The sequence below is a fragment of the Notolabrus celidotus genome, chromosome 2, assembly GCF_009762535.1.
Source record: "Notolabrus celidotus isolate fNotCel1 chromosome 2, fNotCel1.pri, whole genome shotgun sequence".
Classification (NCBI taxonomy): domain Eukaryota; kingdom Metazoa; phylum Chordata; class Actinopteri; order Labriformes; family Labridae; genus Notolabrus; species Notolabrus celidotus.
Genome location: NC_048273.1, coordinates 13,721,530 through 13,865,708, shown reverse-complemented (window position 1 = coordinate 13,865,708; position 144,179 = coordinate 13,721,530). Strand labels below are relative to the sequence as shown.

General features: G+C 41.1%; 2 protein-coding genes across 2 annotated transcripts; one reads left to right on the top strand and one right to left on the bottom strand.

Annotated features, from left to right (window-relative positions):
* Positions 1-34,706: 34,706 nt before the first annotated feature.
* On the top strand, positions 34,707-91,817 carry celf5a (cugbp, Elav-like family member 5a). Its single transcript, XM_034700266.1, has 10 exons — positions 34,707-34,800; positions 51,982-52,110; positions 56,141-56,220; positions 65,089-65,235; positions 73,127-73,292; positions 83,089-83,298; positions 83,646-83,738; positions 84,886-85,029; positions 87,560-87,723; positions 88,158-91,817. The coding sequence occupies exons 2-9, from the start codon at positions 52,005-52,007 to the stop codon at positions 87,685-87,687; spliced, it is 1,074 nt and encodes a 357-aa protein (XP_034556157.1). The 5' UTR covers positions 34,707-34,800; positions 51,982-52,004; the 3' UTR covers positions 87,688-87,723; positions 88,158-91,817.
* Positions 91,818-98,404: 6,587 nt separating this feature from the next.
* rgmd (RGM domain family, member D) lies at positions 98,405-106,747 on the bottom strand. Its single transcript, XM_034710788.1, has 3 exons — positions 106,338-106,747; positions 101,956-102,467; positions 98,405-100,242 (listed from the first exon to the last, which is right to left on the bottom strand). The coding sequence occupies exons 1-3, from the start codon at positions 106,429-106,431 to the stop codon at positions 99,544-99,546; spliced, it is 1,305 nt and encodes a 434-aa protein (XP_034566679.1). The 5' UTR covers positions 106,432-106,747; the 3' UTR covers positions 98,405-99,543.
* Between the last annotated feature and the right edge of the window lie 37,432 nt (positions 106,748-144,179).

Genomic DNA, 144,179 nt, shown 5'->3' with positions numbered 1-144,179 from the left:
TAAATGAACAGGTCAGAGCGGCGCCACAGGGGCAATCAAACACTAGCGTGACTTTAACGGGTTAGGTTGAAGAAGAAAGGGGGAGACGGGGATTGTGTGGGCGAATGGATCAGTTTTTTAATCAAGTTTTCTCATCCTCTAATTGGCTGCCAATGATACAGAAGAAGGAATTCAAACCAAAGATAATTTTTTCCCATTTTTGGTTCCATCTTAGCCGCTTCTGTTAGCTGATGGAGTGTGCTGCTGAGGCTCCTCCATGGCCCACTTTTTCAAGCTTCTTATTTGCACTAAAAGATTGAAGAGGATTTCATCAAACAGTCTGTAATTTCAGGGTTCTGTAATTATTGGCTCTCCTTATTTCACTTTTTCAAAAACTGCCAAGATGAATTTTTTTGCTATTTTGATCCTCATTCGCCTGCAGTTGCCAAATCCAGATCAACATATTCAGGACTGTAACTCAGCGTGGTGCACAGGAGCTGGAAGAGCGGATGTAGAAAATATTAATTAGCCTCTTAGTGCAGTGGAGGGCGGGACGCCAGGGACAAACCCAGCCTGGCCTGCTCTCTCAGGGGCAACGCTGCCAGTCCGATAGGGGCCATATATTCCTCAGTGCCCACAGTCACACTGTAACACACAGTCATACTAATTAGTCCCTTAATCTCATTATAAGGGGGACAGTTCAGATCACCTGTGCCAGACTAGCCGTCCATTTGGGAAGGACCTGTTACTGTTGTTATATGCCTGCTGGACCTGCTGTCCTCAAGGAGCAAGTCTCTACTGTCATTAAGACCAGACAAGCCCAGAGTGGACCAGTGGGCTTTACCCTCTCGCTGTGTCTGTAAAGACTGCTCTGGTATAATCATTGAACAGGAAGTAAATACAACATAAATATCTATTTACATCTTCTGAATTTTTGATGAATCCTGCAGGAGTGATATTAACTGAGCAGTCGTGTAGTCGAGCTGTTTGTATTTTTCACCTCATCAATGAGAGCGAACAAGTTGAACATATTAGTATAAGGTGTGAGGCCTGTAGGTAGCTTCGCTCAGGCCTTATGGGTAAACCACCACGCCTATAGAAATTAAAGGGAGATATACGGTAGAGTAAATCCATCCAAACACTGTGTCAGCCCCTGCTGCCGCCTTACAAAGACACACTGTGAAATGAATATTAATGGCCAATCACCTACCTAATCTAGCAGAAAAGCAGCCTTTACACATTGAGCCACCAGCACGGCGAATGTCTCCGTCACCGATGACGCAGGGCTCTCCGGGATCTTCCTGTCAGGGAGACGTTAAAAGAGGTGCAGCGAGGAGGCAGCAGGGACCTGTCTCTCTTTCTCTGTCGCCCTCGTTCTCCCCTCACAGGTCTCTGATATGAAATAGATTGATTTTCCATCACACATGGCACTGATGACTGGCACTGACTGCTGCTGATATTTCATTTTTGAAGGGCTGTTCAGTGCCTCCTTAGAGGGCTTGGCGTCCTTACACGGGATAAATCAGGTTTAACGGCTCTGATTTCATCCTAAACCCTTTAGCAGTGGCACGTCTTTTAGCATTGCACTATCACTATCAGCTCTTTCTTGTTTCCTTATTTGCAAGCTGTCAATTCATTAATGTTTCTGTTATATCATCTTTTTAGAGCTGTGTGTGTCTCTCATGCTATTTTTTTAAGTTCTGCTTTTTTTTTTTGGTTGTTCCTTCATGGCTTTCCACATTCCCCAGCTCAACCCATTGTGAAAGTTTTAGCGCAGAGATTGTCCATGGAGCAGAGAGAGGAGCAGGCTCGCTGTCAGCTGGGGCTCGGTTGGTGTTGCAGCAGGCCTGCCTGGCACAGCTAGAGCTGCAGCCCACTGAGGAGGCCTGGATTAGAAACAGGCTCTGGCATTATCAAGGCAGGCCTGCCTCCCACGCACCCACCCACACAGAGAGGACAAACAGGCAAACACACACATACCCATACATCTCTCTCTCTCTCTCTCTCTCTCTCTCTCTCTCTCTCTCTCTCTCTCTCTCTCTCTCTCTCTCTCTCTCTCTCTCTCTCTCTCATGCTGAAGCACAGTGGGAAGTTGGAGGTTGGATGTACATGATAATAGGAACATGTGTGCACATACAGGGACATGCCCAGCACAGGTTACATATTTACATACACACAATGTACACATGCTGAATGGAATGGGTCAATTTTATTTCCTTGCGCTGTGTTTCATGTTGCGGGCCAAGCAGTGTCGTTACATTGTGTTTGTGTGTTTACTCCAACTGAAGGACAATGAAAAGGTTTGCTCCAGTTCACTGAGATGTGACGGAACAAAAAGAGAGAGAGAAAACATGAGCGAGAGGCAATAAGCTAAATGGCGTGAGTGCAAAAAAGGAGAGACAGTAAGATCGGGAATCCAGATTGAGAGAGCAGGTTTACATGCTCTGTTGCTGTTCCCCGCTCAGTTTTTGATGATGTATTTATCTGGCGTGAAAGACAACAGAGTGCTCCATGTATTAAACATCAGCGGTTGTTCTCCTTTTTCCTTACTAGAGAGACGGGCACCCCCGTGTCAGAGCAGCTCTGTAATGAAGCAAGCAGGAAGGCCTCTAAGCTCCACTGATCCCCTTTTAGAAAAAGAGAGGAGGAATGAGGGGAGAGGGCTAGTTAGAGGGAGAGGAATGAGGGGTGCAAAGATGGATGGTCAGAGTGGAGAGGTGAAAGAAGGAAATTTGTACTAAAAAGAGAGAACAATCCCAAAATAAACAAAGAAAAGTGTAAGTAGAAGGAGGGGAAGCAGGGGTGAGGCAAAAAGCTGAACAGTATATCTTCTCCCTTTAGAGAGAAGAAAACTATAGATTACTGGTCTCAATGTGCTTGGCTGGGCATAAATGGAGAGATCTGGAAATAGTAGGGAGCATGTTTGGAGGTTGTGGGGATCAGGGGGAGCTAATCCAATGGTAAGGCCAGCACCGGGTCACACATTCAGAGCTCACACTCCTTGTCCAAATCCCCTCTGGTGCTCTTACACAAACAATACTGATACACAGGCCCAGAGTTCAGTCTGCTAACTCCACAGAGCTGGCCTGGGATGTTGAGGTCACTCCGCTTGTAAGCTCTTAAATGTACCCCTACATCAGCACAGAGGGGTTTTGTTTGGAAAGGGATGGGGGTGAATTGTGGACAGACGGGGAGGAGGAATGCAAGAAAGCAAGAGACAAACACAGAGAGAGAAAGAGATGATGGAATCATTTCTTTAGGGATGTGTGTTTGCTCCTGAGGGTCAGATTGTGCTGAGGCTGTTGGAGTTATGCAGAGTCAGTGGAAGAAGTAGATCACAACAGTCCGCTAATACACTGGGTAGGTGGAGATCAATTAGCCTTATCTTACAAACACCTAATGATAATACCAATGCAAAACTTGCTGATGCAGCAGAGAACAGCACGAGAAAGCAGAGTGATGATGTAATGAATTTAGAGAGTTTAAAGATGCAGTATTTCTGCAAACACAGTGTCTCTTTCTCGTTTTCCAACAAAAAATGCAGCATTACTGCAACTTCTGTGGTACACTGAGTCAGCATATACACAGATGGAAGCAGCAGATACGTACAGATAGTAGACAAAATAACTGAAACACCCTATAATGTGTCATTTAATCTTCATGCATTGATTCGTAAAAAATGTAGAATCTGTAAGCTGAGTCTTGATTTTATTACAATACTTGCTCTGGTTTCTGTTTGTAGACCAAGTAGTATTGACAAATTACATATCAGCTGGCTTTGGTGTATGCAGGGAAAAAGTCTGCATGGAGGGCAAAAGCAGACAGAATGTAATCCCAGCTACTATCAACAGTAATCTGTCAATGATTGATTTATCTCTATAGACAAAAATCTGCAGGCATGTTCACTTTACAGCCTGCTCTAGATTAAAATAGAGAAAAAAAACAGCTTTCATGACAAAAATGTGTGACGGTCATGAAACCAAATCAGCATATAGATTTCCCAACTTCCTGGGATGTATCAGAAATGATCAAGCAGATGTTCATTCAACAAACAAGCATTTTAAAAAGTTGTACTCTTCACCTCTTGAGGGCAGACCTGACAAAGCTTGCACATTTTCAGCCTGTGTCATGTTACTGTAAACTACTGAAGTTAATTGCAAGAATAGCGCTTTCATTTTTGGGTTTACACAGCTGAAATAGGCCAGAGAGAAGCCTGTGTATAACTTACTATTTACAGTGAAACTGAGACTTACCTAAAACAGATGTGTGGGATGAAATGGCAGGTTTATTTTTCATAAATATCTGGAGGAGCACATTATACTTTGTGAGCTGCACCTAAATATCTGAAAAGTTCCCCATCACTCCAAGAGGCTACGTCACCATCCGCCTACTGCTGATGAATTATGAGATTGTGTTTCATGTGATACATTGTAAGCTAAAAAAAATCCACATTTTAAACTTAACAAAGGTCACAATTATAGAAGTGCTCTTGATTTTGATCGCATGATTTTGTACAAGTGGCTTCCCTCTTTACTTGCCCTTAAAGTGCACATACATACATAAATTCAGCTAAACACACATTCATCCTCATTCCCCTTTTTTACAACACACACATCTCCCACTCCATCTCTTGTTCATTGCCATGGTCTCGTAGCCGAGGTGGATCAGCAAAGGTTACTGTTGAACACAGAAAGGAAAGGTCAGAAATCATGTTTAGTTTTCCTGGGGCCGGGAGGTAATTCCAGCCAGCAGATTGCGCTCAGACGAGCAGGCGGGCAGGGCAGGCCGGTGGTTGGAGATGCTCCTGCAGGAGAGGAAGCGAGGCGGGGATGGGGACAAGGTTATCCAGTCAGCCACTGCCTCTCAGCCCCTCCGCTGTCACCCTTAATAACACCCTCTCCCTTATCACCGCAACAATCACCTTGAGAAACAAACTTGTCTTCTTTCTGAGAGCGATGGAGATGGGGAGGAGACGGTCGCCGTATGCATCGGGTCGGCCGTTCTCATTACAGCACCAAAATCTCTTTTGGGACAAACAGACTGGAGATCAATTTAGTGCTCAATTCTCTACACTATATAACTCAGTCTTCATCTTTCACTCTCATTTTGTCCTTTTCTTGCTCTTCAGTTTTTTTTCTCGAAAGCCTTTGAATACATCTTAACATGTAGATGATGTACAGCAGTTATCCAAACTGTTTCGACAATGTTTTTAAGCCAGTTTGTGAACATTTTTTCACTTGGTTTTGCCATTTTATTTGACATGGGGAAAAGCAGTGCCAGATTTACAGGCTTACAAGTGTCTCTAACTTAAATACTGGATTCCTGTTGATTTTATTATTCATATCTAGTAGAATCCAATATGTGATAAATTATTGCTTCTGTCCAAAAAACTGTGCTGTGCCGCTAAATTAAAGTCAACCTTATTTGAAGTGGACCATGATGTACTGATGTCAAATCTTCATATAGGCCTGTGTACCAACGGTACTGGCAGATAATGGATATGACAAGTCCATACCTTAGGCTGATAAAGTGGTACATCAATCTGTGTGCGCGTGTATGAATGTGTGTGTGTTCGGTATCTGTGTGTGTGTGTCCTCTATGGACTTGTGCTCTGTGATTGCAGTGGAGCTCGAGGAGGCCAATGTGGGTTCTGATTGGAGGAGAGAGTCTGTGCAACCTCTGCCAAATCACTGCAATCACCCGTTTGCTCCTTCTCTCTGCTTTAATGACACCACTTCATAAGGAATCGGGCTCATCAAGCAGCCCACCACACACACACACACACACACACACACACACACACACACACACACACACACACACACACACACACACACACACACACACACACACACTTAAACACACACATACACACATTTATAAACACACATATGCCCACACAGAGAGGTCAGACTCGGCAGATTGGGCGGGGCACAGCAAGCCTCTGAACAGGGAGAAGAGGTCCACCAGCAGATGGGAGGAGATTAAAGCGGACTGGAGAGGAATGCACACAGGCAAATACACACAAACGGACACACACTCACACACACTCACACACACGAAAACACATACTCACATAAAACTCATACATGAGAGAAACAGCCTCCTCTCTCCAGTAGGATGTAGGTAGAGACAGACTGACTTAGACAAGTGTCATGAGATGCAGTATCAGATTTCTGAAGTCTGAATTTCGATATATGCAAGTCAATAACAAATTAATAACCATTTATGCGCATGCTAAAATGTAACTGAGTATTTTCAGGCAGCCTGATAGTTTTTTTGGCCAACAGAAGATTTTAGTTATAGTCCTCTCTCCACTGCTGGGCTTTTTCCCAGCACTGAATTCTCTGCCCTAATTTTGTGAGACCTTTGCCCTTTTCTCTCTGCAGTGGAAAGAAAATGTGCTGTTTGTTCACTGAGAGAGGCCAAACATTATTTGGAGCTTTTGTGTTCACAAAAACTGACAAGAGAACAACAAAAATGGCTATTGCTCATGCCCAAATTCTGGTGAATTCTCACAGACACTTAGAAAATCTAAACAGGGGATTCCAGTTTAAGATCTAATAGCTTCCTGTATTCAAGTTAGCCTCTTTAGTGTGTTTATTAGGTATGACAGTGTTTACACATTCAATTTGTCTCTTTAGTGAAGGATCTTGTGACTCGGTACATGAAAAGATCATCAGTGACAGAGAAATAAGAGGAATCCTAAACGAGGGAATGTTGGTTCAAATATGTGATGACAAGAGAGCTAATAGGTAAAAAAAGAAAGCTCTTACCTGTTGGAATGAACAGAGGGAAAATCTCTTTCTGATAAGTATCAAGAGAACAATGCACTCTTTCTTTTTTTCAACACAATACTGTAGTTCTTCAATTTCATATCAGCTGGAGGCCATTGCCAAATTAGGGAATGTGGAATATCCCTCTCTCTGCCTGTCCACCTTTTAAGTCAACCCGCGAACAAGAAGTCTTAACTGCGAGGGAGCAGGAACCTGTGGGTGGGCTGATACCAAGCGGCAACCTCCGGTCTCAACATGTGAAGCCCATGCCAAAGTGTTAAACACTGCAGTTCATCGAGCATCAGCTTGAGGCTGGCAGTCTAAAAAAATGGCTTCAGTCTGAAGAGCTAATTTCTCTATTGGCACACACTGTATGGGGGGTGAATTTCTTTCTAATGCAAGTTTTGCCCATTTAAGGACATGACTGACTTGACTGACAGGTCGGAACACTGTAGCTGTTGGCTAGGAGGCTCAAAGCCCGCCCTCTTTACCTCACACTAAGTTTGGTTGAGTTCAGCATTACCAATATGACGTCACGGATACTACGTCCATTATTTATACAGTCTATGGCTGATACCCACCTTTGCATTGGGTTTTGACCGCCGAGATGTGAGCAGCTACTAACCTCCTCTCTTTCATGCTGTGTGATCAACAATATATAAGACAAGGTGACGACAGTGCTCAAGACTAACAAGGAAACAAAAAAAAAAAAGAATTTATAGGATTTCAATAAGCCATCAGTGAAAACAAGATGAACAAAAGAAGATAGAAATACAATGAAATATACCTTGAATCAATGACAAAATTGTGAAAAAGGAAATTACAATGAGCAGAAACAAGAAAATCCATAGAGTCATCAAATTATGAAGAACTTTGCTTGGACAGCATTGTGGCTATGGAAGTAAAATTCTGTATGTGTCTGCATGTATGTGAAATACTTAAATATGCAGTATAACAATACCACAACACAACAAAATAGAATAGATGATCTCATACTTTTAGGTATTACTGATCTCTTTAAAGCTCTGAATAACAGCCGCAGGGAAGTTGACAAAAAAGTAAAAAATAAAGTTAAAAGGAAAACAATTATCTGTAAATGTATTCTGATTCAGTAGCTCTATCTCAGTTATCTTTCCACGTCTGTCCCTTCAATCTAACCTCTACCTACCTCTATCTCTGCATCTCAGCATATTAACTCCATTAGCCTCTCATATCACCCTCTGTCGCTCTCCCTGTCAGTCCACACCATTCACCTAAATCACTGCATCATGCTACCGTTGGACTGGAAAGGACACCTGCTACCACCAAAATGATTCCAGCAGAGATACGGAAGCAGTGGATTAAACAGAGATTAGTACTCCTGCAGGCCCAAAAAATACAGTACTTAGCTGAATATTTAATCTCCACGGAACTTTGCTGTGTATTGTAATTCCTGTGACTTAAGCTGTGGCAGCTATTAAAGCAATGACAACAGACAAGGGCACAGGGATATGGCATGGGATGACGTGCCTGCGATGCACCATTAGGGAATGCCAACGTTGGTTCAGTGGGCACTGTAAAGAGGCTTTTAAATAAGGCCGCATCTCACCTGCCTTTCCCATCTCATCTGCTGAGACGACAAATAGTACTGCAAACTCACACTCACACACACAACCATGCACGCACTGTGACGTGCAGTCCCATGATTGCCCACCCGCCCACTCTCCATCCACTGTCCCTCCACCCATCTGCCAGTCAAACGAGTGCACAGGTAATGGAGAGAGAAGCAGTCATTCTGGGGCCGTAAAACAGCGGCAGCCGAAAAGATGATTGGGGCAACCTTTGCTTTGATGCATGAAGGAAGAGGGAGTGTTTTAACTTTATTCATAAGGGTTCGTGTATGTGTGTACTCCTGGCTGAGTCATTACTGAAACAGTACCGCCTGAAGTACAAATGTTGATGTCGTCATGCTGACTTCTTCAGCCTTGCCAAGGTTCATGGTAACTCTTAATGTGTAATCTCTTTTTTTTCCCTTTTTAAACTTCCCTTTCATACTTCCTCTACTGCAAGATCCCTTTGATTTTACACTAATAGTCATAGAACTGTTTACCTTATCCCCTAATGCAAATTTAGTTTGCCATATCTAGCCTCAGTTGTTTCCCCTTTTTTTGTATCCCTGTCCTATTGATTAGTTGATCAGGTAAACCAATACAATTTAAAATATATATATATTGGCAAATGGTTCTCTGAAAGATCTTAAGCATATCCACAGACAGTTCAGTTCTCCGGAGCTTGTGGCCAGGTCCGAATGCAGGCCATCATGAATGCCTCCTTGCAATAAACATGAAGAGGACCCCTGCGAAAGAATACAAAGAGAGCCCAGGGTGCATTGGGAAATAACTAGAAAGAGGACTGAGGCTTCAAATGACTGCCGTACTTTTGGCTGCGGGAACCTTGACCTGACACTTGAACCAATTTTATGGGACGTGGACTTCAAAGAGCGCTTTGATATCTGAGGGAGTTATTGGCTAAGATCTGAGGGACCAAACTGTCTTTTCATTCTAGATTAGCGGCCGACTTAGACTTAGACTAATGATAGAGGTGGAGCAGTGTCTTGATAAGGAAGAGATCTCCATCTGGAACAGATGTTATTTGCTGTAAAGGGACAACAGCTGATAAAGCCGATCTACAGAATTGCTTCTTTTCCCTTATTGCATAGCAAATCTTAATCCACAGTGCCTCCCTCCGGAAATAAACTTGTCACAAAACCAAAAACATGGCACATCATCACTTGAAATATAAATAAGCCCATTCATCCCCTATTGATTTTGCTACCATTAGGGAAGCGAATGGCTTGGATGTTGTTGATGTGGAAGATATTGTGGGTCAATATTGTGTTGCTCTTAAAAGCCACGGGAGATTTTTCAGGAAATTCGGTTGGGGAATGAAATATAAAGAGGCCGGTCTACAAGTCTAATATTAAGAAAATGTCTGGACTAGTTCAGGGACATCTGCCTGGCATTAATGTTATCAGGGAATCAGGGAGCAGTGCAGCCACAATGTGCTTCAGGGAAAGGTACAGCCCCTCAACAGCTGCCTGCCTGGACTGCTGGCACACATAAACCTAATACGCTGGATGGGAAGCAGGAATTGATTCCTGAATGTTAAAGTGAAACCTTGAAGCACTGCTACAAACATCTTTCCTCCGACTGTTGGAGGGAAGGGTACCTCTGCAAGGCGATTTGGCATCCTAATCTGATCCGGTCTCTTAATCTGTGGCAGCTCAGTTAAACAGGACGAATCTGGCAGCCAATGGCAGGAGGAACACGTTAAATCCTGGCCTATCATGCGTAAAACATAGTGGACGGCATCTTTTGGCTTCATTGTAAATGTGATGATAGCTGATAAAGCCATGGTATCAAGAGCTGCTTTCAATCACAGGTCAAGGAGGGACTGTATGTTGAAATGGTGTGAGGGATGATGACGTCCCTGGTATGTTGGCTGTCATCCCCTTCCAATAGCTGTCGTTCTCTTTCCCTAACCCCCTTACCCTTCCTCTCCACCATCCTTCCATTCCTCCTGTTATTTTAGGAATCTATTCTTGGCCTCTCAGCATGTACAATCTGAATTATTTATCTGGAGAAATGGGATCCCTGCACGACAGCGAAACAGGATTTTATTTGTACCATTTGATTGCATTAAAAAAACAAAGGGCAGCCCTGCCATGATAATTTTGTTACACCATCACCTGGGGCTGTGCAATAATGCTATGTTATCATGTTATCTTGTTTCATCCAAATCATATCTTGATTAGGATTTTATCATGTTGGTTCAAACCAACACCTTTAGCCCAAATAAATGCATCAGGGATAGTTTTTATTAAAAACTAGCATTACATTAAATAACACATTCACCTGCTTTGGAGGATCCTTATGTTAAATATAATGATATATTATTATAAGTAATTTATCCTTATCATTTAGTCCTACCTTTATCACTTCCTCCTTGTTTCCATTTCTTTATTGGTTCTTCCCTCCTTAAGGTCGCCACACCTATTAATATATAATAATAGGTATGTACACATGTGTGTATGAAAACAATACTTATGTGTTACTCCCACATTGTCATGTCTCTTCTGCCTTTATTGCACACGATGAGTGCATATTGTCACTCTTATCACATAAGCCCACAAACAGAAGATAAAAAGCTGAAAGAGTTTACAGACAGCTTCATCTCAGTATGAAATGAATGTGACCTACAACAGCAGGGAGCTAATGTACAGAAACAGCACAGGGGGAAACAAAGGGTTCTGTCAGAAATCCTCTGCTATCTCAGAAGTCATTTCTGCTCTTGCGTGAGCGTGTCAACCTGTCCTGCCTTCCATCTGGATAACATTAATGAGAGGTGACAGAGGGAATAATCAAAGATCACAATATTTTACCCATCATACAGCTGCATGCACGCTGCTGGCAGGAGAGATCTCCTCACCGCTCTGCTCAGCTCTGATCTGACATTAAGATTCAATGCTACATTTTTCTCTCCAGCTCGCTCGTCCTTCTCATTCCAGCGATGCACCCCCCACCCCCCACATACCTCTGTCCACTCAGCCTGCTTGCCTGACTGCAGCTAAAGGGTAAATGTAGCTCAAGGGAAGTGTGCTACCTCCACCACAAGGTCCTGAGGCCAGCCATGTGACCTGGACCTCCCAACTTCTTTCTCTGGCTCTCCTCCTCCTCTTCCTCCTCCTCATTTTCTTTTCTGCAAAGCACATCTCTTTATCTCTCTCCACCTCAGTGACCTCATCCAGAGAGACTGTTCGAGAGAACATCTTAAAAGGAAACAAGTTCTTCACAGAACAAAGCCAAGTTCAAAAGTTTGACTACTTTTCTCAATAACAAAGTTGGCTAAGGCACAGATGTGATTCACAAGTACCAGCAGGATATTTTTTTCATGCACGTTTGAAGAACTGCTTTATTATGAACATGTTTTGGCCATGTAGCTGGTTTATGTAAACATAAGCAATTAAAAAGCATGGCACAGTTTCATTTGTTTATAATATCAGTTTCAATATCTGAGAGAAAACACCATTATTGGGGTTCTTTTTTGACAGTTTTTGATATCACACAGAATCAAATTGTAATTTTAAGTTGAAAAGCATAAAATTCCCTTTTTTTTTTTTTGAGCTAAGTCACTTTCAACCCCAAAACAACGTTTTAGTGGAGGCAAATCTCAAACCTGAAACAGTTAGAGATTGCAAAAACAGCATCGGATGACAAAGTGTGCAGCACAGCAGTGATATTTTTTACCAAATCACGTGAATAAAGTAATGTAAGTAAAGCAATTTATTGGTCATAATACAAAAATATTGAAACATTGAGTCTAATGCAGTGCCAGCTATTACATGCACTTGCAATATACTTGGTTTGTATTTGTAGCAACTGCTGCCTTCATAATATTTGCTGCCGTTTTTTTCGCTTTTGATTATCTGCATGTTATGATATCATCACCTGGCATGCAACAGCGAAAATGCAGTTGATGTATGACTCAGCTTTAAAGGTTAGTTTGTTCCGTGGACAGCACAAGGCATCCCTTTGGATATTCCCCATATAGCTTTGGTGTGAGCTAAATGTGTGTGTGTGTGTGAGTGTTTGTGTGTGCCAGCATGCGTGTCCATGTGTGTCTCACTGTGTGGAGCTGAACGGCACCTTTCAGAGTGGGGGTGAGACCATGTGGTCTGCACTGACTGCTTTGGAGGGAGGCAGGAGAGCCCAGCTGGTTCAGGGAGAAGAGCTCTCTGACTAGCCAAGGCTGCCTCACTGCCTGCCAACCAACCTGACACACACACACACACACACACACACACACACACACACACACACACACACACACACACACACACACACACACACACACACACACACACACACACACACACACACACAAACACACAACATAATCACACAGTGTATGGTTAGAGAAAAATTGAACATAAAAATGCTGAGAATTGCACACAACCCTCCATGCAATTAAAAAGATTTATTTTACCGCCAGTGTGGTTTGGCTATGACTTGTGCAAGGTGCAGCTTGTCAGTGTGTCTCAGCTGAGTGTGTGCGGGAGTAGAAACATAACACACAGAGAAGTGTGAAGAACACATCCAGGCCTCCTGTTTACACAGGGACAGTGCTGTGTGCACCCACAGAGCTTACACAGATTCAATCATTTCGTCTGACCTGCAGCCAGGATTTGGTGAAAATAGCCGCCTACCTCCAACAAAATTGTCCAATATCCTTGAATGCAACTCGCAAGGAAAAAAAAATCTTTATTTGTTGGCAGCCAAGTGCTGGCCCCGCAAATTATACATGACCACAGGTCCTATTGATTCTCTCTTGTTTTTCTCTGTCTCATAACACATTGTTAGAGCAAAGTTGGTTCAGCCGACTCTCACAAATTGTTTTGTAAACACAGAGGGGAAAAGAACAGTCCAGAAAGTGTCACATGTAACAAAATGAATTTTCTCTGAATGTAATTCCATATTTCTCTTTGATTCAGTATGTTGAGACCCTGTAACTTGGAAACCCTGCAGGACACTTCAGGTGGATTTAAGTATTAAATAAAAGTACTTAATTAGATGTAAGTTATATTTGTTGATTTTGTGGCACTGTAGAAGTATTCCCATTGTACCCACGTCTGCTGTGATACATTTGCAGGAACAGTAATGCTGATTGCTACGTGAACAGCCCTGACAAAGAACAATGGTTGCTGAAACAATACATATTTTAAATGTAATTCTCCCGGGTTGCAGCAGCTTTATTTATTCTGACCTCCATCCCTCCATACGGTCCACTGGCTCTCTAGTGAAATCTAAAGTGTATCTCTAAATGGTGTGCAAGTGCTGCAAGACTTGCACAAATTAGCTGTGTTAAAGTATATGTATGCCGTCGATGGAGGCAAGGCTCACTGGAGGCACTGTGCTGCTTATCTGAACAGTAGGAACGTGGACGGAATGATTAGGTGGTCTAACCATAAGAGTCCAGCCTGGCTGTTTTCACTACTTTTTCTATACAGCAGTTTCTCTCTCTCTGCAAATAGTCTAAAGGGTAAGCCTAACCAGGGGCTATGTGTGAGTAGAAGACGGAGAGAAGCAAGAGCTCTAAAAGGAATTTGTCATTTTAAACAAATTGGTTTGGAGAGATTCAAACAGAGCGTTTCTCCCCATTTAGTCCCAACGGTTAGGACAGAAAAACTGTCCAGCCTGAAGTGGAAGTGTCACTGCTTACCTGTAGAAACCTGTAAACCTGTGAGAGGACCCGAACAGTGTGCGGTCCCCTGTTTCTCCATTAGTGGGCCAGCTTGGCATTGGGAGGGAGTAATTGGCTGGATAGGCTTTCAGCAGGCTTAGCCACCCTGCTGGCACAACAAGCCTGTCTGTCCCCGTCCCCGAGTTGCTGCTCTGCTAGGCAGGACGGCGGCCAGCTCAACTGCTGCCACGTCCCCTTCAAAGCCCAGGGAGAAGCTTGGGATGGCAGCAGCTGTTGTCTCAGGGGAGCAGCAGGAATTCAGGGCCTCTGGTCATTAGTGGGAACCAGTGTGCTGGGACAAGCCCTGGTCTTAGATAGCTGGGAGACTGCTATCTCCCTCCATTCCTCTGTCCATCCCCAGAGACTGCCAAGACAGACTCTGTACTCACCTCAAGAAATAGCTTTTGGGAAAAAATGTACAGTTTCTTGTTATATTTCATATACACTTTGGAGGGCAGTTGACCTTTAAATAATGAAACAAAAACTGAAAAGAAGAGGACAGTCCAACCTGTTGCTTTTGGTGCATTATTTCAAATGAGACACAATTTTCAAAAACACGTTACCCCTAAAAGACCCTGAAGTATATCGTTAGATCGCTATAACAAAGTTTCAACAATTGTAAGATTGGCTATTGTCTGCGACTGTGACTAAAAGATAGACAGACAGAAAGTTCTGCTGCCACAATGTGAATCACAGTGTGCCACCCCATCTATAATTTTGTACATAAGAAACTGGTACTTGTTTTTTTTTTTACCTTGATTAATAAGTCACATTCATATGAATGTCATAAGTTAGTGTTTGAATTTTCACCTGGATATTAAGAACAATTAATGGTAGAAGTATGGTTTCCTATTCTTCACGACACGCTTGTGAAAACTATACATGACTTATTGTAAACAGCATGTACATTCCAAGCATATGTGAGTCTTTGACATTTGCTGTATCCTTGCAGTTTCTCTGGGGACCGTGTTTGGGAGTGCACATCATGTGTGTTTGTGAGTGTGTTTGGAGCACGTTGTGATACCATCTGACTTTAAAGTTCCTGTCATTCTGTGTGTGCTGAGACATAAGTCTCTGCTGAGTGGAATAGAGAGAGCACGCCTGCGTTTCTATGATACAGTATGTGAACATCTGGAAGGGTCCGGGGCACCGCATACGTCTGGACTGCTGTCGGCTCTCACCAGGAGACGCTGTCTCCGTTTTTTATTGAAGCTCTATATCTGTCTGGGAAATACATACATATTACATACTTCACCAGCGTTGTTTATGGAGAGGTTAGGAGGGAGACTGGAGGGAAAATACTTCACACTTTTTCAACAGTATATACAGCAGGTTTAGTTTGGATCAAGGCTGCTGGCTTTGAAATAACTCAATCTACAGAAGACAGCCACAGACCACAGGGCAGGGTCCAGGCTTTAAGAAACCTGCAAGTTTAACAGTGAACAGCAGGTCCTACTTATTTTTATTGGTAAGACAAATGTAACAAAACTTTCTGCTGGAAAGTGACAGAATATATAGTTTTCTAGCGTATTTTCTTCATTTTCTGGACAGATTCATTGAAGCAGTGTTGTGCTTTTGACATAAAGAATAGTTGTTATAGAGTCCTGTCTTTTGAGTATCATATACTGTAGCCTACCCAAGGTCACTTTTCTAGTTTGAATCTGTTCCTGACTAACAGACAGCAGAGGGGAAAGACAATCATGCCACCTGATCACTACATTTTCTTGTAGTCCCGTCAGTGGACTGTCTGTGAGCTCCACACCACTGCTCTGTTCCCAGTCGTGGGTGCCTATGACATATTTTTGTTGCCTTGGTATTGAAATAAATATTGATACCATTGTTACTATAGTACAGTATCATGTTGAAGTTTCAAAATCTTGTATTGTGACAACTCTACCTTCCTATCAGTTAGAAGGAAAATATCTAGTTTTGACTCAATTACAGTTTCACTTTTGAATAGTAGGAGTGCAAAGAATCCCAATGCATATCATGTCGTGAGGTCCTTTCCAAAAGCTACTCCTAACTGCTACCACAGTAGCAGATTTGTGAGTCACTTCATGTCAGGTACAATGCCAAGAAATGACAACTGATGAGAAGTAACACATAGAAGGGGGAGAAGTGGATCGACGAGCAAGTTGTAAAATACTTTTAAGAGACTGTCATGACAGTAATTCCCTTATAGTTGTGGTTGAATAACTCTGAAGCAGCATGAAGTGCAGTTGGAAACATTTTATTGTTAATCTTTGCAGCCCAAGTTTATTATTTTCAACAAATGCTTCCAAAATTTAGTGCAGATACCTTCAAAAAAAAATCAAGTAAGTGTGATTTATATGGCTGAAGTGTAATGTGTGTAATTTAACAGACAGGTTATAAGTGTAATGTTTCTGCTACATTCACAACACTAGGCCCTCTGTGATAAACTGCTCCATGCAACTCTGCGCACATGCCCAGGAGAGACCATTTACTTTTTTCTCCCCCTACATTTTCCTCTGTTGGCTTTGCATGCATTGTTAAATGGGACTGATGGAAGCGCCCTGGCCATTACTCACTGCATTGCCTGGCTAATTTCTGTGCTCTTACAAGTACAAAGATGTCAAGCAGGAGCAGCAGGCTTACCTTGGCTTCCCCTGGGACCATTAATCCTTTCGCTGGTGTCGTCCCAGCCTGCACTGGCTCACCTGGTTCACAGTGCCTGCCAGCAAACTGCTGCTTCCAGCTCTTCCCTGTTCTATCTATTTATTTTGGTTCCGAGTCAGCTCCCATCACCAACAAATCTGATTGCACTGGAAGAGCTGAGTTACTCTTTAGGCATACAGACTCACTTTTTAAACAAAGAATTGCAGAATCTGTGGAACGGTTTTGCTGTGGATGTGTGTATTTGTGTTTTCTGGGAAGACGAAAGTTGCAGAAATTGAAAGATTACAGCTGATAAACAAGTAAATGGAAAAAAGTTTATTTTTTTCACCTCTAGTTGCAGTTCTTACGAAAACGACCTTCTGCAGTGCCATTTAAGCTCCTTGGCCTAACATTATCACCACATGGTTTAAATTAAAAATCGGTTTCTCAACTTTTAACAGGTCAGACTGGTAGGAGTAATAAAAACAAATGTCTCCCATGGCATGAATCCTAGCTGAAGCATCTTTTAATGCTCAGCTTACTGTGGATAATTTACACTTTTTCTGCATTTTTCAGGTCTAAGGTTATTATATGTAACGGTTTAATTGATCTAGGTTATGCACAACCTGTTTATTCAATAAGCCTTTTAAGAGATCTTCAGATATGTGGAGTGTGTACATGGCATCTTATGGTCCATGCCAGGGATAATGTATAGTGAATGGTTGGTTATGTGAATTAGAATCCTGACAGGATAAGCAGGACCCTGATGCAAAGCAAACCTTTCGTTCACTATACATTATACTGATTATCACCCAGCTACTACACAAAGACGTGAACAGACTGACACAAAATACTGATTTGAAGATGATTTTAAAAATAATTTATTTATACAGCTCCAAGTGTCCATCCAATTTCATGGTTGGTAATGCTTTCATGGCAACAGATTTTTATCTTCTTACTCGCGATACACAATGTCATCAATCTGAACCGTTTAATTCATAGCTGACTTGAGACGTTAGCCTACTTTATGTAGTAATTACATAGAACTGAACATTGAATTACATTGACTTGAACATTTCCTTTAAAGATTACCTTAGACAAGGTGAACAATCTCTACAAGAACACTTATGTTGACCTGTCTGTCCTCCTTTACCTCTGTTACTTCTCTGAGCTTTGCACTGGACACACCTTAAAACAAAAACGAGTAAAATCTCACAACTTTTGATTTTGTTGCAGTTATCACAACAGCCTATGGTTCAATTTACTGTAGCCAAGACATCAGGACATGATCTTATGCCACCTTTCCCTATACGAGATGGTTGGTGCCCAGTAGCTTCTTAGGCTGCTCTCACATCTGATCCCAGGAACTGCCAGTACTTCCCAACTCTCAAGACCAGTCTTAGACAGAAACTGACCTTCATGTCACACTGTCAACAGGCAGAGGTTTGTGCCTGAGTCCTTTTGGAAGGTTGAGTTGATATGAAGTGTGTGATCAGGTTGTACGTGGTGTTGCTTTTGCTGTTGAGGATCAATTACTGTGTTTTGGGGTTTTGACCAATCAGAGTCGAGTATTTAACACAACTGGATAATAAGTAAGAAAGCTTGATAATAAAATGATTTATCATCAGATTTAGGGTGTTGCTTTGGGACTGACTGTGCACTCTTTACATTTTTTTGTAATATTCATAATATATAGGTAAAGTGTGTTTAAGTGGTATTAATGCCACTTTGTATTAATGCCACCAAGTTAATCCATGCAAATTATTTAATCTTAATTTTGATATAAATTGAGCTGTGTTGAATATCCTGTTCTTTTGGCTACTTATTCTATTTATCCTTGTTTATCCTTGTTTGGCACTTTAATAGACTTGTCGTTAATGGAACTTAGAGTATGTTTTCAAGCTGGAACATTTGACATGACAGCTGACATGACATGGATTCAGAGCAGGAAACTGCTTTGAATAGAGCCCTCATATCTGAAGAGACTGCTTTAGCCTATAGTATCATAATGCCATACACACAGGTATAATACCCTGGGAAGGTGTTATTTAAATATTAAAATGCCTAAGATGGGACTGAATAATGATTTCAGTATAATTTATCTGAGCAAATAACTTCAGATGATTTAAATTCAAGGAAACAGTTCAAATACAAACCTGCGTCTCTACTCGATTGACCTCAGCAGCCCGCTGAAGTTTTTGATGTGTTTCCTGTTTCTTTGCTTGTTGTTTATCTTTCTACCTCCTTGTATCTTTCCTCAACAATTTATCCCACTTTGGGGTCGAAGAACACATCTCTATCCAGCTGTGAATCACAGGAAGTGAGAGGGTTGGTGGTGGGGAGCGAGCTGGGTGGACTTTAGATTACCTTTGCAATTTCAAGAGAGAATGCAGCTTATAATGATCCGGGATGTTCCAGGGAAAGGTCAGCTGAAATTGCAACAAGCGTAATTAGTAGCTTATCAATAATGCATCCAAGGGTTCAGTGGGTGTGCAATTTCAGTCTGCATGTGTGTTTGATTGTGTGTGTGTGTGTGTGTGTGTGAGGGTGTGTGTGAGCTATCACGCATGGTTGGACAGGTGTGTGTGTGTGTGCCTGCACACCTGTGTGTACCCAGGGATGACCAACGAGATCTCTTCTGCTGACATTCATTAACATAAAAACACCTATATGTCACTCAGGGGAGCTGCTAGAAGCATTAGCATGCATATCCCCACTAACAAACCATACACTCCCCTTGAGATAGTGTGGACACACAGATGGCAGTACACACTGATGGAAAACTTTAAGAGACACATTGATCACTAAGTCAATTACTATTGATCACAGAGTCAAAATTAGGGGCCATAAGGGAAGGAGAATATGAGATAAGGGTATATTTTGCATGAAACATGCAGAAAATATTGGAGTATTACGCAGAATTGGTATCAGCTCATGCAATCACCGGCTGATTATCTAGTGTTGGAATACATTCCCTCAAGCACTGTCTATGTCTGGGCACAGGCTGTATCATTGGCTACTGTTGAATGTCAAGTCCACACTTATAGGAACTACACTATACTTCGTTCTTACCTATAAAACTTTGAAAAGATTAATATAAATCAGCTCCCTCTCTACACTACTTGTGGCTAAAGAACAGAATGATAGTCCTTTTTTGTAAATTACGAACAGGACTTGTAAGTTTGAACCTACACTTTATATAGTTTTGTGTGTTTATGTTGTTGTTTTTAGATTATAATTTGTGTCTTCTTTGTGGCATTGTCAACTTGAAAATCCCAATAGTGCAATATGACACAATCCAAGGTTATGGCAAAGCTCACTCGACAGCCGTCCTCACTGATTTAGTTTCATTTGATTGCATCAGAGACGTGATGAAAAAGATGCTCTTGTTAACCGCTTTCTCGATCAACACTATTTCCATTTTCTGCCATCATGTTGCACATCCAACACAAGGCCTGAAAAAATAGCCGTTAACTTTGGCCAAGTACATCTTGGAATGATTTCAGCCTGAACTTATAACTGAAATATTAAGCTCCAAAATGGAAACTTGAGGATCTTGCATAAATCATCAGGAATGTTCTTAGGCAGAGCCTCGCTGGTGAGGAGATGAAGATTGAGGTAGATATTACCTTGACCGCAGAAACCCTTTCGTTGCCTCCATCTCCTCCTCCAGCAGGTGAAGCATGTAAGCTCTTTGGATTAACGTGTTGCAAGGGAAGAGCAAAACCTGAGGTGCGTGTTAGTGGTGTGAGGGGGGGAGGGGGAATTTCAGGGCTCTAGTGGACCCCAGGGATTGTGTTTGTGCAGGTGTGTGTTTGCAGATCCGTTGGTGTGTGATGTAATGATCGCAGGTTCTTTGGCCCCTGCCTGTTGATAAGTTGCTGCAAAACACATGAACAGGGGAAACAGGGAAGCAAGCGAGATGAATGTGATTGGATTGCCGGCCGAGTGCAGCCTCTCCCATCTGTCTCGGAGTCTGCCATCCCATCTCACAGGCGGCAGGAGGTAATTGGGTTCATTGTTCTCACCACAGGATCCCCCGGATTGAAAGCTTCATTATCTGGATAACCATGAATGTAAATGAACCACACGTATGCAGTGGGGGTAATAGGGAAAAATAGATCATTGCTTGCTGCCACAACCACAACACGCAGCGCATCCCCAAACACATACAGTGCTCACGCATTTTTGTCCACACAGGCAAGAATACCAACACATGTGAAAATGTGTCTAAAATACTTCTTCATTCCTTTTCTCTCACACATACACACACTGGTTTTATAACACTGGAGAACATAATTTGGCATTAGATCTTCAGTTGGAGTTTGGCGTTCTGAATGCCTCGTTCTGTTCCTCGGTTAGTCTATTTTTGAATTAAGAGTTGTCTTTTTCCGCAGACTTGTGAAGTGGGAGTCCTGAAGGGGCTGCAGTACTCCCTAAAATCAGGGGCAATCGAAACCACCAATCAATACAAATGTTTCAGCTTATGTTCCCCCCCTTTTCATTGAGACATGTACTCCGTTGTGTAATATACTTGCAGAATCATGTTCGAGCCTTACATATTTATTTTTGTGTTCAACTGAAACAAAGCAAGTAGAAACAAACTCAGGAAGAGCTACATAATGAGTTAATGATCAGATCTGCAGCTGTAGTAACACTGTATGATTTGATTTAAGATCTTGTTAATTTGTTTAATATTTATATAATGTTACAATATAAATCTAAAATGAAGTTTTGATGTATTATTCATTTAATAATTTCAAAACCACTCATGAGGGAGAGAGAGAGAGAGAGAGAGAGAGAGAGAGAGAGAGAGAGAGAGAGAGAGAGAGAGAGAGAGAGAGAGAGAGAGATCATATGGAGGAGCATGAGTCAGAGAGCAGGCTGCTACACAAGCGAGGACACAAAAAAGAAGAAAGAAAATAACGTTACTTATTCAATCAGTAAAGTGTTTGAACTCTGCTTCATACCCGTGTGTCTACAAACAGACTAACACAGCTCGTATTAAGGGGTCTGATGTGGGTCCAGTGTGCACCGATTTCTGTATATCCCTTCATCTGTCTGTCTGTAGTCTGAAATGCCTCTATCCTCACTTTGCTGAAAGTCATAAATAATGGACTGGTCAAAGGCCACATCTGTGTAAACTTGATGGCTGAGATTTGTTGTATTACAGTGTTTGATGGTCTAAAATATGAATGAATAGTTGTCCTGATTTAATAAAAAAGAAAATAATTTGGATATCAGAAATATTGCATGATCATAAAGACTGACTTTCTCCAACGCAGCCGCAAATGTTACTGACTTTCAACGCCATCTTTTTCTGCTGAAGGAACAAGAGATACACTTCTAAGGTTGAATTATGTATTATTATTTATGATTTATGTCTTTAATATTGTAGACCCAAAATGCAGGTCTGTTGCCAGGCCTGTTTAAACAACTAGGAAGGGATTTGCTTCGGAGCATCTGACCTGTCGTACATGTTTAAACTTTAGCTGCTGTTACGATCTGACTTTAATGTGACAACGCTGTTATGACTTGCTCACATCATTTTCTCTGTAAGCACATTTTCATGAGTGGATAGTATGTTCCTGCACACTCACTAGAGCCTCTACCATGAATGACAAGAAAGACCCTTAGAACAACATCAAGTTTTATGTGCTTTGAATTATTCATGACAAACCGATGTATAACAGAAACCCGGGTGTATCTTTCTCTCTAATTAGGCAGAGTGTGTTTGTGAATGTTAGGCAAAGCCTTTGGATAGTTGTGTCACAGTTGATGACTGCTTGCTGCTATCTCCGACGCCCACTGGCCTTGAGTTAGCAGCCAGAGAAGGGTTAAAGCATCTGCCTTCTGAAAATAAACAGGAGCTCAGTGGAGCTGCGCCACTCTCAGATCCTCTGGCAAATCCATCAATTAGCTGCAGATGTGATCTACATTCAAGATTACGGCAATTTAAGCATGTCAGGAAAACAGTCTAATCTGGTCTCTGATGAGCACTCTGGTTTCAGTTTGCTTTCCAGGTGGGCTCTGGGAACAATTTGAAACTGATGGAAGCCTACAGAGAAAAACTGTGCTAATATCTTCTATATCCATGTATTTTCATGTAAAAAGTCAAGTTTGATAGTGACGTTTAACTCTTCACAGCTCAGACAAACCCTGTACTCTTAAAGCCAAGTGCCCATATGCAGCAATTAACTCTGATGCATTGTGGGTCATTGTTGGAAGAAAAAGGACACGGAAGGCTACAAGAGTAGTTTGGGGCAAAGAGCCGTCCTGGCTGACTGAGCCATGCTGTGCCTTTGCGTCTGTTGTAAGGCCCTGTCAGATTGTGTTTACTTTCTTGAAGGACGTTTCACCTCTGGAAGCCCGGGAATGAATGGAGAACTCATTTCTCCAACAGAGACTAGTCAATCACTCCACATTTATTCTCCTCCCTTGCAGTGACCTCTCCCCGGCCAGGCGAACAATGGCACCCTCGTAAACTGCAGATGAGTTTGACTCAAAGCAAGGCCTTCTATACAGAGCACGTCAATACTGCTACAAAAGCTCAGTGAAATCAAAGAAAAAAACATTACATTAACCAGAAGCCAGGAGAGCGTTTTCTGTCTAGAACATAATAAAGTTTAAATTGTGTTTCTAAGTGCAGTGCATAGGCACTGCTTATTTTTTTCATGAAAGTGAAAGTATGCAGTTCTTGTTTGATGTCGAGGCATTCTGTGAGGTATACATTTAGTCGTGTGTCAGGACTAGACACAGAGCCGGTTAGCGTTGCTTCATCTGAAAAAGGATTTGCAGCTTAGCATGGCTGCATAGTTAATGTCATGACTCGGGTCTGGCAGATGGCAGAAACAGTTAGGGATCTCATTAGATCAACCAAGCATCCATGCTTGTTGCAAAACCTTTCATTAAAGCTCTATTGCTGGAATACGACTATCTTACAATATTGGTCAAAGTCAAGAGAGGGTAGAGCAAAGTGTTGAAATTTTACATCAGTAAATCTGGGAGATTACAAATGACGCATGAATCTAATCAGGAAAGTACAAAACTGTTATAGCATATAGCAATGTGTTAACTGGAGTCTTTGTATTTATGTGTTTCCATTTATCGGTGTGTGCTTGTGTTTGTGTGGGTGTGATGAGTGATGCATCCTAGCTGAGCATAGCAAACAGGATTGTAATGGTCACAGAGCACATTTTGTACCATTTGCCTTGTAATTAACTGGAATTTGTTCAGCACAAATGCACAGCAAGCGTGGGAAACTAAAAAGAAATCTTTTTCTAGTGCAAATTATTGACAGTTGGTGAGGGGATGCTGCTTTTTTTCTTTCCAGGGGAAGGATTCAAAGTGCCTTCATGTTAACACTTATTTTATTTGTATTATCTTTAATAACACTGAGGCTAAATGGACCATGGAGGGAACTGATTAGGAGCAGCCTGCAGCCTGTCAGCCTGGAGTCAATATGGATGCTTTATGGGTTTTTAAAGGACATTTAAAATGAATTTTAATATATGCTTCAAGGCATGAGGCCAATCACAGCAAGCAGTCCTCATATAAATGATGTTTTGCACTCGGAGGCATTAGAATTAGGAAGAAGAAGGGCATCACTGTAGAAAGGATGATCTTAGACAAACAGCTCTCTGTAAAGGCACATTTCTACTACCAAGTGATGGAAGTATTACTTAAAATGATGATGGATGCTATATGCAAGTGTTGGGAGAGGGGATTTTCTGGCATTCAATTTTGGGTCTATTTTTCCTCCTTTCATTTCTGTGATTAAAGTCGGTCACTCAGTTATAGCTTAGATGGAACTCATGAATTTGAGCAGGATCCCTTCTGTATTAAGGGCAACATGTCATGACAAACAAATCAAAATGAAATCACTCTTTCTTTCTAAGTTATAGACATACACAGCATGTAGAAAGATATCAAAAAGACAGATGAAAATACAGTTTGTGAATATGGCTACCCATAGAGTGGTAAAAGGGTATATTAGAACCAAATAATGCACATAATGCCACCATGTAAAATTATGCAAACTTTAAAGACACAATGAGAAGTTTTTGACTGAAAAGTTTCACTCTGATACCGATTTTTCTTAATGACCTACATAGTAAAATGAGATTATCAGCAACGAGATGGCTGATTCATTTGTATTGAGTTTGAGTGCCTCTATTTGGGTCAGATTAACTAAAAAGGTCAGATTAAATAAAAAGGTTGAGTCAATTTTGGGCACTCACCCAGAAGTGGCTAATTGTGGCAGTGAGAAGTAAGTTTGCCAGCAAAAGGAGGGTTTTTTTGTTGTTGATAATTTTGTTTTTCACAGTTTTGTAAACTGGAGCAGGATTAGCAAAAGGAAGTACGTTGAGTTGCTTTAAAACAGCAAAATGTTTCTGAACAGGATGTCATGTTTATGCCATCGAGTGAATGCTCCACTACTTTGAGAAGAAAAGAGTTAAACTGTGTACATATTTACATTTGGACTTTACTGGGACACAGGAGTACACATCACTACACTGGGGCTGTGACATATAACATTAAACCAGTTCATCTGATCACCTTTTGTAAGCTAGCTGATGGTGATTCATTACAACCTTTTGTAGTTGCATTATACTTATTTTTTTACGAAGCTACACATCAATACATGACCTCATCACTGCATCTTGAAAAGAGTTGTCTTGAACAAATAAAGTAGACTTAAAAAGAAGAAATGCACATTTTGGTGATAGCACAACAGTGAGTGATGGTACTCATGGGAAATGTAGCCGGTTTTAATCCCAAAGGTACACCTGAAGCCACATGAAAGTTCCTTACAGTGCCTTTAAAAACTGAACTTAACAGAAGTAATCCGAATATCAGAAACAGAGTCAGAATAGTTTTCTTATTACTCCTTACAGTGAATACAATATGTTACCGCTTCTGTCATCACAACATGAACATGGACATTCAGAAACTACTGGCACATCACAGGGGAGCACCATCAAACGCAAGACGAAAAGTTTGATCTTTCAAAGGCAAGAGGCCAAACATTGTGGGGCTGCATTTGCCCCGACAGACTTGGATTGAGTTCAGTTTGTTGTGAGCATTACTGATCAACACCTTAGGAAAGCAATCGGCAGAACTATTATGCACACTGATTTTTTATTTATTTTTTCCTGTTACCTCTGGTGATGGGAGAGCGCGGAGGCCCCGTGCCCATCGCTCGCTGGTAGATGTTGCTTTTGGTGGGATCTGTGGAACAGAAAAGCAAGCTATTTACAGGCAACACAGCCGCCTCAGAAGTAGCTCCTAGCCTCAGGGTGCAAAATACTTGAAAATAAGCTCCTGGTCTCTTTGATGTGTGTGTGTGCAAACCAAATCTAAAGGCATTTCAAGTGGTGCTGCCTTTGAGCCAAGGACGAGTCTAAATTGTCTCTTGGAGCTGAAGACGGGTGAGGTGGGGGAAGAGGGTTAAGTAAAAATCAAGAAATATGATATTTTTTCTGATGGTGGCATTACCATAAGGTAGACTTCACACGGCCGCTGACAGGAGTAATCCCAGTGGTGTCCTTTTTTTTCCCCTCAATATGGCTATCAAGGATATACGCCGCACCAGAGCTTTATTGTCATCCACTGATGAGTAAAGACACCAGTCTTAGGAGGCTGTTTCTGATGAGAAGATGAGTTTTCTTACAGGGGAGACGTAGCAGCTCTCTGCTCCACTCTGCCCTGTTTAACAGCTCTAATATGATGGAAGAAAAGTGTTCAGAAGCAAATTAAGTGATTTGTTTATAACATCTGCCACTTCACAGCTATTTCATTTTGTATGCTGCTGCATTAGAGGCTCTATTTTGCATGGGAATCTGTCGTAGTTGCTGCTGCTCGACAGTCATTTGTCTCAGCAGATGAGAAATTTAGCAGCCAAAGCAGTGATTGCATGTCTCTGAGCCTGAAAATTACAGACTAAAGCAACATAATGTATTCATGCTACAGTGAAAAATGTCATCCATGAAGGTAGAACATTGTGAATGTCAGCGCAAAGCCAAAGGTGTGAGTCTAAAATATGATGAAAGGATAATCAAAATGAGGGTATCGTGTGATGGAAGACTTACTGAGAACAGATCAGATGTCAAGCAACACTAGATAGCCGCTCTGCATGGTGCCGGGGTTAGATATGGCTGGTAAAGAAAATGAAAACGTGACAGCGTGCTGGAAAAAAAGGCTTTCCGCAATTTCCTCCAGCCTGCCGACATGGTAGGACTCAGCATGCTGCAGAGAATCCCAGGAGGTCTGAAAGGCACACAACATCTGAAAAGACCTCAATTTTGAAATAGGATGGTTACTAAACTGCTGTAACCATAGCTTTTCAGGTTTCCTTGTGCCTCAAAGAAGAGAGATGAAAAATAACATTTCACAATCTCCAGACCTTGAAAGAAAGCTCTTTTTTGCTCCAAGAAGAGAAAAAGGAAAAGAAAATTTTCAGACTTTCATGCTTCAACAGTTATTTGCTTTTTTTCTTCTCTGCGGCCTCTGAGTCACCTTTCTTTATTCTCTCCCAGACACGCTATCGATAAAAAGGTCCCTCTCTCTGTTATGAAGACAAGTGTTGGTTGAAAGTCATGTTTGAAGATAAGTTAAGAGAGTTTTTATTTCACATTTTGACTGAATGAAAGTGCCCTCCGGCATGTACGCTTAAGTGGCTTTCACCTTCATGGATTTACACTGTCAGGTCATAGTTCATTCATCAGGCTACTTTGGCCATTTTTTCTCGGCTTATGATGACATTTTGCAACTACATATTGGTCATTTTGCTCCAGGATGCATAAGCCCTCTATACTAGTCTTTATTCATGGAGTGGACGTGGAGTGAAATTTTAAATATGAGTCAGGTACAAAACTGAAGTTTCTTAAACCAATGCTTGATTGCTTGATATGTTCATGATACTCCTCCTAAATCTCTTATTTCGCCCTGTCTTGTGAATTGGTTTTAAGAAAAAACACATTATTTCACTACCAACATATACATTTTGATAAAATTAAAATAGTACAGAATGATAAATCCCGGCTTCAGTCCCAAATAATTGTGAAGTCCCCAAAATGCTTTATCCTACATATCCCACAATGCAACTTACTTTTTTTTTTCAATACATGTTTTTATTATTGTATCATTTTCAGAACAAAACAACAAAATTCAAGGCTTATTTTATGTACAAAGCAGATTTTCAGACAAAGATATGTATTAGCAAAAAGTAATATTAGCAAAGACAAAAGAAACAAACAAACAAACAGACAAAAAGCAGAGAGAAAAACAAAAACAAAAAACCAACAACACAAGTGTTAGCACATAATAAGTCATCCTCCAACTCCCATCCATGAAGAATGCATGAAAGTGATGTTGGATTCATCATCTCTTATGTAGTTCTAGGCACCGTTTTCTTCCACTCTGAAGGGAGCTGGCCTTTCAACAGTGATGCAACTTAATTTTAATTTTAATTCCAAATTTATGAAAGCTCCCCGGAAAACCACATAATAAATATTCAGTCAGAACTGCATTAGTCAAAGATAATTATTATTTGCTTGCAGTGAGTTATATTTGATTTGTTCTGAAAGCTCCCTACCCTTCCACATGTATATGTGGAATGTGGAAGCCTGTGGTGGAGTGAGCACATCTCCCGTCTCTGTCATGTTGATACATACAAAGCCAAGGTAGGAAGAGGAAAAGTAAAGATCCCAAAACAACCACACCTGGCCTTCATGCGCTTACATTAAAACTTCAGTTAGGGGAGGATGCTTGAATGGTAAGCCAATGACTTGCAGGGAGGCCAATTCAGTCTATACTGATACTAGATGGAGTTAACATGGCCAGAGAATTATAAAAAAAGTTCAAGCAGTAATGCTATTACATTTATTGTATCAGCCAGCAATATATAGGGCACTCATTGCTGATTGAGCATCAAGGATGTCTTGAGCCTTTGGCCAAAGGTAACCTTCTATATACGGCTGATGATGACCACATAAGACAAGACATAACAATTGGGTACTATTTTAGGAAAGCAGTAGAAGATACATTAGCTGGCATAGATGACAGTTATTTTGGCCATGCATCAGAAAGCCACAAAGGTGGGTGAGGATTCTACGTTATATCTATAAAAGAATGGAATCATAAATGAGCTGTCTGGATACAGGGTCATTGCAATACGGATGATATAATAATAAGTAATGGTGGGTTTTTCTCAGAGGAAGACTGAGGTTTTAAAAGCTTTAATTTAACGTTGAACTACATTAAGCTGTAGTTTTTCATTTTCAGTTTTGGTAAAAATGCCTGCTTTGATTTTGAAAGGACGAAAACTGACTTCAGGTAGATTTTAAAAGTTTGCGTTGGAAATTAAAAACAGTGTAGAGAACAACCAGGAAGCAACAATGTTCAGTGTCATAGCATACCAAACAGGGCATGAACTCTTAAAAAGTTCTAGGGTGTGTAGTGATTCACAAACATCGGATTAAGTGTCTGACCATCTGAGCAATGCAACAACGGTAAATTTGGAAAATACCAGGTGTTAACAGGTGAGGGGACCGGGGAGGGGATCAGTGTTATGACTGTGGCGTTCTGTCCTACTAGGATAAATAATTAAACATTAGCACTTCAATAGGTAATATGATAATTTGAGTAAGGCATCTAATGCTCTGAAGTTGTGTGTATCAATGGCCTAATTACTAAGCAGTTTTCTGAGGAGACAGGCAGAGCAGGCGGGCCAAGGCAGGTTATAGAACGCCCATTTTGCAAATTACCAAATTAATGCATAGAAGGTAATCATCTGAGCTGTCAGCTGATTTGGGCTGGCATTAAGCTGAGATGATGAACTGTGGTCTGAGCTTAGCTTTTTGGCCTTCTTGAACTAACACTTTGCTTAATTTACACAGTTTATACATCGTGAGTTACACATCTGTAGTACTTACAACTAAAATGACCTTTTGTTGAGACGATTGGAGCGTCTTACAAGACAACAAAATAATTACATGAATGACTGCTAATCACCTTAACAGAGAACATGCAGTTAAGTATACATTCCTCTTTACGAAGTAAGGCTCATCATTGACACATGAAGAATTTTGTCACACAAGGTCAGATAAAGCTTGTTATACTTCATGAAAACATTTGATGACTGCATATTTGTACAGTTGTTAATCTATTAAATATTATTTCATTCAGTTTAATTCTTATTTATGTGGTTATTTATTGATCTAATTTGTGCACCGGAGTGATTTGTCGTTAAAATTTTGAGTGTAATAAGCAGGCTTTGTGATGATAATGTACAGTATATGCTTATTATTGCTACTACTACAAGTCTAGAATTATTCTCACAAAAACGACTAAAAAAAACACGCAAAAGCATTTCAACGTTATTTAGAAAAAAGATCAACCCAACTCAAATATACAGATTTTATTATCTGTGACATCACTTTTTGATTGGAGTATAAGATAGTCGCTGCTTTGTGTGAAATATGTTGTGGTTCTCAACTTTTTACTTTGTGTTTTATTGCTTTGAATCTTATTATTTTGCTCTTTAGAAGCAGGGAAGTGGTGTTGTTGAAGTCCTTCCATCTCATTGAAGGGACCAGATGCTCTAATGCTCTCTGAGTGCAGGGCGTCTATCACCAGCTGCCACAGAGACCCTACCTATCCACTACCTTTCATTTAATTTCTATCCCCACATCTTTGTAGTCAACAGAAGAGAGTTGATGCCCTAATGCTGCACTAGACTTCTTGTCATAGCTTCCTGTGTGGAAACACCTGCATGAATCCAAGGTAACACCAAGATTGAAGTATTTAACTTAGCCCTGGATGGGATGTACACACTGCAGTCTGACAGGCCAGATTGTTGTGTTGACAACACAGAATGGATGACTTTTTCCCAAAGCAGAGGGGGAGGCGGAGATCTCTTTTACAAACACAAGATTTGACAGGAAACAGAGAAAAATCACAGCCTGTTTGCTTTATTGACATATGTGTAGATTTCTTCTGTTACAATGGGCTGCCACTGAAATACTTCAGGTTTCTTTTGAAGTTTTGCCTAATCAAGGGCAAATATATCAGGAAGCATATGTCTGTGGAAAAATGCTTTCTGTTCTTTCCATCCTGCACCAGACAGAGACAATGCAGGCGGATGCAAGTGGAGGTTTAAAGGGTTTTACTAAAGCCATTCCTGTAAGCCAAACTTGGAGAACAGTGAATATGTCTGGGTCTGTGCCTACCTCTGTAGCCAGCAAAATTGCCAGTCTTTTACCCCTGAGTGATTTATTTTTCACTGAGTGATCTTCCAAAACAAAGATGGTCCTTGGTTTGTGCGAAAGGAGGAGGCTTCTGCCATCCTTCAATTCAGAATATTTCACTCCCGGCTGCATTGATTTCTCTTGTTACTGCAGGTCAGCAAGAGGAAATTGAATTGGAAATTGTAGAAACTTCTTATTATTTTATTTTTTTGGCATTTTTGTTTTTTCTGACCCTTCTCTATATTCTTTAGTAGTCAGCTCTGAAACTAAAGAGAGGAGCAGTAGCTGTCGGTGGTTAAATGACTGCTGTTTCTTTGGCTTCTTTAATAATACTGTCCTCCATGTAAAAGGTTACATTCACCACAGACCACATTGGTTTGCATATGAAAGCCCTTTCTCCTTTTCTTTACTGTCTGCACTCCATCTATCCACCAGGGGTTAGCTTTGCTTTTACATGGAGAACAAGGGGTCAAATTTGGTTGAATTGCTGTATGTGATGTTCAACTTTGGGGGAGGGTTGAGGTATAAAAATAATAGCGAGGTTAGAAGGTTGTTGGAGTGGAAAAAAGCAGCCTTGGTCAAAATGACAGTACATTTGATGTCTTGTGTGTGTCATACCAGCTCTGCTTTTTACTTTGCTCCAGACATTATGACTGATCCCTGCTCTGAAAGTTCATCCAACATGAAGTAACATGCAGCCTGCCCAAGAAAGTGTTTTCCTAATACTCTGTCACATTACAAAATAAGAACATTTAGCAATAGGAAGTGAAAATTGTAATTAATTGATGGCTGCATCAAGTGTATCTTCTTAAGTCACTTACTTGAAAGGGTCCTGGTTGTACTTAAGCTGGCTCAATGTCAATTGAAGAGGCTACCTTAGTGTTATGAGCGCTTTAACTGCTATTTTAAGTTAACATTTCTACTACTAGATAGTGAGATACAGAAATATAAAGAGAGTTGTGTTTGGAGTCAGACAATGTGATCCATACTGTACATTACATTTGATGTCAAGACCTAGGGAAATAAAAATGTGTTGTTGTCAGGCAGTCTCTGATCAAAGGTGGCTGAATGAGATGTTGAATAGTCTTTTGTGTATGTCCAAACAGTGCTGCAAAAAAAACCCACATATTGATCTTCTAAAACTTTCACTGGGTCTTCTGGGGGAAGGAAAGGGAACAAAGCATTAATGAATGAGGAGGAGAAATGCCACAGCCCCTGTAGGATTAAAGAGGTACCTTTTTCATTCTAAACAGCTAATCAGGGACTGGTTTCCACCTGGGATGAAAGGTGGACGTAATTAACTTTGTGCTAGGACATCTAACAAGCTGCAAGGATTAAAAACCAGCACTGCTATCGGTCCCCTGGAACTACACCAACAACCACAGTTGAATGCAGCATCAGTGGTGACAAAACAGAAAGAGCATGTTTCTATCTGGTGCTGAAAGCTGGTTGAATGGTAATTATTTGTACCAGACATTTTAAGGGTTTAAATGTTCAAAATTATTCCACAAACCAGAGATTTAAACTCTGTCATTGCAACTCAAAAACATTTTAAAGTTATTCAAAACATGATGGAAATCCTTCCCAGTTGAATTGTATCTCCTAAAAATGTGTTTGTGGGAGCATGAGGGTTTAAAAAGCCAATATATTTCGCTCAAACAGACTGTTTACATTGTACCCCTGAATAAAATTGGCACATTGCCTCTCATACTATCCCCACAGGTTACTGAATCAACCAGAAAAGCACTTTTTAAGAATTAATTATGACGAACAGAGAAATGCTTGTTCGGTGCTGAATAAACTTCTTTGTTTGTGGTGTCTGGGCTGAGATATTTACCTTAGAAACAAGGATACAATGTAATGATATTCTCCAGTGAATGTTGTCTCAACATATTGTGGTTGATACATAAGTTCAAGGACATCACATTTAGTCTTAAATGATATTCACTGCATCAGAAAATCACCTCTATGTGTTGAATTTCAAGTCTGAATGCAGCTGCAAGACTGTTCAAGTGATGTTCATTGCACATCTATTCACTGTTTCTCTGACTGTGCTTTGTCCAGAGTTTCTCTGTTGTGCCATATATAGCATGTTGAACAGAGTCTGGTATCGTAGCAACAGTTACTATGGGAATATAAACCTGTGGAGAGGTCAATGTGATGGCCTCCACTTGGCCTTTTTGTACAAAGGCTCACACATTGATTTTTCCTAATTCACAACATCTATAACCACCTCCGCCATGCAACACCCACCTCTGTGAAAAAAAGAAAACAGAGGAATATTTAATTCCTTTTTTTTCTGTTTACTCTGAGGCAATATCTTACTAATGTAACCAGTCAAACACATTTTTTAATGTTACATAACACAGAAAACCTCTGTGTTTTCCACAACACCCTGTGTCTCCTCTCCTTTTCTTCTTCCCCGTGTGTGCTAGTGGGTGTGTCTATTTGATGTCAGCTTCCACCCTCCTGAGACACATCCTCCCGGGAATCTTAATTGACGAGTGTGTACAATAACTAATCAGCAGCAAAGCAACTGCCCTTTAAAATGATGAATTAACTAAACTAATTTCAGATAATCCTTCACCACACTGGGCCACGCTGACAGCACCAATTGATATTTGAAATGCAGACACCTCCTCCTCCCTGACTTCTGCCAGTCATCTCACTATCCCCTCCAACCCCCCAGTAAAGGTGGCGTGGCTGATAAACTGCGAATAGAGCCCTGAGAGAGATTAAATAACTCTACCTCTATATGGCTATGTGCAGCCGACAAACACACCCCACCATACGGCTAAATCTAAGACATACACAGTGACACTATCTTAAACATGGACTACACACACATGCACAGCCATAATTACTTAATTTTAAAATGCAGGGTTAAGTCTAGGGGGCATTTACGCATATAAGTTCATGCCATATAAGAGGTTTACCAATTTAAATTCTACTTCTGTGCTGATGCCTAACCTTTCCCCCCTAAAGCTCCATAATGTGTTCTGTCAACACAATCCTCTCCTGCAGATTAACATTGTCAGACAGTTGTTGAGTGAAAAGGACAACATGGTGTTTTCACCGCAGAGGAGGAAACTCTTGACAGATCGACCTGACAACAGCCAGCAGTGTGTGTACTGTAAAAAAAAAAACAAGACATAAGCTCAAGTTATCTGTAGTGTAAAAAAACAGAATATACACATATATGGTGTAAATAAAAGCCTGTGTGTTGTCATGGAGTGAAATACATGAAAGGCTTTTGGTGGAAAAAAAGAGTTAGGTTCCTGAAATTGATTGAGTTGTTCAGCAGGTGTCTAATTACGGGTGTTTCTCTATCATTACATCACCTCTACTGCATGATTAAGGAGTCCTGTGAAGGTTTTCAGGGAGAATGAAGCAGAATACTGATTCTGAGTTGGACAGGGATTGACAGCGGACAGGTTCCTTCATCAACTGAACCGAAAATATGGTGCACTTCTCTCAAAAATGTTTCCCAATTTGCTTTCCTTTAAAACAGTTCCCAGTTTTTTTTCTGCCTGTGTGAGCAATGGCTGTTGAGAGAATGTAATATTGAGTACCTTGCTGATCTCACTTAAGCCTCTTTCCCAGATACACTTCTTGAAAATTGTAGATATTTTAAGGAGCTTTGCCCTTTAGATTTGCAAAAGTTGTTATAGACAGGAGAGACATTACACTGTAAGGGACATGTGTGAATATGTCCCTCAGTGTGATGTCTATGCTGTCTGTCAAGAAGGTTAGTAGGGTTGGGGAGGGAGATGAGTCTCAGGAGGCAGGACATGACTTTATAATCACACTGCAGACCACAGTTCAATGTTTACAGTCCCTAAGTGGACAAAGTAACTTCTCAGCCATTTATACTGAAATCCAACTAAGTGACGAGTCTAAAGGTAAGAGAACACTCAGAAAATAGTCAAAACTGAGCATTATGACATGGTTTAACACAGGATCACAGAATATGAAAGTAAAGAACGTCAAATTGGTTTGCAGATTGTGTTTAATCTTTCAGTCCTGCAGGTTAACGTCCACATGCCTGTGCTGGCTACGCATTGCATTGGTCGAGTGGTTATATGCTTGTTGAACCAGACACAGCCTATGTACAACTTCATATCAAAATGCTATTAATAGGTTGCCAGTTTGGCCTAGTGGTTAAACTCACACAACCCATGTACAGAGGCTGTAGTTCTTGAGTCCCACTCTCTCGAGGTTTCTAGTTGACTACAGGATTAAATGTCATCGCCCAGAATTATTAGTCGGTTGAATTAGTTAATAATATTTTAGTTCTGTGGACATCACATGGGGCATGTGCCTGAACTGTAGTACAGCCTCCTGCCACTAGCTAGAGCTGTAGCTTCAGTTTAATATGACTACTACTGGTTGTAAACAATCACAGTTGACAGGTCATATCAATAGACTGTTTAAAATATGGACGTAGTATCTGTTCCTGAGCGCTGTTTTGAAGCCAATCGGCGGCAGCCATATTGGTAATGCAGAACTTAACCAGGCAGAGTGTGACGTAAAGGGGCGGAGTTTGAGCCCCCTAGCCAACAGCTATGTGCTCCCGTCCAGGAGTCAAGTCAGTCATGTCCTTATCTGGGCAGTGCAGTTTGACATACTTTGATCTAAAAGTTGGAGACAAAGTTGAATGAGGCTGTGTCTAATTAACTCGTTTGGAGCGATGCAGTCAAGCAAACCCGTTGAATTGTGCTCACTTTGACTTTTACCTGAGTTTTTCTTACTTCTAGACAAGTCAGCTAGTTAGAATTATGATTTCCCTCTAAATTACCAGCAAACTAGTCACTTTGGAACACATCCTTCATTATAGCTAAACGTTACAGAACTAATGGTTATTCATTTTGCTATAATGTTAAAAACTTTATCAGTAGGAGAAATCTATACAACAACAACTTCACTACAGTGCTTCCTGCAATAATAATAATTATAGTTAGAAACACTAGAGAAGTACGGCTGATGTTATGAAATGCAACCTCCTCCTCAGTTATGGTCAAACTAAAGAAAAACTATTGTTAACATGGAACACAATCATACCGTAAAATTAACAACACAGACAATAAGTAACAATCCTGTGTTTAAAACTTTCTCGCAAACAAACTTCACAAACCAGGCATTCAGTCCAGCACAAAGCATGATGGGAAAAAATGTCCAATGTGCCATCTCGACAATATGTTACTTCCAAATTAATTCTTTAGTGGCATGTTCGAACAAAGTCACACTTATGCCGTGTTTGTTGTTGCTCCAGCTTCGAGGATGTAAAGAGGAGCTGGCAAAGCTAGCTAACATAGATGCACAGCCAGGTAGTTAGCACCTTTAATACTTTAGCAACCATCTGGGAGAAAAACACTGTGTACCAGCAAAAACTAGAACAATATTTATTTCATCGTTTTCCACAGACAATAGCAAGGTTACAGAGTGGTTAAGGCCCTTGAATACTTACCAACGTTGCTCTGCATAAATTTGTTTTTTACAGTCAAGATCACTTCCATTAATTTCCTAAATGAACAGCTTTGTTTTTTGTCATTGGTACTTATTAATTACACATGGTGAGGTTGCTGTTTTTAGGTTCATGTGGGATTTTAGAGTTATACATTTTGAGCGTTTCTCTCGATCTGTATGTTCTCTTGCATTTGTTAATGCATAATTTAGGCAGTCTAGTCATGATTTATGTCTACAAAGATGGTAGCCAAACATTAATTTGCTGTGGGGTTTCCCAATCTGTAAGGGTGTGTAAGTTCAGTTTGAATGATGTTCCTTTCAGACTGTATGGGGTGTGTGGGATGAAGCGCTGTCAGAAGAGGCAGCTGGATAAAGAGGAGGAAAGGATCCGCAGGAGTTTCTTAGTAGACAATTGTGTAGAGGGAGCCCCTGTCCTCCTCTCCCCTCCATGCATTTTTCATCACACACTCATTTTTCCCTACTATTTAGCTTTTCCCCCCTCTAAACTTCCATGTGGTGCGTGCTGACATGGCATTTCTCAGCCTTGCACACAAGCCCTCTGGTGCTCAGTGTACTAGAGTTGGAGCACGTACGTGTTTGTGCGTGCCAGCATGTGTGTGTGTGTTTGTGTGTGCACCATGTGCTCATGCGTGCGTACATGTGAATATTGGGGACACTTTACTAACTCACTCTCCCCCTCGTCACACACTCACATCACACTGTATGTGATCCTACAGTCCCATGAGAGAGAGAGAGAGAGAGAGAGAGAGAGAGAGAGAGAGAGAGAGAGAGAGGAGCGAGAGAGGAGCGTGAGAGAGAGAGAGAGAGAGAGAGAGAGAGAGGGAGAGAGAGAGAGAGAGAGAGAGAGAGAGAGCGAGAGAGAGAGAGAGAGAGAGAGAGAGAGAGAGAGAGAGAGAGAGAGAGAGAGAGAGCTCTCACGGAAAGTCCATTGAGGCAGTTGGCAGAACCCAAACTACAAAATAGTTCAGACTCCCTGCATAGAGGGGATCATCTTAAATTATTCTGAGCTGAAATTCAAATTTCATTTTGTTTTGGCCCTAAGCAACGGGCAAAAACTGCCTGGGTGAGATCAGTAAAGGTCAGGGGGAATTAAAATGCTTACTGTAAGGTTTGTCAGGGAGAGAGAGAGTGAGCTGGGATGAGATAGAAAGCCAGAGGAAAAGGCCATCTGCCTGATAGCTCAGCCTAAGTTAGCCTGTCTTATTGCACTCTAATGCTATTAGGTATTAGCTTGACAGGTCCAAATACCTCCCCTCTCCCTCGAATCTATCATATTCCAAGATATAGATTACATTTATATATTCTGCATGCAAAATGGAGCCTTACGGTTCATGGGTTTCATTTCCAGAAAGTTACAATAGATTTCTATGCATGCCAGGACACTACATGACGTGCTGTGACAATAAACAAATCCAATAAATCTGACGCAAGACGTAAAACAGCAATGCAAAACTGTAACTGACATCTGATGAAGAATCCCATCTCTGCCTCTTGATGATTTGTTCAATATATAGATATTTATTTCATTACATATCAAGCAAAATACCCTGGAAATGAAAACAAATGAGCTGTCAGGAAGATTGGGGCGGAGGAGGCAGACAGAGAGATGGAGCAGGCCATCCTTCCAGTGAGCGGGTGTGTAATATAGAAACATTATGGGGTCAGTTTTAACACAACACATGCACACACACACACACACACACACACACACACACACACACACACACACACACACACACACACACACACACACACACACACACACACACACGCACGCACACACACACACGCACACACACACAAACACACACAAACACACACAAAGAGAGCGAGATGTCTGTATCCATTCTCATAAGTTTGTACATTATCTTATATAATCATTTTTATTCAAGCAACTTTTTCTAGAAGTATTTCTATATTAAGTTGCATTATATCACACTTTGATATATGACAGTTGTTGATACATAATAAATGGTTCAGGGGATTGGTGACTTGACATTTTATAACTGTGGAGATTATTTTTTTTAGCTAAGCTGTGGTGTGTGGTTCAAATTCAGGGACAGAGATCGTAAACCGGTTCTTTCAAGGACCCATTTCCACATTTTTCAAAAAGTTTGAGCTAATCAATTTGACTATAGGTCTTGTGGGTCCTAAGTTGTGACATTATATCCAAGTTGAGTCAAATCATCTAAATCAAATAGCTGGTGCACAAATTGATTGTCCAATAAAGTTTTTGAATACAACTGAATTGCCCACAAGCAGTTTTTCAACTACACAAAGAAGAGTTCTGGCGGTCATTTGACTGCAAGGATGGCTTAATCGAGAAGAGGTTGGAAGTTTGGTTACATTTTACCAAAGCAAAATGTTGCAAAATGGTTTCTTTGAAGGGGGATACACAACTTTCATGGCCAAGCACATCAGTATTGTGCACCAAATTCAACCAAAATGCAGTCAGCTACCTTTGATTGTCTTCTAGATGAACCATCCCTTTCAACTTCAGCTATTGCTGGACAGTCATCATCATCATCCTCCACTCGATGCAGCTGCAAGCACACCCAAACTTTGTAACAAGTATGATTAATGACAACTATTAATCCAATTTTTTAAATCTGTGGCAGGATAAGAGCTAGTTAGCTAACTTAAGTCTCTAACTTGAGTCTTTCCACCAAATGATACATTTTTTGGTAGTAGTGCCCGTAAAGGTTCAGATTGTTAACAAGTCCTAACAATGGTATCTAAAGTGAGAGAACTAGTATGGCATAGTGGTTAAAATGCATGTGTCTGAGGCTGTTATATTGGAAGCTGATTGCCTGGGCTTGGTTCCTTCCCATGACCCTTTTCAGCACAAGTTTTCTACTTGATCCACTGTTTCATTCTCTCAACAGAGGCATTAAATCCCAGAAATAAACCATTTCAAAAAGAGTGATGTTCCAGACTGTTTGTTTGGGATCAGATATGAAGTTTTGTTGAAACACTCCTCACCTGTTGGCAGCATCTCTACATATGCTGGCCTAAACTGCTGCTGTGTCCTTGTCTTTCCGATAAGTGGACAGTGCTGCTCTGAAAAGCATTACCGCTGTTGTGTTAATGGAGCCCTGATTTACAAATGACAGCAAAATGAGTTCATTCCATCTTTATTCTGGCTGTACCTTCAGTTTTGTGTGAGAAAACTATCAGCTCAGCGAATCCTGCGACTAAAAGTGAGACATTAGCGCTTGTAAAAATCCAATCTGGAATACACAAAGGTGTTGATTTAGTAAAAACCGTACTTTTGATTTACTCAGAAACTAAAACCCATGGTATTCCTTCCGTCCTCTAAACTATTATGAGCTCCAGCTCTGAGCAATATGAAATATGAATAAGATTACATTTTCTGTTATCCCCCCAAAAAATATCACACACAACAGATTGCTTATTTTAGCATTGTCAATGAACCAGGCCGGCTCAGACTACTGTGTACAATTGTGGCTTACTATGCACCTGCGAGGAACAATTCAAGGAAGCCAATTTGGTTTGATGGTAGAGCTTCATAACAGTTTCCAAAACAAAATTGAAAAGCATTTTGCAGAGCAGGGGAGGGGACATAAAAAAGGAAGAGGAAATCAAGAAGTAAATTGTCATATTCTCAAAGGTAGCATATTATTTTCTTGGTAAAGTGTTGCAAAAGAACAAACTGCTGCAAGCACATGTGATCTTGCTTCATTAAGTCAAGTTAGTGCTGATGATAATGGCAAAATATCTCACCTGTGATACCGACAAACCTGTTATAACCTCTTTAATGATTATGAAAGACAATGCTCTGACAAGACCTACATTTTTTGGCAGAACAATGACAATGTTTTTGCGATGCATTTCTAAATAGGAGTTAGCATCAGGGGAACCTACCTTTGGTACATCACACAGATCTTGTTTCCGTTGGATGTAACACAGAAAATGTTGTGAAAACCTTTGCAGCAGTTCATTAGTTCAGCGGTGCAGGGCTCTATGAAAGAACAGAAATAAGTAGATGTTATCCATCAGACAAGGAAGGATAAAAAAAAGTGCAAGTGTTTGCCTCAGGCCCCCAAAACACCATGGCTGTCCCAGATTATGAAATGATTTCAGTAGAATCACATCTTCTTAAAAGTGCTGATTGACCTTCTAGCCTAATTAAAGTGCACCATCGCTATAGAGAGTAGATAAGACAGCTTGGCTGTCAGTGTGACTGACAGGGTTAGGCTCTCCCCCTGCAGTCACATCAGCACTACAGAGGCCATGCATACAAAGAGCACACAACAGCACAGAGAGTTTAGCTTCTTTCTTTCAGCTCCAACTAATGGCATGGAAATGTTCAAATATAAAAGCACACCGGTAACATGCTTTAGTATTTATTTATGGATTCGCAGCTTTACCTCATAAAGCAATTCCACTTTTCACAATTGTTAACACTGCAGTTTCTCAGCGTAAAGAGACTCTGAACTGAAGTGGGATGTATGCCAAATGAAGCTGCGGGCTGATGTCACATGTATAGAGCAAATCTGAATCCACTTTCTCCAAGGTCTCTGTAGGTCTGGGTAGGTGAGAGCTCCGGGGCACCCTATATTCTCCCTACAGCTCTCACACTTCAGGCTGGAGGAAAGCTGACATGCAGGGTGGCCTGTAAGCCTCTTTTGTCCATGTGCAGCAGAGTCATCTGCCAGCTCAGTTGCCCTTCCAGACAAAGCTTCAGAGAGATAGCCTCATATTCTGAGACATCCTCTCTCTCTCTTGAGCTGGAGTTGGGCATGGCCCCCTCACGCTCTATCTACTAAGCCTCATCTCTTTCATTTCTCGCTCTCATTCTTGCTCATGCGCCCTTTTAACATTTTATCAGTCTTTTTCTCTGTGTTTCTCTCTAACCTTGTTACACTTGTGTACTTTGCACCCAAATCCATGTTTTTCTGTTTTGCTGCCTGTTGTAATGAAGCATTAATACCATAACCTCAGCTCGCACTTTTCTTCCATTGCTGATTGTCAGCCTTTCTATTGTCTTCTCCCAAGGATTATTATTTCAGCATAAGTTTTCATAACGGTGCAGTTGTGTAGAGGCGAGGGTATCTGTATCCTGTATTTAAAACAACAAGATCTAAAGGGCAGCATAAAACACACGGCTCAGTGTTTGTCAAAGTTTGTTCTTTCTATCTGTAGCCAATTCTGCCCTTCCATAGGAGAAAAAAGGTAATTACTTGTGAGCAACCATGAAGGCTAATGAGTAACCATGAAGGTAACTCATTAGCCCTCCAAGATACTTACAGGGTAACATGAGGGAAAGAGGGAGACGTAGAAAGAACAGCTGAAAGAGAAGGACAAAGACGGGATCAGATGAGAGAAAAGATACGTCAGAGAGATGATAAAAGACGGAGCAACTTCGCTGTAAGGAGGAGAAATGAAAGAGAGAGAGAAACTGCACATGTGGATGGGAGGTGGGGGTTGGTTGACGGGGCCGGCCGAGGGGGTGTGTCCAACATTACCCTCATGAATCAGTGTCAGTGGAGCGATGAGAAAATAATTAAGAAACAGGCTATAGCGCTGTGTTAAATACTGCCAAAGGTAAAAGGCCCATTCTACTGTATAGAAACACAATCTGGACGGGGAAGAAAAATGGCAATAAATGGAATAGAAGAAAATGGGGGGAAGAAAATCCATATTGTAACGGATGCCAAAATGCCCTTCAAATGGCATTATGAAGGGAGACAATATAAATAGCAGTGCCTTATTGTAAATGTTTATATACAGTTGCTACGCACACACGTTGCACTGCACTTTCAGGATTTATGACCACAGTCGTGATACACTGAATTTGACACAAGGCTGTGAGTAATATTTCACATTTGTTATCATATTGAGTGTAAATTTGCTGAGACATATATGGAGGAGATAAAATGCTTTAAGCAGTTTTTCCTTTTATTCTTCTTCCCTCAGCTGATCTGTTTGAAGTGGACGTCGTCCACTGGGTCTATGAGAGGACTGAAACTTCAGAAAGACAGAGAAAAGAGCACACAAAACGCACATGCCCGTGCAACAGTTACGCTCACACACCTCAGAGGTTTTACGCATAGAGTATTTAGGGTAGGAGGAACCAAGTCAAAAGACTGTAATTGTATGTTCAAGGCTTCCTGCAAGGCCAGGATGCAGCTGAAATCCCCCGGCCAGCAGCACAGAACAGAGCAGCCATTAGATTGCACTGATGCATAAAATGTGTGGAGCTCTTCTGAGAATATTGAGTGACGTGCAGGAGGTCCTGTGTGTGCTGTATGTGCATTTTGAGGGTTTTTTTTATGCGCGTACAAACATATGTGTGCATGTGGGTGTGCACATACAGATGTGCTGGTGAGTCTTTAAGGTGTCATATGTGATATCCATCATCCTTTCTGCCAGCGGCATAGAGAGAATTCATGATCACTGGTCTTTAAACCCCCCCTGAGATGGAATTGACTGGGTTGGTGTGCGTGCAGGAAAAGTGTTCGGTTGGAATGTGGAAGCTCTCTTCCCGTGAGAGTGCTGTTTGAGAACACATTACAGTTTGATCTTGAGCTCTTTGGCTTGACTAATATGCTATAGTGCTTGTGATGCAACAGTTACAAACCACAACCTTCAGTAATGACTGTGTTTAGATGCCTCGTGATACTATATATCGTATGTCTACAGCATAGTGCAAACTGTGTACTTTCCTCTATGTGATATAGCTACAAGTATTAGTAGGCTCTTCTATTTCCCTTTGACAGCCCCTATGTAAGTGTGTGCATAGAATTTTACAGCTACTGTGTGTGTAGTTTGCCGCATGTTTACAGTGTCTCTGCATGTATGAGTAACCTTGTGTCAGCGTGCTTATGTGTACTTACATGTAGGTGAAAGCAGTGAAGCTTAATCTATCCCAGAGGAGTGCTTGGTGAGGGATGTGCTGTTTCTGCAGCATCACTATCAAGGCCCTGCCCGCAGTGCTCAATGGCATTTTTACTGATGACTTTTATGGGTCGCAGCCTAGCTGCCAATGTGCAGCCTTGACACCAATATGATGAAACTATGACATGAAATCAAGCTGGTGTCAGTGTAGCATGCTGCTAAAGTTGGAGAACCGGTCCCTGAAGCTGCTTTAAAAGGGAACATGTCAGGATTGAATTACAGACTGAATATTTGCAGGCCTCCTTTGCACATCATGAACAACATCACAATGGCATGTAGTATATTAAATGAATATATGATTAAATGTCAGTTCTAGCTTAGCAATTCTCTTTCTATCCTGCATTCAGTCATATATGTTTCAGAAGGAGTCAATATTTTATTCTTGTGGTATTTAATTTGTGCAACGGGGAACACTGGATTTGATGGCTTTTTGTTGGAAGCCACAGTATTGTTTTCTTTCCGCTGCCGTCTCCAAGCAACATCTCTAAAGTTGTGAGGGAAACAGCACTAATAAGCTTTCTCATTAGGGGCCGGTGCATGGTAGGCCTTACAGTTTGCAGCTGTCAACTCTGTGGGTTAGCATGCAAACTTCAAAAGACAGCTGCAAATACAGCGCGTACACACAGGAGCACTAATTTACTTTAGAAATGGGTAAACAAACTATTCTATCAACCCACTTTTCTTCTCTCTCAGCTGAAGGTGTGCTGAAGGAATCTGCTAACTGGGTTGCGTCTGAAGTGGCTCCAGCGTTATGACAAAGTACATGGCCGTCCTCTCGCTGGTGATAACACAGCACATAAAAGGCTCATTATTCAGGAGTTAATTTGGCAGCGTTTTCTCACCCTAAGGCTGTGCCAACCCTTAGACTCCCTCCCTTGATGCTCCCTGCCACTCCTACTGCTGATCTTTTATCGTACACTGGACGGGAAGGATGCACACCTTCACAAAACAGACCTACCTGACACACACACATACACACAGTCCTACTCACCATCTCATTAATGCAAACACTACCCTTGTTAGATCCCTATATGTAATAAATTGGATTAAATTCCACCGGCTAAGCACTGTGATCTCTTAGGGTTAATTAATTTCATTCCATTCAGTCTGTGTTTTTTTATGCTTGAACACATGCTGACACTGTTATTGTGCTGCATTCTGCTCATTGGAGAAGTATAATAGGATCGTGAAGGAGAGAGAGGAAGTCACAATGTTTGGTATTCCGGCTACAAAGTGATTTTGATTCTTTCTTTCTTTCTTTTGACAAGGAAGTACGCTACAGTAGCTAGCTCTAATACGCTGGATCCTTCCTCTCCTCGCAGCCTCCGCTCTGGCTCTTATCTTCCCGTCCAAATGAGAAAACCTGGATGGCTTCTCGGGGCCCCTGTTTCTGCCTGGATGCTATCTCATTTGGTTTTAATATATTTATCCATTCATTATTGTTCTCTTTTATCGGCCGGCTAATATTGTTCATAATTTGTCCTTATCTTCAAGCCTGACAGTCAAATTTACACTCAGGCTCCACAGACAGATGGAGAAATGACCCTTACCAAACCCCTCCTTTCTTAACTCTCCTCCTCCCTTCATTCCTCTCCTCCTCTCCAAACTCCACTGAAACATGACTGACAGCCTGCTATATAAGTAGTTGTCATAGCAACCTCCCCATCCTTCTGACAAGTGCTTTCTCTCTATAGCACACTCTCTCCCTCGTCACAATATCTCTCTCTCCGCTCCCTGCTGTTGCAACTGTTGAGAAAGAGACAGACAGAGAGGAGGAATTTAAAAAACCAGAGAGCACCTAAGGCAGTTGGGATGCTTCCCTTTCCCCCCACAACCCCCACAACCAATCCCCCCCCCCCTCACTCTCCTCCCTCCCTTCCCTTTTCCTCTCACCTTCCCACCCCTGACAATGATTTACCAACTCCTATGGTGTACCTCTTTCATCCATCCTGGCTTATCAAGGACTGCAGGACTGTATGCACATCAACTTACAGTATGGCTACATCATTCTCACTCTCCTACACGTTCACTCTGTCCTCCTCTCTCTCCTATTCTTTCTCTATATCTCTGCTTACCCTAGCTCTCTTCTTTTCTTCCTCGTTCTCTTGTTGCTCAAAAAAAAGAAACCTCCTACCCTGCCCCATTGCTATTCAATAAGTCTCATTTCACTGTCTAAATCCTCAGCAGTCTGCAGTAATCACAGAGCATACAGTAATAAGTCTCCTGTATACTGACTGGACGCTACTGAAAGAATATATACAGTCAGCTGTATGAGGATATCTGTGAAACTTCCAGCAGAAATAAACATTATGTAATAAAAGAAGGTATTGTGCAGAGCCGTGGTGCACATATTCAGGGAAGGAATTACAGTGATATTGTTTGTCATGCTCACGCTGTAATGATCGGACTAGAAGAATTGAGATATGAAATATTACCGATATAATTTGCTTGTGTGCAATGAGTCAAAGACTTCACACAAGCCCAATGTGCTCATACTAAAAGGCTTATATTGATTAGAAAGGGTCCAAATGGAGCCAGTAATCTTTAGTATGTATACCCAGGCAGCAAACTGCCATTTCATTATCCCGGAGATTAATTTCCAATGCATTTATTCCAAACAAGCATCTGTTAAGTAACTCACAGTAAATTAAACATGACGGGGGGTGAATTTAAGGATAACACTGGTGTGTCACAATGTAGTTCCATACTGTACTCTGCCACAGTGAGCTGTAAATGCATTTCAAAGCCAGCGTGCTGCACAGTTTTCACAGTTAATGTGCTGGAGGTTATTAGACCCCTGAATTGTTTAGGCAACAGCGTTTCACTGCACACACTATAAGAGCAGAGAGCGGCTCTAATTTAGGATGGTATTTGTGGTGACAAGGCTCTGTTGTGATTCAAGCAGGAAAAAACAACTCATAATTTCTTGTCTACTTTGTATTCATCTATACAGTAGACGCAGTTTACCATAGGTGAGTAGCTGGAACCGAGGGATGACTCAGCTGTTTTTGAGGGATGCAAAATAGAAAAGAGACATCCAGACAGCTTCAGCTGCTTATCATGTTTTAACCTCTCAGCTTTACAGACTGCTTTAGGGCTGTGTTGACATGATTCAACCAGGAACGATTTTGTTATGACTAACTATTAGTTATGTGAGACATATAGTCTTTTATGGTACATGGTTTGTGAAACAAGCTTAAATGGAGTCAAAGCAAAACATTGTTGTTTAGTTTAACCTGTTTATTAGTGTTGTAGTGTTTGAGTCCAAAAGTCCTGGTTTTGCTTTCAACAACTTAACAGTATGTCACAGTAATTGCAAGAAGATGGGAAAAAACTCAAGTGGAAAGATGTACAGTATGTTGAAAGTTTAAGTTGTCTACACTATTGTTAGGTTAGCAGTTAAAAACAATGAATACCAATGTTAGTAACATAGATAGCCAAGGTTCATACAGTGAATAGGTCGAGTGGAGCAGCAATCCTCTTTGTACCATATTGATAATGAAGACCGACCTGGACTCAGGTTAATGGGGACTCAACTGGGATTCTACTTGAATTCTGCTCTGGTGACTCAGCTGGAGTCAGACTTGAGCACTGAGGGCTCAAGGTTAGGTAATGCAACGAAAACACTTCTCCATATAGAGAGGGTTTACGTGTGTGTATACCTTATGATCTCTGAGGTAGGAGATCTTTTACCGGATTTACTATTTTACTGAACAGAGTTTACTATACTGCATTGATGGGAAATAGACATGAATGCACCAGCGTGAGATTGAATCCCAGATTGAGGATGAATGCTCAATGAGCTTTTGTAAAGACTGAAATCATCTGATCTTGGAGAAGTCCAGCACTCTGCAGAAACTGTGTAAAGCTGTTTTGCTTGCAAAGAAATGCTAGCAAAGAAACACCAAGCTGGTCCAGCTTAAGCAGGTATCCATAACTACAGCATTTGATTTAAGCAATGATTCAATTACCTCTTCAAAAAGCAACAGATGTAGATATACTATGATTAGAGTTTTTGCAATTATATCAACGATGCAAATAGACAACATGAATCTTTTTCATGTCCTGTAAATGATTGTACTTCTTCAACCCCCCTCTTCCAGGTTGGCCTGGTAATGTGGTAATGGTGAATTTTCCTGAATATTTCGTGCTGCATTCTCACATGGGCTCACCCTGACATCACATGGACACTTTACTGGAGGGCTGGGAGGAAAAAGTCTTATTAAAGTCAGGATAAACATTTTTGCTGTTTTAGTTCACACTTGCAGCTTATCTCATGTGTGAATACAGCTTTGCAGTTACATCACAACAGCTCGTGTATCATAGCAACATACAAAAGCAGAACTGTATGTTCACACCAAGCGGCAGCCTCCAGTCTCAAAATATGAAGCCCATGCAGAAGTGTTATAAACTGCAGTTCATCTAGAATCCGCTTGAAGCTGGCTGCAGAAACACCGGAAACCAGAAACATACCATTTCAAAAAAGACGATCTTTGCAGCATTAATAAACATGTTTACAGCCTGGTTCAAAAAACGGCTGGGGTCTACGTCGCTAATCTCTCTATCAGCACACACTGTATGGGGGTTGAATTTTTTTCTGAAGTGACGGTTCAGAAGATATTAGGATTAGGAGTTTTTGCCCAAATAAGGACATGACTGACTTGATTCCCGGTCGGGAACACATAGCTGTTGGCTAGGAGGCTCAAACTCCGCCCCTTTACGTCACACTGCTGCTTGAGTTCCGCATTTCCAATATGGCTGCCGCCGTCAATTTGCTTCAAAACAGCTCTCAGGAACATATTGGTGACGTCATGGATACTACGTCCATATTTTATACAGTCTATGCTTCACACTCTATTCTAAGTGTAGTTTACCAGCCTCTTGCCTGTGCCAAGCACAATAAAATGCAAGAAAATAGACTAGAAATGCAAAACATGATCCAATATGCAGCTTGTGTCAAAGGTTAGACTGATTGAAATATGATCATACTGTATGTACTGTCAGATGTGCATCAGACAGATGACTGAAAAGTGAAGCTGACTCCACAGCTTTTTGTATTGCATTCTGAAAACACACATTAAGCAGCACTAGTCTAAAGAATAGCCTCCCTGAAGTAAGAGTAATTTCATTGTATTAACAGAATAGTTAACAGTAAGATAAACAACTTTTAGTGTAGCTATGTGTGTGGTCAAAGTGGAGAACCTGTCAGTTGTAATTTGCTCTTTCAGGGTGTGAGAGGGAATCTTGGTTTGTGCATTTAATTTTTTCTCTTTCAACCTTACTCCCCTTTTGGCCCCTTTCCCCCCCTCCCTCCTTCAGACATGTGTAAATGACTGTGGGTGTTCTGCACTCTCCGTGTGTCTGTTTGCACACAGACTGCGCTGCAGTGCTGTAGATAAATGAGATAATGTTTCAGTTGAGGTTGAACACAACACCTGAAATCCCAAGGTGGCATTTTAGTTCAGAGCAGCCACAGCAGAATCCTAGACGGTGGAACAGATCTTGATAATCTGTTTTCATGCGTTGTTAGCTTGTTTTCAAAGTGCCCTGTGCCGAGCATGCAGTCCATTTTGTTTCCTTTTTTCTACAGACACAAATGAAGAACTCTGACATAATTTTTTTTAAAACAGCAGTATTTTGTAAGTAGTTTAGTAAGTCCGACTTTATTTACAGCCAGATCCAAAAAGATGGGATGCTGAGTAAAATGTTTATAAAGATAGAAATTGGTGGTTTTCAAACCATTGAAACCCCATGTTTAATCCTATATTTATGCAACACTGATGGTTCCTTAAAATAATATCATCTGCAATCAGTGCATGAATGGGTGAATGTGACAAGTAGTGTAAAATGGCTGGTTGGAAAGACTAGAAAAGCGCTCCATAGGCACAGGCAGGCCAGTTTAGCACCTGTGCAGGATATGGGTTGGCATTGTCTTGCTGAAACATGCATGGTCTTCCCTATAAAAGGTTTATCCAAAACATGTATATAATTTTCAGCATTAATGGTCCCTTTCCAGATGTGTGAGCTACCCATGCCATGCACACTCATGCATCCCTTAACCATCGGGGAGGCTGGCTGTTGAACTGTGTGCTGCTGATAACAAGTCGGGTGGTCTCCCTCTTCTTCAGAGCCAAAAAGTAGCTTCCATGATTCTCAAAAAGAATGTCAATTTTTTGTTTGTCAGACCACAGGACAGTTTTCCACTTGGGCTCAGGCACAGTCAGTCCCCCTGTTTCCTTTTTCCATGGTACAATTTTAACCTGCATTTGTGGATACGGGGCGCAATGTGTTGACAGACAATGATTTTTATAAGTCATTATGAGCCTATGCAGTGATTTCCACGACAGAGAGATCACAATCCAGTATTGGTATTTGGCCTTGTCGTTTTTGAAAATGCTCTGTATGCTTCATATTTGCTGTCATTCAATTTAATTTTAACAAGACACTGTTGCAAGATAACTATTGATAGAAATTGAGTCGTAGCATTAGTAGCAGCTCCAGGATTACAAACTAGACTAAGTACACCTAGAAAAAATTAGCATGGTGACTTTCTCCTCTGTACAGATCTCTGCTCTTAATAAAGTTGATGAGAAAAGTCCACCCCCTTCTTGATTGTGATTGGTCGGAGATCAAAGGGCACATTGTGAAATGCTGAAGTGTTTCAAGTTTTTTATAGTTTTCACTTGAGGGCGCTCAGTGCTGTGACAAAAATCAGACACTGTGCACTGGAATTGCTGATTCACATTAGGTTTAAATAGAAAAAAAAAGGCCCGGCCAGTGCAAAAAACTGCATCAGTTTTTTTTTGTTTAGTTTTTTTTTAACTTTTATTAAACCCTTACTTTTAAGTTGGAAATGATATACCAGTTAACAAGCTTTTACTTGAAAGATTAATGCTGTGTCATATTTTAATTCATACTACATGTGAGCTGTTCTTAGCATGATCGTCAGGCTGGAGCTCATGTGAAATTAAAAGAGGGCCATGCATTTATTTAGAACTTGTCAGTTTCCCATCCTTTAGTTGAAGGAGTGAGTAACAGCCAAAGTAGGGCCAGGAGAGATGTGAAGGGCATCATTAGTTGCATGGGTGGTCCTCTTTGCATCATGTGTGGCTCTGTAGCTCTATATAGGAGCGTATATGAAATGTGGTCTGTCGACATTCAGTGAAATTTGTGCAGTCCTGCCCCTCCCCCCTCTCCTCAACTCATCTCCCGCATCCAACCTCAGAATTTATATTCTCCCTCCAGCAAAAGGAAGGACCATCTTGGCCTTTCATTTTCCAGTTCAGGGCTTTCCTTTTTTTGCAGATAAATGCTCTCCAATCCACCCTGACAGATGTCACATTGCATCACTTCCATTTTGATACATAGCCTCTGATCCTGCCACTTGCAATAAGGAGCTAGCACCAGGGACGCCCCTCCCTAGACAACGCACTGACACGGGTGATTATTTTAAAGGTGCATCATTGGTGGTGCTGAGTGCCGAAACCCTGGCTGGGGCGCTGTGTCCGTACACACTCACCACCGTGCCCACTGCAGGAATGTGGGTATCGGCTTGTGTCTGGGTCAAGGAACGACACAACAGCACGACACACTCAGTTGTCGTCACAGGTCACCCTGACTCTGTGAAATACCTCTGGCAGCGATTTATGCTGCTTTCAAGCTCCTCACAGCATCAGCCGCTAGTCCTGTCTCTCACTCGGTCTCTCCGCTGTGACTTCGCAGGTCAGAGTTGGAGAAACAATCTGTATAAAGGGAAGGTTTTAGTGCTTGTGCTGCCAGCAGAGACACACAGCACTGTAGCATTAATCATACAAGGCCAGAGTACATCAGTAAACACAGTGTGTCAGGTCAAGGTAAAGATCAGATCCCAAAGCATTTAACAGGACTCAATAGCATACAGGCTATCTATTGAAAAGTCAGCATTATTCATGGCATGTCTCCCAGTGTTCAGTGCTCGCAGGAGAGACAAGCCATTGTTCACTGAAGAGCATACTGAAATATTTCTGTGGCTACACAAAAAACACTGGATCAGCAGCAATTAGTAGAGTAAGAGAGAGATAAAGAGAGGAGAGAGGGAGCGAGGCAGTTGAGAAAGAATGAGGGGGAAAAATGTAGCATCAGCGAGAGAAATGAAAAGCAGAGAAGAGAGAGCAGAGAGATGAATAAAAAGGAATGAGAGAGAGAGAGACCAGGGAGAGAGCAAAAGCGAGTGTGAGTTTCCAGCCAGTACAGTGTGGTGTGTAGGAGGTTGTAGCTTGAAGCCCCTGGTGCTTTTAAAGGACCAAAGACTTGCTCATTGTCTTGGGTCTGTGTGTGTATGTGTATGTGTGTGTGCAGGAGATGGAGAGAAAAACCTCTTCATTAGTCTTTTCCTCCAGCCCCTGACCACTCACTTACCCCCAGTAGCTACAGTACATGTCCCCATATGGGACTAAACCCACTTATACTAGAGATTAAAATGATCAGTCTTGGAAATGGGATAATACAATGTGACTCCAGCCAAAGCTGCAGTAAAGAAACTCGACAGTTACTGCGCAGCACTGAGGCTCTGTGTATGTTTGTGAAAAATGTCACCTAAAACAAAGATGAGCTTTTGATGCTCTTTGTTCCTTAATTGTTTTTTATAATTGAGGTCAAAGTTATAATTTAACCTTGTGTCTCGTTGTTTGTTCCAGAAGACAGGAAGTTGTTTGTCGGGATGCTGAACAAACAACAGACTGAAGAGGATGTTTACCGCCTCTTCGAACCCTACGGAGTCATTGAGGAGTGCACGGTCCTAAGAGGTCCTGACGGAAACAGCAAAGGTAGGAGAGATGATCTGGCTGTCAGCGTTATTTAGGTCACTGGCAGAGAAGTGACAGCACGTGTCAGTGTCCACATCAGCCAGGGTATGTGGAATATATGTGACATATGCATCAGATATAGGTCAAATAGCCTTTTGCCATAATTAGTAACATTTTCCCACATATGTGGATGTCTGCTGCTGGCAGCAAGAAAGACCTTGTGCCTATTATATAAAAGATGTTTGATCAATGTCCCAGATTAGAAACTTTGAGTGTCATCAAATGGATAATCAGCTGCTTTGACTTTCTTCCTTTTAAACAGATTGTAACAAAATTGGATACAAAATCTTCTCGTTTTTCAATGAGGTTTATATTTTTCATATTTGTGGATTTGAAAACACACAGAATTTTTGAATACACTTGAACGATCTCTGATCAATCCCATGAGTACTTTCAAAACCAAGATTCTTCACATAACATGAAGTAAAACAAGACACCCCATGTTACAATGGAAACACATCAAGGATTCAAAAATTCAAGTGATTTTTGCTGTCTGTCACAAACCTCTCATCAGCTTAGATCTTAAGAAAAAAACCCTCCATAAGTATGAAGTAACAATTTTGATTCAGTCCCTCAGTATCATTTCTAGACGCACTGCAGGCCCTCAATGTAACTTTGGTACAGTGGTGTTGATATCTCGCAGGCCTTTTCAGACAGCCAAAAACTTTTCAGAGACATCAATTCCCTCTGACATGCAGCAAAGAGCAAAGAGACTAGTGGGTTTTCATGTCTCTAAAGCCTATTCCCCAGCCAGCGCTTATGGAAATTGTTTTGGAATTATATCTGAGGGGGTTTGAAGCCAGAGAGCTCTTCCTCTGCAGTGGTTTGGAGGAGGAGGAGAAGGGAAAGATGGATGTCAAAATGATTTCAGGTGACCCCACTTTGAGAGAAGGGCAGCAAAAGAAAAGCTGCAAGAGGTTGAAAAGTACATTAACTAGAGTATATGTTCTCCTTTTCTGTCCTCTTCTGTTACTTTAATAGTTCTGCTTTAAAGCAAGATTATCCACTACATTTTACTCCACTACAGTTTTTATGAAAGCTGTGGTTTGTACTTTGCAGATTCATATTATTTCCACAAAATATGATCATCACAGTACATCATAATGTATGATCTTTGAGTAATCTACACAGCATTATGTAAAGTAGTTAACATTTGGCCCACCAGCAATATAAGAGGTATGCACTATCTGAGTTCCCGAAATTGAAAAATCTGATTCAAACGTTACTATATTACTAATATTGGAAAAGCAGATGTTACATTTTACATAGTGTTTAAATGTTGTTCAGATTTAGACACAAAAATGGTTTGGTTGGTTTGAGAAAAGGATCATGAGTTTGGGTAAAAATGAAGACGTTAGTTACCCAGCTTAAAGCCCCTGTGAGGAGTTCCTGACTGGTTGTGAAACGGTCTTAAATTGAAACTGATGCCTCTTAATAACCATGTAACCATATATTACATGTATAACTACATGGTAGTTTTTGTTAGAGGGTAGGTGTCTGACCAGACAGTTGACAGCACACTGAAGAAACAGCCTTCTGTCACATTTTAAAACTCAAGTATCCACAATAAATTAATCATTTGACTGTCAAAAGAAAGCGAGATGAGATTTTCTTTGAAAGAAAATAATGATTTTGTTATACTTATATTTTAGTGTTTTTCATTCAATTACAAAAATTGAAATTAAAAGTGCACACAAATAACCTTGCACCTACTCACAAGTGCACACCTTTACATAAACATAGACAATGGCAGTGGGATACGTTGTTTATTTTTTAATCAACTTGGATAGTCTCCTTTAGCAGTATCAGTGGTGACTCTGTGAAGGGGCTAATAGGTGCTCCATTTATTCCACTTCTTTTTGAATTCCACATATTGTATCCTCAAAACATGTATTAGTCTTTCCATGTCTTGTAGATCCTCAACAATGTCCAGCCAGTTACTTAGGGTGGGGGTGGGGGGGATGGGGGGTTTGACAGGGGGCTCCTTTTTGCACCATTTCCTGGTGATCGCCTTCTTAGTTGCTGCAAGTTACAAAGATACAATAGAAAATAATTATTTAAGTAATGGTTTGCACAGATTTACAATTAAGCACTTCACCTAACTTTCTGTAATGCTCCCGTCACATTATAACTATACCACTAGAAGCTAAAACCTGCCATACATGTGAATTTTAAAAAGACCTGTCTCTGCAGAGAATAAACTTCCTATTAAAGCTCCTCTGAGGAATGTTTAGTCGGTTATGAAACAGCCTTAAATTGATGTAGATTCTTCTTTTGAGATATGAAGGTAGACAACACCATCAGCATAAAGACTATTTCTATATAGTTATTTTTAAAGCCTGAAACCGCCTCTGCAGGGCAGGTGTCAGAAGAAGTGATTAACAGCACACTGCAGAAACGAACATTGTTGACATTTTCAACAGCAAATATTCTTGATGAGTGATACATGTGACTGTTAAGATGAAGCAGGATAAAAATATATTTTGTCCTACTCACACATGCAGGAAATATCAGCAAAGAGAAATTGGCTATCATTTTGTCCACTTGGGTCGCAAAAATGACACGCCATATGATCCTCTCAGGAGCTCATATGTGTGTGTTCTTACATAGAGGCAGCGTACATGCATGGCTTGCAAAGAATGTTAAGCTGAATGCATAATTAAAAGTGGCGTACAGTAATGCTACTGTAGAAAAGTCTGAGTACAGGTCACAGCTCCAGCTCCATTCTGTCCATATCTTAGTGGAAATAGGATTTTGACAGCTGAATGGACATCTTGATTGGCTGGTGTCCACAGGAGTAAACCCATTAAGAGAGGGAGAATGGCAGGGCCGCAGGGTCAAGCAGGATAGATGATAAGAAGAATAAAGTGTGAAAGATTAAATAAGAAGAGAAAAGAAACTTCAAATGGAATGAAATTAGGCAAATTAAGGTATAATAATAAGAGGGCTTGGTGGCTCAGTGGTAAGAACTACTGCCTCGCTGCAACGGACCCACATTAGGTCCTCACAGGTTTCTGGTTGGAGAGTTTCGATGTTGTTTTTATCGATTAAGGGCTCCAATTCCCCTGCCCTCTTCAGGTTTGATAAATTTACCTCAGAGGCATGCAAGAGCAGTAGCTTATAGGCACTGTTAATCTTCACACATGTATCGATATCATAGTGTGTTCACTTGATAACTTTGCTATGGCTGTGGTGCAGTAGTGCGTGTGCACCAGTTCTCTCTGCCTCAAGCCTCTGTAAAAATGAAGGAAAACATTATTTTCTAAGCTTATTGTAACTCACTTTCTAAAGATATTTTGCACTTTTACTTTTGCACAGAGACAAAGGACCAACGTACACATCTTGAAAAGGAAGAATCAAGTGTAGAGCTGTGACTCTCTTCATGCAATATTTTCAGGCTGTATTGTAGTACACAGAATCATAATTGATGTACAACAACTAACTTTGTGAATCTACAAATGCCATCTGCAAACGATTTGTTGGTTTGTCTTTCCTTGCAACATCCTACAAAGACATTAGTGCCAAGAGTGTTTGTTCTGTGGTTTCCTGCCTTATATCTACGCATTCACATATATTGGTCAGAACATCCTGTTGTGGAGCCAACATTGTAAGGCGTTCTTAAATGGTGTGGTTTTCTTTTCGGAAACATTATGAATTTGGCCAGTTTAGCTCCTATTTAATATGCACAGACAGGCATGTGTTGCTAAATAGAATGCTTTTCTGCTTCATCAGTGCAATCCTTAGCCTGCAGCTCCTGCCTGCTTGTCTGCCTGCCTAATGCCCGGAGTGGGGCAGCCTGCTGTGCAATGAGAGCCTGTCTCTGCACACTGATTTCTGCGGTGTCAAATATAATTCAACATCCTTTATTAATATACCATAGGCTTTTAAACTCACTTGATTGATTACATTTACTGAATATGTACACAGTGAGTGTGTGTGTGCCCGGGTCTAAACGTGTATGTGTGTGGTGTGCATCTGTTCTCTCCTCCAGGTTGTGCCTTTGTCAAGTTCTCCACACACACTGAGGCTCAGTCTGCAATCAGCGCCCTCCACGGCAGCCAGACCATGCCAGTAAGTACAGCTCTCTCCCTCACATATAATAAAGAGAAACATTCACACACCACCCGCCTACCATTGCATTCACAACACGTACACACCAACCAACAATCACGATAGTTATGTTCAGTCCATCTCTTGAGTGAGAGCTGCAAACCCTCAACCCCCAATCAATGTACAGAAAGTAAAACAACCCTGATAAATATATCAGCTTTGAAATAATGTGCATCTAGAAATAGCCTTCTGTCTCTTTAATTAACATAGAACCTTAAAAAAAAATCCAAATCTAATTTCCAGATAAAACTGTTTAGGATGATAATTGAATTTTCGGCGAGTCATCAATCAGTAGTTCTGCTTGCATAATCAGTGAATATAACTCCAGTGTGAGATTACATTTGCTTGTTATGTAAGCACACCATGTCCCCTGAATTCTCTCTGTATTGGATTTAAAATGAGCGCAGGAGCTGTACTGCTCATTTGTATGGGTCTGGTGTTTAGGCTTGGTCCCTGTATACCTGATGGTGTCAAAATAAAAGCCACTTACTCTGCACTCCAAACCTGAATGGAGTTATTCTCTGTGACATCCTGCAAGTGGACAGAGAGTCACGTCCTATATTATTCAGTGGCTTGATATATAGTCTGCTTTTATCCTCATTTTTGTCTTTGAAACTATCGCCTCAGAGAAGCAGAACCCTGAACTCTCCCCAGCCTATCTCACAGATGTTGTTCCACTGTATGATTTTATTATGAATGGTTGCCAATGTCCAACTCAAGAGAGAGGAACAAGAAGCCAGCTGTGCCATTTTGGCGCAACCTCTGAGTCAATCTAAGTGCAAATGACTGCAGGTCATGAGGAAAGACTCTGGATGTCCATTTTCTATAGATACTCTCCTTTCTCTGTTGCTCCATCCCCCTATCTCTGCTAGCTCTCTGCCCTCACTCGTCTCTCTTTGGCAGCCTCTCGGGATATTAGGCAATAGACTTGTTTACTCCACCTTTCACCACATTGGCTGCTGAATTATTCATCTAACTATAAGCAGGGGGCAGGAGAGAGGGGAGAAAGAGTGGGAGAGAGACGGAGAGTGAGAAGGGGGGGGACAAAGGGAGAATGAGCGAATGGACAGGATTTATACCTCCTGCGCTGGTAAATTGATTATAGAAATCTGATCAGCATCTCATATCCTGTAGCTGCTGGAGGAGAGGGCACAGTGTGCCTGCCTCACCGAGATTAGCGGACCACCGGTGGACCATTACACCTCAGCAGGACACTGCTATTCAAAGCAGAGTGTCTATCAATGTTGCAAAGATCCTGGAAAAACCTTGGACCGTACATCCTGTTTCTATTTAAATTTGTGTTGATTGAAGTTGAGTCACAGCTGCAAAAACAGGTCATGTACATGTTCATAAATGGAAGTAATGAATAAATCATCAACACGTTGGGATGCCTTCAAAATGAAAGCATTAATGAAGAAGTTAGGAAAAAGAAGAAAAGGAACATTGACAGCTACAATACGAGATACAAATTGAACTTGTAAAGGGCAAACATTGCCTTGCAACTCTTACAAGCAATTGCAATGTTTCCTACTTCTCTAGGGCTAATAGAAATGACTAATTGCTCTAATGAACTAGACAAACTGAGCCAGAATATGTATATGCCTGCGCATATTTGCCGTTGCACCAAAGCTGCAGCTGTTGAGCATTCAGAGAGATGACCATGAATAAAGCTAAGCCAATAGCATCGCCCGCTGAGGTGTTGAAGTGCACCGAATATAAACACTGCAACTAACTACAGCAGTTTGATAGATCTACTGCCAATCCCCCAAAGCGTGAAGACTGGCTTCTTAGAGTTTATCAGTTTGCACACACACGCACACATGAATGCATGTGTGTGCATACATAACCATCTACAAACAGAAGCACTTTGGGCCTAGCACATTTACACAAGTGCACGCGCACACATACATACACACTTTCTATATTGCCTCTTTCTCTGTTTCACTGTCACATGCTCGTACAGCCACAGGCAAGGGTCAAAGGCTCTCTGACTGATCCTATTTTCCAGCTCGGAGGACTGGAGCTGAATACATTTGTGTTATTCATGTAGAGGGGGAGTGGGCATTTTGTATGTATTGTATGTATGAGTTGGGTAGGATAGAGGGAAATCTGCATGGTGTGTGCGTATGTGCGGCAAGTATATATGAAGATGATGGTCAGTGCATGCATGATTGCAAGATGCTGTATCATGTATGCATACGTTCAGCACATTTAGCTTCACATATTCTTATACTTACATTCATCATGGAAATGAAAAGTGTATGCTAATAGCTAAGTTATGCATAATGTCACTCTATGAACAATGATTGCACGACCTGTCATATTTCCCTCCCATATGCCCTGCCACCAGCCCTTAGCCCTCTTCAGCTATCACACACACTCACACATACACACTGCCACAGTGCAGGATATGAGTGGCTCAATTAAACATTTAAACGCTAGAGCTGTAGAGCAAATTGCTGGGATTCAGCAGGGCCGTGTAGGAAGTAAGTCCCGGGACAGAGTTACACCAAGACAAGAGGGGGTGCGGGTCAGGTCCATAGAGCTGTGCTGATTTGTTCACTCCATATCTACGTCTGCTCTGCCTGGGTTTGAGCCTGTTTCAGCTGACACAGGGACTCAGATAGAAACACTGCAAGCAAGATTATGGAAGGATAAGGGTGTAACAAAGGGAAGCAAATGAGGTAAAGTTACATAAAAGACAGAGCTGGATGATTGAGAATGAAGAGAAGAGAAGGGTGGGTTTAAAAGAGCATCCAAATGTGATTCCCCTGCTGCTGGATCTTCTTTATTACTTCAGACAGAGAACACACACATGAAGTGCAATGAGTGCCAGGATTTATTACTCAGCTAGAAACATTGTTTTGATGTACAGATCAACACGACACTGACTTAAATTAAAGTGGCAGAAGTGGTGGATAGCCAAAAAAAGACTGTATAGTCTAATAATATCAAAGTTACTGTTCCTTAAAGTCAAGAAATAATCAAATTCTCATTGTGTAGTCAGTAATTTGTGAAATTGTAATTTGAATATTTGGCTAAAAGATGGATATGTTGCCAGTCAATATCAATGCTTTACCTTTATTTTAATCATTTGTTAGACCTCTACATTCCTTTTATGATTCAAAGATAATGCCTATGTAGCAAAGTAGATATTCAGTAGTATCATGAAAATGACATAAAATATAGGCTCTATACATTAGTATCATCATGTATATCCATTGTTGATAAAAGACTCAGTTGGGATAACTTCCAGATCTCATTTTGAACAAGGGAATTTGTTTTATTTAATTGTATGTGACCATACGCATAAAACTAGCCTGTCAAATATTGCTCACCAGCATCACATGCAATTCACTCATGATCTTGAAGAAACCTCTCCATCAATAGAATAAGAATATTCCGGCATAACTTATTGAATACAAAAGGTTTTTAACCTACATATTGAGCAATTAGGTTGTAACAGGGTGCCCTGTGTAGTGAAGAACAGCCAGCGTTAGCAGCAGTACATTCTAATATAAACAGGCAGCTTTTATTTTGCTGGCAGTGACAAAAAAAAAAAAAAAAGATTGTAGAGATATGGACATCAAGTTTATCACATTCAGATGTAGCTCTTAATTTTTGGAAGAATTTTGTGCCAGCAGGGGAATAGACTCAATCATTGTTGGACAAACTCATGAAGACTGAGACTTAAAAGGAAACTTTACAATGTGACACTTGAAACCATTAAAGCTATCTATATCAATACAGCTATAAATCAATGCACACCGTCCTTCTTCCCTCTGGCTTTGCAGTAGTCCAGTGCCAGCAAGCATATGTTTAAAGTTAAAGGAATGAGGGATGTATAGCTGGCCTTGCAGCTTGGACAGACACCAACCCTTCTTGGCAATGAGAAGAAACTTTAAAGAGGCAGACTTTCCTTTTGGTCCTGAATCTCTGTGGTGCCTCTTTTATCCCCTCTGTTTAACTCCTCTTCCTTCAGAGGCTCTCAAGGCAGCTGGGAGCCGCCTGGTGGGGGGATTCTTCCCACACTTGGCAGCTTAAAATTTAATGAGACTTTTACTTCAGACTTCATCTTCCTCCCTTTATAGCATTGGAGATTCTGCTCAGTGATATCCTAACAGGTCTGACTAGGAAAACCTATGAGATAAACAAATTCTGATGTGGATGCTTAGCCACCAAGTCACACAAGTCAGGTGTCCTGTGGAGAAGCAGCAGGAATGCAGAGTCAGTGTATAGACCTTCTTGGAATAAGCTTTGCAGGTAACAGGAAAAACATCCAGAAGTATGAAAAATAATGTCATGAAGCTATTTTACACCCAGACAGATCAATAAAGAAAAGTGTGATGAAGAAAAAGGCTAAATTCACTACTATGACCCTAAACGGTCTTTATTCGGAGAAACATCCTGCAGTTCAATGCCACACAGAAACACAAAGTCTAAAGCAAATATAACAGAAACGTGATGCAATGAAAAATCTGCATCACCGAAACCGAAATGCATCCAGTTGTATGAGTGACAGACACAAACAGAGTGGAGTACGTGTCGCACAGACTACTTTGCAAAAAGGCCATTTTAAAATAACACATTTTGTATTTTCTATTGTTGGACTTTGGTGAAGGAGGCTTATAGAGGAATAGTTTCTGAAAGATGGAAGCCTTTACTAAAGTAGCCACTGCTGCTAGTTTATCTGCTTTAAGCTAATACTCAGTTAGCCATGAACATATTGGTACCTTTAGCTGACTGACTGGCTGGTCTGCGTTTTCAGAGTAGTAGAGGAGTGATGGAGTCCACACTTAAATTAGCATAAGAGCTTTAGGGCCTGTCTCCACTAACATATGCAAAACAAATGTGGCTCAGCTTCTTCTATATTTTGTTTCACTCATGGTGCTCTCAGTTGAAAATAGTTTAGCTTGAAATCCACAGGAAGCATGTGCACAACGTTCTGTCCACATCATGGGTTTGTTTGGTCTGATGGCACCCACCCTTCTTCACTGGAAGCTTATTGAAAGTGTAGCACAGCCAGGAGCAGCTCAGAAAATATACTAAAAGGTTACAGTGCCTTTCTCATTTGGATATAATCCATGACTGTTGTGCCTCAACCATCGACCTCATTATTAAGTTTTGTTTTTTGCAGGTTTAATATTTAGAAATATGTCCTACTTTGTAGTGCTGTTACCTTCACACAGAGTTAAAGCTGCTGTTGGTAGTCACAGAGTAAACATCTGTTCAGAGAGAGGGACTTCGAATGTCAACATTATCCCTTCCAACCAGATTTCCTCTTAGCCCCCCAACATAGATCAGCGTGCGCAATCATGATAGTGCCGGACTCATAACCAATCGGAGGACGTAGTAGTGGGCGCCCCTTAACCAATCAGGAAAGAGGATTGGAGATTAGCTATGATTGATCCGTCATAATGGGAACAAGGGGAATAATAACATTACTTGATACAAAGGCTTTGTAAAACGCAGAGATTTCGCAATAGTCTCAATTACTCCACTTACCGATGAATACCAACGGGCATTATGACCTTTTCTCCAAACCAAGCAGAAAAAATGTAACGTTTTTTACATCATTCCTACCAACAGCAGCTTTAACAGCTAAAAGTCCTTTTGTAGTTACAAGGATCACAAATATGTGGGTTTTTTTTGTAGTGGTTAACAATATATCTATCATCAATGATTATTTCTTATCTCTACAATCTGATATCAGGTTGAGAGTCATTGCATGGTGTTTATTTTGAAATTGAGCAGATGTTATATGCCTGTACAAACACAAGCATTGACTAAAACGGGCACAGATTAGCTCCTGAGTGGTGATGCTTCCTTAAAGGGTTAAACTTTTTTCTTAAACATTCGTCATTGTTGTCATAGTTGACAAATACAAATCTAAAAGGTGGGACTTCTGATGTCAACTTTATCAATTGTGGACATACTAACCACAATTGTTTTTGCAATGGCACAATTCCCAGGTGTGGAGCTGCAACCGAATTTCAATCAATTTTTCATTTTCATTGTGTTCTATTGAATTTAAGCAAATATGAAGCACACAGAGTATTTTAAAACTGACTTTATAGTCACTACATAGGGAAGCAGGAGTGCCCTGGGACTACTTTTGTAACCTAGCAACAATAAGAAGCGTTCTGAAATAGAAGTCGTGGGCGCTGCCAGTGCAAAATTCTCCATTACTGGACACAGGCCCTTAGACTAATGGGAAGCTGAGGTGATCAGAACAAGGACTTGGGCAAAGAGATCCCTGCTTAACAGTAACAATAATCCACCATGAGCATGCAATTTGCAGTAGTTGCAAGGAAAACTTCCCTTTCAACAGGTAGAAACTTTGAGCAGAAACAAACTCTCTGGTTAACAGCTTTGGCTGGGTGGGCAGAGAAAGAGGAAGAAGAAGGGGGGATAAAAAGGAGAGATGGATATGAAAGCAGTAAAGGAGGTGTTGGTATCTTTCTGTGCCTGTCTCCAGAGACCTGAGTTAGGTTTTGGCAGCAACAGCCTAAAGCTTGATTCATACTTCTGAGTCGAACCTGCAGGACCTTTACAGTATGTTGACCAAGCTGCTTTCATTGGAGCAGACATACCCCACTCTAGTAGAGAAAGAGGTTGACTTTGGTGTTCTAGTTTAACGTGCTCTGATTATTAAACTCAATCCTTCCCCAAAAATTAGAGAAGCGGAGCAAGAACACTCAGCCCTCATTACTAAAGTGGATACGCTTTTAATCTCTTTTTTAAACCATGACAGGGAGTTTAAATCTTCTAATGTACCAGTACATCTCCTCTGTATTCTGGCCATGCCCTGTCCTGGACATTTCAAAGTTAAATCTTATACTAACATTAATGATGCTGGTGTTAAATATTTGGACAGAAACCACAAACTGTAAACCAGCAGCTTTTTATGTCAAAGTCAACCTGGAAGTTACCCAACAAATGATATAATTTATATGAAAGATGAAAATAAAAACAATGAACCTAAAGGTTATATTATTTTGTCTCTTGTTTCTATACTGTGAAATTGAAGAATCATACACTGTTGTCTCAGAATTGGTATGTACAGTAAGAAGCAAAACACTTAGTCACTCAGCTGACCACAGAACAGTTGTCAGCCAGTTTGACAGTCTGACAATTAGTCTGTCAGCCAGTTAGCTGAAGCATCTAGCCAACTAGTCTGCCAGTCAGTCAATCACTCATCTAACTAGACAATCAGCCATTAAGCAAGACAGCAAACCAAGCAACTGACCACTCACCTGCAATCCTTCAAAGCTGTAATTCAACCAGCAAGTAAGCCAGGAGGAAAAGGGCTCGGGGGAATATTGAGAAAAGATGGGAGGAAGGGAAAGGAAGAGGATAAAATCTATGTGCTACAGTCGAAAGGTCCAGTGCCTGTCTTTGAACATCTCTTGCTATCTGTAGATGTCTTTATTAACAGAGATCCTCAGGCTCAAGTCAGGGAACATGCAAACAAAGGAAAATACCTGAAAAAATCTGATGAACTGAAATATCTAGCATTACAATAGTTTTGTGTTCAAAATGTTTAATTATTTTGTATTCTGGTGCTTATGCAAATTATTTGTGAAACATCCATGAACATAAAGCTTTGATTTCAATCAAACCAGCTGGATGTCCATTTCTTACTACATAAATAAACAGTTAATATTAAGTCCCATTAGGGTTTTATCTTCACCAAACCAAAAAAAAACCCTTTAAGCCCTCTAAAAACCCCAACCCCCAACCTCCAATTCCTGCTCTTTACCAACCACCACTGTTATTGACAATCTTGCATCAATTTCAGGGGGTCTCTTATCATGACTGACACACAACCTTTCTCCACTGTCAGACCAGAGTAATATTTCGGCCTTTTATATGGATCGATTGGCCAGTTTGGGGGCGCATAGGGGAGGAGAGGCGGAGCACACAAAAGGTCAACTGTAGCGCTAAATCATTTGTAGATTCTTAATGAAGGGTGTGTGGCAGACACACCTGCTGTTTCATTATTGGGCTGCAGGAAGAGGTAATAGTGTTGATACAGGGGGGAGATATCTTGGGCTGCAGAGAGGGAAGAGGGAGGCTGAAACAGAAGGACAAGATGAGAGAAATTGCTCTAAAAAGGCAACATTTTCTTTGAAGAACACTTCCACCAAGGTCAATAGGAAGCACTGCCAATTGCAGCTCTTATTTCAAATCATTGCACATTGCAGATCTCTTAGCCTTAACTGTGGGAAGGAGCACCAAGGTTACATATATGTACTGTACCGCAGGGGAAAAGCTGGGGAAAAGTATAAAATATTTATGTCATGCAAAGCGAGGCTGCTTTGCCCCGAGTGACTTTGTACATATGTTTAAAACTGATTGAAGGAGCGGATGGTTTCTGTCGACACATCTGCCTCCAGAGCTCTTTACTCAATAAGCAGATTATTTTTATTCTTCACATATATCCCTGTTAGATTCATGTTTATGTATGCCAGCCGTAAAATAAGGAGACACAATCCTCTGCAATAATACAAATGAGAGATGCTGTTGCTTCCCAAAAAAAAAAAAAAAAGAGTCCCAAAAACCTCTGACATGCAATTAGAGGAGCTCACAGATATTGATGTTGGCAGCAGTTGTTGTTGCTTATGAATACCAAGAAATCAGAACTTATAACCAATAGCATTCTTTTCACCTTTGTATTGAAGTTTTCAAAGCTTTTGTAGATAATGAAAGACAGTTTTCTGAGTGAGTGGGTGAATATTGGTGTTTTAGCGTCTTGCAGTAAAACAGGTTAAGTGTCTATGCTCTGCTGCCTCTGATTTCCTCCTCTCTCTCTCTCTACTCCCTCAGGGTGCTTCCTCCAGCTTGGTGGTTAAGTTTGCCGACACAGACAAGGAGCGCACCATCAGACGTATGCAGCAGATGGTTGGGCAGTTTGGCATCTTCAACCCAGCCATTGCCCTACCCTTCAGCACCTACAGCTCTTACGCACATGCGGTGAGTTGGAGCAGACACATGTATCCCACACAGAACAATACAAATTTAACCCACGTATTTAAACATACATGCAAACTAGATGCTGATGCAATGCTAACTGCTAACTATCCTTGTTGCTTTAAGTTTTTGAAACATTTTTTTTTATTTCAGAACATTTTTCAGCTTATTGCTGATCTGCTCCATGTGACTTCTTTTGTAGCATCATTATAATCTGTAGAATCAGGCCAATCAATGGCCAATTACTTCACTCATGTCTAGGTACTGCTAGCCTTCTAATTCTCAGTTTAATATAAGCTGAGTATCAATTAACGACACACATGGGGGGCTGTATAGGGGAGAGTTAGATTGACTCCAATGGTGCGTTCACACCAAATGCGAATGATCACGCTATTGGCGTGAATACAGTCGCAAGAATGTTTTATGTTCACTCGCTCAATTTGAGCGAATGACTCGCGTGTACACGAGTGCCCAAGACGCAAATTTGCGCGGGGGGGGGGGCTCTTGGACATTGAATGGGGAAGCCGGTTATGCTAAGGGGTGCAGAGCTAACTTCCTACTACAACCCATAGCAGGATTCAAGTGACAGACAAAGTTTTCACAACTCACCAGATAATCCTCCTCACTCTGTGTCCTCACAGTGAGCTCCTGTTTATTTCTGATCCCATAAAAAGTAGGTAGAGTCACAGAGTTTGGGGAAGCTGTACGTACAGAAATATTATCAAAGTGTCCCATATATTCCAGATGAATGCATCTCCGCTGGTCCAAACGTCACACAACACACTTCACTGGGTGATCTGCACGCTAATTGGCTAGCGCGCTGCTATAGATTCGCTGGAGTTCAGATATTTCAACTCTTGCGAATCATTCGCACAAATGAACTTGCGTCATCTGCCAGACCACTACTCGCATCTAATCACGTCTCTACATTGACTTTACACGTAATTCATTCATGCTAATGATTTTATTCACGTGTGGTGTGAACGCACCATAAGAGCTCATGACTAAAAAAAAACTAAAAAAAATCAAATCATCAGTGTTTGCGAGTGGTGGGGCTCCCTGCAGCGCTCCTGGATACTAAGCAAATATTAACATTTTGCTTTATCAATTTATTAGAGCTGTTTGCAGCCTGCTTCTGCTGTCCCCAATAGGCCAAAAATATATGGTAGCATGTTTTAAATAAACAAAACGTATTATTATTCACTTACTATGCCAACATAAAGAGCCAGGAATGCTTCATGTGTCTCAATATCTTCAAACATATTCTGAGTAATTTCAAACTGTTCAATTTAAGAGCCCTTTCATGGTGGATTATAATCCCTGACAGTGAGTGATGTTAAAGTAACTATAGAGTTTATACAGCCAAACAATGCCAAGATGCTTCATATGGTGATGCCATATGTTTGATAATTTGTACTGGACTCATCGTCTTTGTTTGTCCTATAGCATTTGGGTTATTTAGTGTATAACTGATGGTTGAAACCAAGCGGCAACCACCGGTCTCAAAATATGAACCCCATGCAGAAGTGTTATAAACTGCAGTTCATTGAGTGTCTGCTTGAGGCTGGCTGTAGAAACACCGGAAACCACATACACACCAATTCAAAGAAGACGATCTTTGCAGCAATAATTGACATGTTTACAGCCTGGTTCAAAAAACGGCTTAAGTCAGAAGAGCTAATTTCTCTATTAGCGCACACTGTACAGGGGTGAATTTTTTTCTAGCACGACAGTTCAGAAGATATTATGAGTTTTGCCCATTTAAGACATGACTGACAAGTGGGAACACTGTTGCTGTTGGCTAGGAGGCTCAAAGCCCGCCTCTTTACCTCACACTAGCTCAGCAGAAGTTAGGTTGTGTTCAGCATTTCCAATATGGCTCCCGCCGACGATTGGCTTCAAATCAGTGCTCAGGAACAGATGGGTGACCTTCACGGATACTACATCCATTATTTGTACAGTCTATGGTTGGAACTGATAGCACACATGGGCATCAAAGTTTGCTGTCCTTACACCTAATACTGACACAGGATAAAACCACTGAATCTGTTAATTAAATCTTATTTTTAATTTAATTCAAGCGCACTAAGAAACTTCTGTTTTGATCCATTTTTGATAAACCTTGTAGTTTAAAAATAAAAGCTCACTAACCCATCAATTTCATCAGTAGCACTTCCTCTTTTCCACTTAAACACTGCTCCAAGGCCATCACATTTTCTCACTTCCCCCTACACGTCGGCACACACACATTTAGTTAGCTTGTACCCTCAAACCCCTTCATCAGCTCTCCTCTGCCCTCCTCTACCCCCGCCTAACGTATCCCCCCTCGGGGCATGGCACCATACGCACACAGCAGACCCCCGGCCTTTGATGAGTTCAGACAGCCTATGCAACCCCTCTCACCATGCGTCCCCTCTACCCTCTATCACACTGCTCCCCTCCTCCCTCCCACTCCTTCCCTCTGCGCCCCCCTTCTGGACCCTAGAGATGCTTCAGGGGCCACAGTTGACTCAGAAATATTCCATAGGCAACTTATCTGCACACTAACTTTTGTCTTCCCTGGAGAGCATGCTCAAGCCTACCATCATGTGCACTCACACACACACACACACACACACACACTGAACAGCCTACTAGAAGCAGAACTGAATTCAAGGCGTGTTTCCTGTCCATAGCAGAGATAAAAAACCTGGGTTTCTGTCACCACATCTGCACCCAGAAAGGAAGAACACAAATCCATTTTTTCTTTATTTATTTGGATGTCAGTTATATGTTGTGCTGTTTCTAAACACCAGGATAAATTGATGACGTTAGCTAGGTGTAGGGGACTTATCCATTTCCCTCATTTTCACATCGCAGGTGTTGGACCCAGTGTGAAATGTGCAAATTGACCATCCTACAGTAATTGTAAGGCCATCTCTTGTGCTCTCTCCAGTAAAACTCCCTCCTTCATTACCATTCATGAAATGCAGTCCTTTCCCAGGAAATGTGGAGAAATGCAAATGTTTAAGAGGTGATGGAGGCAGTGGTAGTCAGCGGGGAGAGCATTGTGCCCCGCTCAGGTTGGCCATGACTCTTATTTACTGTGGCAGAGACCCGTGTCGACTCATACAGACGCACACAAGAGTGTACACGCTCACGCACTGTGCCGCAAAAGTTCTTTCTCCCCTCCCCCTCCCTCACACACAGATATAATATGACAAAGAGCAGGATGAGGCTGGGTAATCGAGTTCCGAGTGAAAGCAACAAGGGCATAGGGGATACTTCAGCATTAGAGAGAATCAATTACCACTAAATCTAAAGGAGAAATTGCACGTATGTGGGTTCCTTGACACCAAGATTATCCAGCATGAACAATGGTAGTGAAGGTGAAATTCTCCTTGTATTAGCATTATGAATCACATAGACTGTGGTTTCTATGTACCTTCTATAATGAATTCAAGCTAAATAAAGGAAGTCTGTGGCATGGCAACCTTGGAGATAAACTTACCCCAACTTTTGATAAAGTAAGGAGTGCACAAGAGGCAGCAATGGGTAATCAGCAAGGTTCTTGTTTTCATATCTTGCTAAAGACTCTTAATGATTCTAAATACTGGTGTGCACTGCTAGGTGTTTCATAAAGTGGAATGAAGGGACATATTAGTTATCTTTAGTGTGGGTGTCCAGCTTGTACAGTGGTTGTGATTACATTACAGACTCTGGTGCGGGGTGCTTGCACATGGTGTGCATCCCTGATTCCCCTGCAGCCACCAGGAATGTGCTGAAGTGATACGATGAATGTTTCTTTACTGCAAGATAAACTACACATATTCCCCCAAGACGAAAAACCTGCAGTGACAGAAAAAGGACTTTATCTCCAAAGACACACTACGTGTTCGCCCACTCTCCACATACACTGGCCAAGAGAAGAGGAGGTGGCACAGTATAGAATACAGACGTAGGGAGAGATGGTATATATAGCTATAACCAGGCAGTACAGTAAATGGTAAATTCAAAGAGCTACCTCTCCACTACAGCAGTGGATAGGATTATAGAGTTGAGCTGACAGCCAGTAAATTGGATTTTAGTCAAACCAGGAGAAGGAGGGGGCTCTGAACACAAATTGGAGGGGTACAACACTGACAACATATGCCAAAAATGAGAAATGTGCCATTTGCACGATAGACACAGACACTGGTGTGCTCTGACAGGAGACATCCTATTTGCAAAAAGGTGATTTCATAAAACACAAGCAGATGGAGAGCAAGAGAGTGAGATTCCATGTTTCATTCCAGCGTTAGCAGGGAGTGATAATAGTTCTCCCATGAATCGCTGAATGCAAGTAATAAAACCAGCTTTTATTACCTTTTGTATTTCCCCTTCAAGACACAAACATCATATTTGTACACAATTAGATTTGATTCAAGTCACTTTTCTCCCCTCGTCTCTTTGGGAAGACAGCCATTTTAGCTTTTCCCTTGGTCTCTTTAGTTGGAGAACTACACGCTGTGTCAGAAGGACAAGAGACAAGTTTTAGATTTAATGGCACCTCCGGCGACGTGCCCCTCGTGCCTCCCTAAAAGATGCATTAGACTAAGTGTGGGATAGATAAATGAGAGGAGAGAAAATGGTTTAACTAGATGCTGCTAGTGACAATGTGTGGGTGGATGAGAGGGAGGATGATGACTGTAAACTCACATTAGGAAACATCTCCCCCTGTTGGAGGGACTCACATTCAAACATGGCACACATGAGAAATGATTGTAAGACATTACTGCATCATTTGGCTGTGCTGTAAACTGCCTGAGCACTTACACACACACACAAACACCAGCATGTGTGTGACCTGGTTTAGCTGTACTATACTTGTGAGGACTCGCTCTACAAACACATGTAGAGGGAGCATCAGATGAAAAAAACCCTATTAAAAGCCTCTTTTGGAAATACAGTGTGCTAGCATGGGGGTAACAAATGAGGCCCTTGAGCTTCAGTCTTCTGTCTTCAGTCTTTTGGTTCACCTCATTGACCCACTGTCTCCCTCTCTCTCTCATTTTTTCAACCTGTTCACCCCCTTGCTCTGCCTCTTGCCTCTCTTTGTCTCTCTCTCTCCTCTCTCCCCCCGTCCCCGGCTGGTTGGGCTATAAGGGGTCACATGTGACAGTGCTGAGAGTCAGAGAGTCACAGAGCAGCGCTACAGAGATAATTGCCATGTGATAAAGAGGTGATTGCCTGCTGGCACCAGGGGAGAGTAATGCCATCAGGTTGCAATAAAAAAGCAGATGTCTGACAGTAAATGAATGCTGCCGGAGCCCGGGCAACTTTCTTTTGCTCCCTTTCATCTCACACGCTCCTCTTTTGTCCCCCTTGTTTCTCTCTGCCTTTTCTTCCTTCCTCCTTTCTTTTCAAGAGGAAGCAGAAAAGGTTGTGTCTGTTATGATGAAGACTCAGCTCTGCTCATTCTTTCCGCCAGAGACATTTGCTATCTGCTGGGGAGTGCAGAAATAAAGAGACGGGAATGGCTTTTGAATATAATGCCTTTGAAATTTTGAAAAAAAAAAAAAAAGGAAAAAAAAGAAAGGAGCATATGAGAAGTAAAATGGAATGACTGTGAATATCCCTGTCAACATAACCACTCTGCTTTTTATTTCATTTTCCATCAAAGCCAGTTGGTGTGAACCACTGCATACCAACATAATTACATGCTTGGGTTTGCAATTTGTTGCATTTTCATTTGAAATGAGGCATCAATGAATGGCAGAGTTTTGCCCATGACAATCTGACAGATGTCATAAATGAATGCATTATCTAAGACATGCGCTGGGAGATAGGCCTGTATTCTGAATTGTTCACTCCCACTCCATTATTACTCCATCCAGGCCTGAAGCTTGTATAAGGCCAGCAACAAATAGGCTGCAGACTTGTTAGAATCAGCCCCAAGTCTCCGGACCTCTCTAGAAGAAAAGACAAAAAAATGGTGAGTGGTGTGGCAGTGTATTTTTCCGTAATACCAGCCCAGTCAATCCCTTCATCCTGCAGTCCAACCCTTTTCACATCCTAATGGGGGGGCAGTCACAGCAAAGCAAGGGAGGACCAGATCCTCAAGACCTCTTTGTTTGTTTCTGTGTCGCTGCTTTTGTTTGGTTTCTTGTTCCCTTGCTGTCTTTTGCAGCTATGCCCCCTTAAAGGCTCAATTCATCTTATTTGGAAAGGAAAGGATGATACCCATTTGTCACATTGAAATTATGCAAATGACAAAAGGCGTTAATAGATAGCTGTGGCAGGCCATGTGGCTAATGGATGAGATGCCAGCGCTGGGCATTCTACAGCGGGACAGCAGCTTTCAGGTTACCTGACAGGGCCACTGAGGGAAAATAATTGGCTTTTCCATTGCAGGGTCTCCATGCAAATAGAAGCAGAGTGGCTTTCTATACCTCTGCTGTCCCACAACATGGTCATTAGCATTAGTGCCAGTGGCAGAGGAGTTTGATTTTTGCTTATATGAGTCATTCTCAGGCCACGGCCATCAGCAGCTCCCCTGACACACAGCAGCAGTATTAAACAGATGCAGAGACAGCGGTAAGACACTTGTCCAGCTGTGTTTGTATTCCTTTTGCATAGAGGTCTGCTAAGTGGTTTTGATTCCCTGCATAAACTAATATCTTTGCACGTTTCAGTAGCCATTGAACAATGAAATATTTCTTCGTGAATTAAGCATTCAGCGTTTGGTTTTCACAGCTAGAATTTAAGCTGAGTACAGTAACTCAAACAGTCTCTATCTCTTCTCATGCATGTTGTGTTCATGTGTGTGTGCGCGTCTGTGTGTGAGTGCAGTGCAGTGCAGTGCAGGGCAGCGGTGCATGTAAGCGTGTCCTATGCATATGAATAAACACTCTGTGGGCTTCATGTGATGGAAAATAGTTCCAGCTTTCACTTCTCAGTTCATGCTGAATAGAAATGCAGAATGAATGTAAGCCTATTGATTTTATCTCTTTGTTGGTTTGTCCAATGGGTGAAAATCGACATCCATTGCAAAATTCTGACTAACATGCTGTATTACTCACATGGTCTGGGATCTGAGTTGCTAGCTACTCCCGCTCTGAACATATTGTTTTAATGACTCAGGGTCTGGAGTTAGTGACACCTCAAAACAGAGAAATGCTCCATCAACTTCAACACACAGATTTGTTTCATTTAATGAAGTTCCCTACATGTCTTCTTACTAATAACTAGCCCAGAGACAAACCTATTGGTTTCTGCCTGAATTATAAAACAAAGCAGATCCTGGACTCTTTATGAATGTTTGGCTGCAAGTTAAAATCATTATAAATACATCAGAAAAAAATAGAGATGAGCTTTGGGAAAATACGATGTCTTTTTGATGTTTTTATTTCTTCTATATAATCCAAAAGAGTATTGAGAAGTTTGACGATGGTAAGAAAATAGCAATGTAACTCTTTGGCAAACTTTTCCTGTTCCCAGAGCGCAGAGATAATGTGCACATGTCAATGCGTTGATTTGTATGAGCCCAACAGACAGCTATTAAATCGTTTCTGCAGCTGGTGACAGGCCTCCTGCTGGGAGGATAGACAGATTCACTAAACATAGGTTGACAGGCTTCTTTTTTCTTCCCTTTCTTTTATTCCGCTCTACTTTCTCTGTACTTCCCATGCACTATCCATCCATCAACCTCAACATACATCCCTCCCTCTGTTCTACCCTTGCCATGTTTCCCTCTCTCCTGCTCCCCTTCTCCCGTCTTTGTCTGACTCCTTCCAAACTTACTATATTTTTCATTACCATCTGTCCTCCCCTCACCTCTTTCGCACCCCGTTCTCCCTCCTGCTTCCCCGCACACACACCACACCCCATCCAACCCCCTTTCCTCCACCCACCTCTCCGTGTCCCTCTTCTTTAGCTCATGCAGCAGCAGGCAGCCATCATGGCAGCAAGCCACGGAGGTTACCTCACGCCCAGCGTAGCCTTTCCCGCTACGCAGATCCACCAGATGGGGGCGCTCAACATCAACAGTCTCCCACCCACCCCCATGACCCCGGTGTCGGGTGACTTTCATCAAGCCCTAGGTGAGCGCAATTTCATTCCCTTACCTCTTGTGTGTGTGTGTGTGTGTGTGTGTGTGTGTGTGTGTGTGTGTGTGTGTGTGTGTGTGTGTGTGTGTGTGTGTGTGTGTGTGTGTGTGTGTGTGTATTAGTGTGTGAGACCATGCCATTAAGGTTTTTGTTGGTCTACACATGTTGTGATGATTTCTGTATGAGTATTTGTATATGTGTTTGTTTGCACACTGTGAAAATAAATAAAACACTAAAGCCTGCAGCAAGTCCAGAACAAAGGGTGCGTGCTCACTGGTAATCCCAAATTATTCCACTGGAGAGAAGGAGAGACTATTATGGAAAAAAAAGAGAAACGTTAAATGGGATTTGCATGTTTATGTTGTTTATGAATGCAGAAAATATTTGGTTGTCGTAGCTGGAGAATAAGGAATATCAATAAGTAGGTTTACAGATAAGACGTTAATTTCCCTGTAGTATTTTGACCTTGTGCTTTGAAGCACTTGTGCATGATCTGCATGCAGTTGGTTTTGTTTTCCATAACAAACACCTCCTATGCAGATGCATTACAGAGGAAAAGGAAGGACTTTGAAATATCTACCCACTGCATAACATTTGCTTATTCAGCAGTGCTTCATTTTCCTTGAGACAGAGGAAACTTCAAGATTCTCCATTCAACAAAAGCACGAGCTGAAATAAATAATACAGTATCCAACTCTTTGTTGTGCCGCGCTCACCTACTTTGTCAACACTGCAGTATTGAGTTTTTAAGGTGATGACTTTGGTAACTTTAAACCAATCAGTGTAAGCCAGAGAACCACCGTCAGTGGGACAAGGCCTGGTTTTCTTTATAGCCACCATAGGAAGCCAGCCTCCTATTATAAACCTGCTGCACTATTTCAAATTCTTTCTGCACTGTGGTTTCTGTGGGAAGGAAAAAAAACCCTCCTGAAGAAGAATTCTGTTCATGTCTTCATCCACAGACACAAGTAAATGACAGTTGTATTGTACAAATCCTGTTTGGTGTACACAATAATCAGTTGAATTCACATAAAGCAGTCAGCAGAGCAGGTGATGAAATCAACGCAACACAACCCTTACTAACCTTTTAATCACTGTGTCTCCAACTTAGTCAAATGAAAGCATGAACTGTATATAGAGCAAGATGCCAGTTGACACACATGCTGTTAGTGTACAGTATGTGCAATAATTTCCAATATTGTGCCATAAATCTCAAGAGGAGACCCATTTGTCAAATATTCACTGTGATGTTTTCGGTGCAAAGTGTGCACTTTTGGGCGGGCATAATCAATCAGAGACAGTGATTAAAAGCGGAGCTCAATCTTGCTGAGACAACGCGATGCTCTTCTTTTGACGGGTAAAGCACTGACAGTATGGCAATTGCATACCTGTGCTTTGCAACACAATAGTGCTGATGAAAGATAGTGCAACTGTATTGCAAGAAACTCAGTCTGTGTTTCTCTGCGTGTGTGTGTGTGGGTGTGTTTATATTGGAGGCTCTGTCCTCCAGTCTGATTGTATTGTCTGTGCTGTTTGTGTTTCTCCTTTGAACTGCAGCCTCTCAGAAGCCAAAATCAGTGCTGTACTTTAAAGGCAATATTGCTGCATTTTGTTTGATGTCTGTAATAGAAATATAAATGTACTTATGAGCAAAATATTTGTAGGCAAATGTATCACTTGGCAATGCTAGGATCTAACAACTAGGCGTTGGCAATAGAAAGATATGCTGCTGCTTGTGATCCAGAGACAAAAGAGAGAGAAAGACCAAGTCTGTGAATCAGATATGTGAAGTGGAGCCATTTATCTGCTTTCGGACTCTGCGTAAGCTACAGTCGACTGATTACCTTTTATTATTGGATGTAATATATTATCAATCCTTGAGAGAAAGCGCAGCCTTCATGAATTTTCAAGGACTGTCATAAATATGAAATCTTTTATTTCACCCTCACTTCATTTGTTCTTCTGAGTGCGGGTGCCACAGCTGCAGGAGTGGTAGTCTGGCTTGCCGCTTTGGTGTACACAGCTATTTTCTCTCTCTCCCTTTTCACACTTGTGGCTATGACTTATTTAGAGTTCATTGAAGGAATACATAACATTACTGGCAAGGCTGTCTGTATAAGTAGGCCAAGAGACTCTGACACTACTGAGAGACTCCAGGATGTCTGCCACGAGTCAGTAGAATAATTCATCATAATATCTGAATCTGTTTCTTAGGGTCTGGGAGCAGAGTGCGACTGTGCTTCGAGAGAGGTGTGATTTATGCATTAAGTTGTGTCATCAACCAAATTAGAGCTCCAAACAAATCCATAAATTCTGACGTTAAAGCATAGACGGTACGAAGGTTACAGTCCCCTTTCTTTCCAAAAGAGGAGTATTTGCCATTAAATAGCTATACAGTATCACCTTTGAATTGCACAGCACTCAGCATTAGCATATAAAGCTCCTATACTAGTTTAATAGATGGAAATCCTACCTGAAATGGAGGTAAATGTGTGACATTAATCTTTTATTTCAATGATCAGTGTAACCTCTGCAACATAAAATATCTTGTTTGTGACAGCAGAGCAGAAGTACAAAGAGGCTCAGAGGTTAAGGGTGTTACTCTGAAAACAATGAGACATCCATTTGATCAACAGATGCAGAGCATTTAAGCTTGATGGTGCATAAGCCGTTTGCCAGATGGTTCAGCTGATTAGAGCATGTATCCTTACAATGATGCATGATGATGCTTTTTGAAAATAATGTTCGCCAGGTGCGGCTCCCTGAGCGCTGCAGAAGAAATAAAAGTTAAACAAAACAAGGGTGACAGAGGCAGGGGAAAAAAGGGGGGATTGGTGGGGGGTGTAGAGGAAGGGGAGGATTGAAGAGGGATGCAGATCCTGCTGGGTGTATGTGGTTAGGAGCACACAGTTTCAAGGATGCTTTGTTAGGATGTGAGAAGTGTGTAATCAAAGTCACTCTAATGTTGTGTTGCATAGCATTTCTCTACTCTGATGTAGATACATGGACAAGTACACATTACACAAAATATACTGCAGATGCTCCAGAGACAGAGACAGCCGGAGACAACCCACTCAAAGGCAGGCTGGGTGGGCAATAACACCCCTGCCGGATTCTAGCATGGTTTGGTTGTTGATGCAGAACATTTCCATGGTTACCAACACCAAACTAATGAGCCATTAGACAAAGTGATGGTTCTCCATATTTGCACCTGCAAGGCATCACCAAAGAAATACATTTGCTGCACTGAGATTTTGTACGAAATGGATAATTCTCCTACAAATGGCATTTTACAAATGAGGCCATGAGCAAAATTGAAGATTGTTTTTTTATTTTTGTATGTGCGAGTAATTTCAGAAAGCGCAGCTAAAGCTATTTGCGTTGACAATATGAGCAGCAGAGCTTCACCATCCAGCTGGCCTGCTTAGAGACCTGAAAGTCAGGCACATGCATAGGGTCATTGCATTGTATGATCATTATCCTCTAGAGAGAAGAAGAGGTTTAGTTGTATTGCCCTATGACTTGTGTAAAGCTGAAAGGTTGTGGTTCAACATTCCAATTTTACAATTGCAACACCTGAAGACAAACAGTTTGGTCCAGTTGGGTTGCTTGTGGCTTGAATTTAGTTGCAACTCTCCTAAAGCTCCCTTGATCAAACCAGTCTGATCTAGTGGTTGTAAGTTAACAGGTTCCTTTGTACTTCAGAGAGGCTGAGCTTTTAGGGCCTGATCTACTAAGATCCCAAATAACGAGTGCTAAGTTGCGTGTGCAACCTAAAAAATTGCACGTGCTATCAGTGCGCGTGTTGCATGAGCTAAGCTTACAGGTGCAGCTACTGCTACCACATCACAAAAGTCTGCAGAGCACTTTTTTGGAGTGTCTAAATCGCCACAAACCTGTGGATGAAATGAATAAAAGGGCTTGCCAAAGAGGTGGCAACTGACTGAAGGCAAGTCAACATTGTGAAAAACTAAGATCTAAGGGACTTACTTGAGTTGAAATGTTCTTAAATACCTTACCAGTACAGGGAACAATAGTATCACGCCTTCAGGATCTACATGAAATAGAGAAAACATACAAACTGGTACTCCTGAAGATCCCAGACATTTTATACATGCACTCTAACATATTTTCTTAATGTAACAGTGTTGTCTTTTGAAAAGCTTCTTCTGATAAACATTGTTTTTCCCAGTTTAAGCAGTTTGGAGCTGTCTCTTACCTCTAAGTCATGATTTTAGAGCACATTGCTATAGCAGTGCAGCATTTATTTTAATGATAAATATAAAGGTCAAGATCAAAAAGTTGATTGCATTCCTTTGATTCCCAAATCAAGACACTTGTAAGAATGGCTTTACATTGTTAAAAATTATTTTAAAAACTGTGGAAATGAAAAATTATGGAATTTGCTATTCAAGATTTAATTTAAAATCAACAAATGAAATTCTGCCATTAATCACAGTTTAAGAAAATATTTGACAGTCCTTATTGGTACCACAGGAGATAGTGCAGATTTCACAGAAGCAAGACTTGACTAATTGTTTAACCCTCCTGTTATGTTCGTTTCTCTGGAACAGCAATAATGTTCCTGGGTCAATTTGACCCGGGGCATATTCAATCATCCAAAAGTGTCAGAACACAAAAAAATCCCAATACACATTTTTTTTAATCTAATTTTGACTCCATTATTCAAAATTTGAAATAAAATAAACAAAAATCTATGTCATGAAAAACTATTGTATTTATATTTAGGGCTTTCCAATGTACATTCAAAAAAGTTTTTACATGAATTCAAATGAAAAACGAGTGAGTTATCCTTATTGAACCATGATCTGTGAGAATTAAAAAAGCACAAATGAACCAAATCTTCATTTAAATGGTTAATTATTTTATTTTTATGAAGTGATGTTGATAAATTAACACGACACCTCTTCAGTCACATGCTGCCCAGATTATTATGCTACATTTAGCCGGTTTGGGGTAAATATATTGCCTAAAATAGACTTTTAAAAGGGTCAATTTGACCCGCAACATAACAGGAGGGTTAATGCAAAAAATACAAATGGGCTGTACATAACTATCAGTTTTTAATGACAACATAATTTAATATCTGCTGAGTTTTAAAAAGTTGACCTCTCTAAAAGCAAAAGTATTACTAAGTTTTGTGTATTAATATTTCAACTAATCAACTAATGTGCCTCAGCAGCGCAATGTGATTTCAGTTTGTTCAGATTTGATCCAGATTGTTGTCAGTTTCTAAAGTTTTGCTCATGTAGGATTGTATGTCTTACAGTAAGAAGCTTGTTTGAATAGATAGTTTTTCAGGGTCTTCACACGGACAGATTTGTATAGTAAAGAAGCAGCTGTGGATGACATTAATGGTGACAAACACAGTACTAAATAAGCCTCAAACACTCTTTATATCACATTGTACAATAGTGTACACAAAAAATAACATTCACTTGGAAGTGATCCATCTCTTCTGAACCTAAAAGGTATTTAAGAGTATCCTAAGGTCTGTACTAAAAGTTTTTTTTAGAAAGGTATCCTTACCATATTTAGATGTATTATTCAAACTTTAAGGACCAGATATTTTTTTCTTTGACTCTAAATGCTTCAGATTTTAAATCAGTTGGATGAAAGCATCTGTTTTGAGTGCTTATTGCTTGCTCCAGCAAAAGACAGTCCTTGTGCTGCTAATGACTGCACTCTTCAGTATGGGAATAGCATTTCTTCTTGATTTGAATGTATAATTAGCATAATAAATACTTCTTTGCCAAATGAAGACTTCTTTCGTGAAGCAATCATCCCAAGGAGCAAATCAACAGTTTCCCCCTCTGAGAAGCAGCCTGCAGGAATATCAATATGAATTCTGCTTGCATAACATAAATATATGTGACACACATGCATACATACTGTTTAGCAGTGCAGGCCTCTTTCTTGCAGGGAAATGACAGTTAAGAGCCTGCTGTATAGAGTATGTAATCTGCTGTCCAATAGCTTTATATTCACGTGTGCCACAGTGGGGAACAACATGTCATTATTACAGGCCAATACACGCAGCACACACTGACAGCCACATGTATACATCGGCACTGTCGTGCGCACATTGTAAACAGCCTATGAATACAATTTCCCACAATGCAAGAACTATGTGTCCACTGAGGTATAAAATGAAAATGTCTTGTTATTTTCTAGTTTAGGATAGTAGGAAATACTTTCCCATTTCAGCTGAGGAGAACACTCTCAGGGTCCGCTCATGGTGGATATTGGGCCATTGTGAAAGTGTGGTTACAGATGATGACAATATAACATAAATGGCTCTCTCATGTAATCACTGTCGACTGTCCATGGTGTTGCATATTGTTTTTACCTTATGTTGCAACCCCATTTTGGGATCCAACACATGAATAGCCTTGCAGTTGTAGTGTTTAATGTACTCTTCATGTTAGCTTAGCTATTGTGCTGAAATCTGTCCCAGCTTTCTGTAATGTCAATACTGGTTTTACTACATTTTTTATTTTTGTGTTTATTCCGTGCTGTAACCAGTTTAATCAAACTTTTGTTGATGATTTTTGTTTACTTTTGTAGGGTTGTATCAGTATACTTGTCAATATTTGTTCTATTTCAAGGCCCCAGACTCAAACAGCTGATCACTGCGCTGCCGGTGCAAGAACTTGTCTGCTTGATGTCAAAAACCAGTGGGTATTTGATGGCAAAGTAAAGTGCTGAGAAAAATTTGCTGAATTATGTCGAAGAGCAGCTCATAGCCTAACTTCCGTTCCAGTTCTGTGGTCGGTTTCTAAGGAGCCAAGGTGATCATCATTCCCTGTGGATAATACACTTACTATTGACAAGTACTTCATACAACCCCACTTTAAAAAAAAAAACTCTTTTAACTGAAGTCTCTGAAAACTCTTTTACATTAGCATTAAATATTAATGACCTAATAAGTAAGAATAGAAGTAAATCACTGTTTAAGTAATGTGTTTTTAGAGTTTCGCCATAAGGAACAAAAATCAGCTAATTGCCTCCTCAGGACTGTGGATGTGGTTTGATCAGATTTGATTGAAACTGAGCCAGTGCCTTTGGATTCTCATGGCATGCAACCCCATATCCATGTTGGATTGGGTGAATAATGGTGAGAATCTACTTGAATCAATAGGTGGACATATCCAGCATGATAAGCTGGCTGGACATGGTGATCCAAATCTGCTACTTCTGTCATGTGTCTCCTTTACAACAGATGTCTGGTCCAACTGCTGACCCTGAAGCTTATGTAATTGTATGTAAGGGGTCCACTGTGCCACCTACCTACCTCCACTGCTACTCCTACTACCACTCCAATTGCTTCACATACATAGCAGCAAGCTCCCACAGCACTGCTAAGCCTTTGAAAATGAATTTGCCTGATGATGGAGAGGGTGCATTATCTGGCGGTACAGTAGAGTGTGTGTGGCCTGGGCAGACTAGCTGTCTCTAGGCCTCAGAATAGGAGCGGCAGTCTCCTGGGTCCTGGTAGGAGAATGGGCTGAAGCTGCAGTCTAATTCATCACAGCTCCGCAGGAAACAAGCAATCGTGGGGAGGCTTCAAAAGAAAAAAAAAGGAAACCAGTGCAAAAGACACAACAGCTCTCACTGGATCTGGGCAATTCCCCTGGTCACTGCAGTTGCTTGCCTGACTGTCAGCTCCTTATGGCTTAAATGCTGAAAGCAAGCAGAGGAGGGAGACTTGGGAAGGAGAGGAAAAAAGAGAAAAAATGGGTAGAAGTGAAGATAAAGAATTCCATATGGATTCTTAGATAGCATTTCTTGATGGTAGGTGGTTTCGAGACGTGATGCAGAGCATGTTTACACTTTCATTAGCATAAATCTTGACGCATGTTATGTGTATATATTGGATGTGATTGTTTACCCTATCTCTACCACCTCTCGCAGGGGGTTCTTTACTCAGACACCAGATTGTAGGGATATGACATGCTGGAGGGTTTCCGTGACAACCTGGGCTTTCTGTTGAATCAGGGCGAGGGTTTCCAGATTGAGAGGTGGTCCTCAGGGGAGCCGTACTTCAACGAGCTCGGATGCTTCGCCACGGAGCAGCTCTTTTAGAGAGACCATCACACAGTGAGATTCTGCTCAAAATGGGTACTTTGATGTTCCCGGCATAATTGGAAACACTTTCCAAAGGAGGGTCCTTTTAAAATGCATCGAATGAGAGAGGACAGGGAGCATCCAATTTCAATTCCGCTCATGAACCATCCTGCAGCTGCCTTTCAGGCGTGTACCATATATGTTATGACCCACCCATTTGTCAAACTGCCAACTGTTGTTATTTTTCCCTTTTTTTATGGCGTATAAAAGTTTGAGGCATCTTTGTGATTTTGCCACCTGCTCGTTCAAGCAAATCTTCCTCTGTAATCTCCTTCTATTTGGATCTTTTTCTTTTTTTTTTTCCCTCTCACTCTTAGAAGTTGCATAGTGGTTTCATCATCTTGAGCAGTAGGAGCCAGCGGGGTATCGCACAAACACTGCGGACAGGCTCATTTTTCACAGGTTGACTTCCCAGCTTTCCTGCAGGATGTGTCACCGCAAATGGCGGATACGTGACAGACTCACGTCGCACCCGTGTCCTTGCATTAGTGAGGAGATGGGGTGTAGCTCTTGGTCACGAGCTTTGTGTGTTTGTTGGAGTGTGTGGGTGAGTGTATGTGTGTAGATGTGCTTGTTCTGGAGTGTGTGCTTGTGTTTACTCACTTTACACAAAATGAAAGTATGTCTAGGAGGACCGAGTGCACTAATCTCTATTTACAGATTCTACATAGAAACATAGACTCTGCAGGCAGGGGTCTGGATTCTAGCATGAGGAGTGTTATGGTTTCTGTTTGTTGTACTTTGATGTGTCAGTTGTATTGAACAATCAAATAGGCTTTGGTGTAATGCAGGAAAAACAGTCGATGGGGAGAGCAAAAGCAGGCTAAGGGCAAACTGCTAATGACATCCCTTCCAATCCCATTGGTGGTAATCTGACGCCAATTAATCGGTCTATATAAAACAATATCTGTATGCCAGAGCAACAAAATGCATTCTAGATGAAAAAAATCTCAACTCAATTCAAATCTGACACTGATGCACTAGATAATAACAATACGTTTTTCCAACCTTCTGAAATGTATCAAATGCAACAATCAGACAAATTTAGGGGTTATCTTAAATACACCACAATGATAAGTAGCACATTTAACATTTGTTAACATTTTTATTGGAGCTTTTTTCAAATCAACTTACTACAAGGACAGGGTACAGCAGACTAGCAACAATCCACAGGGTGCAATCCTCAATTGTGCAGGAGATCCAGCGGAGGGCAGTCATGTTTAAATCTCAAACACAGTGTACAGCTATTAAGAATAATTGTTATTGTACAACAATATTTGCACTATTCTAATATCAAAATAGGTTAAATAAGAGAAAAACTGTGAAAAAATATAGCAAGATGGAAAGTGGAATTGTAAATTCTGCTACACTACTATGAAATGAACCAAGTTGACTGTAAAACAATGCTTTGCATGGAGAAGGAAGTCTTGGCTGGAAGTTGTTTGTCACCCACTCCTGGCCACACCAGACTGCCTGAAAAGTTGGCCATCGCTCCCAGAGACATTTATTGTTGTCAGACTATGCTTATGGGTTCCAAGATTTGAAATACATTAATCCACAACTTGAGATAATTCAGCTATTTTGTTGTACTATGTTAACAGAGCCCTCATGATCCACTAACAGTAAACATCTTTCCCAGCAGGCCTCAGTTCTCCACCAGCCAACATCGCCACCTCCGTACCCAGCATCGTCACGCCCATCGTCAACGGATTCACTGGCATCCCTCATCAGCCCAACGGACACCCGGCTGTGGAGACAGTCTACACCAACGGCCTGCCTCCTTATTCCACCCAGAGCCCCACCGCTGCTGACACCCTCCAGCAAGCCTTCACTGGAGTACAGCAATACACAGGTGTGGGACTGGAGAGCTTTGTTTACTATGCTGTATTTCTCAGGTTTTACAATCCGCCGTAAATGCAGCAGCTACGGGACAATTACTGCAGGGTAACTACAGCACGAGTGTGGCTGTGTGTATTCCAACAGTGTAGTACAGCGCCTTGGAACGTAGCATCAGACAGCCTTTGATTACACATGTTATACTTGTGTGATCGACCTTTTGCATCCTTGACACCATCCTCTGTGGGATCCTCGTTTTTACACTCCCCTCTCTCTCTCTCTCTCTCTCTCTTTCTCTCTCTCTCTCTCTCTCTCTCTTTTACACTCTTTCCCCCCTCCCTCTCTCTCTCCACCTCTCTGCAGCGATCTATCCAGCCACCACGCTGACTCCTATTGGCCAGACACTGCCCCAACCACCCCAGGTTATCCAGCAGCAGCAGCAGAGAGAAGGTGAGGGTGAGAGAACATTATTACTTTTACACTTCACACATCTCATCCCATGTAATAGACACATAAAGAAGACAGAGCCAATATTGCTTTGGCTCTACAACACCTCATTCTGTGTGGTACATAGATGAAGCATGTGAGGGTGAGAGATTGGTACATTAATACTGTACACATCTCACTGTCTTTAATAGATAAATGGAGTCCAACGACTGAAAGAATACAGTTTACATCTTGTTTTACGTAACTGATACATAAAGCACAAGGATGCTAAAACATGTCAATTTGACTATATAACACCAGTTTAAAAATTAGCTTATATTTTACCATAGTCCCATGCTTTTTTATAAGCTTGTATAATTAAACCCTTGGCTGTATGAATAGTGTCAGTGAACTCAGGCAGAAGTAATCAAATAACAAAAAGTAGACAGAGAAAGATAAACCGCAACACTAATAATTAAAACAGGTTGTATTGAGGTTCTTTAATTAGTGGTGATTTTATCAGAGCAGTTGTTCTCTATTGCTTTGTCTTCGATTCAAATGTTATCATCAAATCTTTAATGTCAAAGATAACTGTGTCATACAGGAGGTGTGAAAGTTGATTTATTTTGCAGCACAGTTTATTACTGGAGAACGTTATCTCTCATGTAAATTATGTGCTTTTAATCACATGTATGTGGAAATGTCAATATATGCAAATAGACATTTTAAATGTAAGTAAAACTTTTCAATTCTTTTTGTGTTTAAGAACAGTCATGTTCAAACACTGATAACACCCTGAAAACCTATGTCAACTTATCGTAATTCAATATAAAAGACTGCAGAGATTAAAGTGTCACACAGATTTGTGTCTCCAGTCCTCGACCACCAAACACACATTCTCTCTCTCTCTCTCTCTCTCTCTCTCTCTCTCGCCTCGCCTCGCTCGCTCGCTCGCTCTCTCTCTCTCTCTCTCTCTCTCTCTCTCTCTCTCTCTCTCTCTCGCTCTCTCTCGCTCTCTCTCTCTCTCTCTCTCTCTCTCTCTCTCTCTCTCTCTCTCTCTCTCTCTCCCTCCCTCTCTCTCTCTCTCTCTCTCTCTCTCTCTCGCTCTCTCTCTCTCTTCTCTCTCTCTCTCTCTCTCTCTCTCTTCTCTCTTCTCTCTCTATCTTTCTGTTTGCAGGTCCGGAGGGTTGTAACCTGTTCATCTACCACCTGCCACAGGAGTTTGGAGACAATGAACTCATGCAGATGTTTCTGCCCTTTGGCACCGTCATCTCCTCTAAGGTCTTCATGGACCGGGCAACCAACCAGAGCAAGTGCTTCGGTGAGTGACTCACACAGCTTTCCACGACACACATTATATTATATAAAAACTTTCACTCTTCTGACAACTTTTTGGGAGACAAGCTTTGGATGTGATTTATTCACTTAAAACTTTTTAAGCCATTAAGTTGAGTTATCTACCAGGATAAAGGAGTACAAGCAATTCTTAAGGAAAATACACCTAGCACAAATGTAGATAAATACATGTAATGATATATATAATATATAACGGATGTTGAACACACAGCGAGGCTATCTTGCACAAAACCAATTAGTTTTTCCAGTCTGATGTCTTATAGTTTTTTTATTCAAACTGTGGGTGTTGTGTAAAAACTCACAGCTAAGGCGTGAAGCCTCACAGTGTTAGCTACATTTTCACAATAATGGAAGTTGGTTTTTTTCACACAGCACATCAAACAATAGACACTTGGTATCATTTCTTTTGGGTGCTGTAGATTTTGATTATGTTTGACAGCACTAAGACAAAGAGGACTGAAGGATCTTACCCCTGGCTGACTGACCTGAATTTGCATCTTGATGACTGTTGTGTTTTGGCGTCAGCTCTGTAGAAAAAAATGTGCTGAACACATTGTAGCCAAACTAGCCATGATGCAGTCGATCAGATCCTCTGTCCTTGTTTCTGTTTGGCAGCTGTGTGACCTGCAAACCTGGAGGTGCTGTATCAGCATCCACATCACCGTTCTGTAACCCCAATATCTGTCAATACCTTCTCTGCTGAGGCTGATTCACACACCTCCTCGCCTCCTGTCCCATTTAGCTCCGTCAGCCTACACACACACCAACAAGCCTCAGGGCTTATAAAAACTTGGAGGAGGCAGGCAGGGATGGCGGAGGGGGGAGGAAGCCAAAGGACAATTATGGATCAGCATTTGTTTTCACTTCAGGGAACCGCAGTACCCTGGGCAAAATTGATCGCCAGTCCTGTCTCCCTGGGGGGACTTAATAACATATAAATTCATGAAAGAAGAGCTATTTGCAGTATTGACTTATACACTATGCATTTACAACATAATGTTAGGCCTGGGGAAGGAGGGAGCACACTGGTGTAATTAATCTAGAATGGAGAAAGAGGGTATAAACTTAGATTGATGATGCTAAAAAGACAAGGAAACAGAGAGAAAGAGAGAAAGCACACTCGTAATGTGTGACAGGACTGAGCGCAGGGCTTAGAGCTGTTGGCCTGCATCTCCTCTCCATCTTCTTTCCACTCCCAGCCCCAATGTGTTAACCTGATGTCAGGTTAGGAGGTCACCTCCTTTCCCTGTCTTTATACTTTCCTCAAACTTCCATTCAGCCTTCCTCCTCGTCGCCCTGCCTTCGCCCTAATGGGCCAAACTGGAGCCAAGCAGGCCAGGCAGACATCTCTCCCAGGTGGCTGTGGACCTGGAGAGGCTCCTGCTGTTTTTCACGGGTCATCGACTGTTCCTAATGACACCACAGACACAGGGGAGCACATCAAGCGGAGACACACTCCACTGCAGTTTCTGGTCACTGAATTCTCAAGCCTTTATTTTTACACATGATGAAAACAGGATGTTCAGCATAGGTTTGAGGAGGGCTGGGTCTTGGGGAAATGGACTGTGGGGGGTTGTGTGTCTGCAGCAGAACTGTCTTCTGACAGTGAACTATATTTACTCTTAAAGTGGTTGTGACTTTTGCTTATCATTTGGGTATTGAAGTCTTCCAAGTGATATCATCAAGCTAGTTAGAAGGATCTCTTGAGTAAAATAGTTATTCATAGGGATCCCCTGACCATGATAACAATATTTTTAAATGTGCGCTCTCTTTCAACAAATTATGAATTCACTGTTACTATTGTTTGATTTCAAACCCAAATATTGCTACTGGATTACTGATTCCTCCAGCTTTTATATTCTATCAACCCCTCCAAAATCAGAACATGTGTTCCTTTTTTTAGTTCCTGTTAATACCTCTCTGCAGGATCACAGAATAGCTTAACACCACATCTCTTTAAAACAATAACTTTCAGCTCTGAGTCAACATCCAAACAGTGAGGCCTCATGACAATAACACCCCCACTCATGTTGCATCAGGAATCCAACAGTGGTGAATAATTGAAGCTGTTACAAAAGTTGATGTGAAGCGTGCAATAGGAAGCAGCTGGTCAAAATCAGCAACAACAAACACACCGCTGTGTGCACACTGGACACATGCACTGGGCAATGCAACCGTGAAAAAACAAAGTTACTCAGAGCCAAATTTATTTTGTTTTAAAAACAACAATCAAGCATGCTGTCATAAGCATGGCGCTCCAGGAGCCAGCAGCTCAGGTGCCACTTGCCTCAACAGCACCATCTAGACTCATGCAGGAGAAACGCAGGCTGTGATGAGAAAGCAGAGAAGCAATCAGGGGATCTTTTTCCAAACAGTTTTCTGCTTTAGAGTTGAATTTTAGGAGATATATATTCTATACATTTTCAGTCAAATTCTCACATAAAAGGTTGTTAATGTATCACTGTCAAGCTAATGACTTGTGCTTTTTTCCACAGGCTTTGTGAGCTTCGACAACCCTGCTAGTGCACAGGCAGCTATTCAAGCCATGAATGGCTTTCAAATTGGAATGAAGAGGTTGAAAGTCCAGCTAAAGAGACCGAAGGATGCCAGCCGCCCTTACTGACACAGCCTACCTTCAGTATTCATTGCAGCAGCACAGGTGAGAGTACAAAGTGTCAAACCTGTCACTGTTAATGCTTAATGTTTGAGTCTGATGTAAACACTGTTGGCTGCATGTTTCTGTAAGTGCTTGTGTTCTTTTCTTCTCTTTGAATGATAAGTACCACATGTGCATTACGTTCAGTAATTGTAAAGCTTGATATGAAAGAGTTTTAGAGTCAAAGTGTGTGCTATAGAAACCATAAGGGTTGATTTCATATGCGGCACAGCAGGAGTTTTAATTATGAGAAAATCTGTCATCAATGTGATTGACAGAGATTGATTGGTGTGCCTATATGGGTTAGCTCTCTCCAGACCATTACACTGATTTAATAGAGCCATATTGAACTATTCAAAGTAAAAAGAAATGGATCTTTGAAATGACAGTTTAATGAGCAGTGAGATCTGAAATTGCCCTTTTCTTCTATTTTTCAGATTTTAGAGGACACGTGAAGATATCTCGGAGGAGTCAAACTTTTTTCTTTGAAAGCAAAATATGTTTTAAAAAAATCAACACATAAGGAATTTTTGGAGACATATCAGCATTTACTTATGAAGATATAGGTTACAGCAGAAAAAAAGAAGATGCGAAGGAGGAAGGGGAGGAGGCGCTTCACCGGGGGACTTAACAGTAACAGATGGCACAGTGCGAGAAAGACGAGAAGAAAAAAAAACTGAAAAAAGATGTGACGAGACTGAACAACAGAACTTTTTTCTTGTTGAGACTTGAATTGTTAATTAAGCAACAAACTAACAAACAAAAAAGCAGCAACAACAAATAGATTTCTATATACATATTATATACACATATATATATAAGGAAAGAGGCGCTTGTGGCTTTTACTGTACTGGACAAATGAGGGTTAAAACTTGAAGATCAAGAAAAACAGTGGAAAAAAAGAAGCTATTCTGTTCATCCACTGACAGACTTTCTTTCTCTTTCCCTCTTTCTCTTATTCTCTCACCGTCTCTCTCAGCAAGCGCAGAACTATGACTATGACTGAGGTTTCCATTAGCAACAGTAGAACTGCAAATCTTTCACCCCTAAGGGACCAAAGGACCAAACATTTTTATTGTTCTGAACAGTAATATATAGTATTAATGATACTAATACTGCAAACTACTACTAATAATATTACAAGTTAAACTTAAGAAGAAATACTAGCTTCAGGTTGAAAAAAGAGGAAAGGGGTTCTTGTTTATTTTCCTTTTACATTTATAGCTACTGGGTTTGAGGATATTAAAACAAAACAGAAAAAAAATGTATAAAAAAAGCTATACTAATTTAGTGGCGTAGAATATGTGGGATAGACATTGATTCGGGCATGTTCAGATATGTTCTTTTGTCGCTCATTGTTTCATGTGAATCACAGTGTTTCATCTCGGAGGCGTGATGTGTGGCTGTTATTGTCGTTCGATGAAGAAAACAGTCTTGTAGTGCCAAAGTGACGCAATAACAGCCTTTAAAATAACTCATTACTGATCTACAGCACATCCAGCCATGCTGTACTCCCATACATCCTTCACAGCAGATTGAAATTTCATAATTGAAGCAGGACCAACTTCATGTCATCATTACAGCCTTGATAGTACAGATAATCTGACCATAAACCAGTGTGGTAAAAGTGCCACCCGTCTGAGCTTGACACGCCGCAGTAAAACAACGCAGCAGCATCTGTAACCGCTTAATAAAATATACAAATGAGCCTGACAGCAGTTGTAAAAATTTCCATCCGTGTGTCACACTGGCTCCTGCCAGGTCGTGCCCTAACCCTCTGCCAGGCTCTTCCAGCTGCTCTCCCTACTTTCCCTCCTTTCCTCCCCGGTCTCCCTCTCTCTCCTCACCTCACCTCTAAGTGCCAGCATATCTCTCTCTTAATAGGGAGCATCAGTTCACGAGGGCCAAGAGCTAACCCACAGCATAATTAGGGTAATGATAATATTGATCAGATGGGGAGCAGAGCCGCGGGGCAAGAGATGCGCAATCAATTGCACATTGGCATTTTGAACGGATTGACTGAGTGACAGAGTCCATTTTTCCCTCAGTAGTTGGATGGAAGTCTTTTCTCTGTCTTACTTCTGTACACAGTCTCAGAGAGGACCCTGAGATCCGAATCTAAGACCTTGAATCTGACAAAGGCAGCAAGTTTTGTGTCATTGTCAACAGAAACCATAAAGTTTAGAAGTTTACACAGAGGTGGCAGCATCTTTAGAGTCATTAGAGTCTTTAGAGTTCTTCAGTAAAGAGAGCAGCTGTATATTTATTTGTTATATTTTCTAAAGGGTACCATAGCGCAGTAAGAGCTTGTCCACAGTGAGGAACAGCCTGGCATTAGCAGCCTTAGGAGGTCAAATTAAGAGCAAAATGATCCATCAATTAGACAGCAGCAGGCCTGTAAGTGTAGCTGCTACAGCTGCTGCTGCCTCAACCAGACGACAGCTCACCATTAGCGGCGGTCACACAGCTCCTATACAGTGTGGTCACGACACATCACTCCGTATCTGATATGATTAATTAACTAAACTGGCAGCGTCTGCCGGGACGCCTTCACATACAGCATGTCCGAGATGAAATCTGTTTTTCATGAGTTGTTTGCTTTTTTTTAACCATTTCATTCTCAGATAAGTTTATGAGACATCCACTCAGTTGTCTTTTAATTTGATTTTTTTTTTCATGTTATCATGACTTCACCTCGTTCTGAAGCACCTTGCCTCTCAGGATTCTGTGAGACCTCAGCGCTCTCATCATTGATCTGTCTCTATGGCTTCACCCACACAGCTCTAGTCTTCAGAAATGACTACTTTGCCTGTGCGGTCTGATACAGCTCACTGGAATCAGTCCTGATGACTGTATATCTTCTGTTTCTATTCTGGTTCAAACATTCTCTTCACTTGTTTTTTATGTCCTGGTTCTCAGGCTCAGTATTACGAGAAGGAGATGTGTTATTTCCAGGAGTCTATTGACAAATGTTACCCTCATTTCACTGTCTACAAAACTTAGATGCTGTTGACAGAAAGTCTTTAAAAATGCCTTTTCTCATTATGAATTGCCAAATCATGCAAACATATCCACTGTATTGTTCCCCCTCATACTTTACATGTGTGTGCCAGGTTTCTTAAAATTTTAAAACAGTTTCTTACAACTGTCAATTTTCAGGAAACATTGAATAGTTGAAGAAATAATTGACTTTGTGATCTGGTTTAACTTTTATAGATGGAGGGTCATTTCATGCTGAAACGATAAAGAAAAGGGTGTTCCTGTGAAAAGGTTAGATTTCATATATATTTTCCAGCAGACAGCTTCTCTTCCCTACTCGGTGACTTACTGTTGGTTTCCTCTCTGCTGCCAGGGCCTCTGCAGCTTTAGGAAGCTGTGATATACGCCCTCCTTTCCCCAGGCCATAAGGGGCCTTATAAACCCACTCAAAAAATCTTTTCTTATGGGATTTCCACTGGAGAGTTTCTTAAATTATTAAAAATCAAATTAAATTTGGCCTTCACAACAGCTTGGGCAATGCAAATTAAAGATGCCAGCTGTGGCTGAAATGTAATGAGTTTGAAAAGATGTTGAGTTAATTTCATTCTGCCAATAGAAAAAAAAAAATGAGAATTTGATCGAAATGCAATAGAAAAGAGAAGATTTGGGGGTGGAAACAGTTTGTATGTAATGCACAAGCCTGGATATACATATCTACTGTGGAACTCAGAGAAAGGGGAGGGAAGTAATGAAATGACTGAAATCCAAGAACTGAATTGAGTTAGCAAATTTGAATGATATGAACTGACTGAGCATGGACTAAACAAGACAGGAAATAACAGCAGTGATTCCAGTAGAGTTTCTCTAACTACCTTCTTCATTGGTTTTACTTTACATCTCTTTTTGGTGTGTTCTTTTCTCTTCTCATCCTACCATGGTGCCCTTTCAATCTCTGAGCATGCTCAATGGGGGCTGGGGGGTTAAAGATTATGGTACTACTCGTATTAACAATATGATTCTTTAACTATGGTTTGAATGCTAAGGATAGTAGCTTATAATAAATATGAAATCTGTATATTATGGAAAATCAGCACAGGACCTTTCTTTGGGTACATAGAGGTTAGGGTTTGACATGGGGGAGGGGGAGGGCGGGGCAGGGGTCGCTTTATAAAGATGTTATCTTTCTGGTTTCTCAGCACAAAGCAAACAAAAACGTATGAAGTGCAGTATGGAGTCTGTGAAGAAGACTTTACTGACATACAGGGCGCAAAAAGAGGAATCTCAGTACTATTCTTTAAACCTGGAGGAGGAAATGCAGTTTACAGGTTGCATTGTTTTTATTTGATTTTCAAGGAGAGCGCCACCTGTTTCTGTGGCAGCATCAGTACAGCATGGATTAACTGACAGGGAAAGCAGTATCTTTTTATAAAAAAAACTTTTAAAAAAAACAATGTGTTCTGTATTAGCCTGAGAAACCAAACATTTTTTTCCCCTGTTGAAATTTCTTAATACTTGCTGCTTAGATTATGTCATATAAATGATTGATGATTTAATAATTTTATAATTAATTATCGGGTCAAGTATGTAACTTGATGTTTATTTATTTAATTATTTAATTTATTTATTTATTTATTTATCCATTTTTCTTTCTTTGATTTCTTTAATGGTTATGGTAAGATAAAGATATGTATCAAAAAGAAACGCTTATTGGGGCTTTTCTCTCTTTCTCCTTTTTTTCCAATTTTACAATAAAAATTCAAACTGGATGTTTGGTTTCTTCTGGTATATGTTGAATGGAGTGCTGTGCCTCGATGCACAGACTGGGGGAGCTGTTGCGTAAGGATTCATCTCAAGGACCTTGAAAGTTTTACAAGTGCAGATGCTGCAACCTCTTTCAACTGACCACCCTGCAGCCGGCAGCTGATGCTTCATCCCAGGCGAGTGATGAAACTGTGATGATAGTGCCAAGATAACTGTGTTACTGCAGAACATACACAGATGATTTCAGTCATTCTGTTTGTCTATGCAACGCACTTTCTGAGTAGTGTGCTCTGGATCATAAAATGAGCAAATGTGCCTCTTTCATACTTGTATAGAATCTGTAAGATACATTTTATGCTCAGTCATTGTGGAGCTAAAAGGCTTCAACAGCCAGTGGCTCATCTGCTACTGCTCTCTTTCAGAGTGACACACATTGGATTAAATATGTGTCAGAACATATAGGATGAAAATTATATATATTTAAAAACAATGACAAGTATATATTAGAGGAAAATATCCCATGATGATGTTCTGTGTCGTGAGAAATGTTGGTAAGTAGAATCTGTACATTATAAAGCGGGCATCCAGTGCAAGCCAAGTTTGCATTTAGTAACTCCAGGATTTCTTTGATGCCAGGAGCAAAAGTCTGACGAAACATCTGCGGACATTTTCTTACCCTTCCACACCGCTGTCTCCCTCATACAGTAGAATTCACTGTAGCATCAAGAAGCAGCACAGCTGACACCCTCACATTTTGAAGAGAAGCGACATCTATGAAAAAAAGAGAATGGGAGGGACGAAAAAGTAGAACCACTGGCTCATGAAATAAATTGTCCCAATTACAATAAAGTGTGGCTCTTGGTCAGCGTGCACGGCAGGCAGTTCATCTTTATTACAATCAGTTAATGAAAATCAATCCCCCTCCTGATAAACTCTTATCTCCACGGCCTTTGCGCGCCCCTCGTGCGGGGAGATAATAAATTAGGGTAATATTGCCTTTGATGAGGGAGTGAATTGCAAATTATTGTAACTTTCCAAGATTTATGATGCAGATGCTTAATTTCCGAGCTGGGTTTTTCGGGGCGTCAGGGTGCCGGGGGGCCATTTGTTAAAAGTTTGGTGACACAGGCTCGTTAATAAAAATACACAGGGAGACAACCAGGTGTTCTCAGCTGTAAGCTACTGTTACAGTAGCAGAGCAAACACTGCTGGAAATACAGGAAGACCTAGCTGGTAGGATTTGCAAGATATTTTCCTTAGATGGATTTCATTTTACCTTTTAGAGATAAATACACATGAAGAGACCGAAAGCCAGGGGGTGCATCATTTACTCAAGCAGGGCTGTCAATCACACAATATAACCCCCCACCCCCTACCCCATTCCCTTCTCTATCCCACAAGGAAGAAGCGTATGATTTGATATGTAGGTCAATACCCATTCTGAAGTGAGCCAGCGAGTGAGATATGTCTTGTTGCTCGCTGTCACTCTGATTATTGAGGAGACATAGAAATATTGACTTGGTCAGGTATGAGAGAGATGTGTAATCACTGCAACCACAGCAGGCTCACAAACACACGCACGCAAGCACACACACACACACACACACACACACACACACACAAACACTCTTAAAGTGGCTGAGAAATGGGTAACTTCTCGCACTTTGTTCTGCAGCAGTGACCCATGTAACAGGGTGTTAATGCATGTGTATGTCGCACGTCTTCTACCTGCTGAAACAATCAGACTGTGAGTGCATCATTAAGCAGAATGCGTCGGTGAGAGGAAGGTGGGGGTCTTACGAGTCATCAGGAACTGCGGAAGTGATGCAAGGTGATCGCTTATAAGAAAACTAAATGCAAACAATCTCAACCGGAGCAGCTGAACGAGTTAACAACTATGACTGACCAACATCACATGCATCATTTAGCATGAAAAAATCCCTTCTAAAGAGCTGAAATGTTGCATTTTTCATGAGGATACTAATCATGCAAGAGGTTTTCCAAAATTATATTCATCGTCTACTCTATCGTTTTTTTCATGTATCTTTGATCTCATATGCAACTGTCACCTCTGATTACCTCTGTGAGATAAGTTATTGCGCCTTAACTAACGTTAAGAGAGTCATTTTTAGCCACACAATTATCTGATCACTTTGTCATCTCCTTATACCAAAGTTTCTCCTCGTCAAGGCCACCTCATTTAAGTCAAAGGAACATCCTGCATTAAGACTGCCATCAATCTATCCATTATCAATCAAGGAGAGGACTCACACACCACTATCTATTTATCTTGCCAAGTGCCCTATTAATATCAAATTAATTTCCCTATTGAGAGTATCAATCACTCAAGCAGTTTTTTCTCAACTCATTAGCTTAGTAATTGTCCTTGTTTACCAGGAAAGTCAAGGCAGGATGGTTTTAAGAGGGTGGACGAGCAATCTATACAAGGTTGAGCAGTTTCCTGTAATCTTAGCTACATCTGCTACATTGTCCAAGCTAACACACGGTCAGGACTTCCCTTCAGGCTGTGAAGGGGTTGACTTTTAAGGGAACTTTACACATTCTTCATTTCCAGTTTTTAAGTAGAAATTCTGTCAGTTTCAGAAGTTGTCAGGAACTTTGCCCTCTTTGAACAGACTCTGGGTTTGTACTTGCCTGGGGATTTGATGTAAGGCTTGTGCTGCTTGACAGAGCTCAACATGTGACATCAATCCAGTTGAAGCCTGAAGCTGTTGAGCTTATTTTAAATCATAAAGCAAAAAGACAAACAGACACTGTTTACATGTCATAAGGGGAAGTTTATAACTGAAGCAGATAATTAATCCTCCTTTTCAGACTGAAGATGGTTAATGGATGATGAGCCATAAAGTGAGAGCAGTAGCAGAAGAAATCCAGTATTCAAGTTTCTGCTCAAGTAATACTACACAACTATGAAAGAACTTGCAACTGCAGCAACTGATATTCTATTTCATACCTCATGGGTACAATGCCACAGGCTGAATGCCAAAGTTTATTACAGCTGTGCTGGTATTCAGTACAACAGCCCTACAAGCCACTTATACTAGTAAAAAGTTATAAGAAACAATCATCTTACCTCACTCATTTACTGCAGGTTTTTGCACTCTGGCTACTTTAAATCATGTTCATTGATCCTGAGGCATCAATTCAGTGAAGGAAATAGTCTATTGTTGCTTTTGTGGCCTGTATGAATGTGAGATACCAGTTTGATCAATCAAGCCAAAGACTGTGTGATGAAATGTTAAATACATATGCATCTCAATAGATAAGAATGTGTTGAAGCTACTATTATTAATTTCTTTTTAAATGTAATTGAAATTAAAAGTTAAACTCTCATATATTCTTATGGTAATGAAGTATTAAGTGTAATATGTCAGGCCTGTTTTGTTTTCATTTTTAAGATGTTTGCCTGTAGCTCATAATAATTAGAAATGAGTATCTGAAATAATTAGAATATTCCTTAGATTAAAAAAATTGATTTAAATACAGAAATTCAGCTTCTGAAAAGTTTGTTCAGTTATAAATGCAATACTTGATTGAGGCTTCTTCACCATAAATACTATATCAATGCAGTATGGTATGGAGGTGATCAGTCTGTGGCATTGCTGAGTTGTTATGGAAGCCCAGGTCACTTTGATAGGGGCATTCAGCTGGTCTGTGTTTTTGGGTCAAGTGTTTCTCATCTTCCCCTTGACAATGCCCCACTGATTCTCTTTGGGGTTTGAGTCTGGTAAGTTGGCCGGCCAATCAAGCACAGTACTATTATGGTCAGCAAACCATTTTTGGTAGTAGTTTTGGCACTGTGGGCAGGCGCATGGTGTTGCTGGAAAAGGAAATCAGAAACTCCAAAAACCTTGTGAGCAGATGGAAGCATGAAGTGTTGTAAAATCTTGTGGTGGACAGCTGCTTTGACTTTGGACTTGACAAAAACACAGTGGACCAACACCGGACGATGTCATGGCACCCCAAATCACTGCAGAAATTTCCCACTGTGCGAAATGACGGTGACACAATACAGAAAACACAACAACATTTCACAAAACACAACAACATTTCACAAAACACAACAACATTTCACAAAAGTGGTGTTGAGGATAGGCCTGCTACCTCTCAATCTAATGGTTGTGGGTTCAAATCCCACTAAAGGCTTCTAATGGGTTGTGGAAATGAAACACTTTCCTCACACTTTAGTTCAAACTATGCTTTGGAAGTAAATTATCCAAATTGTGGAATGAAGAGACCTAAAAAAGAAATCTCATCAAAGCAGCCCTGTGGTGTTGGGAATAGACCTGCTACCTTTCAATCTGATGGTTGTGGTCTCAAATCCCACTAAGGGCTTCCATTGTGATGTGGAAATGAAACACTTTCCTCACAATGGGCCTCATTCACTAACAAAGCGTACGCATGAATATGTGCTTAAACCGTGCGTACGAATGTTTTGAGCTCATGGAGAGCCTCTCATTCAATCAGATTATTTTATTGACAAAGCTGTAGAGTACTGATGAATCAATGTATGAGGCATTTTAATTTTAAAGGTACTTGAGGTAGAACTTCAAATTCTTAACAGTTTTGTCCGGTGATTGCTAGCATAGAGGAACCTGCAGAGGATAAGAGGATAAATCCAGGGGGTCAATGGTCAAAAAAGAAAAATGGTATTATTCCAAGTGTATAAACTTTTTGATGTTAAATCATAACCCTGAAGATTAATGTGTAAAAGTATTTGAGAGACGTATATTGTGCAGGAAAAATAATGTCATGCAGCCCCCAAATGTAAAAGATATAATAAAAGAAGCATGAGAAGGAGAGACTTGACTGAAAACGTACAAAACTGTACAACACTTTTACTTAGCTTCATCTGACTGCATCTCCATGAACGCAGTGTGTAACCACCAAACCACAATCACCTCCCTTTCCTTTCTTCATCTCTCTTCATCTTTCCCCTGTCCTCCTTTTTTTTATCAAGAATGAGGTGATGAAGTCACCCAAGGAAGACTTGATACAGACCAGGAGAGTGCTTCACACATAATGGCTGAAAATGGTGACACGTTTCATTGGCCAGAAACCTTTCAGCTCACTCTGGTTCTGTCTCCATTTGAAGAAATGGAACATGGAGAGATTAAGTGTGATTGCGTGTGACGAAACATGCTGACACACAGTAATACAAGCAGTGAGACACTTTTACCGTCATTCAATATACAAATGAAATCTACGCCTGCTAATTATGGAGCATTAATTCTTTATGTGTCATAAGGAGTGTGCAGGAGCTACCTTAATTGCATTTTGGAAGGAGATAAAAAAAAAACTGATCACATCCCTCTTTCTAATCATAGCACGCTTTGTTCTTATATAGTGCAAATATCAGCAGTGTGTGTCTGTCTGTGAGTGTGTGTTGACTCTCACCTAGTGTTAACCACAGACTAAATCCTATTTAGAGCCGTGCAGCGCTCTGGCAGACAAAAGCAAAGGCAACAGCCAGCTCAGCACTCAGAGGTAACATTTACACAGGGGACTGAGAACATACTGTGGATCCCTACAGCTACACAGCCAGCCTGTCAAAGCTGTCTTTACACTGAGCTGTCACACCTTATAGATCGAGGACCCCACCAGGACACAGAGGGTATTACAAGCAGATAGTTGGCTCTAAAAATCACTGGTTTGTTTGCAATAATGCAACTTTCTTTCCTGTAATTACTTCTATTTAATCCATTGTAACATTTGTATTTATCTAAATTGTATTCTCTTTATTTATCTATCTTTATTTTTACTTTTATTTTACTAATTGAAACTTTTTCTTGATTGTACTTATGTCTGGGTTGCTGCAACAACTGAATTTCCTCCCCAGGGATCAATAAAGTAATATCTTATCTTCTGCACAGTTATATACCAAGAGAGAGGATATCAAAAGAAAGAGGAAAGACAGGCCATGTTCTGGAGTGTCCAACATTTTAATACAGATCATTACAGATACAGCAAACACATATTAGTTAACTTTTATACAATGTCTCAAAATAGCCTACTTAACACAACAAATGTAAAACATATTACAGTTAAAACATCTATACACAAGCAAATGTACACAATATAAAACACATATATACACTCTTTTAATATATTATTATATAAAGATTTGTGTTATTTAACCTTTCAGCCTGGAAGCCAAACAGCTTGAAGAGGGAGTGTTTCACAGAACATGAGAACTGAGATGAACAGACACATGGTAGATTATGAGTAGGTAGTTTTTACATACAGTTGTTGGATCCTGTGTATTAAGCATGCCAATTTCTGAAACAAGAGTTGAAGTAGACAAAAGAGGTATCATTTAAACACACAAAACTTGCTGCTGAAACTGTTAAGTGCTATTGATATTGCTGGATTAAACAGGATCAATGAGCCACGTCGCTCTGCACAAAAACAGCTTATGTACGGTTTTGGAGTTACACATGCAGCTTCATACATGGTGGAGTGTTTGAAGGTTGTGCATAAAAATATTTACAAAAAGTAAAAACAAAGAAATTCTCTTCAGCTGCCTTGATATCAGCGCTCACACACACACACACACACACACACACACATAGAAGTTGAACCTTTCTAAGGAGTGCTGTAAACCAATGAACAGAGTGTGTGAGGATGGTAAACATGTTGTACCATATGATAGGACCTGTGTATGTGGGAGTTGTGTGAAAGTTTGAAGAAAGGCCATCTGCTCTTATAGTTAAATCCTTCGTATGCAAACAACAGAAAGATCCTAACATTCACAAATCCCCCCAAAGATAAAAATAAAATGTCTGAGCTCTTATCACTCGTTCCTCAAGCTGGTAATACTTCCATGTTCTGTTTGTCTCCATGTGTCTCTTTTTTGTAAATGATTGACGTTTATTCTTTGTTCTGAAGAATTTGTTTTGGCGTTTCTGCGTTATAATGTTGGAGACAGCAGGGAGAAAAAGGATGACATGCAGCACGGGGCCTGGCTGGAATTAAACCTGGGACTCTGCAAAAGCACATGGGACATGCACTCTCACAGATGAGCCTCCCGGTCACCCAAAATTATTTATATGTATTTATTTTTCACATAAGTAGCAGAGTGAGGAGTAGGAGTGAGAGCAGGGAACTGCTGGCTGCTACTCCAGGTGATGTGTTTGACGCCCCTTGGTTGTAAAGGCGAGGAGTCCTCGGGGAGTTCTGCTTCAGTTTACTGGGAGGCAGCGCCTTTAAATCCTCCAGAGCGCCGTAGGCTGCCATGGAGAACTCTGGGTCTCCTGTTGTCAGCAAGTCAAACACACAGGACTGAAAGTACACGTCCTCCACCTTCAGAGTCTCTCTACACTTGGCGGTGGCCCGCTCCACTGTGTACACCTGGTGGGGGGGCCGCAGAGGACCCAGCTCCGTGTTTGTGCCCTGCAGGCGGGGCTGCTGGCTCTGTCGGCCTAGCGTGTGCTCTTTGATGAGCTCGTTGCGTGGGCAGCCGTGCAGGCAGAGCTGCAGGCCGCCGTTGTCCTCAGAGAAGTCCAGAGTGTCCTCTGGCATGCGGATGGCAAATGTCAGGTAGCTGCCCACCCGTCGGACAATGATGGAGGTGCCGATGTAGCGGGCCTGTATCTTCACCTGTCGACCCACCCCAGAGCCCCCGCGCTCCACGATGGTCAGGCTGCCACTCTCACCTCCACTACGAGTCCCGTCCTGAAAGGCCAGAGGCAGATCTTCTGTTGTAGCCTGGTAAACCTTCTGATCTGTACAGCCATGGTAGGACTTGAAGATCACTGTGATCTGAAATGAATGAACAACCAATCATCTGTTAAAATGACAATATATATAGGATTTTGTAATCATAAATGAAATATACTTTCATAAAGAAAGTGGGCAACAAGCTACAAGTTCATACTTTGTTTAAAAAGTAATGATACACATTACAAAGTATGCCAAATTCAATGACAACTGCTGTACCACTGAAAGCCACAAGGTGGCAGCAGGATCCTGTGTTGAATGTGTAAATAACTCACTCATTTCAACATAGTGACAATGATTTTCCTTCTCAAGCCAATTAAAATCCACAGAGATTTCAAGATTGCTGACAGCATCACTAGACTGTCATCACCCAAAGAGATAACAGCTCATATAAACCATAAGCAACCATTTTTAACCCAATAAAAATTACTATTGGACATGATCCAAAGTCCTCCATGACTGCTGGCTCTGGCATAGTTTCCAAACAGCTTTAAGTCTCCATGTATGTTTTAACCCTTCTCTTACTCAGCTGTTGGTAAAACGTATTCAGCTTCTTGTTTGTATTCCAGCTGAGTTTGAGAAATAGGGGCTTAACCTCTATTCCTTCAGAGTATCTTGACAAAGTGGTGGCTGTGGTTGAGTTTACACTTACAGGGATACTGTATTTGATGGATGATTTCCTGTCTTTTGTCTGGCAGTTGAAAACAACTCAAAAAGCACGATGGGGGCATGCGGGTGCTGGCAAAGACATAACCAAACTACAGGTTTGCATTGAGTTGCAAACCAGAACACACAGCAAAATGCCGCAGTGAGAAACTATCCTGTTCAATTAACAGAATCAAAAAACCCTCACTGCTGTCCAATTATTCCTCTATTTTTCCACATTATTCCATATTTACACAAAAAAGCGTCCACTTAATTATTTGACCAGAGGGGTGAAAAAACATTCCAGATCGTGGCGGTGGAGGAAAATGTTGGAGTGTGCGTTAATCACTACCATATGACCACCCATGTGTTAAAGGTAGAGCGCTCAAGCATGTCTGTGATTCAACACCGCTGAAGGACTCCCCTCCTCTCTGCTCCCTCACAGATCTGAAGCAGCTCCAAGACAAGAGGAATGCTGGTGGCTGGAGAGGCACCGTGGAATGACGATTAACTTCACATGTTTTATACTTTATGGCAATACTTCAGCTACGAATCCAGGACTCAGAACACCCTGCTCATATATAAGCCAGAAATCTTAAGCTTCCTGTAATTCCTGCTCCTTCATATGGATGCAGGTCTGTCATTAGAAAAACACTGTCCCACAAGGGGATCCAAACTGAGTCTGATGAAGGTTATTGGCCTGTTTTCCAGATTGTTTTCTCTTATATTTGTTTTTCTGTTTTAAAAGAAATTATCTGAAAAATAATAAAGGAAGAGCTACATGTGAACACTTCTGCAAGTAGACAGTGCTTTGTATCTTAGAGTCACATGCTATTTCTCTGTTTTTCCATCAGGGCAACAGGTCACGACCATTAACCAGCCTACCGTGCTTCAGTTTTACATTATCCATCTTAAGAACCAGTTAGTTATTCCTTAAAAGTGTCATTTGATTCCACAACCATGTCTGAACTCTGAAATACTTTCAAAGACTTAAAGATGTTTGGTTTATTTTTATAAGTGATAAAACAAAACAAGGGTAAGAATCTGAAAACAATGACTATTTGGCATTTTGCTTGAAATACTTCAGCTTTCCTCCAAACCCATCCTCACCTTGCTGGTTGCTGTGGCGCTGGAGCCCAGCACGACAGGTACATTGGTCACCTGCACAGACAGGAAACGGTTGTCAATCAGAGGCCACGCCCCCTCCACTTTGCAGGTCTGAAACTCATCTCGGAAAGTCCGTAGGTGTGGGTCTCCGAATAATCCACAGTGGGCGTATTTCTTCTGCTGACCAGCAGGGCCTGACGTGAGGACCCGGTTCTCATAGTTGCACAGGTCTGACACAGCCGGCCGAGACGTGCTGGGGATCTTTGCAGAGGAGGTGGGCCCGTCGCTGGAGCAATTATGCTGAGAGAATAAGTCCTTAATGCGGAAGACTGCCGAGTGGTAGACCAGGTCGCCTCTGCAGCTTCGCGCCTGCCGCCGGGTGCACAGAGCGTAGGCCCGCAGTGCAATGCAGTAGTCCACATCGAGGGCCACGTCCTCCTGCAGACCACTAGAGGGTGAGGTAGAAGCCACATACTCTGCATTGCAGCGCTGGATTCGGCACTGCTGGCAGTGACCTGGAAAACAAACACAACCACCATCATTAACTGCATTTTAACATCATTATACATAACACACTTACATTAATGTTAGTTTGTCTGTTCATTTTTCATCAGTCAGCTTCACTCCAGCAGAGATGATGCTGCCCAGATCTCCAAATCTGACCTAATATTAGTTCCCTCAATTAAACTCTGAGAGTTCATCAGACATTTAAAGAAACATTACATCAGCACAGAACACACAGTAGAGACTTTTCCGCTATCAACTTTAGCTCAATCAGGAGAGCCATTAAAACCCAAATGTGTGAGCTCACGAGGCCGTGATCCCACACTGAGCTCCAGAGTCAGTCAGAACTTATTTCCCCTGACTAGCCCTCACAGAAACAGCACATATCCTCCTCGCTGTAGGAGGAAACCAACCTGTTTGCCTCAGGCTGTTGAATGTGGTTTGGCTGTTGCTGAGGTAATTGAAGTCCATTAAGCTAACTACATCGCACGGCGGGGCACAGGGTACAGGGGCAGCTAACGTGAAGAGGAGCACAAGAGGAGTATCACAAAACAGTAACACTTTGCTAAGCAACTTGGGGTCCAAACTTGGAGCTAGAGGGGGGCGGGGGGCAGTAAAGCACAGCAGCATGTGATTTGGTTGGTATCACCTAAATTCAGGGTTTTCTGTTGAATCATGACTCACAGGTGGGATATTTATTGTCAAGCACAACAAAGAAGTATTTCTGTGGGAAGTAGTGTGGAAATTGATCACGTTTATTTCAGTGTTGTGTTACTTTTGGGTGAGATGTTAACACCTGCTGGAAGGTGGATCTATTCTCCATCATTAGCCAGCAACCACAACACATGCATTACTTTTAATGCAAAAGCAGATTCAGTTTCAACAGACTGCTCTTCTTCTGCAACAGAACAATCCCCAAATCAGGGTCTGATCTCCCAGCAGCATGGACAAAGGCTGCAAGATAGGCATGTAGATTTCACGCCAGTGAATGTGATTATTTACCATTACTTCCCTTTCATATACGTCTGATGCAGAAAGGGAGCATGACAGATGATTAATGCTCCTCACAGTTGCTGCACTTCAATGTGAGCCCGGATAAAACTGTGAGGGAGTGTGAGAGGTCAAACTAGAGCCATTCTGCATCCCTCCTCTGAATTCTAACAGGCTTCCCCTGTCTCGCTGCGAGGTCACACAAGTCTGCTGTGATTGACATTTTGGGACGATCACTGCTTGCACAGACATCAATAACAATGCATCTCCCTAAAGGGTCTTTATGCTCCAGCACTTAGTAGACTACCATCAAGTGTGAGGGCCGTGTGGGGAATATGGGAAAACAAGAGGAGAAGACTAAATGACCACACAACAAGTATTTGTATTAGTGTATTAGATCAGTAGGTTTGAGGTGGGGCAGGGAATAAACATGATGCTCTTTAATGACTCTGGCCATGTCTTTGGGTAGCATCATAAAAAGAAAGTTGAATATTGAATATTTTAATTTCATTCTACTGGTCCCTGATCCTACATGAAAGTATACAAGCCTGGATGTACTTTCATATAATGTTAAAAGGAAGATTTACTTACTTTAGAAAAGTAGGTATGGTGGCTTCAGATAATAAGTGGTTATTGAAAATATGTAACTCAAAAACTAAAAACTCACAAAAAATAACTTTTATTTGGATAGTTGTTACTTAACTTATATATATATTTAAAAAATGACTAAAAAGCCAAATAAATCCATCCAATACCAGAATGCTTCTTGTATCTATCTTTTGCATGTTTTACATCAAAATATATTTTTTAAATTGAATGAACCTGAATCACTTCATAGTGCTATAGCAGTAACAAGCAACCTTTTATTGCTATTCAATGTATGCTCTTTAATGTTTAATCATTTGTTCATACTTGCATTGGATTCAATCCTCATATTAAAGTTGTTTGTTTGTTGTTTATTACATAAATTCATAACAATACACTATCTTACAGTCTGTTTCTGGTATTTCTTGTTATCATGATTTATTTCAAACAATCACATTTAAATTGCAGTAATGTGTTTATACCAACATTGGTTGGTGATGTTAAGTAACTTTTTGCATTTAATTACATTTATCCAAACTGAAATGTTTACATTAGTTTTTACTGATTCCCCTGGGGTAACTTCATTTAAGAGTTTCCAAGAGTTGGAATCCAAGTCTTATGGTAAATATCTCAACAAATGTGGGCTTTAACTGTGTCATACAACATGAACATTCAGTAACAATTTGTTAACTCTCCTATTATCCTTGGGGTCGATTGGACCCCATTCAATGTTTAATGTCTTTAAATTAATGACTAACATCATTTTTTTGGCTTCATATTTCATGACTTGTCCTGATTTAATGGGGACACCTGGGAAAACATAAAATTAAAATGTTGATATGTTCCAATTTCCTGTAAAAAAAAAAGTATACACCAGTGTTCCTTGGGGTCAATTTGACCCCAGACTGTTTGAGCTGTATATAACATAAGAAATATCAACATTTTACACACATTTGTTTTGGTTATTTTGGGTGATATTGAGGTCACTATAACCAAGGACACTTCCGCATGTGACTTCAGGAGGGATCGAACCGCCAACCTTTATATTGAGATATAATATTTCCAGCCACCATGTCTCTAAAGACATTCAATGATGAGTCCTGTGTCATACGTTGTGATAACATAGAAACAAGGCGAGAGCATGACAAACTCACAGCAGTTTGATTCTCTGTTCAGAAGAATCAGAATCAGCTTTATTGGCCAGGTATGCTTGAACACACAAGGAATTTGACTTTGGAAAACTGTTTTACAAACAAAGTCCTTCTAAATGCTTTAAATTACGTTTATGCTTGAAATATATTTTTATTTATTCAAAGGGCTGTGCAGGTAGTCAACAAAGAAACATAAAGTCCCTGACACATAAACATGGGTAACAATCAGTTTCTGGAGGTTTAAATGGCTGGGGTCAAATTGACCCCAAGAATAAAAGATGTTAGTAATTTGGAGGGTAGGAGGGTAGGAGGGTTAATATGTTGAATACAATCAAACATAACATGCTTCTGAATTTGGTGAAGTGGTTTCTGGGTACTATGAAGGAGCGACCAACACGTTCCGAGGCCAGAAAGTTAGACCCCCATGCATGGTAGCTAACAAAGTTAATAAATGAAGCATGTACAGGGGGAATACCGTGGTACCCCTCCACTTGGCCAACAACCTCAACAACCCAAACTAAGTATTTAAGTTATCCTCGTGGTGTCGACGGCCTCTGAGACCACTTGGGGTCCGTTTTGTGGATCTTTCTGGTTATAAAAACACTCTCATGGTTTTCTTGTGGTCGGACTGAGGGAGCTGGACAACAGTTGTTAGCGAGGTATGCTAGCTGGGAGCTAAGCGGTAACTTTATACAACTTGGAAAAACACAACATCGAGTAAATCGCCTCAACTGCGAAGCCATCGGTCACAGTTTGTTTGTAGTCGACGTTTTATGTGACATTAGTCTGAAAACAGTCTGAAAACACGTCCGTAGATGAGTTAACTCTGCTCGGCTAGCAGGGATACAAGCGCTGCGGTGCAGGCTGCAGGCTGGAGACTCTGCAGCATTCAGGACTTTACTTTGTCCCCTCTGAGGACGGGGTACTTTTAAACAACAGCGGCTTTTCTCCGTCAGTAAAGAGCAAAACACGTAAAACTCGGGTCATTATTAGTGAGATGTGACTGCAGACGTGTAAGAGTTTAAGATTAGACACAAAAAAACAAGAAAAAAAAAGTTTTTCCATGTCCACCTCCATTCCAGGGAGAGCGGGACACAGCTTTGCATGCAAGACTGGAAGGAGTGGAGGAGCACGGATTTAGAAAGCACAACTTACCTGGTCGAAACAGCAGCGAAAGTAAAACCATCGTCAACGTTATACAGTCCCAAAGCTGCCGCTTAGCCGTGATTTGTGGTCCGCTTCTCCCCATACCAATCCATTCAGTTAGAATGGAGTCCCTCGACTGCTTCTCATCGACGCTGCGGCTGCGGGAAATCAGACAAGAATTCGTCTTCCTTCTCAAAGCGCTGTCATTCAAAAGGGGCCCCTGTCTTCAGGGCGGCTCTACGAGGGAGGGGTCTAAAGTGTAGACGGGGCCCAGAGGTGATGGCTGGCCAATGAAACACTAATTATTCACTAACCACTCGATATTTACATGAAGTGGCCATTACTGGGCTGAGGACAGTAGAAAAGAGCCCTCAACAAGAGAGGAGGGGGGTTGTGTGAACTTATAATTGCCTTGATTGTAATTGACGAATCACAGGGTGTTGTGGTTATAATAGTGTTATATATGGTGGCCCTGAAGTGCAAACACAACGGCAAATGAGAAAACACTACAGCAATTCAGAAAACACTACAGCAATTCAGAAAACACAATTCAGAAAACACGACAGCAATTCAGAAAACACTACAGCAATTCAGAAAAAACAATTCAGAAAACACGACAGCAATTCAGAAAACACAATTCAGAAAACACGACGGCAATTCAGAAAACACAATTCAGAAAACACAACTGCAAATCAGAAAACACAGCAATTCAGAAAAGGCAATTCAGAAAACAATACAGCAATACAGAAAACACTTCGGCAATTCAGAAAACATTACGGCAATTCCCTTAGTGTACCTACTTCTTCCGGTTTGGTTAATGTTGTAGTGTTTTCTGATTTGCAGTTCTGATTTGCACTTCAGGGCCACCGTAATTATAACTGCCTATTATCTGTGAATAGATTTATGTTTTCAAGAACTTGAACATTCAGCAAAATCAGATGTGGGAGGTAAAACTACATGCAGAACTGAAACAGCCTGTAGTAGAAAATTGAACTCTTTGCACTACAAAGCACTCAGAGACAACTGTCCTGTTGGACCCCTTCCCCCCATCCTGAGGACAAATGTTTGTGTGTTTTCAGAGTTAAGCAGGATTTGCCCACCTGTTGTTTTCTCACTCCAGACTTAGTGTTAAATAATAGAGTTTGAGTGACAATTGGGCTTGCAAACACCCACACACACTTGCTGAATTTATCTAGTGAATGTCTAAGGTTAGAAACTGCAGAGGAGGTGTAACAGGTGCACTATTATTCTTAAGAGGGAAAACTAATTTGACATTAATCTGATATTAATATCTGAATACTGAGGTCAAGAATAATTGCACTTGGGTCCTCCATGGTGGAATTTCTTCCTAAAATCTGTGTTGAAATTGGGGTAATGAAATCCTTTTATTTTTTGTAGTTGCAAGGTGTTGTTTTACCTGTTGTACAGCATGTCAATTGTCATTTTTGCCGATTCACAACATTCAGACAAAATGCTCTGACTCAGTTATTTTCTCTCAGTAAAATCCTTTCAGGCTATTACATTTTCCATTACATTTTCAGTTAGCAACTTGTGTGTTACTCTTTTCCTTTTGTGGCCAACTTTCCATCCCTCTCACTCCTTCAATGACACTCAGTCTTTCATTTGCACAGCTGCTGTGAGGCTGAACCATCTGCAACGCACATAGACCCACCAGCGTATGAGTTAGCTGGGACACACGTTGTGGGTTTTATGCAATGCAAATAAAGAACTTTAATGCATCAACCATTTACTGGATGAAGTATTGGTGCTGAGAAAATCAACAGTCAATTTTAGCCTAGTTTCCAGATTTAGATTAGAAGTTAAAGCTTTGTTTTGGTGCAGCTGGAACACTTGGCTTGTAGCTGTGAGTCTCCCTCTGCGCCTCCCTCCTGACTTTATGAGAGAGAAGTGAACCCAGACAGTTACTGGATCACTGGTTTTCGTATACACATGCAGGCTCCTCCGGCCACACAATTGTGTGATTCAGGTGGCCTGTCAGTCTCATGAAAGGTCTTCACAAGCCCATGTTGATGTGGGGCTGATATATACGGTGGAGGGGGAAACGAAGACAGCTCAACCCAAGTGGAACGTTTGGATTGTTCTGAGCTGCCAGAAGGGCCTCTGTCACACTGGATCCAGTGTGCCAAGTTTATCCCCCCAGAGGGCTCTACCTTACTCTGTTTGTTCAGCTAATTTTGGAGGCTTGCTTGGTTGATCTGCTTTATGACTGTGCTTTACGGTCACATTTTCAATCCCTTCAGAAATGTTACACTTCGTAATGCCTTTGACAGCTTGGACATAAAGCAGAGACACAGTGTCAGAGGGAGATCTGCTGATGGTGGTAATACTCTGCAGCAAATTAAAATTAATCCTTGTTGGATTATGTCTCACCTGTTGCAGTGTTTGTCTTCTGGAGTAAGTGGTGACATTTCCTGCAGGAGAAAACACATAAATAAATGCTCAGGTTTAGGTAAAGGGACAGGGATACATCAGTGTACCTTATATACTGAATTAAAGATAACAAAATCAAAGATATAGTTTCTCTCAATAAGCTGCTGTCTTTGGGTTCCACAGTGCGGGACTGATGACCACTGAAGCAAACAGTTAATTGATCCAGGTGGACGTAAAGGATGAATTCAGCACATGAAAGAAACTCCTACACCGCCTGTCAGGCTTGGAGGTTGGAGAAAGACCTCTTTCTTCCCATGATTCCTTGTGAGAATATTGCATTGCATGAGCCAGCAACATGCATGTACCACCAAATTAAAAACAAGCTGGTGGGCAGGAGAGTGCGGGTGCACTGAAAGGATGTATATCAAGTAAAGAGCTAGTTAGTGTATTTTTGCTGGTGACACTGGGTCACTTTTTTTCTAATACATCTCAGAATAAGATGATAGTGTTTGTGAAGTTTGGACTAACATTAGGAATGTCTGATAGAAGACCTGCTACATTATGAAAACTTGAGACCAAGCAACAGAAAATGTAGAGAGTGAGGAAGAAAGAATGGACAAAAAATGGGGGAAGGGAGAAGGAAGGGGGGAGAAAAAAGAGGGAGTGAGGGATTGGGTTTCCTTTGACTGTGTCTGGGCAGCTCCACATGTTCCTCATTAAGGTCCTCACACTGTGGGACCAGCTCCACACCGGGATGCTTGTTTTTGTTATTAGGCCCAGTGTGCAGTGGTCTGGTGGAAGCCTGAAAAACAGGCCCCATCCAGGACCATCTCCAAAGCTCACTGTCCTCAAAACCAAGACTAAATATTGGAAGTGACTTCATATATCTATGATGAAACATCTCAACACCAAGTACTCTTTAAAAAACGTCTTGTTATTTCGTTTGAAATCTAATCTGATCTACAAAATGTATGTCTGAAACTTTTTTTAAAAATATAAAGTTGCTTCATTCACAACTTTGTCCTTTCTATTAAGCCATCAAACTGAAACAATTTAGTTTTAGCGGAAATGCAGTGTTTACAAAATGATTAAAAGTACAGTTGCAGGAAATTGTCTATGTTTCATGCTCCTTTTTGTTGAATTTCATGCCCATTGAGCTTTGTCAACTGAGACATGTATCATGTTTCTTCTAGCAGCTGATAACATCAGAGATTAGAATCAGAAGGAGCACGCACCCTCTGTAGCCTCCGCAAGCACCACACGGTTGCAATATAAGAGACACACTTATTGAATTTTAAACAGGAACCAGAGCAAATTGACTGTTTTTTTCCCTCCTTTTTTGAGGGCTCCTGTCTGAAATGAAGTGGCCTATAGCCCAGCTGAGACAGTGAGATGCATAAAGCGAGTGTGTGTCTGGCTCAGACCTCTCACTGTTAGAAGGGATCTGTTATCTCAGCACAGATAAAGGAAACTGTGGTGTGAGTGTATACGAGGCAAAGCTGATAGCATCTCAGCTCAAGGATCCCACTTACGGCACCTTGATTGATAGGTGACAGAACACACAGGGGGGCTTCTGGAGTGTTTTTGTAGGTACCCCTCAGTAGGTATCCATGCATGCATCTGTTTACTGTGTTCCTTTGGATCTTTGTCTCTGAGTAAACAGGAATTATCACACATGCATGCCATTTGTCTGAGAAGTGTGCTAGCAGGGCCCTGCTTTCCCTGAAATCTGAGCTTTGCAGGGTGGAGCAAGACAGCAGAGATTTGTATGTATTGATTTCATGAAAACATTTCAATTTCATTCACTCCGACTCTTCTGTTTGTTACTTAAGTCAACAACGCACTGATTCAAGCTTGTCTCTCCTTCCTCCAGCATTTCTCACAGAACAAATGTTGACACAGCGTCAAGCCCCGTGCTTGTGAATAGACAGTCAACTGACAGGTAACCCTAGCTCCAGGGTCGCAGGGTCAGCCCAGCCTGATGAGGGATGATGGGTAAAATAAATGGAGAGCAGCACACACAGGGACCTCTGATGTCCTCAGCCTAAAGGGAGAGAGTTCAGGGCCATTTGACCTCTGACCTTCACCCTGCCCATGTGTTTGTGTGTTCTTTGAGGGTCAAACCCCTCCCCAATCTCAAATACCTCAATATTTTTCTTTTTTTTTTTACTGTTGAAGTTTTCTCAAGCAAACAAATCAAGCAGCAAACACACAAACAGATGAACGTATGGCTTCACTAGGCAGCCAGCGGAGCTTATTCCTATGTGCAGCTTTGTTTGAACATGCCACGTCTTTCTCTTTTAATGACACCACTCCCTCACTTCTGAGCCATGATGCGTTATGGAAACAGGCAACAAATTGCTTTGTAATGACCTATGACAACTCTCTTTGCTTCCCCAAGCTGCTGTGAGTGATACTCCTGTTCCCAACAGCTTAAAAATTATCATGCAATGTATTCATCTTGTCATTTTTCATCTCTTAAATGTAGATTTTATCTTTCACTTAAAAAACACTTCTTCATATATCCTTAAATGACTCAAAACAACTTAGAAACAACCCTTTATTTAACTTTGTATCTGGGAAAAAGAAACATGTATCTTCCCTCCATGTTTTCCAAAAAGCTGCCAATCATGTTCTTCACATGATCTAGCAGACTTTTGCAGGCCCTGGGGATGTTGTTGAAACTACAGATTGTATATCTTTCTTTTTTACAGTTACTTACTTTTACAGACAGTTGGAAAGCCAGATGTCATCCATCGCAACTAAACCAACAGATATTTTTGAATCCCTGCATTATAATACTTGATTCAGGCATTCATAATATTCTACTTCTGAGTATCAGCGCTCCTGTGTGAAGCTTACAGTAAGTGTCCATTTTGGCACCCCCTCTGTACAAAAAAGCTCTTTAAACCATGTTTTGTTAATCACTTCTTATGGCAACAATCTCACCTCAACAGTTTCAGATATCAAAAACACCATATAGAAACAATCAGCTGATTATTGGAAAAAGGAACGAATTGTGCCACACAAGCAACAGACATCTGCATCTCTGCACCCCCATGCTCCTTTCCAATTTCCCATCACCTGACAGAAACTATGTTTATTTGTTTCAGTTACTTTTGGTTACAGTAGCGTCCTCTCCATCTAAAACAAACAAGTAAGCATCATGAAATGCACAATGAAAGACGCAGGTGTATCGACCGATGCGTACCGGCTCACTTGAAGCACTGGGCTTCAATATTAATTGCAGATTGTTTCATAGCTCCACACAGGAGCTTGCATCAATATGTTGTTTATTAGCTAGAATGAAGAGTGAAGGGATTAGAACTTATAGCAAATACAGCAAATTTACAGTGCATGCCTTAAATATACTAAAGCTTCAGGTGACATATGTATGAGTGCTGAGAAAACTGTCTTAGCTTTGGTTATTAATGGTTGAATTCATGGTTATTATATGATTTAATGTAAGCTTGAATGACATTCATCTGTCCCCTAAATCTTCCTCCTGGCATGTAAACACTGCTCTCATCATTGTGTATCTGCAACCAAAACAAGAACTTTACAGACTCTGCCTGCTCTGTGAACCACCTGCCTACTCCAATCAATCCTAAGGCAGAGCAAATGTTTAGTATACTACAAGTCTTACTGACATAAAGTCTTAAACGTAATAGTCCCAGTACACTGTTGTTGTTGTAGGTTTTGAGCCTTATGAGAAAATGTATGTAGTTTTGTGAAGAAACCATCTCGAAGTGTTTTACTGTGTTTAAAGGTCTTTTGTCCATTAACGCCATTTTTTGCACTGGCAGCACCACAAGCATCAATTTCAGAACGCTTCTAACCAGCACTTACTGTTGCTTGGCTACAAAAGTTGTCCCACTGTATTTCCACCTCCCTTGATAGTGACCTTTGCTTAGTGGGCGATTTTTGAAAAAAACAAAGGGTGGGATATTTAAAACAAAGTTATGACTTCTGGTAGGCTTGGGAACAATAAAGCAACTTTCTCCAACATGGTAATGCTGAGCCAATATGTCTATTAGTCTAATTAGTTCATTTATTCACTTAACAGTAATTATCACATACTTACTGTTGGGTGTGAGACTTCAATTTATATTTGCTGGTTGGAGTTTGGATGATGGGTTAGTCTTCTGGATGGTGTAGGCAGTGAGAAAGCACATCTCTGGTACCTTTGATATTTGCTCATTGGCTACCCTCCACAGAGCTGCCCTGTTTACTGTACCCTGTTCAACAACGTCTCCCGTCCTCTTTTTTTCCAATTTCCGTCAATTTTAAATATGACTGACACTTTCTATGTTTACCAATTAGTCATTTAACATTTATCGCAGTTTTGGCCATCATCCAGTTAATGAACTAATGTTCATCAATGACGAGCTATTACCCTAGCAATTCACACCCTGCCTTTGTGGCAGCTCCATACCTGCTAAAATGTACCTTAAATACGTAGGTATGGCCAATTTCTCATTTGTGAAGACCTTCACCATTTTAGTTGACAAAGTCCTGCCTCTTCTTAATTGTTACTGTTTGGTGATGGAGAAGTGACATTGATAAGTGCGGTGCTGGTCAAAACAATGAATTATTTTCAACTGGGAGTGCTGTCAGTAACAAAACACAGTGGATTCTGGGGGCTTTTTTGTGCTAAGAATGCTGTATGTTGAAAATCACATGTACAGAAAATAGGTGCTGCAAGAAAAAAATAATGCCAATGGACACAGGCCTTAACAGTGCTGAAGTTCACCCTAATACAAAGAAGTGGCCTCAGACCATCTTATCATGTCAACAAGAAGACCCTTTTTAACTTGTTGCTGTTGCTTCTACGACTAAAATCATCTCAAGCCTGAGGTATATATTTAAAAAAATAATTCAAATAGCCTCTTTACTGTTCAGTCCAATGAGCGGCATTAACATTTCTGTTTTTCTGCCATGTGCTCTTTAACGCTTGCCCCTAACACCTGGCAGCTCAAGCCTAATCTGCAGATTCATTTTAGACAGCCTGCAGCAGTTGTTATTGTTTTTGCCCTGCGGCCCACCCAGACAACTGCTCTGAACCAGGAATAGATAGATGGACAATAACCCATGTTCATAAATTTAGCCATTGTGATCTACCAAATTTTTACCCTGGCATTCGAAGAATGTTCCTTCCTGCTTGAGTTGGTTTGAGGCAGTGAAACATGTAGGAAAGTGCAGAGTGTACACCTCTACCCATCAAGTTTGACTGACTCTCTGCTGGATGGTGAAAAGTCCTTGGGAAGTGCTCGGAAACTGATATGTCTGTTTTTCTCTGTCTTTGCTTTTTTAACAGATGTTTCTCACATTCACATTTAGGCTACTTTAAAAGAAAAAGGCAAACCTTATATTGTTATATGCATACCACAGTGTAAGCATTTTGACAGCAGATCACCTGCTCCGCTTGTGTAGATGATGACGCAATAATGGGCACTTAAGTATACAAGCAAATTAGAATTTGTTAGATCATGATACACAGCATTAAAATCAAGTCCAACAGTATTTCAGTAAACATGATATCATCCTTAAAGCACCTTGATTTGCATCTTCATTCATGTTATAATTCAAAGATGATGTCAGTAATATCAGAGAGGAGAAAAGAGTCTTACCTTGGATCAGTGTGTTTGTTGTAAATGTTGTGATATGAGTTGCAGCACTGCTCTAACAGAGGTTTAAGTTGGATGCCGTCAACCCGCGTTCTCCCTACAACTCCAGCCGGCCGACTAAGCAGCCGGGCAGCTACAGGGACAGATAGCCGCTGGAATCAAGGCACATGACAACAGCTGTCTGTTTCAAGAATCGGCACTTTGATTAGTGTAGGACATAGGACGGTAGTGAACGATGTGGCCTAATTCCCACATATCTGGGTAGGGCACTTCTGTGAAGAGAGAGAAAAAAAAAAGTAAATGGAAAAAAATGAAGCACAATCGCATGCATGTATATTGAGAAACATGCACACTTGCCAACACACCCACACCTATGCCGCTTATATTGATAGATATTCATAGGCTTGAAACCATTTGTCACACTTGGAAAGTTTCCCATATTCTCTAGAAGTCCATCAAACACAGACAGAAGGATATGTGTGCAGCCGAGCATTGGCCCCAGTGTAACCTGAGCATGTGTGCAGCGTGAATGAGACCTCTATCTGTTGTTAGGGTCGCTCCTTATCCTCTACTACCCCTGCCCCACCCCGACTGTTGCTGTCTCTTTACTTTTGCTGCAAATCTTTATGTGTTTTGGCTTCATTCCTCTTTTGCAAACACCTGACTGCACTGCTGTTTATGCTTGGTAACAATCACCAAAACAATACAGACCCACAACTTTACCTACATCAAACTCTTTCATGTGGCGTCACTGTAAAAGCATGATATGAGCAGAATTTTGCGAACAAGAGAGATCATGCCCCATAATATGTTTGGTTATCAGTTGGCTTCTGCAAACAGGACGAGGAGATGTGAATGTGATTAACCTTGCCAGACTGACTCAGCTTGCTCGCTCCGGGATATAAGCATGCGTTCTTGGTGATTTATAGATGTGGAGAAGTCAGCCACAAGGCCTCAGGCTCAAAGAGAGAGAGGGAAGGAGAGAGAGAAACAACAGTACTTAATTCAAGTCTGACAAATATTCTGCAGGAAATCCATACAGACTGCTCCATCAAATCTCTCAGACCCCCTGGTTCTTCTACGGTTGTAAATTGCAACTTGTAAACTAAAAAAAAAATCCACATTAACAAAGCTGGAAAGAAAAAAAACATTGTCTGCCCGAGTTTACTTTCTGCACTATTACACCATACTGTTTTGGCCTTGCCCAGACAGCATAGAAAATGCATCTTTGCAAGCACCCTGGGAAATGCGCCTTGGAACAGATGTGAAGTTCCAATAAAAGGGATTCGTAATCCTGCATGCATTTTTCAAAGTTGTGAAATTGCAAAATACCTCATAGGTTGCATATACGATTCATCTCGCATTGTTCTCTCCTCCCTCTTGGAGTTTGTTCAGTCCAATCTTTTTAGGCAAGCAGCTGTTCATGCAGACAGCTGCGTAGGCCATTCATTTCAGCTGAGAGGCAATTAAAAAATCAAGCCAATGTTGTGTTTCTGTTGATCCACTTCTATTTCTGCATTTAATCCCCACTCTCAGGCCTCCTCTCTGTTTGACGTACACACATACCCGCACCCATATACTCATGAACAGCCCCATCGAGACTGTCAAAGATCAATGATGGTAGCAAGCTATGGAGATACGTTTTTTCAGAGACAAAAGCCCCAAATTGCAGTTACATGGCACCGTTGGATTTGAGGAATTATTCAGGCCCGAGCTGAGAGGAGCCATGTAATCTCCAAGTCTTACTGGTCCACAGATTTTTTCCATATCTTCTTCAGTGGAGGTATGTGGCCACACAAAGTCTGACTGGCGTCACATTGGCATTCAGCGGAGGGTTAAATCGAGCTGAGGCCGAGCCTTGTGCCACAGGCACTGAAGCATTCTTATAGGACTGTGCACATGTAAACACACACATTCATACAAGAGCCTGCATGCCCAGTTGTGCTCTCTATATGCACACACACACACATACACACACACACACACACACACACACACACACACACACACACACACACACACACACACACACACACACACACAAACACACACACACACACACACACATACATACATACATACATACACACAGTGTCCATGCCTCCAGTTGTTCGGTCCTCTCACGGCACACAGCAGGTGTGAGGCGGAGTGTGACAGAGCTGGGCTGGGTGGGGGCGACTGTGTGATCTGCAGTCTTTAAGAACAGCTTTTCTATTGTTTCCAACATGTGTGAGTGCTTTTGGAATTGATTTGGAAAATCTAATGGGATTAAGCCATTGGCCATACACTTTGGTTTCCAACACAACACAGGCATATACTTGCTTAAAATCCTAAAACAAAAGAATATAATTGTTGTTCTGCTTTGTTTGAATTGTTCATTTTTATCTTTGGGCATTTCTAACAATAGTAAACAGGGTAATCTGTATCCTCACGCAGTCCTTTGCTCATCACTCAACATGGTGCCAAAGTGGCGTGATGATCAAAGCCCTTGGTCAGCTGCAGCCACAAAGAGAGTGATGGTCTTGGGTTAAAGGATAAGCTGGGTCAGTGGGAGATCCAAGACAGTGTACAGTATAGGTGAAACAGAGGTAGAGGTTAGGGTGATGAGAGGACACAGAGGCCTGGTTTAGATGCTGAGAGGCAGATGTGTAAGAAAATTGCAGGAAAATGAGCTTTCTTGTAAAAAGAAATGTATACAAGTATTTGACATAAATTGAAAGTAATCATGATCATAGGAAAATAATATTTCACAATAATAAGACAACATTACAATACTTCCAAGCTTTTGTAGGGAAAAGAGAAACGTTAATATTTTCCAAACTGCATGTGTGCAACATAAAATGCTAAAGTATCAACTATTTCTCTACTCTCTTGACAAGTAAACATGCACTGTAACTGATTCTTGTATTTTCAACAGTACTTTACCACAATATCTACAGTAACTTACTGCGAAAGTTCTATGCAGTATATTATACTGTAAGCAGCAAAGGTTTATGGGAAAATATTTGTCCACTACTGTAATTCAATTTTGCCTGCGAGAAACTGACCAATGATTAGAAGGATTTCTTTGTAAACGTTTTTCTAATGGTTTTGGGGGAGCTGGGGGTCAGAGGAGAACTCAAGAAGAAAGCTGCGTAAAGTTACTACAATCTCAATAAAAAATGAAAGTATATATTCATTTATTTATATTAATATAAAACAGACATTTTAAATGTGGCCACTTACAACCAAGTTCTTAACTAGGTTTATTTCCCACTTACTTTTATAAATATTGTGCTGTTGATTTACCAACCTAAAGGTCATTAGCTAACAAGGTTTGTTAATGATATTCACAAACTTATTTTGAAATATTTTATGAAATATATATATATTTTAAACTATCTTTTTGTACTTAATTTTGGTGTGAAGTGTTAAAGTAAACCTTTTCATTTGGCAACATGCTTGTTCTTCACGTAGCTTTTCTTTTCTTTTTTCTGAATAAGATACCCTTCAAGCAGTAACAGATTGTTGTAGAAATAAATTAAAAGTTCCTCCAACTATCAAGTGATTCATATTCTTTTATCTATTTATGTGCTTGGCAATAATCCTAGTAGATTCCATCACAGTATGATCACACTTAACCAAAAAAGAAACGATCCACATGATTTATCTCTTACGGCTGGTGCACAGACGGACCATTATCCACATACATTGAATGGCAGGCTTTAACCAGCTGTGCTCCTTGTGAATTGTCTCCTCACATACTGAATATTTTTAAAGAAGCAGCCGTCCGATATTCTGGGAAGACGGGAAGTATGGATCATATGGAATGGTGATTTCTGACTTCCTCTGGAGTCTTGTCTAATGATTGCTGGGGATAAAGGGGCCATCATCTTTCCTACTCTCCCCCCGTAGTGCTTCCTGTCTGCCACATGTGTGCTGCAGCATCCAGACGTCCATAGTTTACTTATTCTTTCTTCCCCCAGTCAAGGAAGAGTGCTTGACTGAGAGAGCTGCCAATCACAGTTTTAGAGGTAGTCCATTTTGTGAGTTTAGAAATGTATCAATCTTTTGAGCCAAAAGGATCCTAAACCAAGCATTGCTGTTCTTCCCCTCTTTTTCTTCCTTCTCCTCCTCTTTGTCCTCCTCTTCCTCCTGCTCCAGACAAGAGTATTACAGGGTAATAGCAGTCGGCTAGGAGCGCTTTCGTAATTGCCTGGGCTCATGTGCTGTGGAAAGCCAGGGCAGGGGCCAGCGGCATCAAAGCCTGACTGATCATTCCTCAGCCTCTCTCCACTGAAAAAAGGGGGAACAGGGGAAAAGGAGGGGGGAAGAAACACAAATACAGATGGACAAACAAACCAGGGGAAGTCAAAACTGAAGCAGATGTGGTGATAGAAGTAGATGGACAGATAGATGGACGGATGGAGGGGGAACAGAAGAACCTTAGCTGCATGGAGTCACCTTTCCTCCTCCTCCTCCTCTGCTCCAACACCTGTTAATGTTTAACAAACAATGGAGCCAGGATGAAAAAAATCAAGAAAAACAAAAAAGTGATGTGGAGGTGACATCATGGATTATTAAGGTGGGGGTTGGGTCTAATAAGGGCCTGGTTTGGCCTGCTCAGTAAAGAGGGCAGGAAACCAAGGCAGGAGCAATTTGAGAAGCTGAGGCCTCAGTCTGCAGCTGTGCACTCACTTTTCTTCTCCAAGCTACACAGCTGCAGGATTGACAATACTTCAAGTATTTACCCATGACCCTTCCTCTACTTCGGAATCAAATGTGTTTATTTGACTCACATGTTGCAAAAGAAAACATGGACACATCTCTAATCTACTTTCCCATAAACGTATTTCAGTCACTAACAGAAACAAAGTTTAAAATCTTTTAAAAGTCTCTGTGAAGCTTCATGAAGCAAAACTCGCAAAGATACCTGAACTTCATACTCGTCAAAAATACTGCAAATGTGGTCTGAAGCCTTGTGGAAGTCATGCTTGGCCTCCTTTTCCAGAGCAGTTTGAGTCAGCGGAGCAGCTTACTTCTCATTCATGTCATGTGTTTTTCCATGGAGACAGTATAACACGAGCAGCACTAGTTTGGAAAACGCGCAGTCATTCCTGCAGATGTTGTCCAGAGCGCAGAGATTAGTTCAAACTACATTGAAGCACTAAGGTGAGGATTTATATGATGTTGGATACTGCTGCTGCACCACACACTGTGATCAGAGGCACACACTTACAATAAAAAAAGATCTTGCAGATTGTGATGCTCCACTTTTGAACTACTAATCAGCTTGTGTGTGTGTGTGTGTGTGTGTGTGTGTGTGTGTGTGTGTGTGTGTGTGTGTGGAGGTGTGTGTGCTACATCGTGCCAAACACAAAGAAATTATCTCTTGGATCTTTTTATTGGCTGTGTTTAAAGTTCCCAGATTGTGTGCAGCCTTCTGCATTGGAAATATGTGCTGCTTGCAGTGTCACAGTTCTGCATTCATCTTTGCAGACGCCTCAATTACAACCCACTGATACCCTTAAAGTTGGAGGGGTGCTCAGGAATGCTCCTGTGGGACAACTGCCAAGCATCACTAAAAACACTGTCAGCCTCTAGCACCCCACAGAGAGGGAGAAAAAAAGAGAAAGAAACAGAAAAAAGGTAGAGAAAGGGATGAGTATGTTTGCAGACCGAACTAGGAGAGAGAGAAGAAGGAGGAGGAGGAGGGGATAATATGTGGCACCACTCTGAGAGCTGAGCCCTCCGCCACAGCACTTTTGTTGCCAGATCACAACCAGATGTGCCAAGTGTGTCCAAACAGGAATGACTGTGTGAAGGCAATTTTCAGCAATTTGTCAGATTTTAGAGTTGCCACCCCCCTGCCCCGGCCCCATGCCCCCTGAAAGACAAATACAAATGTTTGAGGAGCACAACAATCATTTCTAACAAGCTCCCATGAATGCTCTCTTTACTCTTTGCCTCCAGCACAGTCATGTGATGAGAGATATACAGAATAACGTCTGATCGCAGAAGGGCAAGACAAGGCCTGCAGTATTGACAAATAACCACCCACCTTACCTCTATGCATCAGCATTACTGAGTCTACTGATCAAAATATGCAGCACATTTATTTACCCTCTGCTTTTACAGTCAAAATCTGAGACAACATTCACACACCCTAAATCCATCATCCTAACTCACCCTGGAAGACACAACCAAAACAAAGAGAAAGATAAATAGAAAAAAAGTTGTTAATCTTTCTCTAGACACCTCATAAATTACAGCGTCACTTTCAGGGTTATGCAACCAGTTAAGACCAATTTTTTCTCACTGCTCCCTCTTTCTAAATATGTAAAATCATAGAACGGCTGCAAGCAGCACTGAACGGGCCTGACCTTTGCGCTCATTGGGGTGTAGTGCACATCAGGGTGTGTATTGTTACTGTCTAGTCTTTGGCAGAGAGAGAGAGAGAGTATTCAAAGTGGTCCTGGATTGTCATGTATGGACACAAAATTAAGTGAGATTATGCAGTGAAGTGGCTGGGGTTCAGTGGTGGAGTCAGACGTCTCACAATCCAGAGGTTGGCAGTTTGAACCCCAGCTCCTGTGAGTGTGCCCGGGTAAACAAGCAGCCACTGCCTTCACTGTATGAATGTATGGGAATGAAATAACTGACAGCTAGTGTGAAAACATTTTTAGGGGTCTTAAGAATAGAAAAGTACATTATTAATGCATTACCATTTACAGTATAAATTCAATGATTACCAACAGGGATATGTCATGCAGAGCTTACTTTCACTTACCAGTAAATGCCATTTTGCATGTACGTATGTTCGGAGGGGAACTTTTTATCACATATGCACTTTGAGGAAGTTAGGACCCTGTGTGTTTGAGTGACAGTAAGTTTCTGTTTCAGACATCAAACTTTGATGAGTCACGAGAGAAATGCTCTCCGAGTTTCGTACATGAGCTGAAGAACTTTTCAACATTATATTCTTACACCAAATTTTAGATGGATCTGTTTAACCCCTTATGAGGAGTTAATCCAAGTGTGACTTCTATTAAAGGCACCACAGGTATGTAGATAACAAACCTTTCCCAGGCAAAAACAAGAGGGCCTTTGCACCATTGGTGCTTGCACCACAATGAGCCTTTGAGACTTCAGAGGGAGTTGCACAAAGTCTGATAAGTTGCCTCTAGTGATGTCACTTCAGTTAGAATCAGTTGGAGTTAAGGAATATGACATTTCAAAAGTAAAAAGTGGGGTGCCAACCAAGCGGCAACCTCCGGCTGCGTGAATTGAAGCCAATCCGAAAGTGTTAAAAACTGAAGGTCACCAAGTGTCTGCCAAGCGGTAACCTCCGGTCTAAAAATATGAGTCCAATGTGGAAGTGCTAAAAACTGCAGTTCATCGAGAATCCACTTGAGGCTGGCTCATGAAGTACCAGAAACCACATACACACCAATTCAAAAAAGCCGATCTTTACAGCAGAAATAAACATGTTTACAGCCTGATTCAAAAGACAAGTGTAGTCTGGATAGCTCATTTCTCGATCAGCACACACTGAAGGTGGGGGGGGGGGATTCTTTTCTAACGCTGCAATTTCGAAGATATTAAGATGACGAGTTTTCCATTAAGAGAGGCACAGCTGACTTGACTGACAGGCGGGAACACTGTAGTTATTGGTTAGGAGGCTCAAAGCCCACCTCTTTACCTCACACTAGCTCGACAGCAGCTGTGTTGATCTCAACATTTCCAATATTGCTCCCGCCGACGATTGGCCTCAAAACAGCGCTTCAGAAACAGATGGGTGGTGTCACGGATACTACGTCCATTATTTATACAGTCTTTGGACATAACCATAGACTGTATAAAATATGGACGTAGTATCCGTGACGTCACCCATCTGTTCCTGAGAGCTGTTTTGAAGCAAATCAACGGCAGCAGCCGTATTGGAAATGCGGAACTCAACCAGGCAGACTGTAACGTAGTGTGAGCCTCCTAGCCAATAGCTATGTGTTCCCGACCGGGAGTCACGTCAGTCATGTCCTTATTTAGGCAAAACTGGTAATATTAATATCTTCTGAACCGTCACGTTAGAAAAACATTCACCCCCCGTACAGTGTGTGCCATTAGAGGAGTTAGCTTCATAGGGCCATGCCGTTTTTTTAACCAGGCTGTAAACACGTTTATTAATGCTGCAAAGATCGTCTGTTTCCCATTCATTTCTATGTGGTTTCTGGTGTTTCTGCAGCCAGCCTCAAGCGGATTTTCGATGTATTGCAGTTTATAGCACTTCCGCATTGGCTTCATCGTTTGAGACTGGAGGTTGCCGCTTGGACATAACACATACAGTGAGTTGCATTTTGGGTAATGTTGTTGCAGTGCTTTGACCATAGATTGTAAAAATAATGGGGGGGGGGGCTAAATGAGATTGACTCACATTTGGATCCAGCCTTGAATGCTGCTCATGGGAAATGCAGTTTTTGGATCTTTAATGTTGACATTACTTTTTCAGACCCAGAGGTTAGTCATTGGTTTTGACAAGGAAGAAAAATATGTGGATTAAAATAGATGATATATTTGGTACAATGCGCTGACATTTTTTTAACTGCTCATTGTTGGTTGTGTTATGATGGCCCAAAAGCAGTAAGGCTCCCTCTTAAGTCTTCCAAAAATAATAATAGAGTTTCCCAGACAGTAGATCCAAAAGCATGCTTTGTTGTCTCTGCTTTATTTAGTCCTCTTTCATTAGAAACTGGGGGCAGTGTCTCGTCTATATGGCAGCCATGAAATGTGTCAGCTCAAGGGATTGGAGAGCAGGGTTGTTCGAGGTGGGTGGAGGCTGGTGGGAGTCTTAGTGTGATGATTCACCCCAACTCCATCTATATCTGCAAAAACACACAATGCCTAACCTGGGAAGAGGATAGGATGGACCCCACTAGCTCTTCTGTGGGTCTTGCCCTTATATTCCCTCTGGACTGCACCAAAGTAATCTTTTAAAAAAAACATGTGGAATCTTGCATGGTATCGCATGCAGGCAGGAAATTCATTTACAGGAGTAAAGACGTGTTAGCTAATGAGACTCACAACTGCATTTTTGGCTCAGGGTGACGGTCACGAAGGCTCAGCCGCAAACACGTAAGCATCAGACAAGAACTGATTCTGTTCAGAGCACTGTGAGAGACACATGACACTCTTGATGCTAATAAGCCAACATGTGGAGGTGGTTGGCATCTTCTATAGCCACTTTTTGTTCCTGTGTCATATGTGAATTCTTGCTTTTATAATGGCGTAATTTTTTTTGCAAGCCTTTTTTTTCAGGCTTGAATCCCACCCACCAAGACCAAACTATCTTCTTTTCCTTCAGTTACACACTTGGAAGGCAACAAGCCTAAATCCCGAGACCAATGAAAGGTACAATTGTGGGAGGGTTTGCATAACGTTGCTGTCAGTCATGTGTCCTCAGTAAGAGAGCTCAAATTCACCACTAATGCCTGTTTTAATTTGTTGCCTCATTGCCCTGGAATCCAGAATAAACTGAAGGTGTTGTTCATCCGTCTTGGTCTTTCTATGACTGTTAGCAAGCATTTACCATACTTATTATAGCTTGTTGCTCTGACTTACATAACAGAGGGAATTTTTGCTTATGCTCAAGGAAAAAAAGGAATGTCAAACAGACTACATAACCCCTCAGTGTTTGCACATAATTACATTTGAAATACACTGAGTGTACTGTACCCACCGAGTGGAAATGTATCTCCCCGTGATTAAATCAGGGCTGAAATTCACTCTATTTCATGGTCTTCCAGCAATGAAGAGTGAACAAAGTTTAGTGTATGCTGACTCGACTTCTGGTTAAAACTGAAATTGCCGGATAGGAAGACATGTCAGCTGTTGCTGCGGTGTAGACTGTCATAACCCAGAAATCGAGTCAGATCCACATTAAAACTGTGAAGTTGTGGGTTTTCCCTCCTCATGGTGTGTGTCTACCGTACCAGCTGTGAGATGGACAGGAGGGTTACAGGAATCTGTGTGGGTGTGAGAATGGGTGCACATGAGCATACTGTACACATTTTTATAAGAGAGGGGTACTTTTTTTCACATTCAAGTGTGAGTATATTTGTATGTATGTGTGCAATGCTTGTGGTTGATCTGACTTATGTGTGGTGTCTGCATATGTTTGCGTGTTTATACCGTTGTGTCATGACGGAATAATTTCTTTCTCTTTGGTTGTGAGCGACAGGCAGCCTTTGTGCTGGCATGTGTGCAGACCAGATGCGGGCAGAATGTTTTAAACAATGGCCTGGTGTAAGAGTGTGTGTGCTGCATGCTTCATTTGGCTCAGCAATGGATTATGTTTGTGGAAAGAGTATTTCTGTGTGTGAGAGAGAGAGAGTATGTGTGTGTGTGTGTCTGTCAGTATCTTTGGATTACTGATTCCATATTTAATACTACGTTCTCTTTATTTGTATGTGAATTCTGTGTTGTGAATTTGCATTCCTGTGGTTGTACCCATGAGTTTTCCTTTGACACAATTATGTTGGCATGCACTATACACACTTATCCATGTAGTGTGAGAGCATGTTTGGTTGACAGTGTGTGTTCAGAGAATGTGCATAAGTGCAGACTGTGTGCGTTTGTGCACACAGACCCATGGCAGCTGCTGGACACCACCTGTGGCTGAGCCCTCCCTCAGGCCTGTTGTGGCTCCAAATAGTCCCTCTGGGCTCACAGGAACTCAGGCGATGGTTGTCAGAGATGGACAGACACAAAGCTCTCTGGATGGATAGCTCTGTTTGGTCTGTATGGTAAAACCTCTTCTTTTTTAGCCTCTAATGCTTTAAAAAATGCTTGACTTAGCTATTAACTCACTTTTATTCACCTTTTTTTCTCTCCTTCCCTTTGCTGGTCCTATACCTTTGCTTCTTTTTTAGACTGGCTGGCTGACAGATGTCCATCAGCTACATCGTTTACCCCCCAACCCCCATCCCCACACACCTCCAGGCCTCACTGCCTGACAAGAAAACACAGCAATAACTGCTCCATGAAACACAGCTCTTTAAATGGACGCCTATTACTCTGGCTGTGTGGATGTTTATGAGCAACCACTGTTTCCAGCATATCTGTGGCTTTAATTGTTCTGATCTGAAGGATGAACTTAATTGACATAATCTAGGGATGGGCAATGATTTTCGAAGATTCAAATATTTGTTCGCTTAGTAAAAATCGAAGAGTTACTTTGAATATTTTCTCATTTTAAAAGTACAATTTTTCATCGTTTTTGCTGGTGCCTGGTTGTAATACAGTATTCCCGCCAGACGGTGGCTATAGAGCATCTTAAAGCTGTTTGCTAACCACATTATCAAACAGAAGAAGAAGAATGATAACTGCATTAAGCAGCAAAAGAAGAAGAAAACATTCACGTCAGTCGCAGCGATTTTCTCCGTTTCTGAATCTCACACTATTACACATGTGTTTTCAGAGACTGAGCATGGCTGTAAAATGTAAACACACACGCCATGCTGCATCACAGAAACACTGACATAAAGATTGAGACAGGCGCTATCAGTGCCCGCTACTAGCAGCACATATTTCCAACAGGAAATATACTACAAGATATCATACAATATGATACATTAGTATACCAAACTATACCATATGATTCAATATGGTACAACACATTACGATATGACGCCAAACAATGCGATTTATTTGGATACAATATATGACATCATGATATAATATACAATACAATGTGATACAGTGGCAGTTTGATATGGTGCAATATGATTCAATGTGATGTGACACAATGAAACAATAGGATACAACACAGTATGATGATGATACTACACATCACAGCATGACAAAGCCTGATATGATATGCTATGCTACAATACACTACGATAAGAAACGTAACTATACGGTACTATAGAGCGGGATATGATACCATAGGATAAAATACACTATGATACAATACGATATGATACAAACACTATGATACGATACAATATGATACGATATATGATACAGTGCAATATGATACAATATGGTACAGCACGATACGATACGATTTAATATCATAGGACAAAGTATAATGGGAGGTTGGCACGGTTCTAACTTCATTAACCATTTTCTATTAGAAAACAATCCAAGGATTACTCCAAATCTACAAAGGCCTTATGCTCTGGCTCATTTTGTCTGCAATCCATTCGACAATGTAAGAGCAGGGTTGGATCAATTTTCTCTCTCAGGTAATCAATCTCAGCTAAGATGCTCCACACTTCAGCATAGATACTGTCTGCTGCCACAATGCTGCTCTCCTACAATAAAGTCAGATAATACAACAAGGAAAACATTAAAGAACCAAATTAAATATAAGTTCAACGATAACCAAAAACAACACGCTGCAAGTTGCAATACTGCACATGTTCCATGGGAGGCACTACAGAAATATATGTGAAAAAGAACATATATTTATTAAAAAAAAACATTAATTATAACTTTGATTGATGTCGGTATGAACATGTTTTATAAACGGTTCAGTTTACATCAATCCATTCTGTATTTTCTGCTTGATGGAAAGAAGCCTGCCAGATGCAGGAAGAAAAGATGCAACTGGATAGACAATAGTATCATCTGCATAAAGATAAACTTGAGTTGTAAGCATACTATTTCCAGTAATATCTATTAAATCAGTTTGGTATATTACTTTGAGGTCTTCATGAGGCTTGATTTCTGATCATATTTATATACATGTTGGGTTCAAACAGCCAAATCAGGAAATAGTTCCTTAACCAACAGGTATACTTTTCACCCAAAGTAGCATCATTAGGTCTGCCTTACAGCAACTCATGGTTCGTGGAAGACTCAGAGTGAGGATGTGAGATGAGTCAGATAATGCTCAGATAGTGCTTGCCTGTGGACAGATTGCTCATAGTTTGACTAGAGGGAGAGGTTTTCATTCTTCCTCATCACCTTCATAGCAGATGGGCTAGCTTAGATTTTGAACAGGCAGAGAGGTAGCCGAAATATATGGAACTTTGCCACAAAGCAATCTTTAGGATTTTACTGTGTAACACCAAGGGCTCATTTTTCATTATCTCCCTAACTAGATTTCCAGCCCAGTGGCAGATAGTTACAGCCCATAACTTTTAGGTATGATAACTAATAAGCTACAATCAATGGGCAGAGAAGGGGAAAGTAATGGAGAGAAGAGAATGAGGAATTTAAGGAATCAGTTCAATCCTCCAGCTGCATGCTGGAATGTTAAACTGAATTACAAACATTTGCCTCTCCAATAGAACAATCTTGTTTGTCTTATCTTTGTTTTCTGCCACAATAGCTGTATACTGTCTCCATCTGGTAAACAGATAAGAGCTCTTCCCTTGAAGTTAAGCCAGAGCATTGTGATAAATAATTGTAACCCCCCCTCCAAAGTTGAGGTTTATTAGTGAGCCATCCATTAGTTATGTCATCAGGATCATTTGTTCAGTGATGAGAAGAAAAACAAAGAGATCACATACAAATGTTATCTTCTCTACATCTTATGGGGTGGGTTTTTGACTCTACGCCTGTCTTTGTGGCATCAAACGTTCCCATTTTGAATCAACATTTGTCATTTTTCCAATTCTGAAATGGCAGACAGGCTTCAGAAAGTATGTGTTAGTAATTTGGAAACTTAGTTGTGGGGGTTACGGTGTCATATCCCACAATGCACTGCGGAATTCCTTTAACATGTGGTGAGTCAGGAAAGGGGTGGTTGACCTATGCCTTCCCATGAGCCCCTTGGGAACAGCTTTGCTCTGTTGCTCAAGAAAACCAGGATCACTGCACAAACTGCTGCTCTAGATGTGACTGGAATTGTAATCACCTTATTCTCCTTCTTCCCCTCCACGCTGAACTCCCACTATTTCTCCTTCCTTTTCTCTTTTTCCTCTTTTTCAACACTGCACTATTCCTTATTTGTGCCTCTTTTTCTTCTTTTTTGTCTGTTGTATTCTTTTAGTATTCAGCACAACACCAACTCCACATGTGCTATCCATTATGTGTGAGGTAAAAGAGAGAGAGAGTGCAGGAAGCTGAAGGTGAAACTTGTTGCTGTACTTTCCTCTGCTGTCCTGTTTGAACGCATTTCTTCTGTCTCTACAGCATACGATTATTTCCATTTTCATTCTTCTTTGTAAAGACGATGGAGATGTCTTATAAATCTGTTTTTTTTTAAGACTGCCATGTAACTAAAGTGTCATAAGATGATGTGGTGTTAGAAAGTCACACAGGTATCTTGACTGTGCTTTAAAAATAGGCAGAGTATCCAGTCACATTGAGTCTTTGCAAATTTCCTTAAGATTCATTTCAGTTCTTGAAACCGATGAAACCTAACCCTAACTTTATAGTTCTGGAGTCAACTTTATTCTTCAAAAGAGAAATACCCGTCAAATGCAATCTGATTTTGATTCATATTTTGCTAAACCCAGATCTGTGCATGAGAGCAGAAATGCATGAATTTACGAACTTCCAACATAGCAACAAAGTAACAAGGTTTATAAAATTTGAAAAAAAAAAAAAAAGGCTCAACTAAGCATGTAAAAACAGGCCAAGAACTGCATAGTTTTCCAGTTTTGAAATAAAATCTCTTCAGATACCTTCTTCCAATCATAGATTCGGCCCATAGAGCCAATATCAAAGAGGTTTTTGTTTGTTCTAAAGGTTATTCTGAGGTGATGGTGCAAAGCAGCTCTACCAAATCTTAGAGGAGTCCTAGGTACTGAGTGGTGTTCAAGAGACATTGAGTTGGATAGAAAATTAAAGATATTGTGATACACAGAACAGAAGCAGCAATAGAAGCAAAATATGTGTAAAATGATTCCCCATAATGTAGTTGTTAGATACTTAGGAATACAGCCTTGTCATAAGTTTATTTCAAGCTCCTATATTAAAGCAGGTGTTATTCAGAAAGTGAAACCCCAGCCATACCTGAAGTTTCTCAGCTTTTTTCAAAAAACACTTTGAACGGAAGTCTGTCATCCACCCAAAATCACTAATATTTAAAATGTCTTACACTTGCAGTTAATTCCTCTTGGAGAGGATGAATGCCATAACATAATCTTTAACCTAAAAAGGAAGCTCTGAAAAGGGTTAAAGATGGGATTTACCTTACTAAATGCCTTAAAAGATGGCCGGCAAGATGCAAGAAGAGAAGACAACTGGATGGACAATCGTATCATCTGCATATAGATGAACTTGAGTTGTAAGCATACCATTTCCACTGATATTTATTAAAACAGTTTGGCAGATTACTTTGGGATATTCATGAAGTTTGAATTCTGATCATATTTAGATGCATGTTGGGGTCAAACAGACAAATCAGGAAATAGTTCTTTAACCAACACGTAGACTAATCAAAGTGGCATCATTAGGTCTGCCTTACAGCAACTCGTGGTTTATGGCATACATTTCATGGGACTGTTCAACAGGCAGAACAGAACAGCACAGGTTTCTGTCCAAGGCATTTATAAATTTGTTTGTAGTATAAATGCTAACTGTACAGTGCAACATTTTGAATTTGTTTTTCATACATTTTTTATTAGGTTGCTTATGTTGTAGTCTGTTTCTACAGGTGTAAATATTTTGGGATGTTAATGTGATTGCCCTTAGAGCCACCCCACTATTGGACCACCGTAGAAAAAAAATTTAAACCAATAATTTGGTATTAAATATGATCACTATCAGTCAGTGTGACAGGATAAAGCACCAATCTGTGTTGAAACATAAAGCCAATGCAAAACCCATTTTGAAGAAGGTTTTATATGTTACATTGTTACAGACAGAAGAAAATTTATCACACAGCAGGTGTGTAAATGAAGGTCAATGGATCACTAAAAAGTGGGAAAAGTTTTATCAAAGAGAACTAGTGAATAGTTCAAAGGTCCTGGAGATGTCACAGAGGCCCCGAGGCTAGAAGGGGCTCTGGGTCAGGGTCATGAGAGGCATGTATCCTCATTGCTTTACTGTGGTCGTGAAAGGGGCTGTGTTTTGGGGAACAGGAGCAGCTCAGCTTTGCTTCAGAGCCAATGGTGACTTGGGGGAACTGCTGGAGGAGACACAGCTTGTGGGGAGCAGAGATGGGAGAATGGGAAGTAGACAGCTGCACAGGGGTGAATAGGAGGTCCCTTTGTGTCCTGCCAACAGAAATCTGTGACCAATTATCTGTGTCTGTTTCTCAAGGGGGAATTCTCCAACACTTTGGGTGGGTGTATGAAGAGGATACATGAGGGGCAGTTGTTGGTCAGGGAGAGCTTGGGTGCATTGGTTTGTTGGTGGTTGGAGACTGGGTGCTGCCTATGTCAGTTTCAGATCTTGTCTTTTCTTCTTCTTGAGACTTTTTAGAGGGATTCAGGAAAAATAAAACTTTTGTTTATGCTCCTAGTGGAAAATACAGAGCACTAAATAGTCAGTTACATTAAATCCTTGTATGCAGCTTAAACTAGACTCTTTAAACTTTATTTTGCATCTCTTGTGTGTCTATTTTAAGCACAGGAAAACAACAATTTGTCCCACAATTGCTGAATTACGCCTGCCTGTGCCTCACCCCCACCCCACTGAGAGAGCTTCCTATTTGTGCGGTTAGATTTCCAGCTATGTGAAAAGTGTGTCCTACGGGGAGAAGGGGAAAGTGGTTGCGAGTAGGGAAGTTGGGCCCATGGATGGCTTGAAGGCCATGTGTTAGACATTAAAGGGCTAATTACAGTTTTAAAAGCCCCGTGTTTACCACTGAGAAAAGCCTTGTTAGGTATATTTTACTGTCTCCCCTGAAATTATTCATCCTTGACAGGCTCAATTGACATTATCATAATTACAAATGTGATTGCTGCTTAATCGCTCTACCCGGTGTTTCCCCGTTTTAACTGTCTGCAGCAGAAGTCAATAAGGCTCAACTGCTCCTCCATGACCATTCATCAAAAAACAGGATGCAGGATACAGAAAAGTTGTCTCTTCAAAATGGCATGCTTAAAAGTAGCACTCACACACTACACAGGTACTTTATGGATGCCATTTATCATTTCTTGTTGACAGAGGGAGCAGAAGTAATTCAGCTGGTGTCTTATTTGTTGCTGCATAGGAGTTGGACATATAAGCGCTGCGGTGTGTTTGCAGGATGAGGATAAATCCATGATGTGAACTCTGGCCTAGCCTGTTGTGTTATTGCACAGGTATAGATTAACTTCACTGCCGCTGACCCCGCTCCCACCTCTTCCACTTCTTTCCTCCGATCCCACCCTGCTGCCAATAATGATGACTTCAGATGATCTTCAGCTGTCAAAGCAAAACTCTGACTTAGGACTTGCAGCTTGATGAGAGAAAAGCAAAACAAGAAGAGAAGAACAAACATGGCAACAATCAACTCTGTGTTCGATCTAGGAAGGAAGTGTCTTGCATTTAGTGATAATGTTTCAAACTCGTGCTGCTTTAAAGAAAATGTGGGGGATTAACAATGCATGAAAAGTCATCTTACTTTCTTCTAGTTTAAAAGTGGTCAACATTACCTGTTGCAGTCTAGCTGTCATGATGTGAGCTCTGGTGTCCCAACAGATGTCCAAATAATGCAGATATGCACTCATTTGAACTGGTTTGACCTTAAAGAGTGTAGAAGCATCCACACAAACATAATTTTGCCTTTTTCCAAGCAAAGCCCTGGCTGTAAAGTTTTGCTGTCTGAAACAATACTTAAACTGAAAATGTAAGTATTTTGGTAATCCTGCTCCAGTATCAGCCATGAGTACTAAACTAAATTATGTCAGAAGAAAATGATCTAAAGAAAAATATTCCTCCTTGCTCACTTCTCTTCTTCTTCTTTACTAGCTGGTTTTTAAACAGAGACACCTCAGGGTGGGTGCCGAAAATTGATTCAGCTTTTTTAATAATAAGAAATAATAAGAAATGTCACTGATAATCTCATTATAATGTATAAGTCATGAGGCATCAGTATAGGAGTGGGAATATTTTAAATTCAGTTCAAAACTCCTAACAGTGTAAAAAAAACAATTGTCATTCTATGCGCTTTGAAATTATACCCCACAAAAGGTGTCCCAGTGTGTGATGTCAGTGTTATGACATTGTGGAGGTAGAAAAGGCCAAATGTATTAATGGACACAGCAATCTTTAAATGCACACGCAGACACACACACAGACACACATGGTGCTGTTCCATTCTGCCAGCTTTGCCCTTTATACAGATGTCCTTTCACCACTTAGTGCCTCTGATGTGGGCTCAGCAAGGAGACGACTTTATCCTACTGTCCCACCTTTGTAACTTTAACTCCAACAGGGAGGCACAACAGTGGCGTGCAAGTCCTTGAACTGGCTGTGTGAAAGGAGGTACAGGCACAGCATCTGAAATATAAAAATGTACAACACACGGAAGAATCTGTGATGAATGCAAGTAGGTCTGAAAACAGAGGTAGATTTTAAGAGAATTGTAAGGATTCTAAAAAATGTTATGAGCTTTTATGTCTAAATGTGAATCAAGCAAGGGATTTAGTCCTTCAATGCCTTCAGCAATTTGAAAAGAAGAGAAATGCGACAAGTCCCCATCAATCAATCGTCAGGCAGCAGGAGGCCGGGATTGTTTTGCATTTCTTCAGTTTGTTTCTTCCTGGGATTTTTCTTCTCCTGACAGGAGGTGCCGCGAGCATACCAACAGTTGAAAGAGGAGCCACATTCTTTCAGCACAGATTCCTCCATCCTCCTTTGTTCAGAGTTTGTGTTTGTTTTCAAGGGGCTTTCCTCACCTTGAACTCTTTTTTTTAAGATAACCAACCACAGACAGGGTGAGGCTTGGTAACAGCCAGCTTGTTGGCATCTGTGACAGAACATGTAACACTTCAGATCTGATTCATGTTATCAGAGAAAACCTCACTGTTACTGAGTTACAGATGATTGGCGGGAGTCACTTGTTGTAATTTGTTTATGATTTGTGGTCACAGTCTGCTGTCATAACGTTAGGCCAGTATTAGCATGTGGGCTGTTTTATTGGCTTTTCAGTCATGTGGTTTCTGCCAGAGTAAAAGTACAATGAAAACTTTCCGTGTTTAAAGGAGGAACAATACTCAGGGAACGTGATTGAAGTAGTCAGACTTTAAGAGAGAAGCCTCCTTGTAAAAGTCCACTAAGTCCTCAGTTCTGCTCGGCTAACTACCAACCCCCCCTAACTCTTGGAAAGATAGGAGTCAAACATTCCAGTCAGCCTATCCCCCCTCCTTGGCAATCTTTTTAGAATTAAAAGACAAATTTGGCCCGGATCCTTTCCCTGGGAGCTCTATTTGTCTTGTATCAGGGTTAAGAAAATAACCTCATGCCTTTACCTCAGCGTTGGTCCGGTCAGGGAAGAGGGAGGGTAGGGGCTGGAGGCTTTGCATTCATCCACAGGTCATTGTTACAGTGGAAAGCAGCATGGGATGATCACAAAAGAGCTGCAGGCTGAACGTACTCCCCTCTACTCTGTGGGTTTGTTCACAGTGAGAGATCTGCAAAATGCCTCCTTTTTTACAAAGCGGTGAGGGTTAAATGTGGAAATTGAGGCTACCTGTTGCATGAAACAGCTCAGGCATTATGCATGCTGCCGGCCTGCCACCCTCGGGGGAAGGAGAGGGCAGGCTGCTGATGGAGACTTGGCTGTGGAGCCGAAAAGCACATCTGGTACAGGTTGTGTGGACTTTAACTTTTTTTTTCCTTACATGTGCAGATGGAATTGCTTTTTTAAAGTTCTCTCCTAAAAATAATCCAAAAAAACAAAACAAAAAACAGAGCTTAGGGGAATTCTGACTTTCCCTTGAAATATTTGTTCTTGCTGGTACATTTCTGATAAATGGAAAACTTTCGCGAAAGAGAACAGGGATAGAACTCTAAAGCTAGTAATGCCTGCAGAATAAAACTTGTAGAAGTAACAGAACAATAAAAAAATGTGTGCTTTCAAGAAGTTATGTAATGGGACCCAAGCTGGTGTATGTGTGGGCAGAAGCACTAACCTGTGGCCCGGCTGCTGTTGACTTTGGCCATGTTCTTCAGTTCATGTCTACCAGACCAGCCTTTTCAGGCCCCTACCTCTTCATCGGTGTTTCGCATTCTTCCAAAGCACAAAACTTCTAAAACCATCTCCAAAGTTTCAGGGTTAGCTGCATGAATACATGCAAACAGACAGAATTGTCAACCTTTCTTTTTCCTGCCAGCCACCTAGTAACATTTGAATGAAGTCAAGGTGAGTTGACATGGCAATGTAGCATGAACTAATTTGGAAAATTCCCTGTGAGAGAGTTTGATGACATTTTAATCGTGTGCAAAACCTGAAGAGCAACATGTAACGGGGTAAACAAAAACATCCAAGGTTGAGAGCAGCATCCATCCATTTACTTGTGTTGTTTATATAACTGCAAAAGCTGTCATCATAGATTAGGTCTTTGTTGCTTTATCCGCCATCTTTCTTTTGGTATCATGTCCTGCCTCCCAGGACCCAAACCTCCCACCCAACAACCCCTTGTCCAACAAGGGAGACTTTACTCTGCAATGGATTTTGGAATAAATCTGTTTTCACACATACGCTTAAGAACAGTTCTAGATTGCAGGAAGGCCCTGCCCATGAAATTTTCCTGCGTTGACTGTTCACACATGTTCTCTTAGCGTCTACCTGTTGAATGTGGAGGTCTCAGAAGGCTGGACACGACGTCACACAGCTGATGCAATCTTATCCAAGATTGATATCCTTTAATTCACCCAATTCATTCAGTCCTTTATATGTTTTGTTTTTTTGCTCCATATCTCATTATCTTTGTTTTGGCTTCCCTATAAATCCCTGGGATATTTATCAGACTTTTATTTTACCAGGTAAAAATGTTTGAGAACCAGTTCTCATTTACAAACATGACCTGACCAGGAGGCGCCAACAGGAACACATACACACACATAGACATATAAACATAAAATAGAAGAAAAGTGAACAAGTGACCAACAATGTGAGCAAGGTGTAAAAAAGTATGTGTGTACATAAGTATGCATGTAAGTAAAGTCTGAAGTGATCAGCAGGAGCAACAGTCAACTAAAATCTGTTGAAGTTTTAGCTTGAAGGTTGTGAGTGGAGTCAAAGTTGAGAGTTTGAGTGTGTTTGGTAAGTTATTCCAGTCGTTAGCTGGGTTAGGTGTCTTGCCCAGGATTGACTTGTATACAAAATGAAGCCAGTGGTGAAGCCACCGGTTATGAAGGGAGGGCCACCTCACCAATTTATAGAGATCGCAGTGGTGAGTGTGGAAGGGTGCATTAGTGGCAAAGCAGATAGCTGAGTGATAAAGAGTATATTTGTCTAGTCATAGGTTAAGCGCTCTGTTATTGTCAATTATTGGAATGAAGTTTGCTGACAAAAAAGTGGGCAGACAAAGAAACTTTACACATAGCTTTACACATTGACAGCAGTTTTTCTTTAATGTCAATGCTACACATATTTGAATGAATGTGCAGTATCAGTGATGCACAGAATGAGTGGAAATGATTATACTGAAGTGCAGAGGTGAGTGTAAGGCTGTCACACTACAATCTTGTTTCCCCATCCCACTAAGTCTTGTTCTTCTGGGTTAGCACCAATGTTCTATTGATTGGGGCTTCCTATTCTTTCAAGTGACTCTAAGCAGGAGTAGAACCATAATCCTGGTCACTTGTCAACACTGGGAGCTTTATTTTTTTAAAGAGTATATCACTCTATTAAGGTATGCTTCTCCCAACATCTAAGGATTTTGTAATAGAGTTTTTGATAATGGGTATTGGTGTACTGAGTTAGACCTTTCCTGAAATCTTAAATACACTTTTCACATCAGAGTACCATACATGCTCACTTTATGCTTACAGTATACTCATGCCTGTTTGTGACTAAATTAATTTATAAATGGTGCCACCTGACAGTCTCTGCTATGGATTCATGCTAGCAGTTTTTGATGAAGCAACACAACTTGACAAAACATCTGCAGCTAAATTTAAACATCATTCCCACCACCTGCTTGCTCACCTTGAATTTTTCCTGAAGGTTTCCTGCTGCATTCTCACGCAAGCTCACCTGACTTTACCCCAGAATTGTACAGGTGGACTGGCAGGGAACATTTTTAAGTGTTAAAGCACTATAAGCAACTATTACAAATCTGGGGGGCAGAGCTCCTGAAACTTTCAAGAAAAAATTTGAACTGCGAATGTGACTACAGTTAAGTCAAACAAAAACTGAGCTCTATATTGTGCTCTGCCACATAACAAGCTTAAAACGCACTCAACCAAAAAACATTATAAGCTAGCAGGACTGTAAATATAACATTAGTAAAGGAAATCACATGAAAAGATACAGAGCTTTGAAGCCAGACCTAACAACCCTGACTAACTCGACTCGTCATTACCCCACACCACATGGACCTCTTTTTTGGCAGTGCCTGATGTCTGTTGACTCACCGAGGTGCTCCCTGCCAGCTATTCATACCTTCTTCCCACTCTCATTTCATTTCTCCAGCAGAACAGCCAGTTACCCCGCTAACAAGGCCATCAGCAAGCCAGCAGGCCAGGCTGGAAATATAAGACTAAAACATGATGTTTGACTTCAAAACCTAAACATGAGAATTTAAATGACATTTCCTGCCGGGCACTGGTACTTTTTATTCTTCTCAACAGTTTATGTAAATTCATGGAAGTATGGTTACAGAAAGGAGAAAAATATATCAATAATTAACGATGTGCTTATTTGTTATGAATCTTAAATCTATTCAGTCAAAGCAAAGTGAGCTGAGTAAGATTTAGAGAAAAGTAAGCTTCATCAATAAATGATACAACTTCTCTATCATATCAGTTATGTCTTCTTAGTTATATTGTAAGAGTTTCATTAACGGTTTCAGCGCATTAAAAGCAATTGATACATTTTTTGTCACCAAAAGATTGCTGTTATAAGGGAATGTGAGACCACAAAACTTAATATATATTTGTCTTTTACACCCTGCATGGACGGGCACCATGGTAGGCCTCAGTCTAAAAATTTCTAATTCAAATCCCTGCTCTTCATCTGATGCAACAAATACAAGAAAAAAACAGCTGCAAGCTCTGGTGGTATATTGTAGCTGTTTATCAGGAGACTAAAGGCCCATCTAAACATAGCCTTTTTGCCTCTTGCTAGGTTGACCAAAAATAAGGTCAAGTGAGCGTTTTCACTATAGTGACCGATCACTGTCATTTGCCATCGAAGCTCGGCTTCATCAAACCAATGGGTGAAGTAACTGCGACTACGTCCATGCTTCTACAGGCTATGCCAAAGACAAATCAGAGGCATTTTCAATTATTGGTCCTGGTTAATGAAAACCTTTTCTTCAGATCTAGTTCAGTTTGTACCATAAAGTTCAGTTCTTCCACTAGGTAGTATCATGAGGAAACACACAAGCTTTCACTGTTATGCAGATGACACTTAATAATACTTATCAATGAAGCCAAAAGGAACCAATCAGCTGTTCATATGGACCTGGATGACCAGATTGTTTTGCTGCTCAACTCAGTCAAGACCGAGGTTATTGTTCTTGACCCCAAACACCTCAGAGATACATTTTCTGAAGACACTACTGCCCTCCAGGACCACTGTCAGGAATATCGGAGTTCATACAACAGTATGATGTAGACCTGCTCTCTCTGTGCAGCATCTTGAGATATAATTTGTAATGAATTGGAGCTATATGAATAAAGATGGCTAGATAGATAGACAGGGCCATGGCTAGAAAGTGCCAGGGGTATCATGGCCCCCCTCCCTTAAAATCTGATCACTTACCCCATGCGCTGTCCAAAAATCCTGAACTGTTATTGGCAGAGGTGGGACTGATGTTTAAACAGATCATTGAGGCTGTATTGCAATAGATTGCTGGTAGTTTTCTATGAATCCAATTGTTGCACGTTTCTATATTATGGGACTTTAAATGTAAAGTAAAATATCTCAACCATCCTCTTCATAAGACAGGTGGGTCAGTGAGAAATCAATCCATCCAAAATCCATCAAACAACGGCACAAGAGAATATAGAACTATTACATATACAACATGTAATATGTTAAACAGTATATGTAGCATATAGATATGAATGTTTTCATGTTCTTTGTCAAATAAATGCTTCTAAATACACAAAGCAGAGATCAAACTTAACAATCTTTGTCTTATGGCCCAACACTCAGGTCTATCTCTACACACGGCTCATGGAAAAACACTGCATCGTGTTCCATCATGGACACTGTCTGATTCAGAGGTGAAGGCCATGATGACGACGATGATGATAATCATGCAGAATAGAGGTTTGTCCATCCATTTCCCTCGGAGAACCACAGAGGAGCAAAGAAAGTGAAGGAACTGAAGCCCCTATCTGGAGTACAATCTGTTTGCCATCTGCAGGCCTCCACAGCTCTGTTTGATATTCAAACAAACACCTGTCAAAAGCCCATGTCTCATCTCACACAGCTCTTGGAAATTGGCAGAAATCTTAACTTCTTCCTCGCACCAAAAGCAGAGGGGAAGAGGGGCAAATGTGGCTTTTATTCCAACCATCTGTGCGTGTGTTAAATATAGATTTTTATGGAAGGCTCAAAGGACTAGTTCTACTTTCCACTAAAATGTCAAAGAATAATAGGCCAGTCAAGGTGCTGCACACTGAGGTGTTTGCACTATAAATTATTTCAAATTCAATTTGGTTTTTTTTCTTCCTAGCATCAGCTGGCACTGCTGATTGAACCGTGGGTGTGCAGTCACGGTGTAACGATGCCAGGAGCTTCGCAGGATGTTCTCAGATGGAGGAATAGTCATGGGGCTTTTGTAAAAATCTATCCATGTCCCCCTTTTCCTCCCACTGCTCCCTGCTGCACTCCACATCTCTCCCTTTCTTTCTGCCTCTCTCATATTGAGATGAAGGGTCTGCTGCAGGATGACGGGGTGCTGCTTGGCAGCCATCCAGGCTCCACATCTGCTTGACTGCTGTTCCTCTCTTTCTTTTTTCTCCCAAGCAGCCCCCAACAGTATTGGTTCAGTTGTCAGCCCATTTCAGGGTCTGTCTCAAGGTCTGCAGATGTGTTTCTCAGAGCAGCAATGATGGACTCTCACAGAGATCTCTAGTGTGAGTGACTAATGGCGCGGAGACACCTCTGAAGGCATTGAGGAATGGATTTATCCAATGTCATTTATCACAGCGCCTGTCAGTGCCAATATAAACGCTTGATGGAAAGCACACACTCACCTTTGAAACAGACACAAACCTGTGGCGAAAATCTGCAGCAGATCGGGAGATAAAATACGTGTACAACATCTGAGGAGGAAAGATTTGTACTTTTTTTAAATTTGGAAAATAAGTTAAGATGACAGAATCAAATTAAAACACACACTCCTGACAAAATTTAAGAGGAAAACACAACAAGTTCACTCAATCTGTATCTTGGCAAAAGACATAAACTCATTTAGACAAGAAAATGACAGCTTCGAGGCCACCTGCTTTTCCCACGTCAGTGACTGTGGCTCATGCAGGCCATCTGTGGAGGCTGTTTAACTTTAGTCCTCCTCATCTTCTCTCGTTGAAGGATTTTATGGTTTCTTGTGTCTGCCATGACTGAAGTTGAGAAAGCTTATCTCTTTGGCATGTTGTCTCTGCAGCTGTCTTACTATGTTGATGACCTTGACTTTGTTACTTACACATTCAGATTGATCAATAAAAGCAACGGAACATCAAACAGCATCCTTGACTCAACCTCTCTCAGTCAAAAACAAGGGATCTTCAACTCTTTATGTTTACCTTTGTCCATCAGCGAGATTTAAAAAATGGTAGTGCGTGATAGACAGGCACAGCATGGTCTTTACACATGATAGCAGAACTCTGAAACTGGAGTTAGGGGAATTTTTGAGAAGGGATCTCATGTCCACTTGCATTTATCAGAAATTGTTTCTGTTTTTGAGAGGAATGATAAAATGCAATAAAGCTGGACTAAAGCAAAATAAATAAATTGAAGCACTACCGGGTGAGTTTATTGGACAATGAAGCCTGCACAGTGTTTCCTGTAAAGATGTTCTAACTGGCAAGGGGAGGGAGGGGGGAGAGAAAGGTAAAAAGGAACAAGGAACTGACAATTAGGGACAACTAATCACCAAGTGTGTAGCCAAGCGCATCCCCCCACGCTGGTGCCAGCGCTTGCACTGTGCTTGAACCTGTGCTGAATGCCAACGGCAGATAATTATAAACCCGCAGGGCAGGCCTCCTCTGTGCAGAGGGAGGGATGGAGCCTCAGCCAAGCCTGAACTCTTGACCTTCTTCACACACCAAGCGTCTGTTGTGGACTTCGGGAGGTGCAAGATGGGTCACAGCAAGCCGTGAGGCAACAGGGAGAGGGAGGGAGGGAGGGAGGGAGGGAGGGAGGGAGGGAGAGGGCTTCAGCGAAAGGGGGAGCGGGCAGGAGGAAAGGGGGGATGGGTGTGGGACACAGATCTGGGAGGGAGAGGTGGGGGATGGAGGTGCTCACTGGAGGGTCACTTTTTTGTTGGCATTCTTTGGTGAGTGCCCCCAACCAATCAGGGGCGGAGAAGGAACTACTTGACGAATCAGAGAAAAAACCCTCAGCAAGGAGAAATCCCTTTTGTTATGCCTGTTTGGTCATCTCCTTTTCACTTTATCAGCATTCATTAGGTGGGAAATGTGCTCTGTTCTGTTCTTTTGTATACAAAGAGAAGCCTTTGTTTGAGCTTGATCATCTTTTTAAGCCGTCTGAAATTTCCATAACATTGTTACAAATCATCAACAGTTAATTATTCAAATACCCAATTCTAAATGCTTTTAAAGTCTTTATCTTGCTGATTATTGAATTAATTAACATTTAAGCTCCCTTCACAAACTCACGTCTTATCATACTCACTGAACAACTCTACACAAAGAAAACGTGATACTGAAGCTTATTTAGAAGCAAGCCTATAATTTGAGGTATTTACCTGCTATCACAAGCTTACTTAGGTTCAACCAAATCTATGCTATTAATTTAATTTTACACCAATCAGAGCTGTTTATTGTTTTATGATGGGATGCCTGAGTATTGCTTTGTATCTGATGGATACAAATAGCTTTAGAGGCTAGATACAGTCATCAAATCCTGCATCTACTGACTTTAACAACAACCCCTCATTAGCCTTCCTGCTAAAGTCTCCATCTTTTTTTATTAGACCTTAATTTTACCAGGTAAAAATGTTTGAGAACCAGTTCTCATTTACAAACATGACCTGACCAAGAGGCGCCAACAGGAACACATACACACACATAGACATATAAACATAAAATAGAAGAAAAGTTAACAAGTAATAAGCAATGTGCGCAAGGTGTAAAAAAGTATGTGTGCATATAAGTATGCATGTAAGTAAAGTCTGAAGTGATCAGCAGGAGCAACAGTCAACTAAAATCTGTCGAAGTTTTAGCTTGAAGGTTGTGAGTGGAGTCAAAGTTGAGAGTTTGAGTGTGTTTGGTAAGTTATTCCAGTCGTTAGCTGCTGCATGCTTTTCAAACATGCAGAAGTAAACACACATCTTCTTCTGAACATTAGCATAATCAATCTGGGCTCAAACATTAGAAGTGACAACTGCTCTGCTAAGTCACTAACCAGCTTCCAAACATAAACAGCATGCTGACTTACTTGGGTCAACTTTAAAGCAGCTTTTGGAGGCTAACTTATGTGTCCCAAAGCAAACAATGGTTAACATGTTTCCTGTTCAATGCCTTATTTCTACTTGCATATGTGGCTGGTGTTTGGTACAGATGATGCCTCTAGAGTCCAACACGAGTAAGAGCATTTTCTAATGTATGAATAGAAACATGCTTAAGTATTAGATGCCTGTTGAAGTTTTTCTGGACATAGAAAGAACACTGAGGTAGTCACCATGTAAGGTGGCAGGCAAAACAGAGTCCTAAGCAATGTTGACAGTTTTTTGCCTTTATATCAATTGTACGTGTAATTGTATGTACAGTATAAACATATGAGTGGAAAAGAGCATGTTAATGAGCAGAATAGAGTATGACATGCACACAAATATCCGTGGTTGCATATTAAGAGCGTCATTACAGCGTCATCACACTGTGGTAATTAATTTCCTTGACTTTAACTCTCACTTCTTGCAGACATTTTGGATGAAGTCTGGTGACAAATTTGGCACACACTTCACCGTGAAACTTTTGGGAAGTTTTAAGAAATGCATAGAAGCCAAAGTGTCATGCAGTATGTGTTTCTGTATGCAATCCTTTTTGATGTTGCCCAGACAATCCTTGCCATGATTGTTTTTTTAGCTCTTGTGCAGTATGGAAATTTCTAAATGAAAATAACATAGTTGTGAGGTAGATGTCATCGTGGCCCACAACAACAAAGACACAAAAATACCTCCAAATAAAAGAGTGAAAATATCTTCCTATCTTCTTTTGTCTTTTGTCTCTGAAGTCAGATATGTCAGAGGACCACCTCAGCTCATCTGGCCTCATGCTCTCATCATGAAGATCTCTTGCTTTGCACTCTGCCAATTTCCCATGATTGAATGTAATTGGGACCAGATAACCCCGTCCCCCATCCCTACCCCCCTCCTCTACAGCCTTTGATCACTTCTGACCTGGCTCAGGCTCAAGTCTCACACACACTGGCAACTATTTCTTGGGTGGTTTGTGATTGCTCACAGACAGACAGAGAGATATACTGAGTATTGATGTCTGAGCCTCAAAAATCCAGCATTCTGCAGTGAATATTACAACTTCATTCTCCGGGATTGTAAAGAGTCTCTCTTCTCTTACTGCATTTCCTGCAATAGAAAAGTGTGTGTTGTCTTTGTGAAGTTGCTTGATCATGTATGCGCACATTTCACAAGTTACTGTCTTCAGGGAACAGAACAAAATGTGCGCAAAGATTCCCAAATTCGATTCAGGAGATTTGTAAATCCTGTGCAAATTACTGTTGCCTCCTTCTTCTCTGCCCGCCATGCTTCTCTTTGAAAGTCGTCTTCTGAGGCAATCGCTCCCAGATGGAGAATATTAGACATAATCACTTCCATTTGCCGGCTCTTTTACTCTCACTGCGAGGTGACATGTCTTCTCCCTCTGACATCTCCTCACAATGGACAATTACCCAGCACTCATCAATCACTTTCAGAGGAGTTCTTTGACACCCAAAGTCTGGTTGAAATCATCTCATTTGATAACCTGAGAGATCTCAGCAAATCTGCTTATGCATTTGATAGGTTTATCACATTCTCTATATTGTGTGTGAGGGGCCCTAGCAGTGCTACTTTGTGCTGTGTTTCAAAACTGTCAAGTGCTCTCAATATAACTTCAATAAGCTCTTCACTTAAAATGTAGAGCACATATATACTGGAAAGGTTGTATTTGATCCACTGTTTGATTCAAATGTGTCAGAATTTTGGCTTAACTTTAAAGATTGACGTGTTTATACAGTCACATGTCTCAGTCCATATGGAAATGCTGAGAAAAGCACACAAAGAAGACTGACGTGTGGAATTAAAGATGTCAACCACTCTTCTTTCAGACTTTATACATTTTTTCTCCATATACCTACACGTCAAAACCTTGTCTTCAATCTGTATTTCTTTATACATTCCTCTACCCCCCTGGTCGTCTCCTTTCCTGCCCAAACAACAGCCTCCCTCTTCTCCAATCCGCCCTCTCCTCCTACCATCCCTCTCTTTCTCCCTCTCTCCCCTCTATCCTTCATTCTATGAGACAGACAATAAAGCAAGCTTTTCCATGGCTGACCTGCCGTTCACCCCTACCTCCACACCATCCCAAACCACAGACAGAGGGTGAGTTA

What these genes read in the sequence shown, in the direction of transcription:
- rgmd (XM_034710788.1), bottom strand. Translation starts at nt 106,431, where the DNA reads ATGGGGAGAAGCGGACCACAAATCACGGCTAAGCGGCAGCTTTGGGAC. An exon ending in TTCGCTGCTGTTTCGACCAG is followed by an intron (nt 102,468 to 106,337) that starts GTAAGTTGTGCT and finishes TTTGTTTTCCAG; the next exon opens with GTCACTGCCAGCAGTGCCGA. An exon ending in GCGCCACAGCAACCAGCAAG is followed by an intron (nt 100,243 to 101,955) that starts GTGAGGATGGGT and finishes CATTCATTTCAG; the next exon opens with ATCACAGTGATCTTCAAGTC.
- celf5a (XM_034700266.1), top strand. Translation starts at nt 52,005, where the DNA reads ATGCTGAACAAACAACAGACTGAAGAGGATGTTTACCGCCTCTTCGAA. An exon ending in ACAGCTCTTACGCACATGCG is followed by an intron (nt 65,236 to 73,126) that starts GTGAGTTGGAGC and finishes CCTCTTCTTTAG; the next exon opens with CTCATGCAGCAGCAGGCAGC. An exon ending in TGACTTTCATCAAGCCCTAG is followed by an intron (nt 73,293 to 83,088) that starts GTGAGCGCAATT and finishes CTTTCCCAGCAG; the next exon opens with GCCTCAGTTCTCCACCAGCC.